The sequence below is a fragment of the Hermetia illucens genome, chromosome 5 (genome assembly GCF_905115235.1).
Source record: "Hermetia illucens chromosome 5, iHerIll2.2.curated.20191125, whole genome shotgun sequence".
Classification (NCBI taxonomy): Eukaryota; Metazoa; Arthropoda; class Insecta; order Diptera; family Stratiomyidae; genus Hermetia; species Hermetia illucens.
This window is the reverse complement of record NC_051853.1, coordinates 63,620,922-63,756,172: the sequence shown is the minus strand read 5'-3', so window position 1 is coordinate 63,756,172 and position 135,251 is coordinate 63,620,922. Positions and strand designations below refer to the sequence as shown.

At 42.7% G+C, this 135,251-nt stretch overlaps 1 protein-coding gene and 1 pseudogene across 1 annotated transcript; both read left to right on the top strand.

Moving 5' to 3' along the window:
* The first annotated feature begins 27,657 nt into the window (after positions 1 to 27,657).
* On the top strand, positions 27,658 to 56,048 carry LOC119657412 (ATP-binding cassette sub-family A member 3-like). The gene is given in 16 exon segments (XM_038064306.1): positions 27,658 to 28,038; positions 37,474 to 37,702; positions 37,757 to 38,339; positions 38,398 to 38,541; positions 38,600 to 39,886; positions 42,632 to 42,944; positions 43,022 to 43,544; positions 43,614 to 43,960; positions 44,014 to 44,139; positions 50,165 to 50,380; positions 50,441 to 50,582; positions 54,521 to 54,694; positions 54,765 to 55,344; positions 55,346 to 55,431; positions 55,513 to 55,605; positions 55,665 to 56,048. Coding segments are annotated over 15 exon segments (5,019 nt in total). The 5' UTR covers positions 27,658 to 28,038; positions 37,474 to 37,490; the 3' UTR covers positions 55,858 to 56,048.
* A 20,085-nt stretch (positions 56,049 to 76,133) lies between these two features.
* On the top strand, positions 76,134 to 127,461 carry LOC119658114 (annotated as a pseudogene).
* Positions 127,462 to 135,251: the final 7,790 nt, after the last annotated feature.

Below are 135,251 nucleotides of genomic sequence, written 5' to 3'. Positions count from 1 at the left end.
GGACTGTTCTCAATCAGGTGTCATGCATTGTATTTCATTATCGCAGGAAAATCAGTGACTGGGTTCCCTTAGAACGTGCAGGAAAATTTAAGACAAATGTAGGCTGGATAAGCGTGTGTGAGTTTCTTTTGCTCCGCGAGGTAAACTAACGATGCAAGGCTCATCACACCGGCTTACGATGACCCCCGACATGAACGAACGGCAGGCTGTTGCCTATGATGCCAGCGGTTATGGTATGTTGTCAGTAGCCAATGAAGTTGATTAAAGGGTAGTATAGACAACGGCATAACGATTTGCGCATTTTCTCGGGGAACGTGAGCTCCCTGTATAGAGATGGAGCTGCCAAGGAGCTAGCCGATTCCCTGTTCCAATATAGAGCAGATGTAACAGCGTTGCAGGAAATGCGTTGGTCAGGGACCTGTCTCCTGGAGAGAAGCACCTACACTATATATTATAGCGATTATCCAGTAAACCATGTGTTCGGAGTAGGTTTCTTAGTCAGGCAAATAATGAAACCTGCTGTTATCGGCTTTGAAAATATGAGCGAAAGGCTATGCAGTCTCATTAACGTTCACACCCCTACAGAAGAGACTGCAGCGCCGGAGCCTGTCCAAAGTCTTTTTCTTCAGCCCTTGCCCCGTTCACAAGCGGGGTCGGCTCATCGTGATCGGTTTCGCCATTTGGCTCTATCGAATGCCTGATCTGGGTGCAATCTCGATGCTTTCAAATCCCCACTCAGCGTATCAAGCCACCGTTGTTTAGGCCTGCCTTTTGGTCGTTTACCATCAACTTCGATGTTCAGACCAATCTTGGCAAGTGAATTCTCGTCAGTACGAATTACGTGACCATACCATTGAAGACGCCTCTCTCGCAATTTTTCCACGATCGGTGCAACCCCATAACGATCGCGGATATCCTCATTTCGGATGTGATCTAAACGTGTAATGCCACTAGTCAAACGTAACATCTTCGTCTCCATTACCGAAGCCTGTCCAAAGTATGATGTCAAAATGATACTTGGAGATTTCAACAGTCAAGTAGGGACGGAGCCAGTATTCAGGCGATACCTCGGCTCCTATAGCTTATATACGGATATTAATGATAACGGACTGCGGATTATCAAATCAGATCAGATCAGCAAATGACTTCACAACCACCTGAAGAGCGTTATCATTGATACGGCGACAAACATACTTGACCCCAGTCGCAAATAAGTCGGAACGGCTGGTTTGACGATGAATGTAAGCTAGCAACGGAACAGAGGAATGCTGCACACCGAGTAATGTTGCATTCTCAAAGAAAGCGGGCACGCGCAGAGACCTTCTAAGGACTCCGTCGAACGGAGGACTTACAGAACAGAACTTTACAGAAGGAAGAAGGAAGCCTGGGACAACCGACAAGTCTGGGAACTCGAAACGTACAGGGAGCAACCGCATCAGACGCGGAAGTTTTACCAACACCTCGATATTTATCCTGCCGAGACAAAGAGGGAAATCTGATTTCCGACAGAATGTGCATATTGGAGCGATGGGTTGAGTATTTTGCTGAACTGCTCAATAACTACAAGTATTGACGAGTTGGAGGTCCCCCAACTGAAGACGACGGACAAATAATGCCACTACCAAGCATAGAAGAAACACTCCGTGCAATCCACCAGCTTAAAAACCATACCAGAAGCCGATGGAATTGCAGCCGAATTGGTTAAATATGGAGACGACCAACTATACCAAGTGGTTCAACAACTTATGCTCAAGGTGTGGGACTGCGTGGTAAAACTGTACACGGCCATGAGAGAATTCGGTATCCTGACGAAATTAATAAGATTGACTAGGTTGACCCTGACCAATGTGCGGAGCCAGATGAAAGCAGCAGAATTACTCTCAAGACCATTCGACATCAACAACGGTCTATGACAGGGGGATGCCCTATCCTGCGTCCTCTTTAACCTGGCCCTAGAGAAAGTGATCCGTGATGCTGAAGTAAATGCGAGGAGTACAATCCTCTTTAAGTCCACCCAACTACTGACCTATGCTGACGGTGTCGACATCATGGGAAGAACGACACGAGACGTACAAACTGCCTTCATCCATGCACATCAATGAAGGCAATAAAAAATTTATGGTGGCAACGTCAGGACCAAAAGCTAAAGGCATAACAACATCAAACCGCATTGGTCAAACGGGAAGAATAGAAATAGGAGACTACAACTGTGAGACCGTTGATAATTTCTCCTATCTAGGGTCGAAAATCACAACCGATAACAGTTACAACGATGAAATCTGCACACGCTTGTTGGCTGCCAGCAGAGCCTATTTCAAACTGTTCCGCTCGAAACGTCTCACCATAGGGTCAACTCTCTTACTGTACAAGACAATGATCTTGTCCGTCGGAAACTTGGGTTTTTAGTAAGAAAAATTGCGAACTTTTGGCCGCGTTCGAGATAAGAATCCTCCGTAGAATTTTCGGCCCCCTACATGAGGATGGACGATTCCGTAGTCTACGTAACGACGAAATCTATAAGCGATACCATAACCGTTAGGTTGTGGATAAAATCCGGCTCAATAGGTTACGGTGGGCGGGTTATTTAATCCGTATGGATGAGGATGATCCAGCCCGGAAAGTCTATAAGGACAATATCTGGTATGGTATGGTAGAAAATGAAATGGAACGATGGCAGGCCAGCACGCCAGGCAGTTTTTAAGGATATCGAACTGGTGGACCTCGGCGCAAAACGGGTAGTGGTTGTCTATGTAAACCAGGGAAGATAAAGATTGTTCGCTAAACAAAAAGGGCTTCGAACAGGTTTCGTATGAATAACACATTGAGTAACATTTTCTTATCTTCAGTAAAAACTAAGTTACAGAATATCAATGCATACAAGTGCGATTATGCGATGGTTGTTTTTAATTCGATTCCCAGTCGTCATGGATGTCTGTCTTTGTCTTGTGTTTGCCTCACTGCTGAGAGCGGAAATTGCTTCACCGTCTGATTGTGTGGACGGATGAAGTCCACTGTACCAAAGGACTAGGATAGGAAGGGGAGGAGAACGTTATTATTATTATTCTGTTAAGGGAAAGTCGCACCGCATCCTTGAAGAACTATTGTGCCCTTTTTACTGGTTATAGTGTATATATTGATCATAGTATCTCAAGCAGGCCTATAACCGTTAGGAACTTTAGAATGTTCCCTACTTCTAGATCTTTCAGCTTTGCATCTGGCATTAAGTGTTCTCACAGATGCCTCGACCTACTTTGCACAAGTGCTGGACATTGTCCCAGCATGTGTATAGAGGTTTCGTCATCCTCCTCACAAAACCTACAGGCAGTGTCCGTAGATATCCCTAGGTTCCCTAGGTGATAGTTCAGCCGACAATGACCAGTGAGAATTTCCACTATGATTCGGAGATTCTTTTTGGTGAGGTTTAAGCAATCCTTTATGCGTATGGGTTCGGATCCCCCAATAAGCACCCTGGACTGTTCCATCCCTGCTAGGCCTGCCCAGTATAGTTGCCTCAACCGTTTCTCTTCATTTTTTAATGTCATAGCCATGAACCCGTTTCCGATTTCACAGAAGGGTTCTGGCCTGTGTAAAGGCGTCCCTGCTCCCTTCTTGGCTAGTTTGTCCATTGCCTCGTTGCTTTCCAACCCAGCATGGCCTGGGACCCAAAGTATCCAGACCTTGTTGGACGAGCCGCGTCTATTCAGTCTCTCAAGGCACTCCCATACTAGTTTAGAGTTCACCTGGTTGGGACGTAAGTGCCTTGATCGCTGCTTGGCTATCGGTGCGAATAGCTATGTTCTGCCCCCTATAGTTCTTTTGCAGATTAAAGAAGGCACATTTGTCTATGGCGTATATTTCCGCCTGGAATATGCTAGTGTACCTGCCCATTGGCTTAAAGTACATTTTCCTTGGACCAATGACAACGGCACCCGCTCCCTCTACTGTGAGGGATCCGTCAGTGTATCAAGTAATCAGTTGCTGGTTTAAGCCGTATGTCGCAGCCACGCTCTCCCAGTTTGCCTTATTGCGCCAAAGTGTTTCAAACTTCTTATCGAAGTGAAACCTCGTTGTCATGTTATCCCTTGGTATCAGTAATTCGGGATACCGCCTAGAAACAATATTACGTTAAGTTAACGTTAACTTTAAGTGTAATCATAAAGAATACTCCGTAGAATAAATTAGAAATGTCAATATCGCTGGCTTTTGGTATGGGAATTAAGAAGACAAGGCAAATGGTTCCTTCTAGCCGAGAAGGATTGGAAGAAAGAAAAATCCCTATAGTGTTTAGTACAAGAGAGTCTGGGAACACCATCGGACGAATTGAGCTAAGGAAAGAGTAGGGAAAGGAATGACAAAAGATGGGTAGTCGACTGCACCGAAAAGTCAGTAGGGGATAATATCAGATAGGATAATACAAAATGCTACGAAGATGCAAATTCTGGTAAATGTGGCCAAAGGCATGGGAGTTGGACAGGGAAGAAAGGTATTAAGTCAATTAAAAGGTCCTTTATATATCATATATGGGCGAGGTTGGCGAGTGACCTTGAAATTTACGTGGAATATTTAGAAGATTGAGACTTTGGGAGTATCTAAAGTTGCAGACACTGAAATAGCTCCAACACCGAAAGAAGTTGTCGTGATACTACATTTCGATATTTTCCTTCGGTGCCAGTCAGTTGATTTGGGGGTTGTCGGCACAACCTGCCTTGGAGACGTACACGGGTTGGCGGTTAGTGTCGCAGTTTCTATTTTCATTTGTTGCTTCGATATCAAAGTCGAGTAGTATGCAGATGAAGTTTTCTTTTGCTGAAATTGCCTTCAATTACTCGAAGTGTTGTGTATCATGATGTATTGTTGTATTTGAGCTTTTATGAAATAAATTGTTACAGATTTGTATCTAATAATATTTAATGGTTTTCAGTGCCTGTCCAGATATAGCACGACCCGAACTAGGTCTCGGAAAATACGGAAGGAACGTGTACAATTTTATAATTCAACAATTCAAAGGAGCAATATTAAAGTACGTACCGACATTCTAAAAATTAACCTTTTTTAAGTACTCAAATAATAAGTTCTCCCATCAACAAAATAGAGACTGCCATAAAAATCTTCTAACCTTCGAGATACCGTCCCGTATCATGCCATATTCCCGGATCTTTGGATTGATGGAGACAAATAAGAAAAACTTACACATCGAAGACTATTCACTGAGCCAAACCACTTTGGAACAGGTATTTTTGGATTTCGCTCACAAACAGCGGTCCAAGGAGCGACGCCAGCAAGGAAAAACTAAACAAGCGAATGTTTAACGAATGTTTATTGGAAATTTACAAATAAATCTAGAATGAAATATCCGGCAAATTGTGGAAAATTGTACCTGAATTTAAATATGTAAGCGAAATAGGATGATACCATTTTCATTTAAATCTTTCTGACACTTCATGTGTCTAAATACCAATTCGTAAGATGGAGTAAATTTATTGTCATATATTTTGTAGTTTAGATTTTTTATATATTTTCTTTTTGATAAATTTATGAACAAGTGATAAGTGGAAATATTATGAAATAGAAATAGCGAATACAGATAATGGAAATATAAAGATTCGCATCTGATTGAGTTTTTCAGTTATTAACTCGTAGACAGCATCGGAATGTAGATACAAAGTAAATTGTGACTCTTATCCTGATTTCATTCTAGCGCTCTTTGCCCCTACTATAGTGCAAAAAAATGAAACTGAAGATACATAGATCGAATGTTCCATAGTGACAACTCCTCAAAAGCTGCTTAACTAAACCAGGAGGAAATTCAAAAGAAACAAAGGAAAGAGGCATGTGAGGGATTGGCAAAAGGTGCCATTAACTTTGAATGCAGAAGGGACGGCGAAGAAGAATATGGAAGGACTGCAGGAATTAGAAAAGTTAAATCTTTGAGGTACTCGGAAGTATTCCAAAAGTAGAACGATCGCGTCATACAATACGGTCTCGTTGTTGCGTTGGACTAGTGGCGTGACACATCTTGATTACATCGGAAATGAGAGTATCCACGATCGGTGTGAGATTGCCCTGATAGGGGAGAAATTGCGAGGGAGGTGTCTTCGATAGTATGGACACGTAATTTGCGCGAAAGAGAATTCATTTGCCAAATTGGTCTGAACGTTGAAGTCGATTGTAAGCGACTAAAAGATCGGCAGAAACCACGGTCAACACGCTGGATGGGGATTTGACAGTCTCGCGAGTGTGTCCAGATCAGGCCTCTGATAGAACAAAATTGCGCAACCGATCACAACGAGTCGACCCCGTTTGTGAAGAAAAAGAAGGAGGCTCCCTTCGTGGTCCTATGCTTTTTTCTAAAGGCTTTTTTTCGCGAAATCCTGTTCAGAGCAATCATTACGAGGGCTTAGATTTCTTGAACGTTGTCCACACGGTGTCCTTTACAGGGGTTCAAAAAGGCTCAATTACTTCAAGAAAACATTCTCAGAAACCATCCAACCGAAAAATCTGAAAGAAATTATGGTGGTTTACGCGCGTGTCATCTAGGCATCACCGTTACGATATCTGCTCAAATAAAGTTAACAATAGTATACTATTATATTTTGAAAATTTATTGTGAACCCCCCTTAAGTACATCCTAAATCCGTAAAATTTTTCCCTAATGTAGGTTTTACTGTGAAGTTGCATTTTGGGTAGTTTGGAAATCGTACTATTATTAACAAAGTTACAGAAAATCGCCTTTTTCGCTTCAAATTACTGCGCCCTAAAAGATAAAATGTTAGAAAGACATCGAATTGAATATCGATGAAGCCATTGTGGTTTATGTTGAATATTTTTACACAAAAAAAGAACAACAACCAACAAAACCTTTTATACCTGAAGGGCCGAGCTTTCGGTTTCCGGCTTGTTTTTCGTATGTCATGCTTCAAACGTTGGAATACCCTTGAATAGTATTTACTAGTGACTTCTGAAGATAATCAAGGAATCATCATGAATGGCCCAACAACCGGTATCCGATCTAGGTCTGCGTTAATAAGAAACTTCAGACGTCCCGGTTTTGCGTCGAGGTCCACCAATTCAATTGAAAGCTGTCTGGCGTTCTGGCCTACGTTATCGCTCCATCTCAGGCAGGGTCCGCCTCGTCTTCTTTTTCTAACATAGATATTACCTTAAAGACTTTGCGGGTGGGATCATCCTCATCCATACGGATTAATTGACCCGCCCACTGTAACCTATTGGACCGGATTTTATCCACAACCTGACGGTCATGGTCTCACTCATTGATTTCGTCGTTGTGGAGGGTTAGCCTAGTCAGTTTTATTAATTTCATCGGGATACCGAATTCTCTCATGGCCGTGTACAGTTTTACCCAGGCTGTGCTATCATAGGCGGCTTTAAAGTCGATGAAAGATGGTGCAACTGATGTCCATATTCCAACAGTTTTTCCATCGCTTGCCGCAGAGAGAAAATCTGATCTGTTGCTGATTTGCCTAGAGTGAAGCCTCTTTGGTGTGGGCCAACGATGTTCTGAGCGTAAGGGGCTATCCGGCCTAGCAAGATAGGGGAGGATATCTTATATACTTATATATGATACTCAACAACGTGATACCTCTATAATTGCTGCACTGTGTGATATCCCCGTTTTTATGTAGTTGTAGTTATCAGGCATTGATTCGCTGTCCCACATCTTGAGCACAAGTTGATGAACCACTTGGTGTAGTTGGTCGCCTCCATATTTAACCAATTCGGCTGCAATTCCATCGAATTCTGGTGACTTATGGTTTTTAAGCTGATGGATTGCACGGACTGTTTCTTCTATGCTTGGTGGTGGCAGTATTTGTCCGTCGGCTTCAGTTGGGGGACCTTCAACTCCTCGATATTTTGAATGTTGAGCAGTTCAGCAAAATACTAAACCCATCGCTCTAATATGCTCATTCTGTCGCGAATTAGACTTCCCTCTTTGTCTCGGGGGGATGAGCATCGAGGTATATAAGCCTTCATCCTGCTGACTTGTTGGTAAAACTTTCGCCACTGGTGCGGTTGCTCCCTGTACTTTTGGAGTTCACAGACCTTATGGTTTTCCCAGGCTTCCATCTTCCGTCTGTGAAGTCGCTTCTCCGTTCGACGGAGTTCTTAGTAAGTCTCCGCGCGAGTCCGCGTTCTTTGAGAATGCAACATTACTCGGTATGCGGCATTCCTCTGTTCCATTGCTAGCTTACATTCATCGTCAAACCAGCCGTTCCGACTCTTTTTGCGGCTGGGGACAAGTATGTTTGTGGCCGTTTTTATAATAACGTTCTTCAGATGATTGTGAAGATCATTTGTTGATGCTTGATCTCCAGGAAATCTGTTGACTGCGGGTATTGCGGCATCCATTTCCCTTTTGTAGGTGTTATGGAGGGCTGTGTTGTGAATCGACGCCATAGCCTTGGTCGTCGAAAAAATTACTTTCAACTTCTTTGGGGTTGTTTCACCTGTCAAATCCATTGTTTTTCTGTTGTTTGGCTTCAGTAATGTAATGATGAACCTAAGTTTCATGCACACTTATAAATTTACTCAAAAGTTTGCCGGTATTTCCGGTTCAACTTCGACAAGCATCATCCACCCCATCCTTGTATGTAGTTGGGGGCGGTGATTTCCTGATCAGCTGCGTGATCGAAAGCGGCAACGACTGGAAGTTGCTTCCTTTTATATAATGGCAAAGGCGACGTGTGTTTGAATTTTCTTCAACTTAAAACGGTCACGAGTTTATTCCTGAGCTAGACTAAAACCAAAGTACTGTTTGGAAGTTTAGCATAATGAGTATTGGCGTGGAGTAGTGGATCATTCCAAGTTGACTGTTGGCATCACAAAGGGAAGTTATCCCTCACCAGGAGTAGCTGATCATTATTGACCGTGCAGTTCCACCTGTATCAACTCCACAAAATCGTTGACCGACATTCACAAAATCGTATGTAGCCATGTGATTTCGTCATGGACGAGGGTAGGGTCCATGGTACCTCCGTCTATTACATGTTATCAACCAAAATATATCATATTTTTCGTCCAGCAATAGTCAACTTGTTTTGTCGTTTGATTTCTCCGAACAAATCATGTTCGATATTCTGTTTTTCTAAGTAGGCAGCACTCAATTATAAACGCTCTGTAAAGAGTTGCCCATGACTTCAAAGAAAAACAGAATATTTTTGGCAGTTGAAGTCAGTAGAGTCAAGAAAAGGAGTGAAAGGAACGTTAATCAAGAGAAAAGCTTCTTCCAGAAGACTTCACACGTTTTAATTTTATAACTCGAGAATGGGCGAACCGAGTATGTTGCTACAGTTTAGGAGAAGGTTTGTGTGAAGTTTGGACGACATTAGTTCACGCGTTCGTGAGTTATGATTTTTTTATATCAACATCGGATTTCTCCATATAAAACGTATATGGCAAGCAAAGCAACAACAAATCCAAAGGCGCCTATGAACGTTTGCTGTATATATCCTGTGTGATGATGTCATACACACAGCAAATACACGCTGCAACATATGTACGCATTGTTATTCTGTTAAGAGGAAGTCGCACCGAATCCTTAAAGAACTATTGTGCCCCTTTTACTGGGTATAGTGTACCGATTAATCATAGTACCTCAAGCAAAGCAAATCAGCAGCATTTCCAAATCTTCCAACTTTGCATCTGGTATTAAGTGTTCTTTCAGATGCCTTGACCTACTTTTCACAAGCGCATGACACTATCCCAGAACGTGTATAGAGGTTTCATCACACTCCGCGCAGAACCTGCCTCTCATGCCCATAGATATCCCTAGCTTCCCTAGGTGATAGTTTAGCCGGTAGTGACCAGTTAGGATTCCCACTATGATTCGGAGGTTTTCTAGGTGAGGTTTAAGCAATCCTTTGTGCGCTTGGGTTCGTATCCCCCAATATGCACCCTGGACTGCTCCATTCCTGGTAGGCCTATCCAGTATAGTTTCCTCAACCATTTCTCTTCATTTTTTAATGTCATAGTCATGAGCCCGTTTCCGATTCTACAGAAGGGTTCTGGCCCGTCTAAAGGCCTCCTAGCTACCTTCTTGGCTAGTTCGCCCGCTACCTCATTGCCTTCCAACCCAACATCACCTGGAACCCAGAGTATCCACACTGTGTTGGACGAGGCGAGCGTATTTAGTTTCTCAAGGCATTTCCTTACCAGTTTAGAATTCACCTGGTTAGACCTAAGTGCTTTGATCGCTGCTTGGCTGTCAGTCAGAATAGCAATGTTCTGCCTCCTGTAGTTCCTTTGGAGATTAAAGGGGGCATATCGGTCTATGGCGTATAACTCCCACTCCTCCTGCTGTAAGGGATGTATAAACGCATACACATTGTTGTTTTAATGTTTTTTGGTGCATGCATGTCATTGAATAATTGAGGCAAGGAGTGAACATGAAAAAAAATTCAGCGCATATCTGAACCTATGGTAGCTGATAAGTGCCCATTTGGCGCTGTGATCGCTGTTGCCCAATATGTTGACTCTATTAATTAAGGCAATGCTACTCGCATAACTTTTTAATAGGGGGGAGTAGGAGCAAATTCAGTGGAAAAGTGGCACGGAATGTCACGAGGCAGCTAACTCGCCCGAATGAACCATGTGGCTAAGGTTTTGGTATGTCGGTATATTGGTGGCGCTTAGATGGTTTTCTCGACTAGTATATAACAAGTCGGGAAATCGGAAGCTGGACGCTGTGTGGTTTTGTGTATTTCTTATATAAAGACATTTGAGTGTGCATTTGCCCCATTAGCATAGCAAGTAATATATGCATATATTGTATTATGTGAGAGTATCCACTTTCGGGTGCAAAGCGAAGAAGACTACTTAGACTTATTATAACTTTGGTAGTAATAGTGCGTTTTCCATCAAGAATTATGATCTATATTATAGCCCACATTACTGCTAGGATAAACTTAAGGGGGCGTTTGGTACCAATTACTAAAAATGATAGTAATATACTTTTATTGACTTTATTGGATCCGTTAAAGAGATGATCAATTTCGACCCTCCGAATTCCCTACCTTTCCAACAAATGTCAAAACTAAGACCGGCTTTGGAAAGTACTAATGGAGGCCTTTCATTCGATACCCCACATGACTATATTTGGTGAAAAAAATTTATACCCCCCTTTTGCATGTATGGGGATCTAAAAAGATGTAACATAGTTTCATAACATGCGAGTTTGAATTTCCTCTTCAAGGGTTGCTGGAACATTTCAACAACATGGTGTACACACGACTTGAAACTGAGCGCTCATGATAGGCTCGAACAAGATTGAGAATCGAATCCAATAAATCAGTATTCACTAACAATGTAGACTACGAGTACAAAATGCGTCGAAAGTCCTCATTCATTTAATGGCTATATTGTGCTTACATCGTTGCGCTTGTAAGTTTCAGTAAGGAACTCCTGGCATGTATTGTTCCATTGGCAAGGTCGATTTACCACTACTGACTGACTGGTGCTCAGAGGTGGCGGTGGGGAAGACGGGGCGGCAACCCTGTCGGCTGAACCAAAACCTAGTGGCTGAGGAGAACCTCCATAGTGGTGGCACCTGGAGACGCTGTACTCGCTTTGGCTTGCCGGCCGTGATGCAGTTGACGAATGCTCCAAAAGCCTAATTACGGCGATCAGAACCTAGTCTGCACGGGGACTTATCTGAAATGGCAATCTGGTCACGAAACCTCACCAGGGGTATACTGGTACCATGGGAACCGCGATAGCCCCTGGACTCTCATACTTCGGGTGAACTCACGTTGTATGTGAGTACAGTTCGAATGTTTGCGGTTGGCCCCTAGTGGGAGCTCCATCAGGCTGTTGCTTATGCTCAAGCGAGAAGACACTTTCGGTCCTCGGCGTGGGTTGCGTTTTAACACGGGTGCTGCACTCCTTAGTTCGGTAGAGATTTAGGTAGGTCTTTCATCCACCAGTATGAATGCTAAGCCATGCACTTGGTATAGACTGGTACCATTGTTGCTTGTCACAGCGGGGCTCTGATTATGGTCACAAAATCAATCCGTGTCTTAAGAAGAAGAAGTCTCCACGACAGGTACCCACGTAAAACACTCAAGAACTCACCACTGACTGACTCGCCAGATCCATTTTTGACTCATATTGCTGGAGTTGTTCAGGAATTCAAACAGCAGAGCGGCGAAATCTGCAATATGTGATAATTGCACACCCACATTCGAGTTGCCAGGACATGAGGGTTAAGGAGTTTAACAAAAATGCCTGTCGTGTAGTTATAAATCCACGGTTCTTTTCAAACACGGATTGATTTGGAGACTACAATTAGAGTCCCGCCAAGATTAGAATAGCCAAGGTTTATACTTTATACACAAGGAGCTATGCTTGCGATATGAGTAAAACCACCTTGAAAACGTAAATAATCGGGCCGAGAGCACATGCTCCTGGAATTCTTCTAGAGTACGTCAGACAGCCATCCCGGTTCTGATGGTACCAGATAACCCCCGGTAAGCTTCATGACAAGAGTCATTGCATAGTTAGATCTGATCTCTTTGTTCGACTACCTGGGCACGAATTTCAGGGGCAAAGGTATCATCTGATTTATTTATTTCTTCCAGTACACCACGGTTATCCGCAGTTTTTGCAAATATATTTAGGCAGAACAACGTCTGCCGGGTTCATTAGCAAATTTAATTAAATTAATGAATAAATTCAACGTTTTGTAACCAAATAAAGTTTATTAAATAATATTGGTGATCCCGATTAAAAACGAAATTTAGTAATGCATAATGTCAGTGATAAATTACGATCTAAATCCGCGTTCCGTGGGCGCGCCGAAAAAGCTACAAAGTGTTCCAGCCCAGGCATTTTCTCGACAAAAAACAAGACTTGCAGGGAGTTCTGCCAACACTACTGGCTCTTCTATATTTTGTAAGGTGTGTTCTTTACTACCGTAGAGTTACGCGGAAGAAGATCGAACAGCCTCTTAAGTAGAATATTTTCAGAAGGCTGTTCTTTTCGCCGCTTCCGCAAACCTAATGGCGAATGGAGACCTTGGGGCGTTTACAGATGTTTAAATGCCTAGACGATTCCAGGCCGATACCCCAGTCCACTCATTCAGATATTCGTTGAGCTCCTTTTCCAAAAAAATTGAACCCCGTTCAAAGGAGACTCCAGCACTTGCGATTGTGAGTTATTAGCCGTGTACCCCACAATCAAATGCTTCGTAAAGGAGTCTGTATCTGCACAACGAGTCGAATAGTTATCGCAAAATATCTATAATTGTCACTGGTGGACTGCTTTCGGATTCTACGCAGCCTATGTTCTGTAGTTGTGTTTGTCCGTTGCCCGCTATCAAGATTGTGAACGAAGGACTGTTTTCTGTCTTTCTCCGAAAATGATGGGAATATTCAAGTCGCCGCTGGTAGCCTATCGGTTCAAGGGTCTATCCAGGATGAATTTTGTATGGAAACGTGGACGCTTCTAGACTTGAACTCACTCTTGGGCTTAGAAAAACCTATCATACCAGTATATTTCAATATCGTAGAAAATTCTTTACGATGTTTGGACAAAATCAAGAAGTCATAATAAAGATGATTAAAACAATGTCACCGTTGGTGAATTGGCAGAAATGTCTAATCTACGTGGTTCTCATTTATTTGTATATAGCCGTTAATTGGAATGCTATAGCGCCCCATTAGTCAGTATAGATGCTAACACATTCATTTTCAGCAAGTGACTCATTTGGGGACTACCAATTTTTTCATATGAATACGGACAACTCATCCCTGATTAAATCAATTGCCCACCAGTCTGAGGTTATCTTATCAAAGTGTAATTGAGACGCGCTGGTGGTATCATATGAAAGCTTGAAATTCTGATGATAATTATAAGTGCTGGGGCAGACGCTGGACTATCACAAGTAAGTGACTCACCCGGAGTCAAGTGGTTGGTCACCCCTGTTTGTTGTTATTATTTTGATATTAGGGGATTATCAATGTGACGATTGTTGGCAGCACTCCTCACTGTAGAAGTTTGCTTACATACAGTACTATCCATTCCTATCTCAGCTTAAGTAAGATTGTGATTCGAAATCGTCGGTTCGTTTGACCCATTTGCACCTGCTTGCCATTTCCCACTTAAGTACAAAGTTGAAAATTTACACTCCGCGCATTCATATTTTATCAAAAAAGCACGCACTTAATTTTGATTGAATCAGCGAAAGACAATGGGTTCAACATTTTTGGATAGATATCATACTATAGATACTTTAGTTTTTCCTTTGTTATGTAATATTTTGCTTTCGATAGCAACATGTTCCGTCAAACCTATACTTATTATATACATATTCATGCTTTTCGGGAGTGATATTCGATATATCATAGCAAAATTCCCATAATATTTGTTAATGAAGATTATTGTTAGTAAATACAATAAAAGTGATTAGTCAGGGAATTTTGGTAGAATTTTTTGAACAAGTCGGGAAAACGGAAGCTGACCACTTTAAGTATGGAAGGTTTTGTGTATTTCTTATATAAGAATATTTGAGGGGGCATTTGTCCTATTGGACATCCAGTAAATCATGTGCTTGGAGTAGGTTTCTTAGTTATCTAAAAAGTGAAACCTGCTGTTATCGGTTGTGAAAACATAAGCGAACGGCTATGCACTCTGCGCTTGCGAGGCAAATGTAGAAATATAAGTCACATCAACATTCACGTCCCTACAGAGGAGAATACAGAGTCAGAGAAGGATGCTTTCTACGAGGCAGTAGAACGAACCATCGCAGTCTGTCCCAAGTATGAAATCAAAAAATAATTGGAGATTTAAATAGTCAAGTAGGGACGGAGCCCATATTTAGGCGATCCACAGTACAACCCTCCGTAACACCTATAAGAGGGAAATGGATGTCGCAATAACCGCAGTGAAAAGAGGTCCTGGAAATGAAGCATCGACAAATGATCTTCACTACCACATGAAGAGCGTTATCGTTGATACGGTACACATACTTGGCCCCAGTGGCAAAAAAAGTCGGAACGGCTGGTTCGACGATTAATATAAGCTAACAACGAAACGGAAAAATGCTGTATACTGAGTAATGTTGCATTCTCGAGAGGAAAAGCCACTTCCCCAACGGAAAATGGAAGCTTGCGAGAACCAACAGGTCTGTGACCTCGAAAGGTACAGAGAGAAGTTTTACCATCAAGTCAGCAGGATGAAGCTTTATACACCTCGATGCTCATCCCGCCGAAACAAAGAGGGAAATCTGATTTCTGAAAAAGTAGGCATATTGGAACGACGGGTTGAGTATTTTGATGAACTACCCAATATCGGAGGGTTGGAGATCCCGCGACCTCAGGACAACTGAGAAAATATTGCCACCACCAAGTATTGAAGAAATAGTCCCTGCAATTACAGCCGAACTGGTCAAATAGGGAGGCGACCAACTACATTAAGCGGTTCATCAACTTATCTTCAAAGTGTAGGACAGCGAATCGATCCGAACGATTGGCAATGAGGCATTAACTTTCCCATACACAAACAAGTTGGCAAACCGGAAGTTGGACGCTTCAGGTATGGATTTCTTAGTAATATATCCATATATTATGTGAGAGTATCCACTTTCGGGTGATATTGACATTCATAGTCTTCAATTTTCAGCGCCCTCTCACCACTCCACTTTGTTCTTGTTATGGACACCATCACACGGGATATCCAACGTCCAGTGTCCTACACAGTGCTTTATGCAGATGATGTTTTCCTAGCGTCTGATAGCAAAAATGATCTCGAGCAACTTGTTCAAAAATGGAATGATTGCCTCATGCAACACGATCTCAGATTGAATTTAAACAAAACTGAATTTTTGACAACCGATCCCCATGAAACAGGCGCAATCACTGTCAGCGGCAGTGATCTGCCCATAGCTGAGCGATTTAAATACCTCGGGTCAACGCTATCAGCCAATGGAGAACTGCGTTATGAAATTGCTTCACGCATTAACGCAACCTGGATGAAGTGGCGTTCCACAACTGGTGTTTTTGTGATCGACGTATAAACGAACGTCTCAAATCTAAAACTTACCGCAATGTCATCCCGTGTCGTCCAGTTGCTCTCTATGGTTCTGAATGTTGGCCGGCCATAAAAGACAATGAACGGCGTCTTGCGGTAATGGAGACGAAGATGTTACATTGGACTAGTGGCGTCACACGTTTAGATCACATCCGAAATGAGGATATCCGCGATCGTTATGGGGTTGCACCGATCGTGGAAAAGTTGCGAGAGAGGCGTCTTCGATGGTGTGGTCACGCAATTCGTGCCAACGAGAATTCGCTTGCCAAGATTTGTCCGAACATCGAAATCGATGGTAAACGGCCAAAAGGCAGACCTAAATAACGGTGGCTTGATGTGCTGGATGGGGATTTGAAAGCCTCAACGTTGCACCCAGATCAGGCATCCGATAGAGCCAAATGGCGAAACCGATCACGACGAGCCGAACCCGCTTGTGAACGGGACAAAGACTGAAGAAAAAGAAGAAGATAGTCTTCAATTTTCAAAGAAGGAACAATTTTGACGTATTATAACTTTGTTAGTAATAGTGCGATTTCCACTAAACTTGGTAAGATCATGCTCTACATTATAGCCTACATCACTGAAAAATTGTGGTGCTAGGATGAATTTAAGGGGGCGTTTGCAGCCAATTTCACGTTCATAGTTTCCACTTTTCTACCAAATTTGGTGCCAATTGCTATAACCGTCTTCGAGAAAAATGCGAGTAACGGACAGACAGACAGTCAGACTAAACCGATTTTAATAAAGTTTTGTGTTCTCACAAAACCTTAAAAAGGAGTTCAGCAATTATAGAGGTATTACATCGCTGAGTATAAAACATTTTCTGCGATCTTGCCAAGTGGGATACGCCCGGAACATCATTGGCTCGCATCAAAGAGGCTTCACTCTAGGTAAATCAGCAACAGATCAGATTTTCTCTGTGCAGCAAACGCTAGGAAAATCGTTGGAATATGATCATCAGTTGCACCATGTTTTCATCGATTTCAAGGCCCCCTATGATAGCATAGCCAGGGTAAAACTGTACACGGCCAGGAGGAAATTCGATATCCTGGCGAAATTAATAAGACTGACTAGGCTGACACTGACTAATGTGCAAGGCGAGATAAAAGCAACAGGATAATTCTCGAGACTATTCAACATCAACAACGGTCTAAAACAAGGAGATGTTCTATCGAGCATTTTCTTTAACCTGGGAAAAGTTATCTGTGAAGCAGATGTTAATGCAAGAGGTGCTATCGTCTTCACGTTCACCCAACTACTGATGATATCGACATCATGATGATGAAGCATCACCAAATGATCTTCACGATCGCCTGAAGATCGTTATCATAAATACGGCCACAAACATACTTGGCCCCAGCCGCAAAAAGAGTCGGAATGGCTGGTTTGACGATGAATGTAAGCTAGCTACAGAACGGAAGAATGCTGCATACTGAGTAATGCTGCATTCTCAAAGGACGCGGACACGTGCGAAGACTTATAACGAACTCCGACGAGCGGAGAAGCGACTTCACAGATGGAAAAAGGAAGCCTGAGAGAACCAACAGGTCTGAGAACTCGAAAAGTACAATGAGCAAGAAGTCAGCAGGATGAGGCCTTACACATCTCGATGTTCATCCTGCCGAGACAAAGAGGGAAATCTGATTTCCGACAGAATTGGCATATTGGAGCGACGGGTTGAGCACTTTGATGAGCTACTGAATAACCAGAACATCGGCGAGTTGTAGGTCCCGCCAACTGAAGACGCCGGTAAAATGCTGCCACCACCAAGTATAGAAGAAACAGTCCGTGCAATTCATCATACACCAAGTGGTTCATCAATTTATGCTCAAGTTGTGAGACAGCGAATCAATGCCTATCGACTGGCAAAGAGGCATTATCTGTCTCATACATAAAAAGGGAGATATCACACAGTGCAGCAATTATAGATGTATCAAGTTGCTGAGTAACATCTAGAAGATATTCTCCACTATCTTGCTAGGCCGGATAGCCCCATACGCCCAGAACATCGTTGGCCCATACCAAAGAGGCCTCACTCCAGGCAAATCAGCAGCAGATCAGATTTTCTCTCTGCAGCAAGCGATGGAAAAACTGTTGGATATCAGTTGCACCACCTTTTCATCGACTTTAAAGCCGCCTATGATAGCATAGCCAGGGTAAAACTGTACACGGCCATGAGAGAATTCAGAAGAATGCAGCAGGGTCACTCTCAAGACCATTCGACATCAACAACGGTCTAAGAGAAGGGGATACCCTATCATGGGTCCTGCTGAGGTAAATGCAAGAGGTACAATTGTCTTTAAGTCCACCCAACTACTGGCCTATGCTGACGATATCGACATCATGGGAAGAACGATACGAAATATAAGACTGCCTTGATCTAAATCAAGCAGGCAGCGTGGGATGTGGACTGCACATCAATGAGGACAAGACAAAGTATATGGTGGCAACGTTAGCCAACCGGCCAACAATATCAAACCGTACTGGTCAGACTGGAAGAATAAAGATAGGAGACTACAGCTTTGAGACCGTTGATAATTTCTCCTATCGAGTTTCGAAAATCACAACCGATAACAGCTACGATGATGAAATCCGTGCACGGTTGTTGGCAGCAAACAGAGCCTATTTCAGCTTACAAAAACTGTTCCGCTCGAAACGTTTTGACCCTATGGTGGGTCAAAGCTCTTACTGTACAAGACAATGATCTTGCCAGTCCTCACGTATTCCTCGGAGACTTGGGTTCTTAGTAAGAAAAATTGCGAACTCTTGGCCGCGTTCAAGAGAAGAATACTCCGAAGAATTTTTGGCACACTACATGACGATGGACGATTTCGTAGCCTACATAACGACGAAATTTTCTAACAATATATTTTTATAATAAATCTGGTAACATACTGCTATTAACTTTATTTAAATGTGAAAGAAATGATTATTTTCCTGTTTTGCATCAAATATCATAATTGATCTAGTATCAATTTTAGAAATTACTCATCAAGACTTTTCATTTGGTACCCTACATGGCCATATTCGGTAAGAAAAATGTGCACACTCTTAATGGGGGAAACCACATTAGGAGGATTTCGGAATCCGCTTTTTTTTATTACGTAGGTCGTTAGCTTAGCTATTCTTGAATACGCTGCAAAAATTTCAGAGCGAAATTCGTGTTCCTTTAGATTTTATGAGCGTAGAACTGAGCTATTATCGAGTACAGGCTCAGTTTTGAAAGCCCAGGAGACGCGTTTTTCTGAAAATGTTTTTCGCAATCTAAATCGAAAAGTAATAACTCAATAAGTAATAAAAAAAATAAAACTTTTTTTCCCAATATTGGTAAAAAATAAAGGCGAAAATTAATTTTTTTTTAACAACTGCCAAGTTTTTTATTTTAATTATTTTTACTTACATTCAGGTTCATTCTTAGGCTTCAGATAAAAATTAGAGACGCTAGGCGTCCCACAGTTGGAGAACTGTTGTTACGACTTTCATCGAAATAATGTTACATAACTTTTTTATTTCGGCTTAAATTTTTCAAGAAAGTTGCCACAAGATCTTCGGAAGATGAGCAAATGTTAAAATTTGGTTGAATTCCGATCAATGAGACTGCACACAGGAGGTGAAACTTGTCAGAAAAAGCAGGATAAAAAATGAGCCATCCGGTTTGAGGTCGAGTCAAGACCGCAGAGCGTTCTGCGCAACTGTCAATGTATTGTGTGTTGTGTTTTTATAGCACTTCTGTATGTGAGAATTCCTGCAACTAGGCAACCTGTTTGTACATAATACATAAGTACAATAATAAATTTATAAAATGTTGTGATCTTCGCCTTCTACGATTGGTTTTGGCACCAAGCTGGAAAATTTGTATATCGAACCCGGCCAGATGTACTAACACTACAATACAAATGGGAACCAATATCAACGACGATGTGCAGAACACAACTGCGATCCTGGCTGAAAAGCCCTGCTTACCGAACGCGGTGCTCAGAGGTGGTGGGAAGGAAGACGGGGCGGCAACCCTGTCGGCTGAACTAAAACCAAGTGGCCGAGGAGAACCTCCATAATGGTGGCACCGGGATACGCTGTATCGCGTTGGCTTGCCGGCCGTGATGCAGTAGGCGAATGCTTCAAAGGCCTAATTAAGGCGATCAGACCTGAGTCTGCACTGGGACTCATCTGAAATGGCAATGGTCACGAAACCTTACCTGGGGTATACTGGTACCATGGGAACCGGGATAGTCCCTGGACTCACATACTTCAGGAGAATTCCTGTTGTATCTGCGTTCAGCTCGGCTGTTTGCGGTTGGCCCCCTAGTGGGAGCTTCATGGGGGTTGTGATTGCGTTCGAGCGAACAGAGACCTTCGGGTCTCAGCGTGGTGTTGCGTTTCAACACGGGTGCCGTACTCCTTAGTTTGGTACAGCTTTAGGTAGGTTTTGTATCCACCAGTATGACTGCTGAGCCATGAACTTGATATAGACTGGTACTGTTGTTGCTTGTCACTGCCACTGAATAAATATCTAAAAAAACTACGTGAAAAAGGCCTACTAATGCGGTTTCCTCCCTTAAACTCAACATTCAACTATGTTACTGCATGCGAGGGTGTCTCCAGTTCCCACCTTTCCACCAAATTTTGGATCAATGGGAGTTACCTTTTCTGGAATAATAGATGCGACAGACAGACCAGAATCAACCTCAATCACTATGAGTTAGCCCAAGACCTACTCTCACAGACACAGATCTATGAGAAGAGAATCGGGGCGGCCATAATCAGCGAGCCTTATCGTTGAGAGTGGTGCCTGGGCTACAGATGTAACTGGCAAGGCGTCAATATGGGCGTGTGGAAATCAAGCCATCCAAGAATGGAATTTCGTCAGGGCAAAAATAGCTGACATATACATATACAGTTGCTATGCCCCACCATGACGATAGCAGAATGGTAGAAGTAGTTTTTCCCGCTAGCTGAAAGAGGCAAAAACTCGTTTTACTATCGAAATCCAATAAGCAACCGGGACATCCATCATCATGTCGCCCTTTTTGCCTTATTGACATGATGGGAAAGATGCTCGAAAGGTTCATCTGCAATAGATTTCCCCTTATCATAGAATATTGGAACGTGGAGCGACTGAACGATCGATGCCGTAGACGTGGTTTTGAAGCTGGCTTGAGATGCGATGTTTTCTAATAAATGTTGTGGCGTGGTTACAATGGACGCTAAAAATATGTTCAATTGTGCCAGCGGGTAAAAAGCACATTGGCTAAAACAAGTGCCTCTGGCGATTGGACAAAGCTCCTCGAAAGTTACTTGTTAGAAAGGACACTTTGGTACGATATGGATGAGGGAACTAAGAAGTACACAGTCACAGCAGGGGTAACCCAGGGCTTAGTGCAGGGTCCTTGCCTTCTCGTGACAAAGGAAGGTTCAATAATCGGTTTCACGGATGATTTAGCTGTCGTTGTCGTCGCGAAACAACCTGACGATATTGGAGAGTACGCTAACGAAGCTATCAGCGCCATAAAAGCGTGGCTGGAGATGGTTCAGCTTGACCTTGCGTAACCTTCTGTAAAAAGGACTGACGCGAAGACTGACATCTGGACTATACGTACTTGTGAAAAAGCAGCGAATACCAGCGTCTCGTTAGCGCGGATGATGCCTAACATTGAAGGGTCAAGATACAGCTGTAGATTAGTTGCGGTCTGAGTCGTTCATTCAACACTATATTACGCAGCACCGGTCTGGGAGGAAGCACTAGCGTGTGAGAGCATCCAACATGGTAGGTAGCTGGGAAGCTAGGTATCACTGGTCGCTCCAAGGAGCCCAATCAGCGCTGTGGTACACCCTTTTGATGCCACAAACTCGTAACACCGTGACTGCTGTTATGAGAGAAAGTAGGTAGAGTCCAGTCGGTTCAGATCTTGCGAGCTAGCCTGTAGTATTCACGATGAGAAGCAGCCCTTTGACCCTGCAGTTAGAAATCTCACTAATGTTCCCAAAAAATTCTGCTAGTGCCCGTAGCCTCACTCTAGCTAGAGCTGGGCAATCACAAAGGAAGTGCCTTAAGGTTTCCCCCTCTTCTCCGTAGCTTCGGCAATATGAATTGTAGGGTATGCCTCGCGGCATGATCTCCTATTGGAAACTGGCCTACTGCCAGTGCCTCGTGCAGACCGCCGTAATTTTGTATGCATTTGCACACGTCAGGCACAAGAGCTCTCGTGATTGGGTTTTGCTATAAGCGGGCCAAACCTTCCTTGAGTTGGCACAGGGTGGTGAGCCTTCGCCGTTTCAGGTCCGCGGCTGCTAAGTAGTGTGAGTAGATTCCGCCCTTGTCTGCCACCAGCGAAACAGCGACTGTATCTACCGAAGGATTGGCAGGAGCAGAGCCCGCCTGGCCAATCCGTCAGCCTGTTCAATCCACTGTATGTCCCTATGACCGGGAACTCAGAAGAGGTGATCTTGAGCATGCCGTCCAGACTGTTCAACGGGTTTGTGCCTGAAATATATCGTCGTTGAGTACAAGGCCTTAATGGCCGCTTGACTGTCGGTGAGAATAGCTATGTTACGCTTTGGGCTCGGGTCATGCCCCAGTCATCGACAGGCTTCTAGTATCGCCAGTGCTTTTGTTTGGAATACACTGGCGAAACCTGGGGGACACTATGTGTATTCGAAGAATACTTTGTCATAGTCTTGCAACATACCGCCCGTCTTCCCCTCTACCCCGGTTGGAAAGTCTATAGCAAAGTTTCTGATTAAGCTCAGCTTGCGTGTGGCAAAGTCCGTGAGGAATGCCCAGATTTCTCGTGTAGGGTGTTGCTATGGGCGTAGAGCTTCGTTGTCTAGTATCTGGACTCACGTAGTCTGAAGGACTATACGTTACAACGTATTCAATGTGGAGGTCTAGTGGGAGGAGATGCAGGAGCCCATTGAGAGTATTTAACGCATGCGGTTTTTGAATCCTATTAAGTTTCGTCCTATTGTATTTTTTGCTCAAACCGTGCTACCATAGAATAGAGCCGTACATTAGGATCGGACGCACCATACATTCAGAGAACCATCCTCGGTGGATACCCCATTTCTTTGCAAAGATTCTCTTGCAGGCATTGAAGGTTTTACAGGCCTTTTTAACCCTCAGTTCTATGCTTAATCTCCAATTTAACTTTAGATCCACATACTTTACATTGAAGAAAAGAACTAACCTTTGTTCATTCAGCCGTGGTAGGTGGAATTCACGTCCCTTTGGCTTGGTGATGAATATTATCAGTTCCATTTTGGGTGGGTTTATGCCGAGTCCGCAGCTTTCACAACGCTCCTCCCATGATGTCACTTATAATGGATGGAAACATCCCTGACACTAATATCAAAAAGTCGTCGGCATGCGAAACCACCTTCATCCCGTTGCTCCTCTTTGGTTTTTTTTCGAGCTGCCCGAAAGCGTGTTCCTTACATTAGCGTAGCAGCCTATTAACAGGTTGACCTTCTTAACTGTAATGACATTAAATTTTGCAATTCTCCTGGCGGAGCTGATCGGTCGTGAGCCGAAGGAAATATACACGTTCCCCCTTCCCACCTGTTCCAGTTAGGTCGCTGGAACTCAGATTAGAGGTCTGTCCCGATCAGCGTCTCTTGTGTTGTGGAATAAATTATAATATTTGCTTTGGAGTCATTTGATGATTTGGTCGCTGTCGAACTAGGGCGCTCCTGTACTAGTACCTGGAGGAAGACAAACGGGTTAGCCGAGGCGAGTGCTGCAGAGTTTTCTGCGCTACCCTCAGCCTGATTTGCTTGCGTAGGAGACTCTTCAGTCCCCGTCGGACAATCGATAATCATTTTCTCCAACAGCTCGTTGGCGGCATCGACTAGGACGTCGTCTAGTTTCGCGGAGCGGAAAACTTTCACCTTTGCGTTCTTGACTTGGAACCGCTGCAGTCTGCTTTTTTCAGTACCTCCAGGTGTTCTCCATTTATAGGGAGCAAGAAAGGTTGGCTGTTCGCCTGGGGTTCCTCCTCCTTAATAACTGTCGCCCAAGGGGATACTGCAGTTTTGCAGGCGTAGACATTAGAAGAGCTTGTTCTCCAGTACTGGCTTTCTTATTTGTCGCAATCTTGCTCAGAATATGGATGATCTTCTGGAATTGGCTTTTGAGCAGGATTCCAGTTGACCTCCGCTTCATAGCCGGTTTCCGGTGACCGCTAGTCTGTCTACCGCTTCGCTTTTTTAGGTCCCTGCGGTTGTTTTCATCCCAGCGATGGTATGGCTGTCACATACTGTACTGCCCTCGACGGTTACTGTCTCTTGACTGTCTTTCAGTCATATCCGAATTATTCGAAAATTGCTGGAGCTATTGTTATAAAATTTGGTGAGAATATGTATTATGTGAATGCCTTTACATATAGAAAGTGGTGGAATTTTTTGTTAAATTTAGAGGGGCTACCCATACATGTGAAAGGGGGGTAAGAAATTGTTTTCACCTAATATGGTCATGTGGGGTTTCAAATGAAGGGGTTCCATTATTACTTTTCTAAACTGGTCTTATTAATGATATGGCATAAAAGATGGGAGAGTGATGGCTCAAAGTGTATGCCCTGAAAAGTGTAAATAGTCCCGTTCGCAGAGCCTATTCAATCGGAAAATCACAATAGTGCATCTACGCAAAAGCTAGGCATCAGAATACATCCCATCCCGATATCTACTCAAATAAAGTTAATAATAGTATATTACCATATTTTAGAAACTTGTCCGAAAACCCCACTTAGATTCATGCTAGAAGTATAAAATTTGATACTCTTATAAGGAACAATATGGGACATAATTCTGGAAAGTTATTACATGTTAACGAAGTTTTAGAAGGTGAAAGTCTTTCACTTTATGTGAATTTAGTTCATTCTAAGAAGTGTATGACGTCCTCATATATCAATCCGATAATACCCACAACAAAATGAACTCGTATGGATGGGGAGTTGACTGGGACTGTTTTTTCCCTTTTAAGCTTTTTTTGGTCATTTGTATATCAGTATTAATTACTCGAGGGTAGACATATGCATGTATTCCGGGTAGCACCTAATTCAGCCTGTGTGGAATTGCCAAATCTCCCATCAAGCGCGACCCTTCGTGCCGAATAGGGGGGGGGGGGTGATGTTGAAGAGGGTGATATATAACAGGCTGCTTCCGTTTGTTGAGCTAGCTCTGGTGGTCAATAGAAGTGACAGTATGGGTTTCGCAGAGGCTGATCTACTGTCGATGTAATAGCAACGTTCGTGGACCTGCCTTGAGAGGCATTGGTCCCGCAGTGCCGTACTGTGGTGACCCTCGATGTGAGAAATGCCTTTAACTCGATCAACTGGGGTTGGATTCAGGGCACCCTGGCTGAACTCCGAGTGTCCCTGGTTATTTAGCTCGGATAATCGACAGTTACCTCTAGAAAAGATTCCTTTGGTACGAGACAGACGACGGGCCCAAGAAATATGTTGTGACAGCAGGTGTTCTCAAGAATCCGTACTGGATCGCGAAACATAATATATGACAGAGTGCTCGCGCTTCGCGTGCCAAAGAAGACAACATTGATTAGTTGGACCTGGCGGTAGTAGTAGTTGCGAAATGTGGTACTGTATGGAAGTGAAACCGTTCATATCATTAAAACTTGGCTCCAAATGGTGAAACTGGACCTGGCGGAAAATCAGACGAAGGCAGTCTTCATTACGAATCGCAGGAAAACTAATACTGGCAAAATCCGGGTTGGTAATAACGGGATCGTTTCAAAATCGCTCATGAGATACCTGGGAGTAATGATCGATGCCACGTTAATCATCAAGTAGCACCTGGATTCTGCCATCGAGTGCCAAAATCTAGTCGCCTGCTCCTTATCGCAGGGTTGGTAAAATCCATCCTGCTATACGCGGCTCTTGTCTAGGCGTGCGCACTGGATAACACAGTGAAGCAGGGGAGGGTAAGTTCGGCATACCGGCCAATCGCGTTGAGGGTGTGCAGTGCACATAGGACAGCATCTGCTGAGGCAATATGTGTCATCGCGGGGATGATTCCATTGGATCTTCTGGTGAATGAAACACGCTTTCTTCACGAGAGAAGAAAAACGAGCTCAGCCGAAGTGACTGCGGGCTTCCGGAAAGCCACTAGGAAGGAGCTTTTCGGGGGATGGCAACAACGGCGGGATAATTCCGAAAAAGGCCGCTGGAGTCATACACTGATCCTGTCTATTGAGAGATTAGTCGAGCGGAGGCATGGAAAGTTCAATCACCCAGACTGTGCTGAATGCGCCGCTACACCCGGGGAGGAGATACTGATGTCGGAAGGAAATTGGAGCGTAATAGTAACTGTGATACAAGAAAAGCTGCAGGAACTGGGACGAGCCCGGAAAGTGCAATGGACGCGTGACTTAGTAGTGCTAGTGTAAACCAGAGCCCTTCTTGCGAAGTAATACTTCACACTAGTTCCGGTGAGAATCCCGCAAACTGCTGCAACCTGGCGCAGTAGCGGTTTGAAAAAACATTTTTAAGTATATACGAATGGAAAAATGTGCATAGAAACATTTTCATACAGAATGAACACATTCCGACATTTCGACTTGTTTAGTTTTTTATTTGAGCCCATGTCATGTTCCCAGGAGGAGTCCGGGAAGAATGTCCGCCCTGGCTAGCCCACCAGAGTAAGGGTGTTATTTGAAACTGAAGGCACCAAGGTATTCAGAGTTTGTATATTCCCCATTGGCCAAGCAGCTCTCGGAGTATGCTGTCACGCCTTGGCTTGGGGTCGTACTAGCTCCTTCTCCAATGCAGGGATGATGATTCCCGGGCTGTTGCTTCGGCTCATCTTTGCTCCTCGACTTGCCCCTGATTAGTTAACTAACTAATTGCAGAAGCAGCGATACATAATTTTGCGGGGAGACCGTCAAGCCAACTGGCTTCACTCCGTTTTAGTGCATTGATGGCTAAACTAATTATTCTTCTGTGACGGTGACTTGCCATTTCATGCAGAATAAGCGGAACCTCACCGGATGTAATACGTGCGGCGCTGTTGACGTTTCGGTAGCAAGAAAGTTTCAAAATTTAGAGGTTGCTAACCTACAAATTTCTATCCCTTTCAGTCGTCTCTTATGACAAGCAGGGAAGATTTTGAGTCCCAACTCAGAGGGCATAGGCGATTTTAACCTGAAATGCTTATGTTAATAATTGATGCAATTTCCGGCATAAAGGTAAAGGTAGCTAAATGTTGGAAAGTTGTAATAAATAATAAATTATGTTATGAATTGTTAATGAATGTTTCGTTTCATATAAATGAATTATTAAAACTTCTTTGGCTGCAAAATAGTTTTTTTGGTTCATGAGGGAGACATTTACCCCTTCGTCTTGGTTGGTTCAAGAGTTAGTCACCATTTTATTTTTGATAAGTGATAAATGTATATTCCCCTCTTAGGCCTAAAAGAGCTTTGTTCCGCCCAAGTATCTAATGATTGGCAAAGTCTAAACCAATAATAAACGCTGCCACATACCTGTTGGCTTTTCCGATACCTTTATGTACTATCAATCGGTAAATATCGATCTTAGTTCAGTTTTATCAGCTCTGATAAGGGGTATTTATTAGAGGTTCGATATGTTGGTCTATCAGTCGAGTATCGAGTAAGCTGGAAGTAGCCTCGAGTTGATCGGAGGAATTGGATCTTGCAGGGTGCTCGGAATTGTACGCGTGCATAGAATTCAATCGCAATAGCAAAGTAGTTTGGTAAACCCTTTGATCGTTTCTTAACAGTGGGTGCGTTTTTTAAAATCTTACCGCAATACGTCCAACGTTAGAACAATTTGGCAATAAAGTGAGCAGCCTTAAGTGCGTAGTGTTTTCTTTTGCATATGCATATATACTTGAAAGAAGGAAAATGAGCCATAGTTTTTAATCAAATATTTGGTGTACTTGTGGAGGTGGAAAATATCGAAAACCACAGAAAATCCGAAATTGTCTAGCGAATCTTAAACTACACAAAAAATCCTGTAAAGGAAACATGTAAGTGTCTTCATTAATAATCATAGGAAAGAATATCCCCATTTCTTCATTAGATTTCGCATCACCAGTGCGGGAGTTATTACTTATAATCAGTTCGAATGCGTTTATTTGAAAATATTTACATTTAATAAGTTCTCAGTACGTACTTCAAGTTTACTTGTTCCCACAATTATCCTTCATTTAATTGAAGTTTCCGCATTTGACGTAAACGGTGTTCCAAGCAGAAGTTGGTGATAACAGCAGAACTACGGCTTGGATGACTGATTCCGTGTCTATGTAGAGATTGCAGCAAATCGATTTCCACTCATTCATCATTTTTATCGGCATTGCTTGGGTGGAACAATTGAATGAATGTTTTATCTATTAGAAGCATTTCAAGATATTTTCACTATTTTAAGTATGCACATACATTAGTGGATGAAGAGGAACTACATGACTATGGTATAACAAATCGATAGTTGGCTGGTCTCCTAGATCAAGTACATTTGCCCTGATGAATGAAGTCATTCAGTTTTGATAATGATAATAGACTACGGTAGCTCATTAGTTTTTCTTTACAAGATTCGTCGAACTGGAGCATTTCCACGATAGATTGGCTCCTTTATCTGGGAAATCTGGCAAAAGGGTCTCTGTCGAAAATTCATGTTCTTAAGTCATTTGAAATCTATAACGGACGATTTTCAAGTTGAGTTGTTTCTCTTCAATATTTAGTTGCTATGATTTACAACGGGTTGGTTGGTTGGTTTTGAACCGTTGTTCTGGAAACATGAGGTCGTGCATTGTAGTGAAGGAGTATCACACCATCTCTGTTGACCAATCTCGGCCGTTGAATACTCAATTTTTGGTGCATTTACTCGAGTTGGGCACAGTATTTCTGTGCAGGTGTCAAAAAAGAATAGTGGATAATTCCAGCTGTAGACCACTAAACAGTCACCATTACCTTCTTCGGATGGAGGCTCGGTTTGGGCATATGCTTCGGTGGCTCATCAGCATCAAGACATTGTGCTGATCCGCGACGATTGTCGTATAATATCCACTTTTCATCACATGTCACTATTCTGTGCAAAAAGGGATCTTCTGTTGCGGGAGAGTAAAGAACTGCAAATTTGCTTTCGAAGCGCCATGTTTTGCATGCGGGCATGCGGAACCCATTTGTCGAGTTTTTTCATCTTTCCAAGTTGTTGCAAGTGCCGGGAGACTGTCGAATAGTGTACTCCCAATTTCTCTGCAATGTCTCTCACAGACTGACGTGTGTCGGATTCGACTAGCTATCAATCGATGGTCCTAGATGTCACTTTGAAGTTTTACGTCGCCTGACCGGAATTTTTCGAACCACCGCCGTGCGCTGTTAATGTTTTTGGTCGCCTCCGCTGCTTTATGACCGAGTTTGAACTCATACAGAAAAAGTATACGTTCTTGGCTCTTTCCATCCTTTTTTGCTTTCTATTCACTGTTATCACAACGATGGCCAAAACTGAAATGTCTCCTTGATTAAATGTGGGAGTATTTATACTTCATTATCCGACACCAACAGCGCCAACTGGTGGTGGCTTGATACAGCAAAATCGCAACTAACTTCACTTGATTGTCAAATCGGCCAGTTCATGTGTAACAACCTAATAACAAGAGGGTAGACCATTCTGAGTTGCTTGTGGAATTGGAAAAATAATAAGCGCGATTTGAGCATTTTAGTTTCCGGAAATATGGTAGTCGCTTTGAAAATATACTTCACATTTCAATCCTTTGTGGAGTGCAGTCTTTTTTTCTCATTCGTATTTTATTCTAATCTAATTTTTAATGATACTTTAATTCAGTTACATTACCCTCATATGTACTCAATTTCAAGATTTCCGTCCAGTTTAATGAGTATCACAATCGGAGATTTTGGATTTATCGGAAAAGGATTGCTTCTGAGTAACTGGATGCAACTCAGGAGACGAGCCTTCATGATCTGTTGATCTGAATACCGAGGTGCGCTCTGATAACAATTTCTTGGGACTTGTGGCGGCGAAACATGGTGTGGGTGACTATAATAGCAATGGTGTAAGGTTTGCTAACTTCTGAAATAATCATCGTCCTTTTTTTTTCTCTGTGACACAATTTTCAAGCGGTGAATGTCTACTCAAATCAACCATATCGACATCAGCAGCAGGTGCTGTCTTCTGGATGAGAGTGACAAAAAGAGGTGCCAGGCTCGAAAGGGATCATCCTCTGATAGTCGTTTATCTTCACTTGAGTGTTGCTATTGCCTTTGCTTTCGGGGAATAAAGCATCCCCCAAATTCAACATCGCCCGTCTTTCTTTTATATTAGCGATTCACACAAACTTCAAAGAAATCCCTCCAAGTATATTGATGAGCACTGGGCCCCCCCTGAAAAGTATGTTTATCTGTGGCGTAGGTGACGTCGTGCAAAATAGTGTGAAAAGTGCTGTGTAGCGTGCTCTACCATTGCATTGGAGGTGAAGTGCCATCTGTTGTGGATGATATGGAAAGTGATAGTAACACGTGGATAGGGACTGCTCCTCCAATTAAACGCGAAGTTATCTTTTGCATTTACGCACAGAGTGTTGGACTCTCAGTACGCCGTCGGACTACCAAATAAACACCCCTCTGTGTCATCGAAAAATGATCCTGAAGCGTTTAAATCTGGGAATTCTTTTCAAAAATAAGGGGGGGGGAGAAGGGAGTTGTTAGTTCAGAGACCTCTTGCCATCCTGTCCTGTCCCTTCGTCGGTCCAGCTGCATCTTCTTCACTACAAGAAGAGTCCGAACATAATGCGCAAAACGAAACAATAGAATGCTCCCCTGCGCCTGTATAAAGCTACTGACGAAAGCTGTTCTACCTTTCAAAGGTGTGTTCGGCGTCGTTCGCCACTCCATAGCAAAATACACAATCAGGAGATCAAATCTTCCAATCTAGTGCAGAAACCATAACAATAAGCCGTCATCCATCCGCTTACCCGTCGCATCAATATGCCAAGCCAGCTTTGTGTTTGTTCAACAGTGCGTCCGGCAACAAGTGCCGGAACGTCGTCTGCGTAAGTGACTAGGTGTAACATTTCGGTATGCAGGCTTGTCACGGCTAGGGCCCCTCCGGGCATGGAAGCGTCACACACAGTCGTTATTAGGTTTATAACTGAATTTACGACAGTGTCAGCTGGAACGCTACCATTAATGTCACCACTTACCAGGATTCACCCCTTCTTGCCCGAAATGGTGTCTTCCAGAGCGTTAAGCTGCGCCGAAAGTACAACATCGTCCGCATTCTTCCCTTGCATACTACCGATCCAATTTTGATTTTCCCGCTGTTAAGGAGTTTCCTCGCATGTTGCTCGGGGACTTCCACAACTTTCTCCGTTTGAGTGAATTGATGGTCCAAATGATTTCTCTTCTTCTTGAAGGAACAATCCGGATCCGCATTTTCCGAATTTTTTTTGCGGTATATACTTCTGAAATCATTGCGTTCTGTGGCATTTTCCGTTTCCATGACTAACACAAGAACAGATTACTTTTTGTTATGACGTACAATTCAGGCAACCAACAACCGTGCGCCGATTTAATCGTCGTAGCCGTTATTGATTGTAATTTCGACCCTAGATAGGAGAAATTATCAAAGGTCTCAAAGTTGTAGTCTCCTATCTTTATTCCTCCCGTTTGATCAGTGCGATTTGATGTCGTTGATTGGTTGGTTTTTGGCCCTGACGTATATTTTGTTTTGTTTTCATCATGTTCAGCCCAAAATCTCGCGTCGCTGCTCGACCTGGATGAAGGCAGTTTGTACGTCTCGGGTCGTTCTTCTTATGATGTCGATATCGTCAGCATAGGCCAGTAATTGGGTGGATTTAATGAGGATCGTACCCCTCGTATTTACCTCCACATCACGGGACGGCGGTCCAATGCTCATTGATATTCTTAACTAGGTTACTGAGTGTATCTTGTCGTGCGATAAGCAAGATGGCTCTTTAACTGTCGAGCGAAAGCTGGATCATAGAATCGATCAATATTGAACTTGGGGGATCCAAACTCTCAAATCTTGTGAGAAGTGACGGACGTAGCACGCAACCGAACGTAAGTGACCAACAAATGGTAATCCATTTCGTGGCCGATGTCAGCGCCCCTCTCGTTATGCATAGCCAGTAGACAACCTCTAAATCCACTGTCAATCGCGAAGTGGTCAATCTGATTGGAATAAGTGGTTCCTGAAATATCGGTTTTTGCAAGCTTAATAAATATTGCTAGTGAATAGAAAAAGGCAAGTCTTAATTATTTCAAACAATTTGATTGCTAGAAGCACTGCCAGATTAAGTGTAATGTTTCAAAGTTGAGAGGTTGCTAGCCCACAAATTTCTATCCCATTCAGTCGCATTTTGCGATAACCAGGGAAAACTTTGAGTATATTTTGAAGCCCCAACTCACAGGGAAGAACAAACAGCCGTTCACTTATATTTTCGTTTACACCAGGTTTTATTTTTTGGCTGATTTGACTATAATATCTGACGTAGTGGCCCTTCTCCAGAAAAGCGGTCTTGCTCCAGCGCATTTCATGTTACCCTGTTACATTTGTCTTATGTTAAAACCCTTTATCAACTTGTCAGCTCCTGTTCTGCACAGGGAGCGTACGTTTTATGAAAAAATACGCAAATCGTTTGTCTGTTTTCGTTGGCGGGTCCATCGTTGTTTAGTCCATTCAATCCGATGTCCTTTTTGTGGTATTGTAACTTTTATTTTCCTTTTAATTTGTTATCGGGTTCCAAACCAGCAGAGCTGCTGATGTTAGTTCAGTAGGTGTTTCGCAGGTTTTATGTTACATTGTGGGTACCATTTCACCTTCTCACCCTGGGACCTACTACCCTTCGACCGACTGATAAAACAAGCAAGCTTCAAATACCGAATTTCTTGTTTTCCAAATAAACCATGTTTCGGTTAGAAGTAGATTTGGGAGTTCTGTTTTGGACGTCCGCAATATGGGGAATTTGACATCGGTCTTGAATGGGACTTTCAATTAATAATTACTTGCCGTTACTTGCCTATTCTGTCTGCAGCTTAGGTGTCCTGCACAGCTTGCTGAATAACATTGATGAAAACTGGACCGTACCTTTTTCTTTGTCCACGTAAAGTTGTAGGCCCCCAAAAGTTCATTTAAAGTTTTAATTGAATCCAGGAATATGTAAGCAGATCGACAAGCCTAAAGATTGTAATGGGCGCTATTAGAACGTTCTTATAGGCGCTGTGAGAGAGGGTGAATGAAATAGGTTTGAACTACGATACTGCGACAAATCACGTAAATTTGCGCGGATAATCATCAAAAGGTGTTCCATTACCGCTAGAACCAACGGCTCAAGTAAAACAAAACTGTCGACCTTGAGGAGCTGTTCCTTGCAATTCCTGCAGTTTCTGCGGAGCTGCTAATCCTGTTTATATGGAATTTTTGGGAAGAAGAGAATGGAAAATGGGGATGATAGTTAAGTATCAGCAACAAAGCGTAACCCATGAGTGGAATGATGCGACAGGTATTTGAGCCCTTCTTGCTGTCGCCCCAATACTGGGACGCATTCAAGAACAGCCCTCGGTCAGGGGTTGATCTCACGGTTTTGACCTTTGTTTATTGAAATGACTTATTGTTCTAAAATATATCCTCGCTCCTTGAAAATGATAATAAGCAAAGTAACATAAGATGGTAAGAATTTGGAGAGTACTCCTCTCCTTTTATACTTTGGAAAGCCCGTTGATAGGGTAGTCTAGCACGTTTGTCAGCCTCGCTGCCAGCATATAGAAGGAGACTTTGGCATGTTGCAGGTTAATTTCACCTACCTATTACTAAGGTGTTATAGAAAACAACATATGCTACAATCAATGAGTGACTAGGTTTCCTTCACATCTAACCATCGAAGACTCAATCCCCTCATGACTGACTTCTCTAAGAATTGTTGCATTTGAAGACGCAACAATGCATATTCTCATCCATAAATTGTCTTATCTCTTCATGCATCAAGTGCGCGTTGTTCACTGATTTCGCTTTCTTCCGCTTTTTCCGTTTGAGGTGTATGAGAAGCTACTAACAGGTAGGGTCTGTAATGTAGTCGCTTTGCCAGTTCAAGCCCCTTTACGGGGTTCCGCCACTGTAAGTACTATTTACCGCGTTGTATTGTGGAAAAGCGCCCTAAAGATGCTGCAATTTGATCTATTTTGTGTGAGTCGAAGAGCATCATTGTTTTTCGCTCACAAAAGGAAGATGGTGCTCTATAGTTTCCTAATATGATTGAATTTCAATCTATCCAGGAAAAAGTGAAGCTCGATATAGACTGTCCTTGACTCTTTTAGCTGAACCCCACCATGTTTGTAGATTTGTCCTTCCTGGCATTCATGAACTTTACCTAGTATCTGAAATCACCCAGCATACGAATGACATCCCATGCCTTTTTTCGAGGGCCAGGTATCCGATATTCGGCATGCTCCGTTCTGCACAGCTCGCTATTGACAATGGTGAACTTGAGCCGATCGCCAAAACTTAAAACTGGAATTAGTTGCTGGAGCCATTTAAAAGCAGCTTCGTCAGAGCACTCTATGTGGATTAGCTCATCGCGAAAACTTCGATTTTTGAATTTTGCCTTTCTTTCAGGAGGAAACTCCTACGGAAGAATTCAGAAATGAGATTGCAGCCTTTGCATATGTCCTCATCTTTCCCGCCTTCGCGTTCGTACTCTCATTTTGCTAATTTGATCACCACTGGTCACAGTGGAACTAGTCCCCACTGGAAGCTTGGATGGAGGTCCTAGTGCGCACCACAATGAAGCGTTGATCATCATATATGTGTCAGTCTTAAGCTTCTACCGCGTCCAGTGTGGATCTCACCAGGGTTATCAGTTTGTCCTCACTTTCTGTCGAATTCCCTGGACATTACCACACGATGTGACAACCACGTCCATGTCCTCATCACCAAGGAGCTTCAACCTTTTCTGCAGTGCCTTTCTCTGCTGCTGGGTTGAAGCCTTCCCAGGTTCTTGGTGGGCGAACCGCTTGATTTCATTTTCAGATGCGGCATCAGAGCAGTATTGCGCACCATCATTTTCAGCACTTTCGGGTAGGATAGAGGAGAGGGTTCAGACAGGCAGGATTTACCATATAGTCTCTTTTCTTTAGTGGAAGAAGTTTTCTTCTGCCGATCCTTTTTCTCCCATTTATAGGTCGGTTTAGACAGTGAGGCCCATGGTGTTTTACGTAGGCACCTATCGTGAGACTTACATCCTACGGTCCTCTTAAGACACGGATTGATTTTGTGACCACAATCAAAGCCCCGCTGAGACAAGCAACAACGGTACCAGTCTATACCAAGTGCATGGCTTAGCATTCATACTGGTGGATGCAAGAATTACCTAAATCTCTACCGAACTATGGAGTACAGCACCCGTGTTGATACGCAACACCACGTCGAGGCCCGAAGGTGTCTTCTCGCTTGAGCATAACCACGACCACCATGAAACTCCCACTAGGGGGGCCAACCGCAAATAACCGAGCTATCCTCACATACAACAGGAGTTCACCCGAAGTATGTGAGTCCAGGGACTTTCCCGGTTCCCATGGTACCAATATACCCCTGGTAAGATTTCGTGACCAATTTGCCACTTCAGATGAGTCCCCGTGCAGACTCGGGTCTGATCGCCCTGATTAGGTCTTTGGAGCATTCGCCTACTGAATCACGGCCGGCAAACCAAAGTGATTACAGCGTCTCCCGGTGCCACCACTATGGAGCTTCTCCTCGACCACTTGGTTTTGGTTTGGCCGATAGGGTTGCCGCCCCATCTTCCTCGCCGCCACCTCTGAGCACCAGTCGATTTAGACAGTAGTACCCCCGTCTGTGTTGCTCCTAAGGTGAGAGTTATTCGTGTCATACTTTCTTTTCTGGCTGACTGCGCCGTAGCCACTCAAGCTTTCCACTGAGTTGGAAAGTATGCCTTCCAAAAATTTCTCCGTTGGGAAGCATGAATTTGGTGAAGTCTTCGGCCGACATTTGATTGCTCATAATAGCGGGTGGATTCAAAAGTCTATGAGCCCTCTATGTACTGATTTTAACCAACAGTTGAATCAACTTTAGAGCTCGGTTGAGGAGTGCCCTTGAGTTTTGTTATTCTGCTAGACGCCTTTTCATTATGTTCTTCTATGGTTTACTACGTCTCTTCCCTTCTTGCATTCCACCAAAGAATCCCTTCATTTCGTTTAGGTCGTTTAGGTCTTTTGAAAACATCATACAGGAGCGGGCTCCAATACTTTCGTTGCCATAGAATAGGTTAGTATGTGGGAAGTTTGAGGTCTTGTTTTTCCCAATAATACCTTACGGTTCTTTTTTAAGGTATATAAATGTCTGGCAGCTATTGATCCGATGAATGATTAGTGCAGTGGCTGTTTTCCAATGCTATAAATTTAAATGAGAAATAATGCACCTCATCTTCGCGTTTTTGATGAAATTGTTAGGAACCCTTTTTAGGGTAAGCCGCGTAAGCTCACACATATTGTTGAGGAGCGAGTAATACTGCCTGGGCCAATCATTGGTGCTTTCATCGGCAAACTTTAGCTGGGGGTGATTTTGCTGAGACAGAACTGTGATTATTTAGCCCTCGGAACGGCAGTTACACCTTGGCTTGGGGCTTTTATTACCGCTTAGTTCCAGGTTTCACTTCTGGTCCTCTTGACGGTCTTCCTTACTGAGCTTCATCACCGCCTCCAGATATCTACAAAGGTCCTACTGATAATGGCATAGGATGTATGAAGTTGCTATTGCAGAGGAAGAATTCTCAAATTTAGTTTGGTTTCTACACCTGGAATTATCCTATTACTCGATAGTCGAACATAAGAAAACATAGGCAAGGTTTACGGTCTTCCTGGTAATACTGCAAATAACTTGATTCGGATGGACCATCAATTGATAAATCGGCGCAATAATAATTGAAGTTTATGTTGGATTTGTTTCCTATGGCATGTTAGGTGAGAAACTTAAATTGTAGTTCGTTATTCAGAGAGACAGGAGGGGGTTTACAATTTGCCCTGGTTTATCAATTAAGTAAGCTGATAATGCACCGTTGTGAAAATTTGGCGAAATATATTTTCATAGACAATAGATAGAATATGAGTGACCTGTGTCCGTGGATTTTTGATATCAATTTCTAGGAATATGAAAATAAAAGATTAGATAGTGCTATATGTCCAGATTCGATAACGCAGTGGTATAGCATATGTAGATACAAGGTAAAGACGATGGTAATCCGTTTAATGTTTGTAATAAACTTATCTGTTCAGAAGCTAATCGTTTTAGATATGATATTGTATGAACACATTATTTCAATTCATGCGGCTATTTGTTGATGTTTCTATTTGTAAATACTCGACTAGGAAAGGTATCTTTATTTCAAGTTTAAAATTGATTTCTTCCATTTTCGCAGATACAACTCAGACAAAGATGGAATGGTTTAGATACTTTCGGCTTCTCATGTGGAAAAACTTTCTAATAAAATGGCGACATAAACTCGAATTTTGCGTAGAAATCATATTGCCCTTGATATTCTTTAGTATTATAGTGGCTATCCGGACTACAGTATATCCTACAGACTACGCCAAACCAACTTTCTATTCACCAGTTCCCATCGGGCTAACCAGTTTAGATTTATTAAGGTGAGTGCACTTTCTTATAAAATGGCTGATCAATTTTTGACTTCAATTTTATAGAACTGAGTATGCTTCCACGGTTTCCCTATGGGAAATTGACTACACTCCACCGCATCCTCTGCTCGACAAATTGATAGCAAATGTTGCTCTTGAACTTGGCCTCAATTATCGAAGCTTCGCCAACCCAACAGAAATTGAAAAATTCATGATGAGTAACCAATCGTTTGTAGGGGTTGTCTTCGATCAAGATACCTCGCAGGATTCTCTTCCCCAGGACTTCACTTATCGGTTGAGATTTCCAGCAGGACTTCGAACTGCTAGTGTGTCAGCCTCAATAAATACGTGGGATACCGGTAAACTCTTCCCACCGCGAGTTGATACTCAGGGTCCAAGGAATAAAGACTCCAATGCCGGCGGCGATCCTGGATATATTCTTGAAGGATTTATGGCTGTTCAGAATGCAATCTCCTCTAATTATATTAAACTCGCAGCTACCAGCAATGCGACGGATTTGCCGGATATTGAGTTGCAGAGGTTCCCTTATCCACCGTATATAGATGATCCTATTATAGAATGGATGCAGCCAAGTGTAGGGATTTTAATTGTACTAGCATTCATGTTCCCGTGTGTACAGGCTATAAAGGTGAGAATGTGTACTTCAAAATTGCTTTAACGGGTGATAAATTTTCCCTACATTGTAGCATATTACGGTGGAGAAAGATCAGCAGTTGAAAGAGGCGATGAAAATTATGGGGTTGTCCACGGCGCTTCACTGGTTTGCCTGGTTTGTCACGATTATGGTCAGCTTGTTAATACTCGTAGCTTTCCTATTAATTTTCTTCAAAGTACATTCAAATTTAGATTCGTTGTATTTCCGAGCTTCGCTAACTCATTTCATTTCAGATAAATTGGTTCGATGGCTCCAAAATAGCGATATTCACACGGTCATCTTGGTCACTATTGCTGGTCGTCTTTCTAATCTACTCCATGTCCTGTGTGACTTTCTGCTTCATGATATCGTCGTTTTTTACACGTGCAAAGATCGCTGGACCAATTGGCGCGCTTTGCTGGTTTATCACTTATATTCCATTTGCATTCACATCGACTACTGGAACGCAGTTACCATTTGGGGCCAACATGGCTCTTTCGATTTTTCTGAACACCGCCTGCCCACTTGCATGCACTATGATTCTAACCTGGGAAGGACTTGCTATTGGGGCGCAGTGGTCGAATTTATTCGAAGGTCCTAATATTGGAGATGACTATTCAGTTGGATCAGCATTGGTCATGATGATAGTCGATGGAATCGTTTATATGCTGATTGCATTGTATGTGGAAAAAATTCTTCCTGGGGAGTACGGTGTCGCGCTAAAATGGTACTTTCCCTTGACAAAGTCGTACTGGTTTCCAAATAGCGACAGAAACTTGCAAGAGGAAATTCCGCCTGTAAGTCCTGGATACGATGACGATCAATTTGAACCAGAAATTGGAGGTCAAAATAAAGTGGGCATTCAAGTTATTAACTTGCGGAAACATTTTGGCGAAAAAATTGCCGTAGATGGTCTTAACGTGAAGATGTACGAGAATCAAATTACAGTCCTTCTGGGACACAACGGTGCTGGAAAAACCACGACCATTTCCATGATTACCGGACTCATCCCTCCTACAGGCGGTACTGCTATAGTAAACGGTTACAATATGCGTACACATTTTCCAGAAATTAGGAAACAACTTGGATTCTGTCCTCAGTATAATATTCTATTTAATGAACTAACGGTAGAGGAGCATATCGTATTCTACAGCCTTTTAAAAGGAGTTCCAAGTGGAAGAGTTAAAGAGGAAGTTCACAAATATCTCAAAATCTTAGGATTGGAAGATAAACGCAAAGCTCAGTCATGCACTCTGTCCGGTGGTATGAAGAGGAAACTGTCGATGGGTATAGCGCTTTGTGGTGATTCAAAGGTTGTACTTTGTGATGAGCCGTCAGCCGGAATGGATCCTGCAGCGAGAAGAGATCTTTGGGAATTGTTGCTGAACGAGAAGAAGGGAAGAACGGTTTTGCTGACAACTCATCTGATGGATGAGGCTGATGTTTTGGGAGATCGAATTGCCATTATGTCGGAGGGAAAGCTGAAATGCAGTGGAAGTCCTTTCTTTTTGAAGAGGCGATTTGGAACTGGATACAAATTGGTAAGTAGTAGGAAGTTGGCGCTTGTATTTATTGTGTTAATATTTCATTAGTTTTAGACAGGGAGGTTCTATTTTTTAAACCGTTCAAAACGCACTCGTCACTCTAGCTTGGTCACCTTTCTTCATTTCGCGGCGTAACCGCTCGTATCGAGCAAAGCCGTTGGGGGATGGCTTCGGGAAATGTTCAAACGTGAGGCACTTGAAGCACTTCTTTAATGAAATTTGCTCTCTCTGACGGCAGCCAACCCATCCGATTCGAACTTTTCCTGTCGTTAATATTATAGCTTCCACGCTACCTCCACTTGTAGTCCCATTGCGGTCATTTGAGTACTACCACAGGCCTTCCTCAGACTTACTGTGGATTCTTCACCCAGTTTCTAAAAGTTAAATTGCTCCCTCAATGCAGTGTAATTTTCTCCTGTGCATGTTATTTGGTCGAGATTCTTGTTTATAAATTTCATGGTTTTGGACCCGTGGTGTGACATTCTCTCCAAGTGAGTTCTTAACTTTACGACAGCCGCCAGTTTTTCCTAAACTGCATTTTTTTAACTCAAACATGAGATTGCCTTTCTGGGTCTTTCGGAGTTTGTTGATATTTATGCCTAGATCTTTCAGGTCGGGTCAATTCGACTTTTTTTTGTATTTCGGTGTACGACAGATTGCCCTTGATGGAGATAACAATTGCCCCTGAGTGAATTCGCACCTTCGATTTCATCTTCGCCTCTTTGTGAATTATCTTGGTCTATTCACCGGTGTCGGTTTCTTTAGGTTTCGCTTCGATTGCCATCGATCGCACTAAGGACTCAGGCTCCCTCCTTCCCGTACTTTTAGTTCCGTCCTTCTTCTTAGGTGTCTGCTGGTTCCCCAGCCTCTTTTGTTCTCTCGCACTCTTTTATTTGAAGGCAGGTCAATAGCACTATGGTAAGGAATCTCCTGAACCGCGTGTGGTACTGTTTGGACGGCAGGTTTCAGCTTTTGCTTCAGTGCCCTTTCCTCCTCTTGCGACTTATTATAGAGCTGCGTTAAAAGGGTTTCCACTGCTAAAGGCGAGGATATTGCTTTGTCTGATGCTGCTTCCGCGAAGTTTGACGGAAGTGCGGCGTATATATGATCAGCTAAATTGGCTGCAGTTTGCGTTGGCTCACTACCCATCATCGCTATAATTAGTTGAAGAGTAGATGGCAGGCAACCATAGATTTCGCTCAGCTGAAACTACGCTAACACCGGGCCACTGCAGACGATGGAGAAACTGGGATGGGTTCCCGTCTCCCATGGATGTATTCTCCGCGTTTCGTTTTCTTCTCCTGGCTGGCAATCAACCGCGTTCTTTATTGGTGTATGAGGTATCTGTCACTTACTCTGCAATTATGTCGTGTACTTCGGTGACACACCGCGACTTGTAAATATTGCCGTTTTGAGTCTGTTATGTTATTCTTCACAAAGCTTGGCTCTACCATTTTGAACAAAATTTTTGGGTCGTGGGATTTGAAATCTGGACGTACAGTTTACCGCGGTCGTATTCGTATTCATATCCGTAGTTCGGCTTGGTAATGCTTTCCGACTTTCCTTAACTTTAATATTGATTCTTGGATATCAGTATTTCGGATTTGTCTTCTAGATGCCTCAGTTTGTGTTTGGTACTAGGTCATAATTTTTGTTGCTTTTGTATTTTTTTGAGTTTCTTTGATTTAATTATCAATAGGATGGGAGACAGCAAGCTGATAGTGTCATTGCTGCCTCGATTACTTATTGAGGAGATGGCCAGGTCCAGTTCGGTTAACTCTGAATACAAAGCATCTAGCAGGGACGACTCATTTGATAACCTGGATTGAGACAAGTGTTTTTTGACGTGTCGGTTTAAATAAAAGGCGTTCAGCTTGAATAGGGTGGTTTGGTATAGGCTATAACTCTTCGGCACGTACTAATAATTTTGATAAATGAGAGGCTAAGGCTCATGAAGAACTTTATTCACTAAACTGTACCCTGCGGGGACATTACTAACCATTAACCTCACCTTAAGTTCTAGAGTTGTTGACATCTTATTACTTACTTCTTTGGTTCGGCTAACATACAAGTGTGCAAGCGCGTGTTGATACTTCAGTGGATCTTTAATATTTGCGCCCACCAGGATGATCTTTTGGCTATCGCCATCAAAGGGTAGAAAATAATTACTGAGATTGGCGAATACCTACTTGGAATAACCTCAATAGAAATCATGGTGGAAGGTAGTTGCTTACACCCCCGGTTTGCCGTGTACGAATGCTTTCACTTGCGCCTCAAATAAGCTTGAATTGTTTGAAGTGTTGGATTTTTTGGAATCCACGGGATGGTTAGACGCACGCTTTGAGCCAAAAAGGCAGATAAACAATCCCAGAAAATGTATAAACATTGTATTTAGGGAAGTCCTTCTGATGCCTATGTTAATCTTTTTCCATCGAAAGCATAAAATCAGATTGTTTGGTGAATCGGAGATTTATTCTTCACTATGGTAGCTTCCAGTAAATGGACGACTGGATTCCATTTCCTCTGTCCCTGGCCATTGCCATTTAGTTGGTTTCAGTCCTTTTAGAAAATGCATTTATTCTAGCTGGGTGGGGTGTCTTTCCTCATCTGCAACTGTCAATTGAAACAATGGCTGTACAATTCCATCCAAGTACTTCTTTATAGGGTATCGTTATTACTACAATCGGAAGCCTCAATAATTCAATTTTCTTTGAACCATAAAGTTAATGTATTCTTTTCCAGATTTGCAGTAAACAACAGGATTGTAACACGGAATCAGTCATTACCATGGTAAAAAGTTTCATCCCAGAAGCCACTATCAAAAGCGAAGTTGGAATGGAATTAACTTTCCAACTTCCTGAAAAATATTCACATGTTTTTGAGCCTATGCTGAGAAAGTTGGAAACAGACGAAACATCATATGGTCTGACTGGCTATGGCATATCGATGACGACCCTGGAAGATGTGTTCTTGAAAACTGGAACTGAGATGGAGACGAATGGATCGAAAGTTGGTAGTTCACAAAATGGAAGTAGTTCAACGGTGCAACTCGTTGGTAAGTAGCCTATATGTAGAGCCAAATGTAGCTGCACTGCTTGCTACTTTAATTTTCTAATAATCTATTAATTTTAGATCCGTTGAACATTGACGATATTCCAATCGTGAATCACACAGAACGTATTCGTTACCAATGGCAAGCAATGTTCTACAAGAAGGCTATAAACATCACTCGAAACTGGCATCTACTCGCTCTTCAGCTTGCCGTCCCGGTTCTTTTTATAGTCTTAGGATATTGCATATCCGAAGTATCTGAAGTAATTGGCGGTTTGCCGCCGTTGACAATAAGTCTGAATAGCTATGGATATACTCAGACCCTGCTTCGAAATGAGGCACCCAATGGTAGTTTTGGAAGTGAAGTGGCGCAAAATTACAAGGAAATGTTTCAAACATTTCCTCCAAGTGAAGTGCTCACTGTAATAAATGGATCAATTCAAAATACGATCCTCGAACTAAGCGAATATAATATTCGATATGTAAATCGGCGTTATCTGGTTGCCGCCACAATCGAAGCGAATCGAACAATTGGGTGGTTTAACAATCAAGCGTTGCATACTGCGCCGTTAACTCTGAATTTGATATACAATGCAATTGCAAGGTAAGGACATCGTCTTCCCCTCTCTGCCGTATACTCATATCAGAATATAATCACACTTTTGTCTTTCAGAACTGTTCTTGGACCCAATTATAAAATCACTGTGATAAACGACCCACTTCCACTCAGCACAAATTATCAGCTGAACCAACTAAAGGGGGCTGGATCCTTAGGTTTTCAGTTGGCTCTAAATACAAGTTTCGCCATGGCCTACGTCAGTTCTATCTTCATAATGTTCCTAATCACGGAACGCGTTTCCCGTGCTAAATTGTTGCAATTTGTTAGTGGAGCACGTTTAACCATATTCTGGGCTGTTCATTTTGTATGCGATTTCATAGTGTTCATTTTCGTCGCTTGTCTTGCAGTGGTCATTATGTATGCTATGCATGAAGAAGGCTTCAGGACAGGACCACAACTAGGTAAGTACGATCAGGAACCTTTACAATTATGGAGACTTATGTTCAACTTTTAGGTCGTATGTTTTTGATTTTCCTGCTATATGGCTTTTCGAGTATACCGCTTACTTACCTGGTATCGTTCTTCTTTGAAGAACCTGCCACTGGATTGGCACGTTTATCTCTTATACACATTATCACAGGTAAGTCCTTCTTCCTTAAGGTCAGGGATTTGGTTTATTTGCCAAGATAGGTATTTCAGTAGCTACAAAGTACCTTCTTATGTAGGTAAAAAAGGGCTCACCCTCATATTTTGACTCCTTACTTGTGCTTGTTTCACCCATAATTAAAAAGAGGAATTTGAAAAGTACTAATTGAGGTCTTTCATCTGATATTCTACAGGACCATATTTTGCGAAATAAATTTTTGTACTCCCTTTTCAGATGAATGGGGAGCGTCTTTAAACTAAATAGAAAGTTGAGCCAGTTCCTATATGTAAAAGCACTCACAGAAAACACGTTCTCACCAAATTTCGTGATAATAGGTTCAGCCGTTTCCGAGTAAATCGGGTGTGGGAGGCAGACAAACACATAGGCAACATTGAACCGATTTTAATAAGATTTTGTTTCACACATGGAGAGCCAACAGGCCCATAAACTCGACAAGTTTCCGCATCCGTATAGGTGAGTTTCCCTGGTTTGGGAATAAATATCTCCCTCACATCACGCCACTTCATGGAATATAAGCGTGGCTTAGGCAGCCACGGTTTATATTCCGAATATGTAGATTCAGGGTATCCATTCTCTCTATTACTAGAGCAGGAATAATGACATCTGGACCCGCAGACTTCAAGCTCTCTAAACGTAGATAACCCAGCTACTATGTTCTTTGCCACGGATCCGCTTCAGCTTTGAGGTTGCCTCAAGTGAATTAGTATACACGCAAATAAGTCTCCACGATGATGGTCTTGCCGAACTTACTTTTTTCTTGAGAGTTTTCCGAGCCTCCAGCTAGCAGCAGAATCAATCAATTGTTCGCATGTGATTCGCCCAAATCTGAGTTCCATCATGGAGTTTCACCCTTTTTTGGCGTCTTGAGTTGATAGCTTTCCTCGAAAGCTTTCCTCAAGCTAGTTGTGACTATCTGGGTTGTTTTCTCAATCTAACAATCGATTTGATGCGTCTCTCAGGGATCGCAGTTCTGGGGCTAAGTTCTGTTATATACGTCATCCAATCTGCCTTCCTTGGATTCCGAAATGGAGTGGTTGGAGGTGGATGCATGATCGTTACGAAATCAACGCACATATGATCCCAGAGTGTGATATCGTTTGATGCTCTCCACTCTTCGACATCAGTCGGAATGAATCTCATTTAATCACGTTAATAAAGTGGGTTCATTACCCAAATTGAAGATCTACAGATCGGTTCTTACCAAATGCTGTAATAGTCTCGATCCTCTTGCGTTGATGTAGGACATTCCCCAGCATATATGGTGGACGGTGATATTACATCCTGCCATATTGTATACCTTTGATGAATATTCCATTGGGAACTTCGACTGCGTCATGGTGGAATAAGGAGCATCATACAATTTTCTTATCTCCCTATTGAATTTTTATGGCCGTTTAGTCGTTGTGGTATCTCCATCATATAGGTCGTTAACCAAGTTAGCCTGGAGGTCTTTTAAAATCATCATGCAGGGGCGGGGTCTTTCACTTCTATTAGCATACAACAGGCCAGCATGCCGGAAGCTTTAGCCCACGCCTTCGTCACTAACAACCCATGCTTCTTGTATGAGGTATATAAATATCTTGCAGCGATTGATCCGACGATTGATAAGTGCAGTCGCCGATTTACAATAATGTAAATTTATTTTAGAAATATGGCACCTCATGTACGCCACAGAAGAAAATGCCGTGGGGGCATCCTCTTCAATGGGAGCGGACACTTGTAATTGACGGTGCCAAGCCCGTAGTAGATTTGGCAGCCAGTTTGTTTTCGAACCTTGAAACGATTTTGGTCTGCATTCGCTATTCCCTCAATGCCACCCAATCTCTACCTTCTTTTTCAGTTTTGCTGACGCCACAGTCGACTTCTCACAACAATCCGACTTCTTCCGCTCTTACTTTTTCTTCCGTGTTTTCTCCCTTGACTACTACGCCTCTTCTAATTGCAGACTGCTCCGAATCGCTGGCCATCTCCTCTCCTAGCCTTCCTTGAACTCCACATTGGTAATTTTGACACAAATGGCGTATCTGGTCCCGATGGGCTTCCTAACCTTTTTACTCTTAACTGTAAAAAACACATTTCCCTCCCCCTGTATATATAACAAAAGTCTGGAAGAATGCTATTTCTCCATCTCTGGAAATAGGCTCTTATCATCTGTATCCTCAAGAGCGTAAACCTTTCTTCTGTTATGAACCACCGCCTCATCTCTCTTCTCTCCTCTTGCTTTAAAATCCTCAAGAAATACGTCAATGACCTCATTGTCAAAGAGCAGCATGGTTTCGTGAAACATAGATCCACGGCTCTAAACCTTCACCAAGTTCGTTGCTAAATGTTTTAATTTACGAGGGGAGGTATTTGCTATTCATATTGATTTCTCCAAACACTTTGATACCGTTGACAATGATATTCTTCTCACTAAACTGTCTTTACTCAACTTCCCCCCCGCAGTCATTTCCTGGCTTTCCACCTATCTATCATAGCCTTCTTGCAGAAACTCATCTTCTTCCTTCTCTCCTTCCTCTGGTGTTTCCTAAGCCTCTATACTTGGGCCAATGCTCTCCCATCCACCTCAACTGCCCGTGTTTGCTTTATGTAGACGACCTTAAATTACTTGCCTCTATTTTTTCTACGCTGGGCTATTCAACCTTGTTACTCTGGTCGGCTGGTGCTCGGTTAACAAGCTGACATTGAATTTCAGCAAATGCCACTAGATGTGCTATTCGCGTAAGGCCTCTCCAACACATTTTCCCTATTCTCTTAGTGGACAACCCCTTTTACTACTGACCTCCTTCCAAGCCTTGAGTGTAATATTCGATGACAAACTTCGTTTCAGTTCCGATTTCATTGACATCATTAATGAAGTCTCCAAAATGCCTGGTTTTATCCTTCTTCCGGCATTACCTCAATCCAGCCCTCCTTAACACTCTTCAACTCCCTTGTCAGAAACATCTATGAATATTGTTGTGTAGTCTGGTCTCTCTTCCGCAACCGTGATAGTCGCGCTCTTGAAGCTGTGCAACGTAAATTTAATGGGGCCCTCTTTTGCAAAAAGAACCTTTCCCTAATGAACTATCCGCCATGGCTCCGCACCCTCAATCTTCCACCACTGCAGCAACGCTGCACCTTCCTTGATATGTGTAACCCTTTCAAACTCTGTAATTGCCTGATGGACTGTTCTGCCAACTCTGATATTCTTTTCCCCATCGTCTCTCACAATACACGTAGTGCGGACATTTTTTAAGTACCTTCTCGGAGTGCGACATCTACCTTTACTTCCAGATGCCGAGGCTGTGCCGGCCCTACAACGCCCTACAGGTTGAGTCCTTTGATCTTGTCTCCTTCGTTTGCTTCAAGCGTACGTTAAGTCATTTATTTGCTCCTTCCTCTGAGGACAATATGTAACAAGGAATTAGTAGTCTGTATACTGTCTTAATTAAATAAATAAATAAATAAATATTCCGAACGGTACGACGTTTGTAAGGACAGTTCGCAGCCCATCGGCTCTCTCCCTTGCTTTGCTACCTAGCAGCATCCAAGCCGAGGTATTAAGGTTATTCTAGACACCAAGCTGTTCCAAAACCTCAGCACAATTGCGCTCCTCTTATCGAAGCCAGAAGAAGTAATTTTTGAATAGGTTATTTCCTACTCCCCATTCTATACTTTCTGAATAGCGAAGTAATTCTATCTGGACCGACCTCACGTCGAAGATCTTTGGGTATCGAAAACGGACTATGATTAGTTTCTTGAATGTGCGCACGCTCTTAAACAACGGTATCGGAAGTCCTCAAAAAGATTCACACACCTCAAGTGTGAATTCCAACGATATAAGTTGGACATTCTGGGCTTAAGCTAAGTAAGATGGTGGGACTCTCTCTTACCATAGAAATGAGTTTTTATATTCTGAAAAGTCGAGTAGTAACAGCCGCGAATTTGGTGTCAGGATTTTTCTGACCGCTACCACAGAACGCGCTCTTTTGGCCTGTTAGTTGGCATCTGACAGACTTCGTACTGAAAGATTCCGGTCCAGGTTAAGGGGCACATAGTGTTATGCATCAACGGAAATTTCCGATGTAGCGCGAAAGGATGCTTTTTACGAGAATTCCACGCAGTTCTGGGAGGTTTCCTAAAGATGATATTGTGATCGTGATGGTTGATCTGAATTGGAAGGTGGGCTCTAACAATTCTTGCTCAGATATGTGATGGTTAACTACACTGTAATGATGTGAAGTTTGGAGAATTTGTGTAACTTCCACCAATCCGCAATTGGTGGTACATTGTTCAAGGGCAGAGGTTGTCTTAAGACGAGTTAAGCTTTAACTGGCCGACACCGTATACAGTGTACGACCAATCAAATTGACTACTTTGTGATCAGCAGTAGGTTTACAGGTGGATTTACATAAGAAGCCTCGAAAGTAATCCCCATTTGGCAGAACAAGCCTCGAAAGTAATCTCCATATGACGGTCACTTGCGTTCGCTTGCTCGTTGCGTCCGCCACTGTACGCAGGGTTCGATAACTTTGATTCTGCAATTTCAATATCGATCCAGCTGTCGCCCGACAGTGGGAAAACTGTCTTGCTGATTGGAGGTTAGGTACCTTGAGCGGCTCGCATGAGAATATCGATAAGCATTGGGCCACAAACAGATATTCTTTTCTCGGATGCTGTGAAGGTGGTCGGCCTTGTCCCAAAGAAGCGTCATAAAATCTGGCTGAATTTCGCAGAATTGTCTTTTGAAGGACATTCACGGCGACCACCCACCCACAATGCCGGCAGTTGAAGAGTTGAATGGCGCATTTCATCACAATTCTTAACCCTATCACATCCGGTGAGATCCCTATTCTTGTGGATGAAAAGAATAGACACCGTAATGTGCGAATACGGACTGTTCCTTCAAACAGAAGAGAAATCATTTCCGCTGTTAATGCACTCAAATCGAGTGAAGCCGTTTGACTTGACGGTCTCCCGGAAAGTTGTTTATCGCTGCACTTGCAGTTACTGCTGCTTCCACTGGAAATCTTGGGACTCCTAGACCTTCCCCGGAGATTGGAAGAAGCTGATGATCATTAAGATTCCAAATAGGGGCACCCTTTTTGAGTGTGATAGTTGCAGGGGTATTTGTGTGCTAAAGATGATAACTAAAACAATCCTGGAATGTATCAAAGAAAATCTCAAGAACTTGACTGACAGAGAGCAAGTTGGTTTCGGTTTCGGATCCGCCTTCATTGACCACATTAAAACCCTACCGATCATTTGGGAATAGTGTACCGAGTTTAGATCTTCGCTTTGCCTGCTCTTCATGGATTTCGGGAAAACTTTCGACACCGTGGAAGGGGATTGTATCGGATGTGTTCTACGCAGGAGGGGCATTCCGAAGAAACTAATAATTTCAGATCGAAATTGGAGCCTACCAGGGTTGCATCTTGTCACTGATATTATTTCTTCTTGTTATCGGTGACGTCCTTCATGCTGTTTTGTCCGGAGGACGTGGAAGAGTTCAACGGACTACGACCTCTTTTCCCAAATACCTTGAGTACGTTGATGACATCCGTTTGTTTTCTCAGGGCGTCATGGACCCCTTTGGTCAAATGGCTCTAGATTTGGAAGCAGAGTCAAGTAGTGTTGGACTGAAGATAAACACCAACAAACCCAAGGTAGTTTGCCTGACGAATCATAACACTCTCCCTATATGCATTAATGGACAGAGCATCTAAGGCGTTTACCAATTTCAATATCTAGGAAGCGTGGTTTCTGCCAACGGTGGCGTCGAACTTGATGTTGCCCGACGCGCTAGATCTTCACATTTCAACAAGTGTGGACACTTTGGAGTAGATCCTTTAATAATCAATAGCGGTTCAGTGTGTCAGATTTGAATTGTGTATCTGTATCTGCTAATATTTTTGCATGGTATAAAACATTTATCAAACAGCCTAAAATTTATAGATAAAACTGGGCTGGATAAAGAGATGTTTTGTTAATTCATCCCATATTTCCAATTTTTAAGGAGACGCACTTTTCATCATGGCTTTTGTCTTAAGCATTATGAATGACGGCGATACAGTCGGGAATATTGCCGTAATCTTCCCGAATTTCGCAATAGCACAATCGATTTCAAATCAAGCAATGATAGCAACATCTGAAAGTATATGCGCTTCTATTGCCCATCAAACTGGAATTACTGTCGAAGAGGTCTGTACAACCCTGTCTTCATCGTGTTGTAGTAAGTACCATTAATATATACGCATTTAATTCCTATTTTAATGTGAAAATCCCTCCTTAGACTTAGATCCATTTGCATGGGATAGTCCTGGAATTGGACGGCCATTAGCTGGTATGTTTGGTATTGGTTGCCTTTTGTTTGCTATCTTGATTCTCCGGGAAAGACGTCAGGCCAGTTCAGAGTGTTGCACCTGTTCGAAGCCGTAAGTATGAATTAAATTTTGATTTAGTAAAGTAATTCTTTAGGATATGAGGAGTAAAGTAGGATAGTAGAAGTAATGGGGAAGGGGGACAAGTTGAGCTTGGTGTAAAGAAGACTCGAGACACCTTTTAGGATATCGAATTAGTGGATTTCGGCGTAAAATCGAGATGCCTGGAATTCCTTACTAAGCCAGGCCGACCGGATACCGGTAATTGCGCCGTTCAATACCGGCATTATTCCCTTCATGGGCGCTGGGACCTGGTTTTATTTTTTAATCGATTTTGATCGCTGGAAACAGCTTTATACATTTTTTTATAATATATCATGATTCTGAATACAAGGGTTCTTTGACCGTCAAATGGCCAAGTTGACTATTACCAAGTACGCTCAGAATTATAAAACTATGTAATGTAGTTTACTATTGAAGGGGTTGTATCTAAGTAGTTTTCCACCGAAGTCTCCGTCAAAACGCCGTTTTTACAACTTAAAACATAACCAAAATCGATATGAAAATGTTTACTGATAGATCACAAAATTAAAGAGGAGTAAAAAGATTATATGCGTAGCACTGTGTAGAATGCCAAAATGGCAAAATCCCGATAGATCATGTCCTTGTATAATACCTGTTGTTTTAGGCTGTTATATTTTAGCCATGAATTATGAGGTCCTGGCCCTGTTGTAATATCTCACCTGGATTGAACAAAAACGAATGCTTTTTTGGGGTTTTGAATTCTTTTGGAATTGAAAAAAGAGGGTTCTCAGATCAAAGCGGGATTTTATGTATGATATGTAATCCATAATTAGAAGTTAATTTCGACCTTTCGGAGATTTGTTTCTAGTATGACTATCGTTAGATTGACAACATACATCATTGGGAAATGGCACCACCTATCTCGCCAAGATCTCTTTTGCCTTCAACCTAAGAGCTAAAGTGTTTTCGCATCAGTTACTGTTGATAACCGGCTAGCCTCCTAGATTTGCGATCATCTATCAGACAACCCAATGCCCAAACTGTTCACCTAGTTGTCCACTCTAGCAACAATAGCAAAACTTTAAGTGGAATGATGTACCTAAAACAAAAAATTATGTATTTATTATTATTATTATTTATTATAACAGAATAATTTTTAGAATACAATGTGCCATAGCATATACGTTGCAAATGTCAGCAAAATGCTTTTTCAGAATAGTTGGATATAATTGTTGAGTGTTGCTTAGTGTCTTGGTTGTAGTCATAGTACAGTCGGACAGATCTGGATTGTCCTCAAAACAGTCGTTACTCTCGTGATAGGTTAACAAGTGTGGGCGCAAAATTCGTTGTTACCGCTATCCAAATGAGTCGAGTTAGCTCCAGGATAACCAGGATAAGTGTGAAGTTCATCGATAGTCCCGGGTTAATTGGAGGAAGATGAAGAAATACTTTATATATTTCGGCCATATTAAATACGGTTCAAAAAATTGAAGCTTAAGCTTGATCTTTAATAACCATTTTCCCTTTTTGAATCGAGAAACCCTTTTGTGGTGTTCGCTTGAGTTCTACTAAGGACATTTTCCTTGTAAACTGTTTGTGTTACTTCAATGGCCTCCATTCATGATGCGAAACATGGGTAGGTAGGTAGGTAGGGATCAGTGGCCGCTCCGAGGAGCCCAATTAGCGCTTTGGTGCGCCGTTGCGTGCGGTGCGAAACATAATGATTGCAATTTTTTTCTCTTCGCACCTTGCAATTGATATGAATATTGACATTTTTCATACGCAAGGCATAGAACTCTCAGGTTTGAAAAAATGTTCCCCATCAATATCGGTGCTCTACAAGAAACTCGTTGGTGTGGTGGAAGGAGCTGCGACATGGAATGTGAACGCTGTGAAAATGACTATAAATCTTTCAATTTGGCGGAATAAGCACTGAATATGGTGTCAGAATCTCTACATCTGGAAACTGTTGCCTATCTTGATACATTGTATAGTAAGAATAAGAAGATGTAAATGAGTATATACTCATAAGATGTAGTCCTATTCTGACCATCAATTTTCAACAAAGCTATTCTCAATCAACGCATCTCAACATTGTACATTGGTTGCTGCCCATTCAGCAAACACGATGAGCGTACCTCCCTATCGCAAATTAAATGGTTCTGACGCAAGAAAAAATTCTTCCCATTAGCATCTAATGTCAAAACTAAACCCACTTCAAGAAGTACTCCTCGAGATCTTTCATTTGATACTCCGCATAACTATATTCGGCGTGAAAAATGTTGCACCCTTCTTTTAGGTGTATGAGGATTCCCACTTAGATTTAAATTCACCGTATGCTTGGTGGTTCACAGTTTCAACCTTTCTACCGAATTTTGTGTCAATAGGTGTAACTGTTTCTGAGAAAAGTGCGCATGAGAGACAGACAGACTTGAGAGGGCTACAGTATGGTTTCAGGTTCCTCATAGCTAGGGTAGTGAGCCTGATCCTGCTCTATGTAGTTCCAGTTTGGGGGAAGGTATTGTATGTCACATTTGATACTAACAAACTGATTGCAGTCTACAGAAGAACAGCCCTAAGAGTGTGCTAAGCCTTAAGGATTGCAATGAGAAGAGTAAAGTTAGAAATGTAGAAGGTAACTCAAAATCGCTATGTGTCTTTGCGGGTGCCGGTCGGAAGCGGCTCTCGCCACCCCTCTTTGTTCTTGTTATGAACATTCCGAAAGAGGAATAATCGTTTCACTTAGAATGGTCTCTAACAGAATCTGAGTAAAATAGAGTTTTTACAACTTCAATGGAACAGGCATTTTCACTGTTAAGGTACGGTCCCATCTACGCTACGCGACGCGGCCACAAATTGCATTGCCTGTCAAAATACCTTTATATGGTTTTGTAGGCAGCAATATGCACTTCAGCGATACTGCGTGACGCGCCATTCAGGCAAGCGATGCTATGCGGCCGAGTTACCTGGCAGAGAAGATTCTGCAGTGTCGTGTGTCATTTCCATAGAATGGAATCAGTTGACTGGTACGATTTTTCAGTTTTGGTTTGTATCCACCTGTTAAAATGTCAAAATATGTAGTTGTTTGCAGTTAGCTGCCGCGGTAATGAAATATAGGCAGACCGTGTCGCGGCAATTGTGCTTAATGTATCATCGCGTTGCGTAGAGTGAATGGGGTGGCAACTTTACTGAGAATGTAATGCTGGGAAATGAGCGACTTAAGTACATCAGTGCTATGCTCTCAGCCAATGGTGAACTGAGCCATGAAATTTCTTCACGAATCAGCAGCGCAACCTAGAGGAAGTAGTACAACTCGTGTCCTTGAAATATCAAAGAAGGTATTAATTCCAAAATCTACTGCAATGTTTTTTACTAAGTGGCCCTCTATAGTACCGAGGCCTGGCCGACTACCAAGGACAATGAATATCACCAATGGAGATAAAGATGTTGTGTTTGTCTAGTGGCATAGTACACTCTGATTACGTTTAAAATGAGGAAATTTGCGATCAATATGGAGTTGTACCCATCCTAAGTATTCTAACTGTCAGAAGGGCATTTTCATTGTATGGTGACGTAGTTTGAACTGACGGGAACTAACTAACTAAGATTGGCCTGAAATGACGCAAATGCTCGCAGAAACTGATTTGGAAGCATCTCAGCTCTACGCGAACCGAAACTATGACTGCGGAATTCACTTTACACGAGACGACTCCAATACCGAACAGGGTAAAGGTTCAAGAAGAAGGAGAAGGCTCATATTCTCAAGTATGTATGTGACTGTTATTGAAAGAACATAACTGGCGCATATTGACAGTTTAGTAACGACGTAAACTCTACAATAAAACCTATGCGCCTCTATAACTCTGAAAACAAATACACGGGTAACTTATAAGCTTTTGGCTAACTTATCAAATGCTCTCTCAACATGAAGATAACGTTGGTTAAATGTAAGCCTTAATAATTTTCAGACCACCACCACAAGAATCTCAAGCTGAAATAGATGAAGATGTTCTCAATGAAAAACGCAAAGTTGCAATGATGGAGGAACCGGAAATCGCAAGGAAAAATCTAGTAATGCGAAATATATCGAAATACTACAATTCATTTTTGGCTGTGAATAAAGTCTCAGTATCAGTTAATGGGTAAGCTATCTTTGGAAGTCACCTACTTAATCCTTTCATTACTAAAGGTTTTCTTTCATCTTTCCCTTAGGGGTGACTGCTTTGGTTTGCTTGGTGTAAACGGCGCTGGCAAAACATCAGCTTTCAAAATGATGACTGGCGACGAAAGCATAAGCTACGGTGATATTTGGGTAGAAGGACATAATATTCAAAAGGAAAGATTAGACGTCTACGACCTCATTGGATACTGCCCTCAATATGACGCTCTTTTAATGGATTTCACGGGACTGGAAACACTACGATTGATTGCTACATTGCGTGGAATTCCCAAAGATCTTATACAACCTCTGAGTGAGCAGTTGGCCATCCACTTGGCCTTCGAAAAGCATCTTTATAAGAAAGTGAAAGACTACAGTGGAGGCAATCGCAGAAAACTGAGCACAGCCGTTGCGTTGCTGGGAAATCCTCACTTGGTGTTTTTGGATGAACCCACTGCTGGTGTTGATCCAGCATCGCGACGAAAAATATGGGATATGATCTGCCATATCCGAGATATTGGAAAAGCCATAATTTTGACTTCGCATAGTATGGAGGAATGCGAAGCTCTGTGCACAAGAATTGCGATTATGGTTAATGGAGAATTCAAGTGCATTGGTTCTGCGCAACATTTAAAAAAATAAATTTTCACCAGGAATAACGTTGACCATCAAACTGTCAAGGATTGAAGATGTGTTCATTTTCGACGGCGTAGACATTAGGTAAATAGCAGATCATCTTTCTCAATTTATCTGAAATTTGCTTGGAAACAAGAACAATAAAAGTTTTTCATCCAAATTCAGTGATCTTGGAAAATCAGCATTTAATTCAAATGGATCGAATGCATCAAAAGTAATTGACTTTGTAAACCAAAACTTTCCAGGAGCTGAACTCAAGTAAGTTTTTTATGTTCCTATGATTATCTTCAAAATTTAAAATATTTCTTAATTTTTAGGGATTATCACAAAAACCTTCTTACGTTCGAGTTACCAGGCAATGCCATTCCGTACTCAAAAATATTTGGTTTGATGGAGGAGAATAAGAAGGCTCTGTGCATTGAAGACTACACTTTGAGTCAAGGAACGCTGGAGCAAGTATTTTTAAGCTTTACGAACAGTCAGCGCGATGCACCTAGTACAAGGCTATGAAAATTCCTAACTATAGGTACTTGAATCTAACGACTTTTACGTATAATGATTCGCTTTTTTGAATTATTTATTTTAAATTAAGATAAGAATACGAAGGAAGTGTGATCTGTATTTTGTTGTAAGCCTCGTAGGCTATGTGATCTTATACAACTTGTTAGAGCAATAAAAAGTGAAGAGAAATGTGAAAATTACCAGATTTTTTCGCTTATTGCAAAGGAAATTACTGAAAATTTTGGTTATGTTCTCTCTGGTGAACCCGAAATGGATCACTGGTCTTGAAGCTATAATTCACTAAAATTCAGTTGTGTTGGTCAGAGTTATGTTGAACTAAAAACGAAAACTGGTAAAAAATATGGTTGTGAGCAAATTCTCGGAATTCTATTCATTCCTAACTAGGATGTTTTCCAAATTATAAGTTACTGCCAATAAAACGTGAAACATAGATTGTCAACTGCGGAATACTTACATATTTACAATCGATAATTTCTTAATATGTATATCCTAGCAGTATCACATCATGGCTTTGGGGGGGCCATAAGGGGAGGCGTATTGATCGCTCTAAAGTCGCCTTCCGTGTCGGACCCCTGCTCCCTTCCCTCTTCCTCTTATGACTGTATTGGAAGAAAGGAAGGAAGGAAGGAAGGAAGAGGCCATTTGTCGTTTTTATTCGATAGGTAGACTCGGGCTCCAGAAACCTGTTATGGTTTTGAGTCATCGGCGTAGAAGACTTCCGTATATCCCCTCACGGATTCCCCTGGTACTTCCCAGTTTCCCCTGCGTTTTATAAGTTTATATCTTCTACCAAACATATGTATGGGGACCCGAGAATCAGAAGGCATTGATTCAGTTCTGCCAGTAACTCTTTCAATCATTATCATCATCATCATCAACGGCGCAACAACCGTATCCGGTCTAGGCCTGCCTTAATAAGGAACTCCAGACATTCCGGTTTTGCGCCGAGATCCACTAATTCGATATCCCTAAAAGTTGTCTGGCGTCCTGGCCTGCAGGGTCTCTTTTTTCTACCATAGATATTGCCCTTATAAACTTTCCGGGTGGGATCATCCTCAACCATACGGATTAAGTGACCCGCCCACCGTAACCTATTGAACCGGATTTTATCCACAACGGGGCAGTCATGGTATCGCTCATAGATTTAGTCATTGTGTAGGCTACGGAATCGTCCATCCTCATTTAGGGGGCCAAAAATTCTTCGGAGGATTCTTCTCTCGAACGCGGCCAAGAGCTCACAATTCTTCTTGTTAAGAACCCAAGTCTCCGAGGAATACATGAGGACTGGCAAGATCATTGTCTTGTACAGTAAGAGCTTTGACCCTATAGTGAGACGTTTCGAGCGGAACAGTCCTTGTAAGCTGAATAGGCTGTGTTGGCTGACAACAACCGTGCGCGGATTTCATCATCGTACCTGTTATCTTTTGTGATTTTCGACCCTAGATAGGAGAAATTGTCAACGGTCTCAAAGTTGTATTCTCCTATCCTTATTCTTCCTGTTTAACCAGTGCGGTTCGATGTTGTTGGTTGGTTCGTCTTCGGTGCTGACGTTGCCACCATATATTTTATCTTGCCTTCATTGATGTGCAGCCCAAGATCTCGCGCCAATTACCGCCTGTTCGTTCTGGATGAAGGCGGTTTGTACGTCTCGGGTGGTTCTTCCCATGATGTCGATATCGTCAGCATAGGCCAGTAGTTGGGTGGACTTAAAGAGGATCGCACCTCCTGCATTTACATCAGCATCACGGATCCCTTTATCGAGGGCCAGGTTAAAGAGGACGCATGAGATATATATGATATAATATCCAATGCGCTGTCTTTCTCGCTCCCACCTCTCTGTTTCTCTATAAATTGGTCTATTAGTCACAGTGCTTTGAATAAATATCCAGGTCCTGAAAATTGAGCAATGCATTTAGAGCTACCCGGATGTTGTGCTAATGCACCGATATTACCCAGACACAATTCTATGCAGTGCGGCTAGTTTACAGTGGAAACTTTTTTGACTCACCTTAAGCCACCACATTACGGATGCATAAGTGAACATCGGCCTAATGATAACAACGTATATCTACATTATCATATGAGGCCCGAGTCCCCATGTCGAGGAAAGGTCCGTTTGCACAGCCTGTAGGCTGTGAGAGTCCGTTTCAATTTTACTCTAAATGTTTGTTCCAAAGCAGCTTTTTATCTAGAGAGACTCCCAGATATTTCAATTCTTTCGAGAGTTGAAGGGTTGGATCACTGATCCCTGGGAGGCAAAGTCCATCCAGTTGCGCCCTTTTTGTAAATAATACCATTATGTTGTTGTTTATTTGGATTAAGTGAAATTCCATCCTTGAGGCACTAATTGTCTATCAAACCAACGGCACCTTATATATTTCTACACACCGTTCCAAGATCCCGATCAACAGCAAATACAGCCACGTGATCCGCATAAGTTTGAGCGTGTATTGGCAAATTTTGCCGTTTGCATAGTATTGATCAGCGTATTCCACAGGAATCGTAGCTTCTGTTGTTCGCTTCGTTAGCATATCATAGATCGTTTAATTAAATCATAGATCGTTTTAAGTAAAGTATCAACAAGACCATGCGTCCTGGCAGCATTACAAAATTTTGGAAAAGACGCCCCTTCAATGTCCACGAATATCCCACAGCGTACTCACCCTTCAGAGTTGAGTCCTCTATTTTTGATACCAAAGAATGAAGAACAAACTCACAGGTCTCTCCACGCTGGTAAGCATGTTGGTTTTCATTAAGTGGGTACGATCTCCAAACCTTTCAGCTAGAATTATGTCAAACTGATCCGTTTGAAGTTCTTTGGGCTAGAATAATCATCGTTCCTAGGTTTCGGTATGAAGAGTACCTTAACCATCTGCCAAACACTTAGGCACGTAGTCTAAGGTAAAACATGCTAGAAAAATATTTCTTAACAATCGCTTTAAGTGCTCCATACCATTCTTTCGCATTGCTGGGTAGATGTCATCCATGCCAGGTGCTTTGAAGTGCTCAAGGGACAGCTTTCATTTTTTCATTGGTAACGATCGTTTTCGCAGTGTTCCAGTTCACCTTGCAACACTTACGTGTTGAAGGGTTGGAAAAATCGTCCACTCTGCCCTTTCCACTTCCCTCGTCAGTTCTACCGGGTGGTGTTCTTCCAAGAGGGATTCCGGTCTCGAGTTTATGAAAGTACCACCGGGTATTCTAACAGAGTCCAACTTGCCCGACTCATTTCTTTTAAGGCTCTACACAGCCTGAAGATTTTATTTCGTTTTTCAGTTCTTCACAGTACGCCCTTACGAGCCTCTTATATTTACTCAACGAGCCTCTTATATTCACGCAGAAGTCGCTTGGTTGATTTCCTGAGTTTCTGTATTTCGCGGTTCCACCAAGGAACCCTTTTACCGATTTGGTTTCGGGAAATAGGACAAGCCTCTTCATAGCGTTTTAAAAGGGTGCAACCTAGAGCTTCCAGTCCTTGGTCGCCTAGGAAGCTGCACTTTATTGCCAGGGAGTTCATTGAAATTTGTCCGATCCTTTTTCCTAGGGTTCCGTCTTTGCATTACAGACTGCTCACCTGCAATAGTCACACTGAATTCTAGGTATCTGTCATCAGACAGTGAGACTTTGTCGAGCACCCACTAGTCTGTAATTAACGCAAACGCCTTTGAAGTACAGATTGTTAGGTCAATTGCTAGGGAAGCACCCTACGTTTGCAGTCATGAGAGCAGCTGAAATGATGAAATCCTATAGCTTCTCTCTTCTTGAGTTGCATTTGCTACTGTCCCCTCGAGTGTGATGAGCGTTAGTATCGCAATCTATTAAGAGTTCGAGACCACTTGGTTTTGCATAGACTACCAGACCACTTAGTTCTTGCATCGGTGGAAGACACAAAGAATTATAAAGTAAATAAGCAGAGGTAACTTTGATGTTTTTCCTCTCGCCATTATTCTGGTATTGTACGATAACCGTAACTAGGTCCTGGGAACAGAATTGTCTCAGCATGGTTGCCTCTAACCGCTTTGACATCAGGACACAAGCTTCCGGGTCTTATGGATCTTTCATCCTAGCCCATCCTAGCCCCCTCTACTGATCCAATGCTACAGATTTTATTAAATCGCCAGTAGATAGGAGAAGGCTTTGGTATGTTGCAGGTTAATTTGACCAAATAATGGAAAATAATTAGAAGCGTATGTCACGGTCGGCGCGCGTCGGGGTTTCCTCCACACCATATCGCCAGAGACTCGAGCTTCTCGTGTTTGATTTCTTTGAGAATAGCCGCACTAAGAGGTACAGCTGTTCCCATGTCGTCATCCATGGAAGATCTCATCTCATCATGCAGACAACTCGTCTGTTTTCCGGTTAATACCTTGACTGGTTTGCGGTGTCCCGTTTGCATAGATTTGATCACACGAACTGCCATCAAGACAGTTCCGGTCACACCTCTGATTTCCCTTTCTCCCGCTTGCTCTGTAAATGTTGTAGGAAAAATTACTAGCAGGTAGGATTCACACTGCACTCAAAATGGAGGAGCTCATCGCGAAAACCTTGATTGTTAAATCTTGAGTTCGGTTCAGGCTCGAGCATTTTTTTTCCACACGCATTCCCGGAGCATTGCCCCTTTGACATCCTTGGAGAAAACTCCCACAGCAGCGGTCAGAAATCAGACTGCAGCTTACGCAAACGTCCTTTTCCTTATCGCTTTCGTGTTCGCATTTTATGGGAGAGACCAGTTTCATTGAGATCTTTCACGCTCGGTATAATATGATGCAATACTGAGCTTTGTGACGATGTAATGTGCTCTTGATGCTCTTTTATGGCACATTATAGCTTGAATATATCTTTATTTGAAATCGGTTTCAATAATATTAGCTTGAAACCCCTTGATGTGGTTTGATTTTCTGGCAACATTTGGCATACTAGGAATCTGAATATTGTGTCCAGATACATTGTGGGACAGTTAGCAGTACATTGAGATGGTTGCTTCAGTATTCCGCTTCCCCAGTGAACTCCTGCACCGACTCTATAGACTATCTTTGCTTCATCGGTTAATTATACAGTGCCAAAGCCTGACAACACGTTGGCGGTCTTCTACTCTGCCCTGGTTGAAAAGTACACAGCAAAATTCTTCGTGAATTTCGGTTTGCGTGTGGTGTAGTCCGTAGGAATGACAGTGTTCCCGAGGAACTTTATCTAGGATGTTACTATAGCCGTAGGGTTTCGCTCTGGCTGGATTTATACCCGGATTTATATACGAGTCCGCCTACAGGTACACCTTCCCCTCATCACGGAGGGGAGCATCCCTTTGACATCATTATCTACAAGTCATTGGTATACATCGCCACCTTCGCCCCACTACTGTCCAATATGCGTAGAATACCGTCCTTCACTATTAACCAGAGCACCGGAGAGTTTGCACCACCCAGGAGTGTACCTCTGTTCACAGCTTCGGTTCACAGCTTGGATCAGACGCATTATCCTAGTTCTTAGCATGAATGTAATGGTGTTGGTACTAACGTTCTTGAATGCTCCCTCTGTACCAGGAACGCAGCTCGAGAATACTACTTGTATTGTAGTGACCGTTCAACCGTGCCAATTACCTCATAGAGAGCGGTTTCTGTGGATTTGCCTTTGAGATAGGCGCGCTGGGGCTTAAAGGAAGACGTTCTCCCTAAAATCGTCGTTAAGTGGAAGTGCAGTACGCGTTCTAGAGTCTTCAACACGAAGGAGGTGAGGTTGATTGGTCGGGAATTTATCTTCGGTAATTACCGATTTGTAAGTTTCGCACGACTGGGCCTGCCTAACCTCCAAGCAAGGCTCTGACTCAAAGTTTTCTTCGGTGGCGGGGAAGTGTGTCTGAACTAGGAGCTCCTTTTTAAGAAAGTATTCCTTCTCCTATATTTCTTGGACAGAATGTTAATGAATCGGTTAAATTCGTTGGTGCTTTCAATGTTCTGGCAATAATTTAACTAGGACTGCTGGTCTTGATGGTCGACTTGTGTTCTTCAGGCAGATCTTTTATTGTTATCAATATTTGTGCTTACAGCAGATGTTGAGAATCACAGAAACACCCTGGTCAGCTTCCTAATGCTGGATAATTTTTCTTTCCACCACTTCTTCGTGTATTTAGCAGAGCACAGACTTTGAAGGCAATTTCAAATGGTTTTCTTAGAGCCCCGACCTTTTATTCCAGTTCGTCTGCCGTGCCAACGTTAATAATTTCTTTACTGGAGAGTTTTTTCATGATAATTTGAGGGGCGGGGGGTTGCAGACCTCTGCTGCGAGATCTAGACTGAAAAGAATCCAGCTGTGATGCTTCAGGTCTGTCCCGATCAGTGTCTCTTGTGCTGTTGAATAAATTATAATATTAAGCCTTTTGAAGGTTCGATTGCCGCCGATCCGGGCTCGAGTATTATTGCGATGTCGATGTCTTTCGATAGGTGGAAGACCAGTAGATTAGCCGTGGTGCACTTAGAGTGGTGCAGACTTATCCATCTTGCTTGCGTAGAGGGTTCGTCAGTCTCTGTCGGACCGTCGATCTTCATCTCCTCCGTTCGTTGGCGGCGTCGACAGGATCCAGGTCGCTGTTCGGTTTTGCGGAGCGGAACACTTTCACCTTTGTGTTCCTGACCTCGAACTGTACTTTATAATCTGGCTTTTCACGTGCCTTCAGTCACTTTCCGATTATATGGAGTAGAAAAGATTGGCTTTTCACTTGAAAAGCCAGATTATAAAGTACGGTTCGAGGTCAGGAACACAAAGGTGAAAGTGTTCCGCTCCGCAAAACCGAACAGCGACCTGGATCCTGTCGCGAACACAAAGGTAAAAGTGTTCTGCTCCGCAAAAACTGGACAGTCACCTGGATCCTCGGTTTTGAAGGTGTAGAGATTTGGACCAGCTTATCTTTATTCATTGGCGAACAAGTCGTCCATCGGAATTCTGCAGGGATTTGTACAAACACATTTTTTTCAAAAATTTAAATCACATATCTAATAATCTTACAAATTCATATATAAAATATAACATCAAGATTAAAAATATATTCCTTTTTCAACGGAAAACTTTCAGCACGTTTTTTTCCGTCACTGTACTATCTTAGAAACGGTTACTCTTATTTGTATGAAATTTGGTAGAAAGGTGGTGCCTCTGAATCCCATTGAATGCAGTGAGTAACATAGTTGCACGTTTGTGCATAACGAGGAGTAACTTTTTTTTTCACCAATTATAATCGTGCGGGATATTAAATGAAAAGGTTCGTTTAGTGCTTTCCGAAACCCATATTAGTTCTGCCATTACAAACGGGACGAGCGCGGGGATCCGGAATGGGTACTTCAAAGACGAAGTTAGAAATTATTAAATATAAATTATTAGATATAATCTCAAAATACTTTCCAAATCGATACCTGTTTAAATAAAGTTGATAATTGTACATTAGTGTTGGATGAGCCTACTCCCAGCACGGCCCTATACACCCTTGGCCCGTCCGAACGCGGTTCCAAGCGGCCACTGTGAGGAGGTCCGGTGAGGCTTAATGTGAAGCATAATGGAAATTGTCCGTTTCTTTTTCTATTTTCAGAAAACCCACCAGCACCCAGCGTACAATCCCGGCCACTTCGTTCCATAGTTACCAGCATCAAATGGCAGCTTATGGCACGATGATCCACCGCCTCCTAACAATTCCTCTCACAGAGGAGGACTACCGGAGCGAAAAACTCTACATTATGGACACTGCAAGGAAGAACGGGTACAAAAGCACCACCGTGACACGATGATCAGGAGACACGCAAGAAGCTTAGAACGTAGTAATCTCACTACACTGTACACCCAACAGTCGACCTCTACCACTCTAAAAAGATCAAGTGTCACCTTCTCAAAGCTGTCCAAGCATATAAAATGGACATTGAAAAGTTCGACATACAACTGTAGGATCAAGTCGTATTTACCAGCTAAAATCCAATCTGGCTAGGGAAAAGGACTGAAAAACGGTAGAGGATATGAGTGGTATATATAAAATTGCTTGCTCAGATTGTCCGAAGGTGTATATCGGACAAACGAAAAGACTGGTACCTCATAGATTTAGGGAGCATATGAAGGAGGAAGAGTTGGCTGTCACGTACTCCCGAAAAACTACAAAATCTATGGTGGCTAAACATATGGTGGAATGCGGCCATAAAATAAGCGCCGATGATTTGAATATGTTAAAACAGGTAAGGAAAATTAACCAGCTGGACGCCTACGAAAGCAACGCAAGTTTTTAGTTATTTCACACAATTTATATGAAAATGTGCAGTTTTGTGTTTTCCTGTCAGTTAGTGGCTTGTATAAAATTTTGTAATTTGATTTTACAAAAAAAAAAAAAGAAAAAAATTCAAAACGAAACTACTGCGAGTTTTGACTTTGAGTCATGTAATTTTGAGGAATAATTCCTTAGATTATATTCTATGGAATTAGTAAACAAAAAGAAATCATCATCAAAGCCGCAAAAACCGGTATCCGGCCTAGGCCTGCCTTAATAAGGAACTCCAGACATCCGGATTTTGCTCAGGGGTGCACCAATTCGATATCCCTAAAAGTTGTCTGGCATCCTGGCCTACGCCATCGTTCCATTTGAAGAGGGTTTGCCTCGTTTTCTTTTTTTACCATAGGTATTGCCCTTATAGACTTTCCAGGCTGGATCATCTTCATCCAAACGGATTAACTGACCCGCCGTTATGTAGGCAACGGAATCGTCCATCCTCATGGTGGGGCCAAAAATTCTTCGGAGCATTCTTCTCTCGAACCCGGCCAAGAGTTCGCAATTTTTCTTCCCAAGAACCCAAGGAGGAATACATGAGGAATGCCCGAGGACTGGCAAGATCATTGTCTTGTAAAGTAAGAGCTTTGACCCTATGGTGAGACGTTTCGAGCGAAACAGTTTTTGTAAACTGAAATAGGCTCTCTTGGTTGGTCACCCAATAACAAAAAAAAAAATGCTGGTTGAGAATTCCCTTTAATGATACGACCGCATTTAAGGTACGACCCCATCTACAAGACGCACCGCGGCCACAAACTGGACTGCCTGTCAAAATATCATTATATGGTTTTGTAGGCAGTAATACACACTTGAGCGACATTGCGGCCGAGTTGCCAGGCAGAGAATATTGTATAATGTCGCGCATCATTTCCATGTAATGAACTCAGGTGACTAGTACGATGTTACAGTTGTGGTTTGTGTCATCCTGTTGAAATGTCAAAATAGTTGTAATTGGCTACCGCGCTAGTGCAATATAGGCAGTCCGCGTCGCGTCAGTTGTAATGAATGTAGTGACGCGTCGCGTAGCGTAGATGAGGTCGCACCTAGGCTCCACACAAATTCATGTCAATCTCATTTTAGAGTTTTCATATTTTCACCAGTGAATCGATTTTAGTAAGGTTCTATTCTATACAAAACCCTAAAATTGAATGGTTTAAACAATAAAGAGCAAGTTTAGCTTTATCAAATCGGTTTTAAGTATGTTAATCTTAAAAAGCTAGATATAGAAATCAACGTCATTAATAATTCGCGGTTGTAGACTGCGCTGGTACAATACAATTTAGATTACCATATGACATACCAATTAACCAATATGACTAATTGTACGCGTGGAGCTTATTTAATTAGATCCTGTACTTGCGAAATACCTTTCCAACTTATCTCACTTTCTAGTATCTGATAAGAATTATCTGTATGCCAGTATCAGCTGAGAATTAATCTCACTGATCGATTCAAAGGTTAGTTACATTGTTGTGAATGGACGTAGGGGTGCGGGTCGCAACCGCTTTAAACCCGCGCGGTGAGTGATTCAGCGGTCTACCCGCTCCGAAACCGCGTCGTTTTTGGAAATGCCTGTTGTTATCATAAATACTTGTGTATTCTATTACTGATATCATTATCCAATAGTTCGTGGACTTCATCGTCGTAGTTGTCGATTACGATTTTCGACCCTAGATAGGAAAAAATATCAACGGTCTCAAAGTTGTAGTTTCCTATCTTGATTGTTTTCATTTGACCAGTGCAATTTGATGTTGTTGGTTCTTTGTTTTTTGGTGCTGAGGTTACCACCATATACTTTGTCTTGCCTTCATTAATGCAGCCCAATATCCCGCGTCGCCTGCTTGATATGGGTGAAGCTAGATGGTACATTTCGGGTTGTTCTTCCCATAATGTCAATATCATCAGCAGAGGCTACTACTAACGTATGATAGTTTTGTGGATTTGAAAAGGATGGTGCCTTTCGCATTAACCCCAGCATTGCGGATCACCCCTTTCTTATTATGGGACAGATTATGTCTCATTGCTAACCATCAGGTATTGAATTTGTACCACATCTTGAATATAAGTTGATGAAGTGCTTAGTCTTCTTCTTTTCTTCAGCCTTTGTCCCGTTCACAAGCGGGGTCGGCTCGTCGTGATCGGCTTCGCCATTTGACTCTATTGAATGCCTGATCTGGGTGCAATCTCGAGGCTTTCAAATCCCCATCCAGCGTATCAAGCCACCGTTGCTTAGGTCTGCCTTTTGGTCGTTTACCATCGACTTCGATGTTCAGACCAATCTTTGCAAGTGAATTCTCGTTTGCACGAATTGCGTGACCATACCATCGAAGACGCCTTTCTCGCAACTTTTCCACGATCGGTGCAACCCCATAACGATCGCGGATATCCTCATTTCGGATGTGATCTAAACGTGTGACGCCACTAGTCCAACGCAGCATCTTCGTCTCCATTACCGCGAGACGCCGTTCATTGTCTTTTATGGTCGGCCAACACTCAGAACCATAGAGAGCGACTGGACGGACAACATTGCGGTAAATTTTAGATTTGAAACGTTCGTTGATACGTCGATCACAAAGGACACCAGTTGTGGAACGCCACTTCATCCAGGTTGCGTTAATGCGTGAAGCAATTTCATAACGCAGTTCTCCATTGGCTGATAACGTTGACCCGAGGTATTTAAATCGCTCAGATCTGGGCAGATCACTGCCGCTGACAGTGATTGTGCCTGTTTCATGGGGATCGGTCGTCAAAAATTCAGTTTTGTTTAAATTCAATCTGAGACCGTGTTGCATGAGGCGATCATTCCATTTTTTGAACAAGTTGCTCGAGATCATTTTTGCTATCAGATGTTAAGAAAACATATCTGCATAAAGCAGTGTGTAGGGCGCTGGACGTTGGATATCCCGTGTGACGGTGTCCATAACAAGGACAAAGAGGAGTGGTGAGAGGGCACTTCCTTGATGAACTCCAACAGAGACACGAAGCGGTTTTGATACACCCGCCATACTTCGAACTTTACTTTTCGGATCGTGGTAGAGCAATTGAACCCAGCGCACGAGTTCTTCTGGCACGAAGTGTTGTCGTAAAGCATACCAGATGAGTTCGTGTGGTACACGGTCAAACGCTTTCTCTAGATCCAGAAAGGCAATGTAAAGAGGGCGATGCTTCTCACGGTGTTTCTCCATGAGTAACCGCGCAGCGTGTATTGCGTCAGTAGTTCCGCAGTTCTTGACAAATCCGGCTTGATTCACGGTTATTTCAACGATTTCGCGAATACGGTTGTCAAGAATGCGTTCAAAAATCTTCATGGTTTGGAAAGTAACCGGATCGGACGGTAATTTGAACATTCTGCTGGACTACCTTTCTTTTTCCATATTGGAACAGTGGTACTTTCTTGCCAGTCAGATGGTGTTCTTCCTTCCTGAATAACCCGGTTAAAGAATTCACTCAGCCACGGTGTTGGGTCCCAGCTCTTTGCTTTCCAGAGCTCAGATGCGATGTCGTCAGGTCCTGTTGCTTTCCCCGATTTCATTTGTTTTATTGCCTCCTCGACTTCAGTTGCGCTGACTAGTGGAACTGCTCCAAATGTCAGCAATGATTGTGGAAGTGGAGGATGAGCAAATTCTTCAGTTGAAATCTGCTCGAAGTATTCTCGCCATCTATCCGTCGCGGCTCGACGATCAGTAAGCAAAGTACCGTTCTTTTCATTAACACAACAGAAGTGTTCGATATCCTGTGTGCGTTCATCACGGCTTTTAGGAAGTCGGTACAGATCTCTCTCGCCATCCCGAGTGTCCAGTTTATCGTAAAGATTTTTGAAATGGTTCGCTTGGGTGACAGCGATGATGAAGTGCTTAGTGTTGCTCTTTTATATATTTGACGAGTTCGACTGTAATACTTTTTCGGCGCAGGGTGTGTGTGTGTGTGTATGGTGGGGGAGTCTAATGGAATATTCCGGATTCGTTAACGTATCGCAGGATTTTTGTTAGGGGATGTGATGCCACCCGTCGCAATTGGAGAACATCGGTACCAAAGATCTGATGCCTGGGCGAGGCGGGACATTCACATAGGAAATGCTCCGTGGATTCCGCTTCTTCATTACAGGAGGGACACGTATCATCTTCAGTAATTCCTATTCTGAACATATGCCCAGCTAGTGAATTATGGCCTGTCAGAATGCCCACAATACACCTGCAAGTCCTCCTGCTTTTCGACAAGATAAATTTTGCGGTACGTATGTTCGGTTCTGGCAGGAAAAGTTTGGTGTGTCGAGCAGCATTTAGGCTTCGCCACCTGTCATTATGGGAAGCTTGTTCCCAGTTTTTGAAAACAGACTTAGCCAATGCTACTGATACTCCAATTGCTGGCTCCGGTCCCGGCATAGGGGAGATTGACCCCTCTTTCGCTAAAGCATCCGAGATTTCATTTCCCTCTACGCCGCAGTGACCAGGTACTCAGAGTAGTTCCACCGTATTTAACTTAGACATAGAGTTCAAACGGTTTCTGCATTCCTGAACGATTTTCGAGGTGATCAAAGGACTGTTCAATGCCCTCAGTGCAGCTTGACTGTCACTGCAGATTGCGATGCGCCTGCCCTTCAACCGCTCGTCAATCATCCAGTTTGCCACCCTTAAGATCGCAGAAACTTCGGCTTGAAAACCCGTTGCATATTGTCCCAAAGGAAAAGCCCACTTCTCGTTTTTATTCGAGAGCTAGACTCCGGCTCCAGAACCCTCTTCTGTTTTCGAGCCATCGGTGTAGAACACTTCCGTATATGCCGCCATGCATTCCTCTGGGTCTTCCCAGTTCTTTCTATGCTTCAGGGTAGCTTCATATCTTCTACCGAACAGATGTATGGGGACACGAGAATCGGAAGGCATTGTAAGAACTGGATTCAGTCCTCCCAGTAGCTCTTCCAATGCTCTGTGCCCCCCACATTCGTTTTTTCCCCATAGATCTAATCGAATTAGTCTATGAGCTGCTCTCATTGCAGTGCTTTGAATAAATATATCCAGGGGCTGCAAATTGAGTAGTGCATTCAGAGTTGCGCCGGATGTCGTGCTCATGGCACCAGTGATACCCAGACACACAGTTCTTTGCAGTGCGGCTAGTTTGCGGTGAAAACCTTTTTGTTCTGCGCAGGGAGTGCACCTTCCTACGTTACCTGCTGGTAAGTATGAATACTTTTGGCTGCACTGTGTCTGACACGATACGTCCTTGTAAGTATGTATAAAGCATAAGATTTGAAACGTAAAAGAGCCTTCGAACGACATGAATGCCTTGTGACGTTTTTTACCCTTATGTGTTCGTTAAATTGGACGTTCGACAAGATGCAAACCTTTAATGGGAATGCGCTCAGACCCATACTCATTTTTCTTCTCAATTCCTACTGATTTGGCCATAAGTACCTAGAATTTTTGGCACTCTTAATTTTCATCCGCCAGCGGTTCATTGAAAATTTAATGTGGTGGAACATCTTCTGCAGTTCAACCTACACTTCAGTTCTCTTCTTGTATCGATGTATTTCTGTATTTGTAGTGAGATTTTTATTTGTGATGCCAAAACACTTGCTATGCAGTATGTTGCACAGGATCACCATGAAGTGGTTAGAAAACTTGTTCCGAAGCGAAGAAAATCAACCCATCTATCCAGACGGTGTCAAAAGCTTTCTTCACATCTATAAGACAATCGTTTGCACACTAACGATTGTTAACACGTTACCTTTGTTATAGCATATATTATCGTCTGTCCCGATCGGAATCTAGATTACGCATTCGCCAATAATTCCTTTAATTCCGGTGATTCTTAGCACTGGATGCTTTCTTCTCTTTCCTCAGGATTACGCCAATGGAGGTTTCTACCATTGTCTTGGAAAGAAGGAATTGTTGAATAGATTATTGAACAGGATGCAATAAATCCGAATGGCAATGCCCGGTAAAAGCCTGAGAATAGCGTTGGGAATGTCCATTCATATGGTATAATCTTTTATTGTTTACCCCTCTAAATCTGGAGGTTGATTTCACACATGACGCAAAGTAATTAAGTAGACTGTCTGTCAGTATGCATTACAGGACCGAACTGAACTGGCTGATGTGATGATGGTGGTTAAACGGTAGTATAGGTTCCAGGGCGAAACGTGGATTGGTACCCACGATAGAGCATAAAACCTGGGAAACGCCTGTTAACCAACACCAACAGCTCTACTACCAAACTTTGCAAGCGGTCACCGTTAGGAGATCTTTCTTAGCAAAAAGCTGTAGACGGGGAAGGATGAAGACGAGTCTCCTGCTCCTAAAAACGAGACAAATTGTCCCAACTGGTCCTCCAGGTTAGGGATTGGGTGAGGATGACAACTCTACACGTAAATCAACTTGTTTCGAAGACACAGCAGGAGCCTCGGACTGAACTGATAACACAACGACGAACCTGGCAACCTAATCCGAATAACGATTTGCGCGTTTTCTAATGGAACGTGCGCTCACTGTATAGAAAAGGAGCTGCCAAGCAGCTAGCCGATACCCTGTCCCAATATAAGGCTGATCTAATTGCGTTGAAGGAGATGCGTTGGACAGGGACCGGTTTCCTGGAGAAGAGCCACTACACCATATATTGTAGTGGCCATCCAGTAAATCATGTGCTCGGAGTATGTTTCTTAGTCATCCGAAAAATGAAACCTGTTGCTACCGGCTTTGAAAACATAAGCGAATGGTTATGCATTCTGTGCTTGCGAGTCAAATTTAGAAATATAAGTATCATTAGCGTTCACGCTTCTACAGAGGAGACTATAGAGTCAGAGAAGGATACCTTCTATGAGACAGTGTAACGAACCCTCGAAGCCTGTCTCAGGTATGGTATCAAAATCATACTTACATACACTAAGAAGAATACCCTCTGACAATCAGGTGAACGTTGAGACTGAAGCCATCCACAGCACTGCCATCTTTAACACCCATAAGGGAGAAATGGATTCCGCAACAGACGCAGTTAATAGAGATCCTGGAGGTGAAGCATCGACAACTGATCTTCACAATCACCTAAAGAATGTTATCATTAATACGGCTGCAAATATACTTGACCCCAGAAGCAAAGAGAGTCGGAACAGCTGAATGTAAGCTAGCAACGGAAAGGAAGAATGCTGCATATCGAGTAATATTGCATTCTCAAAAGACGCGGGGACGCACGGAGACTCGTCGCGAACTCCCGTTGAACGGACCTCACAGTCGCAAAAGGGAAGCCTGGGAGAACTAACAGGTCTATGAACTCGGAAAGTACTGGGAGCAACCACACCAGTCGCGGAAGTTTTACCAACAAGTCAGCAGGATGAAGCCTTATACACCTCGAGATCATCCTGCCGAGACAAAGAGGGAAATCTGATTTCCGACAGAATAGGAAGATTGGAGCGTTGAGTTGAGCACATTGATGCACTGCTCAGCAAACAAAATATTGGACAGTTGGAGGCGTTGCCAACTGAAGACGACGGGTAAATACTGCCACCACCATCGGTTTAAAAATCATAAGTCGCCGTTGGAATATGGAGGCGACCAATCCCTTCAAGCGGTTCATCAACTTATGTTCCAGGTGAGGGAAAGTGAATCAATGCCTGACGACTGGCGAAGAGGCATTATCTGTCCCATACATAAAAAGGGAGATATCGCGCAGTGCAGCAATTATAGAGGTATCACGTTGCTGAGTATCATCTAAAAGCAAGCGGCAAGATTGCGGCCACAGTATGTGACCGCTTGAATGCAACTCTGCATGAAATCCACAGCTGGTGCTTCCACAATGGACTCACGGTGAACGCTAGGAAGACTGGACTAGTTATGTTCACTAGGAGCGTCAGGTGGGGCACCTATATGCTATCAACCTTAGCAGGGGCGGAAATCCAGCTGGCACAAACAATCAAGTACTTAGGAGTACATTTCGACTCCAAGTTAACGTGGAAGCATCATATACAAGAACATGGTTTCCAGATTCGTCTTTGAATATACATACACTGTCGTAATCACCGAAAAAGAAGAATGGTCGACAAGTGGCCATGAGTCTTTTCAGATTACAGACTTAATAATCTTCACCGACGGGTCAGTCATGGAGGATGGATCGGGCGCAGGGGTGTTCTCGGAGATCCGATTATAGAACCGGCCCCACCCCTCGGAAAAATTACTACCATTTTCCAGGCGGAGATATATGCCATTTCATTGGCAGCAGAGGAATGACAAAGTGAAGGGGTCTCACCATTCGAATCTGTTCCGACAGTCGGGCGGAATTATCAGCACTAAACGGCAACGACATATTAAGCCAGTTGGTGTGGAGTTGTCATCAGGTGCTGCTGAAACTTGGCCGACTGAACGAAACATTGCTGATGTGGGTGCCGGGGTACTCTAACATCGCTGTTAATGAGGAGGCAGACTGACTGGCTCGCCGAGGGTCTGGATCCACAATGGTGGGGCCAGAACCAGCTCTTGGGATCCGACCATCTATTGTCAAGTCTACTCTGAAGAATGAAATTGCAAGGATTCACGCAGCCGAGGAGAGAAATTTGGATTCTTGCCGGCAGGCGAAAATCCTTGTGAAAGAGCTTAGGGCAACTAGAGCGGCATTTTTTTTTGTCCCCTTAAGAAGTGGGACATGAAAACCCTAGTAGGGTTTTTAACGGGACACTGCTCCTTAAACTGCCATATGGAAAAGATTGGGGTAGTGGTTTCGGCTATTTGCAGCCAATGAGAGGAGGAGACGCCCTGCACTTTTTATGCAGCTGCCCGGCCTCCTCAGATCTCAGATGAAGACACCTTGGCAAGGTTTTCTTAATGAAATCAGCACACTCTCTGCCTCTGGAGAATGTTCTCAGATTCGCTAAAGCCTGCGATCACCGTAGGCGGGAAGCCATTGAATAGGAAATTTACGGGGATAGTACAATGGTTCTAACAATGGCCTGAGTGCTCGAAGCTGTGGCTCCCCCCAGTAAACTAAACTAACTAACTAACTATCATCTAAAAGATATTCTCCACTATCTTGTTAGGTCGGAATACGGTATCCCGACGAAATTTATAAGACTGACTAGTTTGACCCTGACCAATTTACGAGGCCAGATAAAAGCAGCAGGATCATTCTGAAGATCATTCAACATCAACAACGGTCTAAGACGTCTTCTCTAACCTGGCCCTGGAAAAAGTGATCCGTGATGCTGACGTAAATGCAAGGGGCACGATCGTCTTTAATTCCACCCAACTACTGGCCTATGCTGATGACAACGACATCATGGCAAGGACGACCCGAGACGTACAAACTGCCTTCATCCAGATCAGGCAGGCGGCGATTGGCACGAGATCTTGGGCTGGATATCAATGAAGGCAAAACAAAACATATGGTCGCAACATCAGTTCCAAAGAATAAAGGGGCGACAACATCAAATAGCACTAGTAAAACAGGAAGAATAAAGGTGGGACACTATACCTTTGAGACTGTTGATAATTTCTGCTATCTAGGGTCGCAAATAACAACCGATAACAGCTATGACGATGAAATCTGTACACGGTTGTTGGCAGCCAATAGAGTCTGTTTCAGCTAACAAAAACTGTTTCGTTCGAAACGTCTCACTATAGGGTCAAAGCCTCATGTATTCCTCGGAGACTTGGGTTCTTAGCAAGAAAATTTACGAACTTTTGGCCGCGTTCAAGATAAGAATCTTCCGAAGAATTTTTGACTTCCGACATTCCGTAGCCTACATAACGACAAATCTATCAGGTTGTGGATAAAATTCGGCTCAATAGGTTGCGGTAGGCGGGTCACTTAATCCATATGGATGAGAATGATCCAACTCGAAAAGTCTATAAGGGCAATATTTACGGTAGGAAAAGAAAACGAGGCATCAAACGATCATCAAACGAAAGCACGGCGAAGTTAACAGTGACGTGACCCAATTCCTAAGGATACCGTGCATACCTTTATCGCTTCGGGTATGGCAACTCCCCATATTGCCCATCATTGCTCTTAAAATCATGTCTCCGGATGATGCGGAGGAGAGGAAAGTGGTTATAGTGAGTAAATATCGTACATAACCATTTGGCAGGAGCTAGCGGTTGGTTTTGAACTTTTCCAATTCCCAACGCCAAAAAAAAGGTATCAGTGAGGCTCCGTTCGAATACTTTACTGCAGACTATCCAATGAGCACGGTTCGTTTTGTTAATAGTTAGGGTCACCTCCTACAAGGCGTGGCTATCACCACTCATTAACGGTCTTGGTAGACGAGAGATTGGCCTCTGGAAAGCCACATATCACCATGGAAGAGAGACAGCTCACTCTCACAGAGAGACAGGTTGCCCCCAGGGAGTTATATTCCGCGTCAGTCTATCGTGCAGAATACAGCTTGACCCCCTCATTATATTAAGGGGGTCATCCAATGTGTCGGATTCGCGGAATCGAATTTTTTTTGGCATCAATTCTATCTAGATACAGTGTATGGGCAAAGTGATTTTTTAATATTCGGAGTCATTCGGAAATTATAGTGTTAAACACGTGATAAGTAACATGCCAGATTTATGTCGATCGCCGTAATAAAGCTCGTATTTATCAATCCGAATGACGTTCGAATGACTTCGCTAAAAGGACAAGAATTGAAGTCAAGGTAGTACATGTGTTTCTTGAAGGAACCTAAAGTTTATGGATTAGGTATAGCAGATTAATGGTCAGTTAAGGTTTTATGGCTAAACATCGCATTCTACTTTTTAAGTGGGTTTTTCTCGAAATTGCATGTTGAAAATCGGCTGCCACCATTGCCCAAAATCTATCAAACGAAATTCTTTGAAATTTTCACGACTTATTTAGAACATATTTCTACGGTCCGCAAACTAGGATAATTGCGATTCGTTCAGTAGTTTTTTTTATTCATTGAAGAATCCGTGAAAAACACCAAAATTCACAAAAAAAGTTCAACACGGCACCAACAATTTAGTTTTTAATATTTTTTAATAATCCTAGTTTGCGGACTGTAGCTAAGTCTGTACGTTAAAATTCCGTTTGCTTTTTGTCTCTAAGAAGATCACGGCGCCCTCTAGCGTGGCAGCACAAAAACACCTTTTTTTGGAGATGGGTATATAAATTGCCCTGTATCTCAATAACTAACTATGTGATCGGGGTAAACAAATTACTATATATTCTCAAGATATTATTAAATCTACGTTGAAAAATTCATATTTGTATCTTTATCCAGTTCTCCACAAAAAATTTCTAAAAAAAGCCAAAAAAAACGACCTTCACACGGGATGACTCGTTAAGATCTACATCCATCTGGTCAACAAAGATGAATACTATATTATTTCAATTTTGCACTGCACTATATTGCTGGCGGATAACATTTCGCACAGTTTTGAGAATCAATTTAAACTCGATCAATTCAGGGAGCTCCACTTTTCTTTTCTTCTTTTTCTTTTATGCTTTTTCGAATAAGTCAGCCCTCATGGTTGTCCATAATCAACCCGAATGATCGCTCTCGCCATACCCACAACCCACTTTATTATCATACAACAGCTACACTGGCTAATTCCAATTGAAATTAAGCGCAACTAATTTTGGCAGAAAGGAAAGCTATGGTCACACGGTGCCTTCGGGCAAAAGTAATGTCCTTTTTGTTCAAAGTAAATGTCTCCCTCTCCTTTTGGATTTCCAATAAAATCAATTTACAAAAAGTCTCTTGATCAAGGGAATAAGATTAATAATTGAACATAATAGCGACATTAGTATCATTTCAACAAGTTGGCTGTATTGAAACTTTAATAAAGTTCAAAGGAAATAAACAGATTTTACGTTCAGAATATTTGAATTCGTGATGTAATTGTTGAATAAATCGATAAACTGAGTGGTAAGAGAACGGGTGCAACACGTGGTTTAGTTTCTGAAATCTGAAGTGTTTTACAAGCAAATGGAGTACAATGGAAGGTGCTAAGTCTCAAAAACACTTAATATATTTATCTATATATTTTGTTTAAACTATCTGTGAACATATGGGGGTCAGTTTCGTATAGATTTTACTTGATCTAATTTAGGGTAACCTTAACCCAAAACTTTTGACTATAAATTATTAATCCTGAAACTTGACTGCCGAGACAATATCCTAGATTGAGTCTTTATGGTCAAGAGGCCTTAATTAAGTTTCATTATTTTAATGCATCTAATCAAGGATTCATTCGAGGAGGGTGTATTACGCCTACATCATAACTGATGCAGATGATAAAGGCAACAGCCTTTTCCGCGTTTCCTAGGCAATCCGCGACTCAAACATTTGCTAATGAACTTTCCAGTAACGTGAGCGGGAAATCTATTGGATTGTTCTTGGCGCATTACGATGGACACCATAAAAGCTTATCGTTAACATTTAAATGCAATGTTTAATATTTCCCTGGCCTGAGTCATTCTTCAGGACAGCTCCTCTGACAGATATGCGGAAAATGTTGCTAGACTGACATGAAGTTTCATCGTATTTGAAATCAATCGATTAATTCTAACGTGTTCGTGTTTTACGGCTGCTAATTTACAATCTCGAAAGATAAGTGCTAATAAAACGTTTCAGTTTCTGATAAAGTTGATTAGTATTCTGTTATCTAACGTTGGTACGTATGTATCGCAATCACCTATATTTGCTGAAGTTACCGAAACATGTCCTCAGTTTTCAATTAACATCCCTCCGCGGCTATTAATTGAGTGCTTCGATATGGTCTGTTTCCGTAGGTAGTGTCAACTATCGGTCTTTAAAGACACGTAGTGGTTTATCTAAGCGGTATAATAGTGGTCCTGTGTTCCTCTGATGATTTTAGAAGTGTACCCTTGTTCCAATCCTTTTGTTAACCTATTGTTAGTGAAAACCAAGAAAAATCGTTCCGGCCCAGAATAACTATGTGCATTTCATATGTATTTTCCGGAATAATCGATTACATCAGAATTTACTGAATTGATAATTAAGTTTTTGCAACTATAGTGGTAGTGGATAATGTTTTGTTGGATAACGTCCCAAGTACCCGGAATACTTTCTACTTAAGTACATATGTGAACGTATCTGAATGTACTCATGAGTGCAGATGTTCTGAATTGGTCAGAAAAATTTAAGTAGATAAATATTTACTTGATTTCCGATTGCTCCTTTGTTGGTGGGGGTATTGAACAAGTTTATTTGCAATAAACTTAATTTATTATAGTGATTTGCATCATTTTCAAGTAAACCATATTAAGATAAGGGTATCTTGGAATTTTTTGGACGCTTATCTGATTCTGTGATATGATAAAATTCAAAAATTATAGCTCCTTTTGCAAATTATGAAAAATAAGTTTGGCATTTGATTGACGGCATAAATATCCGTAACAAAAGAAAAATGCAACTATTTAAATGAAATAGAAAGAAATTAAATGCAGGGTGAAATATGTTGCAGTCGTCAGTTGAGAATTCTGTGACCAAGTTCAAATTGTAATTTAAAACATCGCAGTAATTCGAATAACCGAAACAGTTTCAACGAGATGATAGTTAGAATTAGATTGAAAACATCAAATCATGCCATGCAATGCATACTTGTTAATAGTTTACAATCTTGATCAAAACTTTCTGTAATTACCATTGTGTCAGGTTGCTATTGACCTAGTTTTGTTGTTAAGGTTGCGTGCGACGGTCTTCATTGAAGTGTTCTAACACGCTTCAAGGTTTGGATCCAATTGAATTGTTGCGCCAGCGAATATTATTATTATTTTAAGGTTGTGTGAAAGATCAAATGTTACTAGAATTGGTTTGCTGTCTGACTGCCTATCACGTGCACTTTTTTCGAACACGGAACACCGACTGATCACATACCCTCTTTCAATAAGCGGTTTCAATCAAGAACGAGAGTACATTATTGACACCCCTGTTAAAAATGGGTATAATTCCCAGACCATTGAGAAATTGATTGGAAGGAAAGTTAGGCAACACAATAGGCATGCCTATACAACGCTATTTTCGCAGCAGAAGGAGGCAACCACCAGACGAATAAGTATCCCATACTCCTACCTATTCAACAACATCAAGAATTGGGCAAAAAAGTACCAACTGGAAATCGTAAGCTAATGGTCTATTAATTTTAAAACCTTTCATACCTGAAGCGCCCAGCTTCCCGTTTCCCGGCTTGTTTTTTTTCCTTTTTCAGCTTTTGTCCTGTTCAGAAGTAGGGTAGGCTCGTCTTGATTGATTCGCTAGTTTTTGATACAGAATATCAAGGCGTCGTTGCTTCGGCCCCCCTTTTGCTTGTTGCTCATCGAATTCGATGTTCAAACCAATTTTCATCAATCATTCCCTTTGTTTCAGCGGGATGACCATCGTGGTGTATAAGGTCTCATCTGGCTGACTTGTTTGTAAACTTCTGCGATTGGTGTTGTTGTTCCTTATACTTTTTGAGTCCATAGATCTGTTGGCTCCTTCAGGTTTTTTTTTCAGCATGTGAAGTCGCTTCTCCGCTTGAAGAAGTTCGTGATAGTCTCTGCATGTCCCCGCGTTCTTTGAGAGCGCAACATTACTCGGTATGAAAAATTCTTTTGTTCCGTTGCTAGCTTATTGTCGAACCACTCGTTTCGAGTTTTTTAGGGAATTCCTTATCATTATATCGTCTGAATACGCGCTCCGTCTCTACTGGGCTATTAAAAATCTCCAAATATGATGACATCATACCTGGGACTTGGCTTTGAGGGTTCGTTCTATTGCCTTGTAAAAGGTATCCTTTTTCGACTCTAGGTGTCTTCTCTGCAGGGGCGTGTTAATGAAACTTATATTTCGAAGTTTGCCTCGCAAGCGCGTAGGGCATAGCCTTTCACTTATGTTTTCAAAGCCAATAACAGCAGGTTGCATGCTTTAGCTGACTGAAAAATCTACTGCGAGGATAAGGTTTGTTGGTGTAGTGTTTCATCTGCAGGAAAGCGGACCATGTCCAGGGCATCTACTGTAATGCTGTTACATCATCCTTATATTGGGACAGTGTGTTGACTAGTTATTGAGCAGCATTCGATCTGTACAGGAAGCGCATATTTCAAATCGCAAGTTAATTTTCGTTGCCGGATTCGTTGTCAAATCCATTAAGTCGGAGGCTCCTTTTTGTGGCTTCGTAACTTCAGTTTTCCGTTTTTCCCATATTGGAACGGTGGTGCTTTCTTGCCAGTCAGATGGTGTTCTATTGTCTTCAATATACCAATACCTCACTGAGCCGCAGTTTTCGGTCCCTGCTCTTCGCTTTCCAGAGCTCAGATGCGATGTTCTCAGGTGTTGTTGCTTTCCGCGATTTCACTTATTTTATTCCTTCCTCAACTTCAGTGACGTCGATAAGTGAAATTACTCCAAACGTCGTCTGTGCCTTTGGAAGTGTAAGATGAACAATTTTTTCTGTTGAAATCTGCTCGAAATATTCTCGCCATCTATCCGTCGCGGCTCGTCGGTCGTTAAGCAAAGTATCGTTCTTGTCATTGACACAACAGAAGTGTTCGATATCCTGTGTGTATTGTTGATGGCTTTTGGCAACTCGGTCCAGATTTTCTTACCATCCTGAGTGTGCAGTTTATCATAAGGATCCATGTATGGATCGCTCGTGTAACAGCGGTCGTTTTCTTTGCTTCCCGAATAACATTTTCGTAAATTTGCCAATTGGCCCTCGTTTTATCGTCGAGAAATTTATTATAGACCGTTTTTTATCTAGGTTGATGAACACTTACCTTGCTTGGTGACCCCGAGGGTTTCCTACGCCGCTTTGCGGATCGCGTAAATGAGATAATTTCTTCTTATTTCGCACGAAATCGGTGGTCTCATAGAGAACGGCTTTGCAGTCAGTGACGTTGATAAAATGCTTGCATCTTATCAGGATATAGTCGGTTTGGCATTTTACTGTTCCCTCTATAAAAAGTATGAAGCTGAGACAATCGTTTGATGAACCATGTATTCACAAGTATAAGGTCATGAGTGTCCCCAAAATGGATTATACGCTCACCAACCTGTTTACCTTTCTACCCGGACGACCATCAAAGTGACCTGCAATAACGAACTATTCATCATCAGGCATCTCACAGGTTTTTGTAAAGTTACCAGAAGGCATCATGTGGTGAGTGTTCGGTGAAGAAGTGAATACATGAACGATGAACTGATATAATGGTGAGCTTCATCAGCAGGTCATTAATTCGTTCGATTTCTTTAATGACACCATGAAAACCCTCAGAGATGACAATGCCAACTCCGCATTGAGTGGGTGACCTGCTAACATAGAGAAGTTAATAGCCATTTTTACTGCATTCACGTTCTCAGGGAGGGTACCAATATTAAGCGTCTCAGACACGTATTTATTTGACTCGGACTAATTTACCCATGTCTTCAGGCTGTCGATGCGTGCATGCCTATTTCTCGACGCACAAGCATTTCTACGAGGCTTAGGATCTCTCAGCACGATAGTTTTATTTTTAAAAATGACTCGTCACCAAGAGAGATCAAGTATAACGGAATAACTCTAACTATACTTTATTTATCTCTTTCCATTATCTCAGCATTTTATTTTTGTTTTACTTAGGATAGAGCGAAGTACGTTGCCTTAAGCCCTTTTCCTTCTTCTGGGCCTGGGATCAGCTTGCTATATAAATAATATGGCGGAGTTAAGAGGAGGTGCTTAAATTTGTGTCCAGATAACTGAGTGGTTAGAGCACAAGGCTGTCGTACGGAAGCTCGCGGTTGAAATGTCACTGGTGGCAGTGGTATTTGTATCGTAATTTGACGTCGGATACCAGCCGACTCAGCTGTGAATGAGTACCTGAGTCACATCAGGGTAATATCTCGGGCGAGCGCAATGGTGACCACATTACTTTAGTGTGCCGTTACGGTCTTGAATGAAGTGCTCTGATTTAATATAGATTGTTGCGCCAACGATTATTATTAGTACTAAATGTGTTTCCCCCAATATATCGTATCAGATATCAATGGCATGTCTTAATTAATTTTTCCACAAGCAATAAGGGCAATTACCCAACCTAAAAGCCTGGAAAGAATACGATGTTGTAAGATCAACAGCATTCCACTCACCCATCTATTCAAATAAACTTAAAAATAGCATATTACTAAATTATTTAAATTGATTAACTCAACCCCACTTCTCCCGCAAAGATTTTCTCACAAATAAATTAGCACATGAATGAGTTTCATGCGTGAATTTTTCTTCGCTCCCCGATTAATGTACCAAAATACGAGTACCAGCTCTCCAAACATCGCCACAGATGAATAATTCTTGGAGGTATCACTTGGGAGCATGTATTATGACTCGCTGGACGATAGTGCCACCGCTAGTCGTTTTCCCTTGCTGGTCAAGAATAAAAGAGAATTATGAAATGAACTGAAAACCCGACTATGGCCGCTCCTTCATGGCACTGTGGCATAATTGTTCCAGAAAATGGGGTACTAAGGTTTGCAGAGACTGAACCTTGCCTGTCAGCAACTTCTTTACCTTTTCTAACCACGAATAGTGGAAGAAAAACAGCTGCAGATGTGAACGCAATTAGTCTCATACCGTTCTGTGGAAACTGATCCATTCTGAACGTGAACCTGGGAAGCTCTCAGCCGACAGCAGCGGAGTGTGCTTTGATACAAGACGAAGTTCCATGAGAATGAGGCGACAGAAAGGAAATCGGATGCAAGGAAACGAAATTTTTGGCGGAGAATGATTGCTTCAACTTGGCAACCTTATAACTGGTAACCCCGGTGAGACCTATACTGGACGTTGTAGATTCTTCAGTTGGCAACGATTTTACATTAGATTGTATTTATGTTCACTAACTAAAGTGATGGGTCAAACTAACTTGCAGCATACCTTTTCCGTTCTAACTGGTGGCAAGACTGACAAAGTTGCAGGACTCTATTAGAAGATTCAATGGGGTGGAACTATTCTGGTCACTGTGGTGTAAGGAAATAAAATCTCCAATGTTTAGCAAAAAAAGTTCAACCTCCTCCTTTGTGCCCGGACGGAGCCAACACTTGGAGCACAATATCTCTAATAGGCAGTACCCACACTAAAATGCCCCGACTTGCGATGTGTGGCAGAAGCTTATCTGTACACAACAGATACGCTAAACAAGGACAAGGCATAATCTTCGTCAAATCGTATTGGTGAGAGAAAGATCGGTTTTGCTATTCTGATACTACTGACGTGCTCACGCATAAAGCAAAAAGTAGTTTCACATATTCACTTATACATAGGCAAAACTTGCCGATTTCAACAACACATTGGCAAGCGCGGGCGGTATGTTAAACACAGCTGATCGCATTTTCGTTATATCTCGCTCATGCCAAGGGCGAAACAATTTGAAATCGTGCATACCCATTCTGATTTCATTTTTGGGGGGCAAGAGGGAGTATGGTAGCTGTCTGGTATCTACCTGTGACTTGGAGTGTCAGTAGCATTGACTAAGGCTGCTGTCAGAAATTGGGAACAAACTCCTCATAATGACATGTGAGAACCTAACAAACATAAACACGGATTGTTGGTATTCTTACTGTTCATAATTTACTAGCTGTGAATATGTTCAGAATAGTAATTCGACAAGATTATAGTGGACATCTGCATCCTGTAATGAGAAAGTGGAATCGACGGATCTGTCTATGGGCGCATTAGACATCAGATTTCTGGTACTGATGTCTTCTGTAACGAGTAACATCACATCCACTAATGAAAATCCTGCGATACATAAACGAATCTGGGATATTTCGCTGGGTCGATTATGGTGGACCCTAGGAGCTGAGTGCTCAGAGGCTATGGTCAATCCGCCACCTCATACACACTCCGGTCCAATCGTCCAATGAACTCTTAAAGTTACGTAACACACTATTCGCAACTGGTCCCAAAATAGTCATTACATTTACTTAAAACACTGGTGGCTTGTATTATATCAGGGCGAGTTGTGACTGATAAATACACGACCACTCCCACGAGGTGGCTTTTCTTGACTTACCGCAGTCCAAGTGTCTGCCTTCGACATCTTCGTTCCTGAGTCCAGTGGCGGAAGTAGACGCGAATTAGGTAAGGGATACTTCCGATAGAGGGGCGAAGGATGCTTTTTATGAGAAATTAGAAGGAACTCAAAAGAGAGAGGTCGCGATTCAAATCTCACTCTCAGAGGGATTTGTTATCGGCACTGGATATAGAATACCAATCGACTCAGCTGTGAATGAATACCTGAGTAACATTAGGGTAATAATCTTGGTCGAGCGCAATGCTAACCTCATTGCCTCCTACAGTGTACTGTATCGTTGCGGTCTTGAATGAAGTGCTCTAACATATTTCAAGGCCCTATCTAATATGGATTGTTGCGCCAACGATCATTATTATCATGGTTGCAGGCCAACGGTTTTTTAATACAAAGATGGCATCCTAGGAAAATGGTTTAGACAAAGTTCAACACATCTCTTGGTAACAAAGTGGATCTTCCTAGACGACCAAGGATTACCTTGTCATGTTAACGCCCACCATATATGCTGGGAAGTTCCAACATCAACGCGAGAGGATCAAGACTACTGGAGTATCTAGTAGGAGCCGAAATTGTAGATCGTCAACTTGGGTAATGACCCTACTTTCTTCAACGTGGTCAGGCAAGAGGTCATTGATAATCGCGGCCGCATCCCCTTACGTTGCGACTCTTGCAGAAGAGTGGAGAGTATCAAACGATATCATGCTCTCGGATCACAGGCGCATTGATTTCGTAATGGGCAGGATCCACCTTCATCGACTCCCATTTCGGAAACCACGGTAGACAGATTTTGCGACGTATAAAACAGAACTGAGCGCCCTAATTACGATTCCTGGAAGGCGCATCAAATCCAATGCTGGAATTGAAAAAACAACCCAGATGATTACAACCAGCATGAGAGAAGTTTTCGAAGAGAGTTGCTCGTTGATGATGTCAAAGAAAGGTGAAACAGCATGGTGGAACTTGGATTTGGCATAACAGAGGAGAACGACAAGGGTGCACTTCAACCGAGCTTTTATGTCTGGTTCAGCCGCTTGCTGGATTCGGTGCAAAGAGACTCAAAAAGCATAAGGTCGGCCAAACGATCATCATGGAGACGCTTTTAAGAAGAAACCAACTCTTTTGAGGCAACCTTAAAGCTAAAGCGGATCCTTGTCAAAGAACGTAGCCTGCGGTTGGGTTATCTATATTTTATTGAGCGGGAGGTATACAAAAACGAAGTCGAAACGGCAAATCATTTGCTTGAAGTGCACTTCCCAGGCAGCATCCAAAATCTCATCTCGGGATCAACGGGCATATACAGCCCTCAATCGAAAGATTGAATTCTGACGTACAAAGTAGTTTCACTGGAAAGAGTGAAATGGGCCTACACCTGCACAGACGTAAGAAGCTTCCGATCGATCAGTCTAACTTTCTTTCAGCTAAAAGGACTGGAAAGACTAGTAGATCGATTCATAAGGGATGCATATATCTCTTAGTGGCCACTTTACTGTAGCCAACACGTCAACTAGAAAGGAAATTCCACGAAGACAGCACTCCATGAGTTAACGGAAAAAATTGAGAAGGCAATGTCCGATAAAGAATACGCCTTAGTCGCATTTATGGGCATTGAAGGCGCCTTCAATCATGCGTCATTCGCGGCGATTTGTATCGCGATAAGTCAGCATGGAATCGATTCACTGTTAATCAGTTGGATCCTTCACATGTTAGAGTGGAGAAAGATTCACATGTTGGTCGGATGGAAGTCTATCGAGGCAGGGTGTCTTAGGGGTTGCCCATAGGGTTTCTAGAGGGCACAAAGCTCTTCGCACAAGCATTTGCGGACAATCTAGCCTTAATAATGATCGGCAAGTTTGCGGGCACAGTATTTGACCACCTGAATGCAACACTGCATGTAATCCACAGTTGGTGCCTCCATAATGGACTCACGGTGAACGCTACGAAGACTGGACTAGTTATGTTCACTAGGAACGTCAGGTGGAGCAGCTACATGCTACCCACCTTGGCAGGTGCGGAAGTCCAGCTGGTACACACAATCAAATATTTAGGAGTACATCTCGACACCAAGTTAACGTGGAAGCATCATATCCAGGAACAATACAAAAAATCCTGCATCGTCTGGTGGGCGGTACTGAACTTTGCTAACAGCAGAAAGCTGCTGGCGCAGATTCAGAGGCTAAATATTACTGGAGTAATGAGTGAAATGCCGACCGTGGCCCTCGAAGATATTCAAAATTTATCTCCAATCCATTTGGAGGTGAAACGGAAAGCAGTTAACGATACATGGGAAGGCGGTCAGGAATGATTCAAGAGGGGCTACATAGTGATTCAAGGGGGGCTACATAGATGATGATCGACAATGCCGCTGAGCGGCTGGAGAGATCGACGCTTTATATAGTGTTTCCCCCATGAGTAACCATGCTGCAAATATATCATTAATAATTCTACGATTTTTTACAAATCCGTCTTGTCTAGTAGCATTTTGAACGATATCGCGAATGCAGTTGGCAAAATGTACTCAAAAATCTTGATGATATGGAATAAGAAGCGCTGTTGATTTCTCTGATTTCGTAAGTTTGGTTGCTTTTTGAACCTGTGTAGGACTGCCAAAAATGAAGACAACGCTTTAGGGAAGTAATGGATTAGAACATTTCTCTATTCGTTCATTGAAATCTGCTCTCAAGTATTCCTGCCATCCATCGTTTTGACTAGTTGGCCAGTAAGCAATGTATTATTTTGTCATTAACAGAGCGGAAGTGCTCCATACCTCGTGTGCGCTGGTTTTGGCTTGTAACAAGTCGATTCAAATCTTTCCCGCCGTCCCATGTGTTTAATTTATCGTAAAAAGCTTGGTAGTGGGCTGTTCGGGTAAAATACATCGCTTTCTCTGCTTGACGGTTGGTATTCTTATAAATTTGCCAGTTGGCCAGCATAACTTATGGTAGAGGCATCTCTTTTCTGGCATCTTCATTTGGAGTACTTTGGTAGGTTTATCGTGTACCGGACTTTATGACTCCGGACATTACACAGGCCGCTTTGTGGATCATATTTTTGGTTTAAGTAAATATTTCCTTGGTTTCCAGACTTGTTTTTGCTTACGACTTTTATTGCATTTTACTGCCTTCTGGAGAACATTTCTGCACAATTATGTGCCGAAGTCTTTTATCGCGAATGAATATCACGTTTCGGACTTTCAGTTGAAATACCCGCTGACAAGGGAGAAGAAGATTTAATTTTCTCTTTTTGAAGAATTAGGTAAACCCCATGAGTTTAAAAAACACGCAATAACAGCATATCATCTCGAGTTCAATGGGATACTGGAACGTTGGCAGAGTACACTTAAGGTTGCTATGTATTATGATCCATAACAATCCCTCATGGAAACAGTCCCATTTTTGTGTTGCATTTATTGAAGTATGCGTTGTCCAAACCTTAATCCCCTGAATCAAAAAATAATGCTGCTGATCGCGCTTTCACTTCATAAAGGGGAAAGTGTGACGCATTCGTGTCCACGCTTAATCCTTTATGTAATCCAATAATGGCTTATGGGAATCTAAAACAAATGCGAAAAGTGATATTAGCTCTGGACTATTTTCCAGGTGCTCAGAGGTGGCGGTGAAGAAGACAGGGCGGTAACCCTGTCGGCTGAACCAAAACCAAGTGACCGAGGAGATCCTCCACAGTGGTGGCACCGGGAGACGCTGTACTCACTTTAGCTTGCCGGCTGTGATGCAGTAGGCGAGTGCTCCAAAGGCCTAATGAGGGCGATCAGACCCGTGTCTCATTTGAAGTGGCAAATTGGTCACGAAACCTCACCAGGAGTATACTGATACCATGGGAACCGAGATAGCCCCTGAACACTCATACTTCGGGTGAACTCCCATTGTATGTGAGTACAGCTCGGTTGTTTGCGGTTGGCCCCCTAATGGGGGTTTCATCGGGGTTGTTGGTTATGCTCATGCGAGAAGAGACTTTCTATTTCTATCTTCTCTTCTCTTCGTCTCTATCTCGGCGTGGTGTTGGCGGGTGCCGTACTCCTTAGTTCGGTAGAGATTTAGGTAGGTCTTGCATCCACCATTATGAATGCTAATCCATGTACTTGGTATAGACTGGTACCGTTGTTGCTTGTCACAGCGGGGCTCTGATTGTGCTCACAAAATCAATCCGACCGTAGGATTATTTCGTCCAGACAGGTGCTCACTTCAAACCCTGAAGGACCCACTGGACTATTCTCCAGACCGCTTCGCAAGGCTCCGTGGCTTGAATCACGTATGTATGTGGATAAACAATCATCGAAACTGTAATACAAGTCGGAATACCGGAAGCTCGCGCTTCGGGTATAAAGGTTTTGTGTTCATCTTATGTAAGAAATTTCAACGCACATTTTTCTATCCGTATATAGCTACAAATGCTACAAATCCAACATAATGCTTCATATTTTTCCAAACTATGAGACATGCGTACATATTACAGCCATAGATATTACGCTCACCCTAAACAAACAAACTGCCTATTTCCGAATACCGTACACATATATGCACGTATATAAATTGGATCGTACCCATATTTCCGATTTACTTCTTATATCTATCTGAATAGGCACTACCCACAAAGTTCATTAGCACGCATATACTATATACCTACATACACAGTTGATATTCATATACAAATGACTAAAAAACTAAAACAAAATAATTTTTTGGGACCCCATTCATAAGAACTCATTTGGTTGTGGTATTGACGAATTGATATGTGATGATGACGTCATGCAGTCATGCATGAAGAGTGCCCGAAATTCACAAAAAATGGTAAAGTTTTACCCCCTATAATTTTGTCAATAATAGTTGGATTTTCTTCAAACTTGACTAGCTTGTGCACTATGTTCTTTATTATACGCATGCCACTTGCCACTTGCACTTGTGGGATGAATATAAGGGGGGTTGCCGGGTAAATTTCTAAAATGTGGAAATATACTATTATTAACTTTATTTGTGCAGATATCGGAACCGGATATATTTTGAGGCCTAGATTTCGTAGAGATGCACTATTGAGATTTTTTTCAGATTATTCGGTTGGATAGGTTCTGAGAACGAGACCTGTTACACTTTTTGGGGGTCATATTTTGAGCCCTCACTCCCCTATGTTTAACCCAATATCAAATTTTGAACCAGTTTCGAAAAGTACTAATTGGGACCTTTCATTTGATACCCCACATGGCCACATTTTATGAAAAAAAATTTTGCATCCTCCTTTCACATGTAAACTTAACACAAAATGGCGTCAGTTGCTGCATGTAAAGGGAACGGCAGATTACATACTCCTACCAATTTTCGTGACAATCGGTTCAGCCGTTTCCGAATAAATCGGGTGTGACAGACAGACAGACAGACAGACAGACGGACAGACAGGAATCGAATCGATTCTAATAAGGTTTTGTTTCACACAAAACCTTAATAAAAACCAACTTCAAAGCGATAAAAACCCCCTTTCTTTGTTATGTTCCCCCCTTTGCAATTCTTGAGGGTATCTCACCCAGGTATTTCCGGAAAAATTATTGTTATTATTAAGTGATTAAGTAACTCTGAAAAGACAATCTTGCACTGAGTCAAATCTAAAAAAATAAAGATGTACTGAAAGCTATTTCCGTTTTATGTTGTGCTTATTTAACATCTGCTTCTAAATTGATTTTGGGGAATCAACTTGATAAGACCAATCATATCTTCATTCGCAGGTTTGTGTTAAAGATAGTTACCATTACCGTTGGAAAAATTTACATTTTTACCAATTGGCTGTTTCTAGGCACGAATATTGTGTCTATCAACGGATATGTACTGCGTCTTTTACATAGGAATTTTGACCTTGTTTGAACATTTTTTGATAGACAGACAACGTTTCAAATCAACATTTTTTTCGTTTCTTCTAGGCTTACCTTAATGGATGGACATACGAGATAAAATTGAGGGAGCCAATAGCCGATCCAAGAGGCAGCAGATAATAGAGATAACCAAAAGGTGGTAATCAGAAGCTGTGTCCTTCAGGTATGGCAGATTTATTTTGAAATTTACACGCGAATAGATATGCTGCTACTCAATGCAATTAGGGATCCAATGTTGGATGTACGGAACCGTCCTGACCAAAGAACAATATTTTATTTCCTGTGAAAATTACTGTACGATTTCCCAGTGTTTTTGCCTACGTTCATGATTTATGTTTATCAGTTATGTGGCTTTTTATTTTAAAGCCGTTGCGAAAACAAACAGTAAACTGATTTGAATTCTTTCATTTTGCAACCTTCGGTAGCCTCGCAACTAGTGTTGATTTCAAGTAATTCTTCACTTCTTTTCTTCAGTTCTTTATTTCATAGTTCCACCTTTTTCGCCGTTTTTGAGAGACTTGGCCGCCGTTTCGTGGGATAAAAGTAAACAATTTTCTTCTTTTTTCGGTTATAAAGTAATTTGCTTAACAAATACCGAATGTCTGGAACCAGCTGTTTTTTTCTTTGATTCGACACTGAAAAACGTGCAACCGACTCCCGAAATATGGTACCTATTGGAAAAATTACATTATAGCCGATGACAACATAAGCTTAAAATTCGTTGAATTTGATAAGGATGTTACCCCTCATTAGCACTTCTCAGGCAACCGGTGTCCGGTCTAGGTGTGGTTTAGAAAGGAACTCCAGACTTCTCGTTTGCGCGGAGTCCTGACCTACGTCATCACCCCATCTCAGGCAGCGTCTGCCATCTCTTCTTTTTCTACTATAGATATTGCCCTTATAGGCTTTTCGGGCAGATTCATCCCCGCCCATGCGGATTAGGTGACCCGCCCACCGCAAACTGTTGGGCCGGATTTTATCCACAATGTTATTGATGCTACGAAATCGCCCTTCCTCATGTAGGAGGCTAGAAATTCTTCGTAGGATTCTTTTCTCGAACGCGGGCAATTTTTCTTGCAAAGAACCCAGGTCTCCTAGCAATTCATAAGGATTGGCAAGATCATTGTCTTGTACAGTAAGAGCTTTGACCCTATGGTGACATCTTTCGAGCGCAATAGTTTGTAAGCTGAAATAGGCTCTGTTGGCTGCCAACAATCGTGTGCAGATTTCGTCGTCATAGCTGTTATCGGTTGCGATTTGTGACCTTAGATAAGAGAAATTATCAGCTGTCTCAAAGTTGTAGTCTCCTATCTTTATTCTTCTCGTTTGACCAGTACGATTCGACACTGTTGGCTCTTTGATGTTTTGGTTTTTGGCGCTGTTGTGATGTGATGATTAATGTGCAGTCCAAGATCTCGCGCCGCCTGCTCGATCTGGATGAAGGTAGACCGTATATCTCGGGTTATTCTTCCCGTAATACATCGTCAGCATAGGCCAGTAGTTGGATAGACTTGAAAAGGATAGTGTCTCTCGCATTAACATCTGCATCGCGGATCACCTTTTCTAGATCCACAATAAAGAGGACGCATGACAGGGCATCCCCTTGTCTTAGACCGTTGTTGATGTTCAATGGGCTTGAAAGTAATCCTAATGCTTTTGTCTAGCCTCGGACATTGGTGAGGGCAATTTATCACTCTCATTGGGATACTGTACTCTCATGGCCGTGTACAGTTTTACCCTGGTTATGCTATCATTGGGGGTCTTGGGGTCGATGAAGAGATGGTGCAACTGATGTCCATATGATCTATTGCTGGCTTACCAATGATGTTCTGGGCATATGGAGCTATCCGATCTAGCAAGATAGCCGGTAATATCTTATAAACAGTACTTAGCAACGTGATACCTCTCTAATTGCTGCAATGCGTGATATCCCCCTTTTTATGTATGGGAGAGATAATGCCTCGTTGCCAATTGTCAGGCATTAATTCACTGCCCCACACCTTGAGCATCAGTTGATGACCCCCTTGCTGTAGTTGGTCGCCTCCAAGTTTAACCAGTTCGTCCACAATTCCATCGGCTACTGGTGACTTATGATTTTTAACCCGATGAATTGCGCGGACAGTTTCTTCCATTCTTCAACTCGTCGATATTTTTGTTGTTGAGCAGTGCATCAATGTGCTCAACTCAACGCTCCAATATTCCTATTCTGTCGGAAATCGGATTTCCCTCTTTGCCTCGGCAGGATGAGCATCGAGGTGTGTAAGCATTCATTCTGGTGACTCGTTGGTAAAACTTCCGCGTGTGGTGCGGTTATTTCCTGTACTTTTCAAGCTGATAGACTTGTTGGTTCTAACAGACTTCCTTTTTCCGTCTGTGGAGTTGCATATCCACTTGCCAAAGTTCGTGATAGGCCCCTGCGCGTGCCCTCTTTCTTTGAAAGTGCAGCATTACTCGATATGCAGCATTCTTCCTTTCCGTTGCTAGCTTGCATTCTTCGTTCAACAAATTGGTTCCGCCTGGAGAGGTCCATGCATGTTTGTGGACCGCTTTCCGCGCAAACCAGGTATTTTCAACCACAAACAATTTCGTGCGATACTGCTAAGTTTGAAGAAGATAGAAGACTACAACTTTAAGACCGTCGGAAATTAATCCTATCCAGGGTTCAAAGTCACAACCGATAATAGCTATGATAATGAAATCCGCGCGTAGTTTTTCGCAGCCAATAGCGCCTATTTCATCTTATAGAAACTGTTTCGGCCGAAACGTCTCACTAAAAGGTCAAAGCTCTTGTGGTATTATGACTATGAGACTATGATATTGCCTGCCCTTACTACAGAGTAGTATTGTTTATTATTATTTTATTATTTGGGCTATATCATGAGTGAAACCAAGGTGCTCTTGAATGATCTTCCTAACTTAAAATTAGGGTTGTAGTTAATTATAACATTTGATTTGCATTCAAAAAGTACTATGCTTTAGTCTTCCTTGAATATGAAGCGATTTATTGCAATTAGTTTCGACCTAATCTTAGATAACTTTTATCCTTATTCTTTAATTGAAGCCAAAACAGAGGCCTATCATTGTTAATGATATCATTGAAATTATTTTCCAATTAAGGAAATATGATGAACAAGATAAAGCTGCTAACTTTTTTCTTTAATGGTTAAACTCCATTAATATTTCTGCAAAGCCAGACCTGCGTTCTTGGCAAAAAAAAAAATTGTGAACTCTTAGCCGCGTGCTAAGTTTTTATGTAAGGGCTCGGTCGTTATTTGGGTTGCAAAATCTCCAAGTATGATCTTGATATCATACTTGGGATAGGCTTCGAGAGTCAGGCTCAACTGCTCCGTACTTTGCAGTTTCCCCTGTAAGTGCGTGAACGTTAATGCGGTTTATTTTTCTAAATTTGCCTTACGAACGCAGGGCGCATAGCTTTTCTCTTATGTTTTCAAAGCTAATAACAGCAGATTTCACTTTTTGTCTGACTAGGAAACCTACTCCGAGCATGTGATTTCCTGGATAGCCACTATGATGTATAGTATAGCGGCTCTTTTCGAAGAAATCGGACCCTGTTCAACGCATCTTTTGCAGCGCTGTTACATCAGCCTTATATTGAGAGGGTATCGGTTAGCTGGTGAGCAACATTCAGTCTGTACAGGGAGCGCACGTTCCATGAGAAAATGCACAAATTGCTATTCCGCTTTCGGGGTTACCATTTTAAAACCCGTCCTGACTGAGGCTCCTTTCCTGGTTTCATAACGTCAGCTTGCATCATGGCATCGTGGGTACCAATCTGCGTTTGGTTCTAGGACCTATAATATCCTTTGACCGCCGTTACACTTTCTAATCGTATTTTAGAAGCCCATTGTAGGAGAATATATGATAGTTTGCTGATTTTCTTGAGGTGAAGCTTTGCTGATATGGGTCAATGATGTTTTGGACGAATGTCTTTTGCCTCGTAAGTAGGATAGCGAAGACAGTCGTTGGAAGGATGGTGAATATACAATAGAACTTACTTTAATAGAATTCAGAATATTACGTGTACAGGTGCTACTGAAAACCTGTCCATGGCTGGGACATGATCCGAGCACCAAGCGTAATACAGTTACTATGACCGACAGCACTGAGCAGTTTGTGCATCATGCTTAAAGTAACCCTCCTCTAGATTTCTCGTCATAGGAACATACAGGTGAATGAACGGGGCGACGGACTGGTCAGAGGCAGCTTCGGTTTACGGTTTTGCGCAGGCGCCGACTTATAGGTGACCATGCCACTAGATTCAGTATGCACTAAAATCGCATTGGCGGAGTTGCTGAAAGGAGGAAGAAACCTTCAAACACTTTCTTTCCGTGGCAGCCTCCAGATACTAGGTAAACGTGTGCACTTCATCTTCCTCCCCCTTCCTTCTCTGCTTGTAGAGTGGGATAGTTGCTATTCTCGTTAACGCTGCGCCGGTTAGATTCTACTTCCCTTGGCTTTCCCAAAGTTGTCCCAGTTTTAGGAGCTTGGGGCACCAAAACGGTGTATCGCAGGGCTAATTTTGCTCTTCGGAGCGAGTACTGATACCTACCTATATAACTAGGGTCATGTCTCCCTCTTCCTCATATACGCTATACAAAGCCGGAACCACCACCCCGATTTTTTCCATATGATAGTTGAAAGAACAGTGTCTTCTGGGATTTAACTATTGGGGTTCCTATGTCCTCCTTTTCAATAGTATATATGGTATATATGTCTCCCTGAAATATGGTTATCAATTTTCCGAGAGGGCAACCTAGTTCCACAATCGGGTTTCCCAGAAACACTTCTGAGCCCCATCCGTTTTGTCAAAGATAAGGTAGATGAGCCATCTCATATTAGTCCAGGGGTTTCTATATGGGTTCCACGGGTGGTCGTCAAGGGCATCAAGCTTATATGAGCTGCTGGGTACTTTTTGTTTCCTTCTAAGTAAATTTGTGCAATTTTCATTAACGTGGACGACATAACTTCTATCGTTCAAATAACACTTTGGCAACTTTTAGATTTGTGCTAGCACCCTCCTGCTCTGAGTAAATTTTAGCCTCCAGCAGTAGGTGATGTATGAACATATCAAAATGGGATTTATCAAGGGTGTGTATATCCACCGAACCTATTGTGATGAAAGTCCTCACACTTTACCTATTGCAGTCCTATATATAATGATGTTAAATGATGTTTAGCATGGAGTTGTGATGTACTCCAAATAATTTGATTGTCTGTACCGGCTGGATCTCCACCCATGGTAAAGTGAGAAGTGGGTAACTTTGCCACCTATCGTTGCTAGTTAATATAACTAAGCCAGTATTCCTAGCTTTCACCATGATCCATTATGGAGCTATCAAAAATGTGCAAAATCGCTCTCAATCGGTGACATAACATACTATGTCCGCAAACTTATAAGGTCCTCCACAAATGTTTGCACAGGCTTTTATGTACACTAAGAGCCATCGCAAAGTATCCATTATCAGTAGCGATAACAAGGCAGACAATAGAGAGCCTCTAAGACCCCCTTAAGGCCTTAATAGATTTCTATCAGCCCTTCCCGCCCTTCTCTACTCGACTACGAACAGAGTAGAGTCTATGCTGTTTTTCCGCGTCATATCCTTGCGATAAAGGCGTAGTCGAAGGAACTTTTGGCAGCTCATGAATGCACCCTAGGCGTATTCTTTTTCGGATACCGCCTTTTTAATTTTGGTCGTAGACGTATTGGGTGTTATCTCTATGGTTCTACTCCTCGGTTACAGTGAAGCGGCCACCTGGGAATGAACATTTCCCTTATGAACCCATTTTCCGGCTTTTCCATCCTTTTTGTGTCAGTGTTGGTTTCTCTAGTTTGAGAATAAATATAACCTTCACGTCATGCCACGTGCATGGAATTTAAGCGTGTGTCGTATATATTTCTAAGATGTCTAGGATACCAGGGTATCTATTCCCTCTAGTACTAGGACAGGAATGATATCGCCTGCGGCCGTTGTCCCATGCAGACAAGGCTGTTTACCAAAGATTGTCACCTCCGCAGTTTATTAGTTTTACTGACATACCAGCGGATCTAGGGTAGCTGTGATTTGTCAATTTATGAATTACTCGGACGGTTTCTTTAGTGATTGGTACTGGTATTATTAAGTAATAGTATTGCAGTAATTTCATTCTATTTGGTGTATGCCGAAATCCGTGAACAACTTATTCAATGCCGTAGGTCGGCCACACAACGGGCATTTAGCTGGATCCTCATATCAATTATTCCTTCAACCTGTTGGACGTGATATAGAGATATCCAGATCTTGTAGATATTCTCCCCGAAAACTAGGTACTTCTAATGTCCTCTTTTTTGCGACGCTGCTGGTTGGGTAGATAACAATTGGTTGGCAAGGTTTATACGAGAAAAGAATGTTCCATTGTTCTTTTTTCATTGCAAGATTCGTTGCACTATAGTCCGTCCTTTAATTTTTAACGGCTTTGACTTTCACAGATGCGGTTGATGGTTAATCAACGTGCCCAACACTTTCATTCGTCCTCGCAATCGGGTTGTATAGGTACATTATCTTGGCTTATTATGTCCGCAAGACCATGAGAACTGATATCACTACTATGGCATTCATTTATTTTACACGAAACCCTAAAGTATTTGAACGATAAATATGATTCTTATCTTTGGTAACTACGCTAATAAATCGAAAATAAAAGCATTAACTTCATATCAGCAACTTCGTTTTATTAATAAAGAATATGAGCGGTTTAGTATCAGAAACGTGAAAAAATGTTATTGCTTTAAGTACGTTTGCTCTTATTATCATATTTGCATAAGTTATCTCTACTTACGCAAAGTTTGGATATATCGTAAATTTGGCGCATAACGTATTGCATATTTGCCGATATTTGCCAAAATGGTAGGTCAAATGACTGAATCTTGATTGAAGGACTTTTTATTATTTTTATAACGTAAATTCCGATTTATCACACCCATGGAGGATTGCACCCTCGACGTAGTTTATCGACAAACTTACCTAGATCCCCGAACATATCTGCACGTTTGAATTATAGACTGCGAAACAGCCGGGGCAAATTTAGAAACATAAGCCTCATCCACGTTTACGCTCCTACATGAGGCGGTAGAACGAACCGTCGAAACCTGTCCTAGATATGAAATCAAAATCGTACTTGGGGATTTTAACAGCCAAGTAGGGACGGAGCCCATATTCAGGCAATACGTTGGCTCCCACAGCTTACATCAAAATGCAAATGATAACGGACTGCAGATTATTCAATTAGCAGTGTCACAAGAAATGGTTGTTGGAAGTACCTGGTTTGCGCGGAGAGCGATCCACAAACAAACGTGGGCCTCTCCAGACGGGACGACTTTCAACCAAATTGACCGCGAACTGATCGAATGCCGCCACCTCTCAGCCTTGATGAATGTCAGAAAATATAGGAGGGCCAATATAGACTCGGATCACTATCTCGTTGGCGAGGTGTTTCGAGCTCGAATAACAATACCACCTAGAATCCCCTCTGACAATCAGGTGAGAGTTAACACTGAAACCATCCACAACACAGCCCTCCGCGACACCTATAAGAGGGAAATGGATGCCGCAATAACTGCAGTCAACAGAGGGCCTGGAGATGAAGCATCAACAAATGATCTTCACAACCACCTGAAGAACGTTATCATGGATACGGTCACAAGCATACTTGGCCTCAGCCGCAAAAGGAGTCACCTCGATGCTCATCCTGCCGAAACATAGAAGGAAATCTGATTTCCGACAGAATGGGCATATTGGAGCGATGGGTTGAGTACTTTGATGAACTACTGAGCAACCAGAACATCGGTGAGTTGGAGGTTTCGCCACTGAACACGACGGAAAAATACTGCCACCACCAAGTGTAGAAGAAACAGTCCGTGCAATTCATCTGCTTAAAAATCAGAAGTCGCCAGGAGTCGATGGAATTACAGCCGAATTGGTGTTAAATATGGAGGCGACGAATTACATCAAGTGGTTCATCAACTTGTGCTCAAGATGTGGAACAGCGAATCAATGCCTGACAACTGGCAAAGAGGCATTATCTGTCTCATACATAAAAAGGAAGATATCGGACAGTGCAGCGATAATAGAGGTATCACGATGCTGAGTACCATCTATAAGATATTCTCCTCTATCTTGCTAGGCCGGATAAGCCCCATACGCCTAGAACGTCATTGACCCATACCAAAAAGGCTTCACTCCAGGCAAATCAGCAACAGATCAGATATTCCTCTGAAGCAAGCGATGGAAAAACTGTTGGAATATGGACAGCAGTTGCACCATCTTTTCATCGACTTAAGAGAATTCGGTATCTCGACGAAATTGATAAGACTGACTAGGCTAACCCTGACCAATGTGCGAGACCAGATAAAAGCCTCAGGATCATTCTCAAGACTATTCGACATCAACAACGGTTTACGAAAAGGGGATGCCTTATCATGCCCTATCAACTACTGGCCTGTTTTGACGATATCGACATCATGGGAAGAACGACCCGAGATGTATAAACTGCCTTTATCTAGATCGAGCAGGCAGCGCGAGATCTTGGGCTGCACATCAATGAAGGTAAGACAAAAAATATATGGTGGCAATGTCAGCACCAGAAACCAACCAAACAACAACATCAAACCGCATTGGTCAAACGGGAAGAATAAAAATAGGAGACTACAGACCGTTGGTAGTTTCTCCTATCTAGGCTCGAGAAGCCCAACCGATAACAGCTATGACGATGAAATCCGCACAACTGTTCCGCTCGAAACGTCTCACCATCGGGTCAAAGATCTTACTGTACAAGACAATGATCTTGCCAGTCCTCATGTATTCCTCGGAGACTCGGGCTTGTTCAAGTGAAGGATCCTCCGAAGAACCTTTGGCCCTCTACATGAGGATGGACGATTCCGTAGCCTACATAACGACGAAATCATGTATCTTCGCTTTCGCATATCTCATTGTAAATTTCCAGTAGTTTTGCTCTGCTAACTGCTGGTACTTATATTATTTCTTAAGTCTTCTAGGGCAGTGATGATTTTCATGGTCTGAGGGACGATGAAATAACTGCACGTGATTTGAGCGACCCTATCTTAACCACAGGCTTAAGGTAATCCTTAAAACATTTATGAGAATATGTGTTTCTGAGCAGAGTCCTTTAAAAAATTTTTGATTTTTTTTGTAAACTTGCTGTTTCTTTCTTAGTAAGTTTTATGTACCGCAAAAGGTTAGGCAGTTCACTATTCGATAAAAAGTTAGGTAGGGTGCATCATCTTAACTTTGATTAGGATTTGGTGGTGTATATTGGGATAGTCCTCATGTTTAGATATGTTACATATCAGTGTAGCGTGAACGGATGTGAGTCCAACAACTGAAACAGAACCTCGGTTTCGTCGGTACGTTAACTAATCCAATGTTGTCCTGGATTTTTTTTACAGGTCATCAGTAATCATGGGCGTCGGAGAGTATACTCCCGAAACATGTTCTCGAACTCGCCCAAAAAAGACTTAGAGGAGCGTGGTACCTATAACTAACACAAAGGCGCCCCTTGAAATCACATGTGGTTTGGCCGCCAAATGCTTGCGTTACGGAATCTTGTGTCCAAACCGTGATCCACACATAGCGGAAAAAGATTCCTGCGTGGTTAAGTTAAGAAGTGGTCTCTCAATGGAAATCTTGGATAGTCTTTACAAAATTAAGGTCGAATTAGTTTCATTTCTCTATTTCAGCTAACAGCTAGGTTAGTGCTGGGTGACAGCAATCTGACTATTGCATGAACCCTGACTTCTTTTGCATAAAATAAATTGAGGTTGTGTGCCACTCCTTGGCATTGCATCCTAAATTTAAACAGGTACTGGATTGAGCGGGCATGGTTCCGCAATGTATTCGTATATAAACACGGTCGTAGAAAGAAAAGTCGGACGATGGAGAAAATAAAATTCTATATTTTGGGCCGTTGAGAAAAGTTCGTGTTGCGGGGGGGGGGGGGGGGGGTTGGGCTGGCAGCGTGATCATCCTTCCCTGAACATATATATGCAATAATTGCTGCTAAACTTCAAAGGTTACGATAACTAGATCTCACAGGTTTTTTTCTTATTTTTTTGCAGATCATCATATATGCCCATTTGTCATAGCAACTCTTGAAGGGCATCACCATGGCCTCGATGACGTGGACCTATTTCACACTACTTATGTGGAAAAATTTCCTCATAAAACTCCGACATAAAACAGAACTTTTTATTGAGATCGCGGTACCGGTTGCATTTAGTTGTATGCTTATCGCCATCCGAGCGATTGCTTTTCCAGACGTGATAGATACTCCAACGACTTATGAGGCTAACGACATTAGAACGCTCTCTTCAATATCGTAATTTTGAAAGTTTTCCTTTTGAAAGAAGACAGTTATAAATTTAATTTATTGCAGCGGTAAATATCAAACTGAAATAAAGCAATGGCAAATCAATTACGCACCCAACCACACGATTATCGACCAACTCATGACCGATGCAGTCCAGATGATGGGAGGGCCTCAACCAACTCTAAAAGGATTCAATACCCCTGAAGAAGTCCAGAGATTCGTCATGGCAGAAGCTACTATAGCAGGAGTGGTGTTCGATGTGAACATAAAAGATTTAGATAAGGAGTACCCAAAAAAATTAAAATTTAGCCTACGCTTTCCTGGAGGATCGAGAACTGGGAAAATTTTCGGTACCACCACTACATGGATGACAAAAAAACTGTTTCCCATGCAGTTCGAACAAGGGCCAAGAAATAGAAACAAAAGTGACGGTGGAACTCCTCCGGGATATATTCCCGAGGGATTTGCCACTTTGCAGAATGTGATTTCTGCGTCTTACATAAAATTAATTGGCCAATTGGAAGAAATTCCTTATGTTACGGTGCAACGATTTCCGTATAAGCCTTATGTGGATGATCCAATTATCATGGCAATGGAAGTCATGGTCGCCTTTATAATTTTACTGAGTTTTGTATATCCCTGTATTCAGGCTGTGAAGGTAAGTCTTCTTAAATAATTTCTGATATTACCCAAACTAACTTTTAAAATTTATTTTGGTACATTACAAGCTACATCCAACTAAATCCTGAGCATAGACATTAATTTTTCCACTCGTCCATTTTTGATAGCATGTGACCACCGAAAAAGAAACGCAACTGAAGGAGGCTATGAAATTATGGGACTGTCGACATCCCTACATTGGACTGCATGGTTTTTCACGCTATGGATTTGCCTCATTGTCACTGCTTGTTTGACAGTTTGTATTCTTAAGGTAAGTGGACAATTTTAAAGAATTTATTTGGTGTTTAATAAAAGTCATAATCAGTAAGCAGGTGTCCTTTTGTTAGTAATTAACACAACAAACAAAAGCAGGAAGCAGTTGGCACAAAACTACTTAATGCAAAAATTGGGGGATATCAAGGGAGAAGGTTAGTCCTTCAACCGTGATGAAAACTCGCTGTACAATAATAGTTAGATCGCAGCGAATTTCTGGTTTTACGTGGTAGAGGCAAGCGTTATCGTCTCCAGAGGGACTTTCTTTTGGTTGTTCTGTAATTAGACGGGTAGGGGCACAAAATCACATTGCCAACTCGTTTTTCCCTTCTCTAACCGTACCAACTGACAGATTGGGGTTTTCTTCCCAGTAAGAACATATGCTAATGGGGAGCACATAGTCGTCTGCAAAGTAAAAAGAGTGGTGTCGGAGAAATCCGGAAGGCAAGCAAATCTCAGCTGATTTTGTTTATGTTTAGATTTCATATGAGTTCTCGTAACAGCTTTTGATCGTTCCGTATCCAGTATTTGATCCTCAAATAGCTTCGGATTGCAGACATACCGCCAAGCAATATATTTCGATGCATTTTCAGTATTTTCAGGCTAGGTAACATGACGACCTCTTAATAATATAATAGATTTCGTAACCTACCTCCCACCCTAAGCAACGAATGGATCCAAATTTCATAGCTTCTTCATGATCGAATAATCTTTGTTTTCAATCTTCAAACTCTTTAGGAAACTTCGACTTTTTGAGTAAACTCAGACAATTCGTTAGTGCTGATAACTCCCGTAAATCGGGTGAGAAAGTGAATATTTATTCAACAGACGTCGTCGCTGGTTTCGCCAGGAAACAGATTACATGTTTTCTTGAAATATCGTGTATCCAGAAGCTAGAAGGCACCATAGTTGATGTCTTAACAAGTGTCGGTGAAGCTTCTAGAAGCGGAAACTGGAGGATTCTTTTTGGTTTGAATATGACCCCAAATTCAGGATCGTTCCCAGAGGTTCCGTATTTTAGTACCCCACCTTTAGTATCTGCTTATTTATGAAAATTCTTTCTTTATAAATGGTAATTCAATCGTGGAGTTAGAAATACTATAAACGGTTCCCTTGTTAAGTTGCAACGTCGGCATCACCAAGTGCACCAGCAACCACTAATAGCATATCGTTCAATTTCGGCGTTGGCAGTGTCATGTTGATTCTCACTGGCTGTATCCTGGTCTTGGCGTAATGCAAAGTGCGTTCGGATATTGGTTTTCTATTAGATTTACTGCTGGACTAGTATGACCTTACTGGGGGAAGTAAATAAATATCAGCGAAGTACCTTTTTGACCAGATACGACTACTTGAAACAGGGGGCATTTGGTACTTACCGCCAAACAATGTATTTCGATGCGTCCACCATTCATGGCCTAACCTCTGGTAAGAAATATGATTTTAAGAACAGCAAATCAAGGGGAAAACATTAATTGGTGTAACATTAAACCCGAAACTAACAAACTGCCGTTTGTATTCGTTGTCTATCTCAATCTACTTCTTTCTCCAAGGCATTGTTATCAATGGTGCAACAACCGTTTTTTGGTGTAGACCTATCTTAGTAAGGAACTCTTAACATTCCAATTTGGCACCGAGGTCCAAAAATACGATAATCGCGGTGGTATTGGCCTCGAAAAGGATCACCATCTGATGGTCGCCTACGTAGCATGTTTGGTCCACCACTTCGCTCAGGGTTGAAGAGTTGCGATACCCCAAGTTCAAGATCCAACCGCAGATACATTAAGTAAGAGAAGTCGTTTGGCCATCAATGCATTCAAACGGAGTAAAGCTGCTGGGATTGACGGTCTCCCCCTAGAATTATTCATCGCTGCACCTGCAGACCTGTTACTTCCACTAATATGGAAATCTTCGGAATCCCCAGAGAGTGGAAGAAGTGGATGATCGTTAAAATTCCATAGAAAGACACCCGTTCTAAGTGCGACAATTGGAGGGGTATCGGGGTGCTGCCTTCCGGCGCAAATATAATAATCGTGGACCGTATCAAAGAACATCTCGGAAGTTTGATCGATAAAGAGCAGGCTGGTTTTCATTCTACGCAGGAGAAATTACTAACTATTATCAGAGCGACGTATGAAGGCGGAAAATGTTAAGTGGTGCACCGAAGTAAAATCACACAGAATTTTGTGGTCCAAAGCGGACTCCGCTAGCGTCGCATCAACGATTTTGTTTCTTCTTGTTGTCGATGATGTTCTTCGTGCTGCCTTGTCTGGAGGTCGTGGTGAAATTCAATGGAGGATGACATTTTTCCTCAAAACACCTTGCCTTTGCTGATTATATCTGTTAGCTTTCTCACCGGGTCATTAAAGTTGGAAACTGAATTTGGAAAGAGAGACGAGTAGAGTTGAACGGAAGATAAACATCAACAAAACCAAAACTCTTACTCTGATGGGTCATCGTAATCTCTCCCTACTTGCATTAATGGGCAGACTATCGAAGGCGTCGATCAATTTGTATATCTGCCGACTAGATCTACTCTTGCTGCCTTGTCTAAAATCTGGAAATGCAAGATCAAGCTGAGATTGCTCTGGGTAAGTTTTCTTTTGGTGTTACTATACGGGAGTAGCACGTGTTAAGTAACTGTTACCCAAAAGTTCCAAGCTTTCATAAATACCTGTCTGCCACAAATCATCGGAGTACGCTGGCCTGGCACTGTGATTGGAAGACCGAAACGGCAGTGGATAAGTCATACCTGAAGGAGGGGCGACAATTGCATTGCGGGCTATGCCATGCACTGGAATCCACTTTCCCAAGGTGGCCAATGAATGGGTTGCGCCAAGGGCATTTGGTGCAGAACAGTAGAGGACGAGTGCGATGGTCTCGGGAAGTCATGGAGGGAGTTCAATTGCATTTCAGGTAACTGCAAACGATGATTGTGATTATGGTTGATGCGATTATACCCCACCAAGCTTTTTGTATTCACACTGTGATTACTCAAAGTTTAATACTAGTAATATGAGTTTTTACGGTTCTCGGTTCCACCAGGGGTCATTTAAGCATGTTTGCCTCAAGTAATAGGCCAACTCCCTTCAAAGCATTGATCTTATCTCGCCAAAGGAATCATGTAGAGAGCTGCCTTTTATTCGCAAGAAGTTCATTGGACCTTGTCCAATTCTGTTTCCTGGGATTCTGTTTTCGTGTTACAGTCTTTTCGGCTATATGATTCTGCTTACGCTATTAAATCTCTTAGTTCTTGCGTCGGTAGAGCACACTAAGCATCATAGTGTATGCAGAAGTAACTATCGCGTTCCTCCTTTCGCTATTAATTTACTGCGAAATGTCCGTAACTAGGTCCAGTATGGTTGCCATTAAGAATTTCGATATCAGGAAACAGACTCTCGGTTTTGTGGATTTTTTTCAGCATAACAAACTGATTCAATATGAGAGATTTTGTTAAATCGAATCTATGGTTCTTGCACCAGAAAGATATAAGAGCAGTCTTGCAACTTGGTCAGCTTTACTGCCAACAGAAAGCAAGAGGCTTTATATCAGCATAGTCTAATATGTAATGGAAAACAGAAGTGTACGGGACAGTCGGTATGTAACCATGTTTCCCTTACTGTGTCGCAACCTCTTGGTATGCGCCACCTCGGCGCTTTTTCTGTGTGTGGAATGTCGTAAAGTTGAACACCCAGGAGATTTTTCAAAACTCTTGGAGCAGGTGGGACCGCCGCTGGGGAGCAGTACTGGGGGGTGGTGCTGCAGTTGACACTATCGCAAATTAAATTATGAACCAGATAACAATAGTTTGTGGAGCTTCCATGCCCAGATGAGCACCGAGACGTGGCAAGCCTACTATGTATTGGTGGACGGCGGAAAATGCACAGCCTCGGAAGGAGTGTCAAAAACTCAACTGCTCGACACAAAGTTCAAACGATTGGGGAGGTACTTACTACAATGACAAAGTACCGATCAGTCAAAAGAAGACTCCGCAGCATAATGAGCAGGAACAAAGCTCGTTGATGGCAGAACCTGATGGACGAACTGAATGGGGACCTGCGGGAAGACGCCGAAAATACCTGCAGAGGTATACGAAGAAGGGCGTCTGGTCGATTATACATTTGATGTTGCGGCGCTTGTTGAATGCATTGTTGAACAGGTGCAAAGCAGACTTGTCATATTGATCGCCGGGTAAAAAACCAAAGTATTCATCATGGCTAAAGAGGAAATCCCGATCGGCGAGTCGATAATGGAGCCAAAACCAACAGTTAAGTACCGAACAGAACAAAATCGATACGGATTAAAGCTGCTCCTGCTCCGGCTAATGGTAACGGGTGCTTCGTCTAACAGGCGAGCTCTTTTGATAAGGAGGAACGCAGCCTGTCCTGCTCTACGGCACAGAGGTGTGGGCTGACGTTTTTGGCAATGAGGTACAGTTTAAACACCTTGTGTAAGTACGTCTGCGTACCGCATTTTCTCTGAACCGATTGTAATGGTCATCGTTCTCGTTGCCTTCTTGCTAAGGAGCGCAAAGGGAAGAACCAAGTGAAATGGCTGTTCGTGAAGAAAGGAAGGCCACGACGAGACGATGCCCGGTAAGCTCCAATGCTATCTTGAAGTAATGTGGCATATGGTTGCAGGCTAACTTTCTGATGATGGGGAGGTATTTAGTTGACACGATGGCGTGTCGTTGCGGTGAGTACAATGCTTTATGGGTAATGCAATCACCTACTCGACCCCAAAGAATACAGGAAAAACTCCTCTCTGTCCGGGTGAATGTTTAGGAAAGGCTCCAACAGGTAGGATTTAGCCAGTAATCCCTTCGTTAGTGGGAGCCCCGACAAAAGGTTTCCGCGAATGTATGTTGACATTATATGATGATTAACCTGACCTGTAGGTCTTTTCGGTTTATTTCGAGGAACACTATACTGAAATCCTCCAAATCTGTGAATTTATCCTTCTTAGTACTCATTATTTTGCCCATTAGTTCTCATGATTAACGCTCCGGTTTTATTTTTCCATGCCCATTTCAAATACAGGAGCGGATCGTACAACCTTGATTATCCAAACTTTGGCCTCGGTCCGGGCTCCAACATTCTTCTCCTCCTTCTCCTCTAGGTACTCTCACAAGATAGTCAGTTACCTCTCTGATATTTTACCATCCTTGAAGGAAGCTTCCATGATCGCGGTCAAAATGGAGGCTGCTGTTTGCACATATCTCGTACTCTTTACCGTATCCTGTTAGTATTTCTATCGGAGGAATCAGCTTCATGAGGGATCAGCCCCAAAATATCTGCACAGCAACACCCATGTTTTCATTCCCAAAGATCCTTTTTCACATACCGATATTAGAGTAGTTACTTACTTTCGATTGGATGGGAGTTGCTGTACTCTTTTTTCTGGCTGACTGCACCATAGGCATGCCTCTCTACTTGATGGGTTAGAGTTGCGAGTGAATCGAAACCTATGACATCTTAGAGTTGAAGCTGTTGATTATCTTGAGGGGACTTTTCTCTGAAGCTACAATTCGATACTTGCATTTTTGTATATGACGCTGATGCGCAAAACTAATCGCAATGAAATGTCATCAAATGAATATCCGTTTTTTATTTCTTAATTTCAGGTACCTTGGTTTAATGGTTTCTCCCTTGCCGTTTTTACACATACATCAGCTTCACTACTCCTGGTCTTCTTCCTAATCTACATCATGGGATTGGTCACATTTAGCTTTATGATGTCGTCTTTCTTCACAAAGCAAATGTCGCTGGAGCGATAGCCGGCTTGGCGTGGTTCGCCTGCTATATTCCATACTCCTTTACCATTTTCAATTTCGTTTACATGCCCGTAGGGACTAAACTGGGATTCTCGGTATTTCTCAATACGGCCATGGCGTTCGGCTTTAAAATCATCCTGAATTGGGAAGCGGCTGCGGTGGGAGCTCAATGGCATAATCTTTTCGAAACAATAACGATCGAGGAGAATCTCACTTTAGGACATATTATGTTGATGATGATTGCAGATACGGTTATATATATGATAATAACGCTATATCTGGAGAAAATAATGCCAGGGAGTTACGGGCGCGTTTATAAATGGTATTTCCCACTCATGCCTTCGTTCTGGTTCCCCCGCAAAAAAAGGTACATCGAAGGTGATGTAACAGTTGTGAATCAGTCGGATCGGTTTGAGCCAGAAATTGGATGCGGCAAGGCCGGAATCAAGCTAATCAATCTGAAGAAAAACTTTAGTGGAAAGACTGCCGTGGATGGAGTCAGCTTAAATATGTTCCGAAATCAGATAACCGTTCTCCTTGGACATAATGGAGCAGGCAAAACCACTACGATATCCATGATTACTGGTTTGATTTCTCCTACATCTGGAACGGCAATTGTAAACGATGTAGATATCCTTGAAAACATGGAAGATGTTCGAAAATCTTTTGGGTTCTGTCCGCAACATAATATCTTATTTAGCGAACTTACAGTGAGGGAACACATAATTTTCTACAGTAGATTAAAAGGACTCGATAAGAAAGAGATTGAGGAAGAAATCGATAAATATTTGAAGATCTTGGAGTTCGAAGACAAAAGGAATGCTCTGGCAAAACATTGTCAGGTGGCATGAAAAGGAAATTGTCAGTAGGAGTGGCCTTGTGCGGTCGGTCGAAAGTTGTGCTATGCGACGAGCCTTCTTCAGGTATGGATCCCGCTGCCAGGAGATCGCTATGGGATTTGATTCTGGCTGAGAAAAAAGGAAGAACCATTCTACTGACGACCCATTTTATGGATGAAGCTGATGTTTTGGGTGACCGTATTGCTATTATGTCAGGGGGAAAGCTGCAGTGTAGTGGAACTCCGTTCTTCTTAAAGAAAACGGTTCGGAACTGGATACCAGTTGGTAAGTACTTTCTTTTAGACACTGATTGGTCTTTGGTGTCTTCTATCATATTAGTTTCACTAATTCCCTCGATTCTATTTCAGATTTGTAGTAAAAAAGGCTTCTGCAAAACCGAACATGTCACTGAACTGATAAAAAAATATATTCCTGAAATTCGGGTGAAAAGCGATGTTGGAATGGAGCTCTCCTACGACTTATCAGAAAATATTCATTTCTTTTTGAGCGGATGCTGAAAGACTTGGAAGATAATCACGAACACTTGAATATCAATGGCTATGGTATTTCAATGACAACACTGGAAGATGTATTCATGCAAACTGGAAGTGAAACTGAATGAAAATAGCACCAATAACGATAGTAGCAATGTAAGCACGGAAAGTCTCAATGGATTTAAGAAAACGATTCGGTTATTATTGTAGGTGAGTTTTGATTTTATAACATGAGTGTGAGTAAAGCAATTTGAAAGTTTGCCCAGAAGTGCTACGGCCGTTGGCCTAGGACACATTGCGATTCTCTCTCAAAGCAATATCATCATCAGCATCATCAACGGCGCAACAACCGGGATCCAGTCTAGGCCTACCTTAATAAAGAACTCCAGATATCCCGGTTTTGCGTCGAAGTCTACCAATTCGATACCCCTAAAAGCTGTCTGACGTTCTGACCTACGCCATCGCTCCATCTTAGGCAGGGTCTGCCTCATCTTCTTTTTCTACCATAGATATTGCCCTTATAGACTTTCCGGGTTGGATCATTCTCATCCATACGGATTAACTGACCCGCCCACCGTAACCTATTGAGCCGGATTTTATCCACAACCGGACGGTCATGGTTTTCGCTCATAGATTTCGTCGTTATGCAGGCTACGGAATCGTCCATCCTCATGTAGGGGGCCAAAAATTCTTCGTAGGCTTCTTCTCTCGATCGCGGCCAAGAGTTCGCAATTCTTCTTGCTAAGAACCCAAGTCTCCGAGGAATACATGAGGACTGGCAAGATCATTGTCTTGTACAGTAAGAGCTTTGCCCCTATGGTGAGACGTTTCGAGCGGAACAGTCTTTGTAAGCTGAAATAGGCTGACAACAACCGTGTGCGGATTTCATCATCGTAGCTGTTATCGGTTGTGATTTGATGATCTCATTTTTTCCCTTAATTTTCAACCGACGTCTAGAGTTTTTCCCTACGCCCCTTTTATTAGGACCTTCTTGGAAATTGCTACTATATTCTAACAAAGCCCAACAGGTGAGGGACTGAAAGTAGGTGAGATGCTGGTCGTCTGGTCACCAATGTTAAGCGCTTGGAGAATGTCTGGTTCTTAGGTGGGGACCGAACAACGTTTCATTTTCTCTATTTCAAAGTTATAGACGGTTTATAACGATGAAAAATTTACTTTTAAAGCTACAAACATTTATTTTGGCTTTTGTCAGTGAACTTCCCCATGTTCTGTTTCACGCTATATAGTCACTGGCAAAAACTTTTAGCCTACGTGCTTTGGCGTTCGAGACGAGCCTGTTCAGAATGACCCCCGAACTGGATTAATGTGATGCTTGCAGAAACATAGCAACTACAACTTATATGCTGTCTAATTTTGCACATATGAAATCAATTGCAGGCTTGCTCATGCATTCCTGTTCGCTTTGCCACCGCGAGTCCATAATGACGCCCCACCTATCAGATTGGTTACCAATCATATTGTCAGGGCTCCTATGTGGCCTACAGTCTTTTACATCTCACATTCAAAAGTGGTCCTGCGAGAAAAGCTCTTGAGTTGGTTTGAATCGACATCGTTTTCCAGCCGCAGTTAACGCATTTTGAACTCAGGGTATTTGACGCTTTTGCCAGTATATCTGTCATCCAGGCCCTCCTTTCTACGGCTAGAGTTACCGGGCAATGTAAGCTTGTACCCCGCAAGTTTCCCCATCGGTTATATCGATCAACACAATTTAAACAGCCATCTAGGAGCTTATTCGCTCCTCTGCTAGTAGTCGGATAGTCGCCGTACGTGCGTCACCATGCGTTTTTCTGATGTTGACAATATTTCGTCGTTGGCTTCTTGTTGGCAACGCCGCTCTGAATATTTCTTTCTTCTTCTTTTGCGTATTTTGAGCACCTGCTGGTTGTCTGGGTATTCCTTATCCTTTCTAGTACCCATTTGTTTTTACCACACATCTGCGGGTATACAGTTGTGTTTTAACTATGTTGACTGCAATATATCAAAGGAGTAGCTTTATCGCTTTCTCGTCCTTCCAAACCTTTTATACAGGGACCCTCATGGCTGCCCCCAAGTCTAGCTTCTCTCTTCATCCAGATTAATTAATTCCTCTGTGTAGCCTTGCAGTACTCATTTTTGCCCTGGCGGGTGGGCGTTTTGATCCCATCTACTTGATGGCGAATGAGCATACTCCATGCATGAACAGTTTTAGATAGGTGGACTATCTACTTATCCATACGAAGGGAGGCTCTACTTACAGGTCCCTTCGTCCGTCATTTTTCTGTCGTTGGAAGGTGTAAAATTCACGGTCACCTCATGGTTATATTGGACGTTGGACTTCGTTTTCTTCTTTGTTTCTACTACGGGACACCTATTTCGATATTACATCCACGTAGAGGATCAATTACGAGCTGCTGCTCGTATTGTACTTAACACCTTGGTCGCACTTTCATCCTTCTTCAACATATTATGGATTGTTTTTATCAATTTTTCCGCGATATTTTCGGCTGAAAACTGGCTGGGCGTCGTAAATCTTAAGCTGTTAAAAGCAATGTGCTTCATGTCCTTCGGAGTTATCCTAAATATCGGGTAATATGTGATCTCGTCACGCCCGAAGTGATAAAAGTTTGCGCGGTACCTCCGCGTCCGCTTTGAAATTGGGTTAAGTCGCAGCAAATTTGTTCATGCCTTCGTTTAACTCATTTGAAGACATCTGGGATAATTCTCTGAACCCACGGCCTTTGGGTGAATCGTCCCATCTTTTTTATCACTCTGAAATCATTTCATTCGGTAGTAGGTACCGATGATAGGCGTCGCCAAATTGTCGTTAGCGACAATACATGCTGCTGCAAGAGAGGTAGGAGAAGGTCGACCCGTATGGGCCGGACAGGTTGTTCAATACGCCCGAATTGAAGCACAACCACCTCTCAAGGAGAAATTCCATGCAAATGTCCACCAGATATTTAGAAATTTGGCTTGCGAGGAAAGTGTGATACCATCTGGGTTGGTAGTCGGCGGTGATCGTTCACCATTGATTGAAAACATTGCCCATATCCTTTCCGTTTTCTAGCATACTTTCTTAAAGTGCCCAGTTTTATTTTTCTGAATGCTAGCTTGTCTTTTCATATTGGTCAAATTCAAGTGGGCTCCTACTATGTTGGTTTCATCTTGTGGCTTTAAGAAAGACTTTATGGCATTCTTCAGTTTATGAATTCTGCATGATTATTGTGCGTATATTTTTTTCTCACTTCTGTACTGTGCAACTGACAAAAGTATGGTATACTATCTATGGAAAGAATTGACCTAACTAGTAGTTGTCAGAACTATAATACTTTGAAACGTGAAAATGCTTTGAGTAAATGCGACCGCTTTGGTGTGTTTCACGATCCCTCGTTTTGGCCCAACAGTCAAATTATTAGCTATTATTATTTGCAACGAAAACTAGTCTTCCCAGCTGAATACGTGCCTGCTCGTCTGCACATTTTTTTTACTGAGAGGATTCTATCATGGACTCTTACCGACTAAAAGATTCCATATTTTCTACATACTATCCCCGCGGGAACGCCGTTCAGGTATTGCCTTGCGGGGCTGTTCAGTTGTTAGTGGTTCACCCTAAATGAATCAGCTGTTATTTCTTTGTGCAGTTCATCATCATCATCAACGGTGCAACAATCGGTATCCGGTCTAAGCCTGCCTTAGTAAGAAACTCCAGAAATTCCGGTTTCGCGCCGCAGTCTATCAATTCGATATCCCTAAAAGCTATCTGGCAACCTGGCGTCGCCATCGCTTCATCTGAGGCAGGGTATGCCTCGTCTTTTTTTTCTACCATAGATATCCACCGCAAGGTGTCGTGGTATCGCTCACAAATTTCGTCTTTTGTAGGCTACATGTATTTGCTTTCCTTTCATGAATCCGTTCTCCTTCTGCTTTTTTAGCCGTTGAATTTGCAATTGTATCTGAATCAACCACGTACTTCACCAGTTAAATGAGTCTTTACTTCAATCTCTTGGTTTCCTCATGACCTTTCAAACCTTGTGGAGGTGAAGAGAGTGTGTTCTGCATATTCAGTCGCACCTTCCATTATAGGACAATCAGGTGAATCATTTAAATCGAACTTATAAGGTGCTTTCTGTAGCCACCGTGTTCGCTGAAGAACTGAGTAAGAATTTATAACTTGTCTCGCCATGCTTTTGTGTAGTGCACCTACTTATGTTCGGGATAATCACAGTTGTCCACCGATCACTCTTCCTTTGGTACCATGCTATTGCAATGCAGCTAATTACTTTGTTCGCCTCAGTATTTGTTTATTTAGACTCCCTTTTTCGCTTTTCATATAAGCGATCTGCCTTCGCGGGCTAAAACATTCACTGAGAACATCTCAGAAATTAGCTATGTTGCCTCATATGATACAATGTCGCCGGAAGATGCAGAATGCTCGAAGAGCACTCAGTCAATATACAACTTTTTTTTGTTTCGCGCTTATACACACACTGGTGCTGCGTTAAAAGAGAACAGAGCTGGCCCGCTCATGGCTGAAGTAATAGTCAGCTGCATGTTGTTTTGAGCCACCTATGTCACAGCATATCTAATAGGCAGTACCCGCACTCAATCAACCGAACTTGCGCCATGTATTGGGGAAGCTAATCCGTCCACATAATAGTCCTTCAACATCTGAAATATCTGGCACTTATTTCGTTCCCACTACAAGTCCGGCTTCTAGTAATAGAGGGATTGTAATCGCCCCGGAATTGGCCTATTCACAAAGTCGGTTGAGTTAATCCATTTCTCGCTTCTATGATGGTGCATCACACAGTTTGCTGGCTCCTTCACCAAGGCGTTAAAGTATAAGTCGTATTCGCTATACTTCATTACATGCAGTGAGGCTCGACCTTCGCAGACCTGCATTCCAAGCTTCCCGTTTACGTCTTATTTCCTAAACGTCTTGATGGGGATCCTTGTAGTCCTAGCGGCACCGATTCCCAGTTCATGGATGTTCTGTGATGGCAGGTCCTGACCAGCTCGGCAGTGGTTTAAGTTCTTTTGCATGACTCCCATTTACGTAATGTGCTTAGAGAATTGTAATCCTTGACTTCTAGGCATAGAGGGCTTTGAATGCGCGTATTGCAGCCTATTGCCAAATGATTTTCTTCTCCACATCTTCGTAGCTTCGATTAAGGGTTGTTGGCTTGTTCGCCGTTCTTTTGTACATCGTTGTGCTCATTTTTTATTTCAAATGATTCCGACAACAGTCCTGCTTTTTGTTTTCGGCTCATTCACGTTATATTATAGCTAATTTACTTTAACCTTGTGCGCTATACAATTCAGGTGCCATACTTCTTGGTTCGGTAAAGGCTTTAGTTAGGTATGAATGCTGAGCTTGCTCTAAGTATAAACTAATAACTTTGTGCCTGTCACAGCGGGGCTCTTATTGTGGTCACCAAATGAAACCGTGTCATAAGAAGTCCATGGGGTTAAGCAGACACGCTGATACTCACGTAAAACCACCAGGACTTAATTGCACTCTGAGCCCTTTCAATTGATGCTTCCATATACTAAAAAAATCATAAGCTAACTTTAAATTCAGTCAAAAATTGGGCCACCCACTACAACTGAAAGGATTCATAGACCTTGAGACAATTAGATGTGACAAATAGTCAGACCGACAGGTAGGCAAATGTATAGACAATAAATTGATTTTTACAAAGCTTTTCAGTGCTTCAACGTACGTAAGTATAGTAACCTCAGTAACTACTTAACTAAAGAGTTTTAAAAAACTAGAAATTGGCCATTTCTTTAAAAAAAATACTTGGCTTTAAATTGTAAACTCTAGGACACCAATTTACCTTAGGATAATTCTAGGGGTAAAAGAGATAATAAAGGTTGGTAGAGACCCCACTCCAATTACTTAAGGTCTGTGGACTTCAACTACATTATTAATAATATGAGGATATAATTGATGCTTTCACCAAAGAAATATAACTTTTTTAGCTCTATTAGTTCTCTATATTTTCACCTCACATATTTTCAGATAACAAAACAGACACAATTGACTTGGTTGGTCCGGCTAAAAGGACGGAATACCAATGGCGAGCTATGTTCTTGAAGAAAATCTACAATGTTAAACATAATTGGCACATATTCATTATTCAGCTGCTAATCCCCCTAATTCTCACCATTATCAGTATTCACATTCCTAAAATGGAGGATGATGATGACCTACCGCCTCTAAGGATAAATCTGGATGGGTATGGAACCACAATAACCCTTTTGGAACAGGAGGTCGATAACAATATAGCCAAAAGTTATGTGGAGATGTTCGAGGCATTCGATGGGAATAAGAGACTCGATTTAGTAACAGGGATGTCCATGACTGCCAAAATAATTGAATTGCAGAAACAGGACTTACTGAGAGTGAACACCAGGTATATGGTTGCGGCGACTATCAGCAATAACGTCAGCGTTGGATGGTTTAATAATGAAGCTCTGCATACAGTTCCGTTGGCACTGAATTTGATTTACAATGCAATGGTCAGGTAAGTTTTAATTGTAAGTTTTAATGTGTAAAGTTCATGTGTGACCTCTTGTTTCATTAGCAAAAGTCAACCTGCACATAAGAAAACTGATTCAACCGCTGACGATTTTTCTGCGCTTGTTCTTTAAGTAGCCCCTTGGATGATGTTGCTCCTGACATTTGTTTGACGTGTCTAGCCTACCGCAATTTTGAGAGTTTGAGAGTTCAATCAAAGTACGATCGATACTGGATGTTCGTCAAAAGATTCGAACAGTTTAGCATTATACTTGATAATGGTTGATGGGGTTGATGGACCCAAATATCTTCCAAGGGGTTTGTCGTTCAAACGCATTAATTCGTTTATGTTTGTCATCGTCCAGGTTTCATGTCTATACATCAGGATAGGGTGTATTAGGGCCTTGAAAATGCAGAGGCTACATTTTTGGTGGAATTTATTTCAATGCTTTCAAGGAAGGACTGAATAGTACATTTTATTTGATCTGGCGATTCTCCCTCGTTATGCTTCTTTGGCTCCCTAACTCAACGAATTCACTAATTTGTTCGATATTAAAGTCGCTCATGCTAATGATTTGCCATTAATACACATATTTCTCCGCGTTCTATGGGTGCCTTCTTGTCTTCGTTGATGCATCAACTTTCCCTGTTCTTCTTCTTTTTCTTCAGCTTCTGTTCCGTTCACAAGCGGAGTCGGCATTATTGGTTTATCGGTGCAACCTCGACGCTTTTAAATCCCCATCCAGCGTATCAAGCCACCGTTGTTTCGGCCTGCCTTTTCGTCGTTTACTATCGACTTCGATGTTCAGACCAATCTTGGCAAGTGAATTCTCGTTAGCACAAATTGCGTGACCGTACCATCGAAGACGCCTCTCTCGCAATTTTTGCACGATCGGTGCAACCCCATAACGATCGCGCATATCTTCATTTTGGATGTGATCAAAACGTGTCGTGCCACTAGCCCAATGCAACATCTTCGTCTCCATTACAGCAAGACGCCGTTCATTGTCTTTTATAGTCGGCCAGCACTTAGAACCATAGAGAGAACAGGACGGACGACATTGCGGTAAATTTTAGATTTGAGACGTTCGCTGATACGTCGATCACAAAGAACACCAGTTGTGGAACGCAACTTCATCCAGGTTGCGTTAATGCGTGTAGCAATTTCATGACGCAGTTCTCCATTGGCTGATAACGTTGACCCGAGGTATTTAAATCGCTCAGTTCTGGGTAGGTCACTGCCGCTGACAATGATTGTGCCTGTTTCATGAGGATCGGTTGTCATAAATTCAGTTGTGTTTAGATTAAATCTGAGACCGTGTTGCATGAGGCGATCATTCCATTTTTTGACAAGTTGCTCCAGATCATGTTCGCTATTAGATGCTAGGAAAACATCTGCACAAAGCAGTGTATAGGGCGCTGGACGTTGGACGTCCCGTCTGATGGTGTCAATAACAAGAACAAAGAGGAGTGGTGAGAGGGCGCTTTCTTGATGAACACCAGCAGAGATACGAAGCGGTTTTGATCACTCGCCATACTTCGAACTTTACTTTTCGGATCATGGTAAAGCAATTAAACCCAGCGTACGAGTTCTTTTCGCACTAAGTGTTGTCGTAAAACATACCAGATGAGTTCGTGTGGCACACGGTCAAACGCTTTCCCTAGATCCAGAAATGCAATGTAAAGAGGGCTTCTTACGGTGTTTCTCCATGAGTAACCACGCAGCGTGTATTGCGCCGCAGTTTTTGACAAATCCGGCTTGATTCACGGTTATTTCAACGATTTCGCTAATACAGCTGTCAAGAATGCGTTCAAAAATCTTCATGAAATGGGAAAGTAACCGGACGAACGGTAATTTGAACATTCTGCTGGACTACCTTTCTTTTTCCATAGTGGAACCGTGGTACTTTCTTGCCAGTCAGATGGTGTTCCTCCTTCCTGAATAACCCGATTAAAGAATTCACTGAGCCACAGTGTTGGGTCCCAACTCTTCGCTTTCCAGTGCTCAGATGCGATGTCGTCAGATCCTGTGGCTTTCCCCGATTTCACTCGTTTTATTGCCTCTTCAACTTCAATTGTGCTGACAGTTAAGTCCTTGAGGGTTTAACGTGAGCACCTGTCTGAACGACTTAATACCACGATCTTCTTAAGCCACGGCTTGAATTTGTGACCACAATCAGAGCCCCGCTGAGACAAACAACATCGGTACCAGTCTATGTCAAGTGCATGGCTTAGCATTCATACGAGGCCCGAAAGTGTCTTCTCGCTTGGGCAAAACCAACAGCCCCCATGAAGCTCCTACTAGGGGCCAACCGCAAACAATCGAGCTGTACTCACATACAATGGGAGTTCACCCGAAGTATGAGAGTTCAGGGGTTATCTCGGTTCCCATCGTACCAGTATACCCCTGGTGAGGTTTCGTGACAAATTTGCTACTTCAGATGAGTCCCCGTGCAGACTCGGGTCTGATCACCCTGATTAGGCCTTTGGAGCATTCGCCTACTGCATCACAGTCGGCAAACCAAGTGAGTAGAGCGTCTCCCGGTGCCACCACTATTGAGGTTCTCCTCGGCCACTTGGTTTCGGTTTGCCCGACAGGGTTGTCGCCCTGTCTTCCTCGCCGTCACCTCTGAGCACCAATTGCGCTGACGAGTGGAACTGGTCCAAATGTTGGCAATGATTGTGGAAGTGGAGGATGAGCAAATTCTTCAGTTGAAATCTGCTGGAAGTATTCTCGCCATCAATTCGTTGCGGCTCGACGGTTGGTAAGCAAATTACCGTTCTTGTCATTAACCCAACAGAAGTGTTCGATATCCTGTGTACGTTCGTTACGGCTTTTAGCAAGTCGATATAGATCTCTCTCGCCATCCCGAGTGTCCAGTTTATCGTCAAGATTTTTGTAACGGTTCGCTCGGCGAGCAGCGACTGCTTTCTTTGCTTCGCGGTTGGCATTTTTATAAATTTGCCAATTAGCAAGCGTTTTATCTTCGAGAAATTTGTGGTAGAGGCATTCCTTTTCACGGAACTTCATTTCATCATCATTATTCCAAAGCCAAGTATCTCAATTGATGTACGGCTTACCCGGCTTGGCGACCTCGAGGGTTGCAGAGGCCACTTTGTGGATCGATTATACGCTCGCCACTCTCATTGCACGCTCCGAACTCCTTTCCCCCATGTCACCTGTTACCGTCTGCCTTTTCACCCACATGACCATTAAGGTCGCCGGCAACGATGATATAGTCGTCAACAGGCACGTGATAATTTGTTCATCAAGTTGCCAGAAGGCATCTTTCTCGGCGTCAGGTCGACGTGGCTGTGGTGCGTACGCGGTGAAGAAGTGAATAGTGCGATCAGCTGATATAATGCGGAGCTCTATCAGCCGATCATCAAATCGTCCGACTTCTTTAATGGCATCACGGAAACCCTCTGAGATGGCAATGCAAACACTATATTCAGTGTGTAGGTTACCAAAAGTTTATAGCCATTTTTACTGCGTTCGCGTTCAATGTCGCAGCCCTAGCATTTCTCCGAGGCTTATGACTCAATCCGATCATCATGTTTGTAACGACATTGCATGCATTTTCTTGGTCGGCCTGTCGCGGGACCTGTCACCAACATGTATATCCTTGGGATATTATCCTCAAAACGAGATAGATGCTTCTGCTTGCCTAAGTCATTCCGCGGTGTCCTCCATCGCACAGTCCGCAATATAAGACCTGGCCAAAAGGGAATGGCGGCAAACACCAGCTACGCACTCCATCCATATCTGCCTGATGATTTCCTGTTCCTCACGTATTTGCTCCGGAAAAACTTTCGAAAGTATGGCCAGTCGAATGCCTTCCTCTGGACCAGTATGGCTACCGGCGTGCTTTCTGGCTCCTGCCTGCTTCCTGGACTTGCCAGAGAGTTTCCCCCTTTGGGTTCGGATTCGTGTTTCCTCTCTTAGGGCTGATCTCAGCTGCGCGCATCTTCCTTGGGTTCGTTGTTGAAGGGTTCGGTCTATCTTGAACTTCTACCTCCTCCAGATTCACCAGTTTTGTTTTTTTTTTTGAAGAAAACCCCATTCATTGGATTGCAACGAGTATAGCAGCTATGAAGTTTGCATAAGATGCTCGATCGGGTGAGGCGATTTTAGACTTCTCGATCTAGATCCATAGAATTTAGTTTATTGTAGGGTCACCTTCGTACAGAGTGTGGCTATTACCGCTCACCAGCAGTTTTAGAAGACGAGGGGCTTAGCTTATGTAAAGTATCAACCTCAGAGAGAAATTGGTTGACTCTCAGAGAGCTATATTCCGCGTTAGTCTATCCTGCTGTCCGCAGCTTAGCTCCATGAATGTTGCTCAATATTATGGTAGAGATGCATCGCGCTCATGATAAAAAAAGGCACAATTACTAAATAAAGGAAGGGCAGCGCTTAAAACTTACGGAAAGGAGCCGTTGAACTGTGAAACCGGTTCCAAAAACAAGGTCAGAAAATGAATGGATAACCATCATACCACTAAGAAGACACTAGGTACTAGTAAGCCCACTTAATCGTTCCAAATGAAAACACCTCCTTGGCTGCCTTAAATTCATGGTTTAAATAGAGTGTCAGGGTGAGACTTTGAGTCGGATGATAGCACCAAAAAAAATCAAATAAAGTGATTTTCTTTCTGGTGTGCTGGTTTATTTCATCTACGATTCCTTTGAGGACATTCCTTTATATTCTTGCTGAACCTACCTCTATGGAGCCTATATTGCGAATCTTTATCTAGAAATCTTCATATTCATCTTCATTTTTCTGCCTGCTTATCGAACTCAACTTCTTAATGCATTATTTAGAGCGCTTCATGGACCTGACTACAGTATAGAAGTTACCAACGCTCCACTGCCATTCGACGTGAACGTAAAATTGGAGCAAATGGATCTGACTGGTAATCTAGGTTTCAGTTGGCTACAAACATCACCTTTGCTATGCCTTCGTCAGTGGTATCTTTATCATGTATATGATCAAGGAAAGAGTTTCACGTGCTAAGCTGCTCCAATTTGTCAGCGGTGTTCGCCTGATAACATTTTGGCTTGTGCATCTTATTTGGGACTTCCTAGCGTCTGCGATTATATCTGCTGCTTTAACAATTTGTTACTTATATATCAAGAAGACGGATTCGCAACCGACAAGGAATTAGGTAATATTTAACTACATCTATCTAATAAGGAATTAGTGGGTATTCTCTGTTCTAGGACGGGTATTTCTGCTGTTTCTCGTGTATGGCTTCGGTAGTTTACCCTTGATGTATTTGATTTCCTTGACTTATGACGATGCTGCAACGGGCATGTCTAGATTGGTTATGTTCCATGTTTTCACAGGTAAGAAGTTCATTGAAACGGACAACATTAGATTATATATTTTTTCTGTATGTATCCCACAGGAAACGCTCTGTTTATCACAGCATATGTTTTGGACTCCCGATATCTTTGGCGGTAAAGACGAAGGTGCAATTCTGAAGAAAGTTGGGTTTATATTTCCGAGCTTTGACCTTGCTCAAGGCTTGGCGAATCATGCTAGGATCGGGACAATGGAAAGTATCTGTAAGCAGGCTGCTGAGTTGTACGGAATTCCAATTGAAACCTTATGTAATATCGGTCGTCTACCCGAGTGTTGTGGTAAGCGTGAATTGTTGAGCTGTTTACTCGTCATTGAAACCGCTTCATAAAAAATATTGGTTTAGATTTGGATCCATTCCAATGGACTGAAAATGGCATCCCACAAGTACTTGTTGCAATGGGAATAATTGGACTAGTAACGTTCATCAGTCTTCTGCTTATCGAAAGTCGATCATACTTTATGAGTAAAGTAAATTTGACACGCAGGTAAGCATATTTTGAGTAAATGTTCAACGAGAGATTCAAGATCTTCGTGCTTCACTATAGCATCTATTCTTTTACTTTTAGTTTAACTTTTATTTACCTGAAAGAGTTTAGAGAGTGGCCTGCCCTCTGAACTGTCTCAGGAAATTTCGTTTTGTTACTGATTTTCTACCCTTCTTTCTCAGTCCTCACTTCTTGATACTAGGTTGACATTTCAAAAGCAACTATCACATATATGACGCAAAATAGTCGTGTCCTCCAATTGGTGGTCAACTTGAGTTTCAACGAAGTCGCGCTGTTAACTACGAACTACTGCAATTTCGCGAGGTTGCTTGTCGCTAGCTCTTTCGAGTAGAAGTCTGTTGCCAAACATATCTCTTCAGTCCGGATAAAATATCTGTACTGTGTTGTCTGATAAGTTTTGTATTGATCAGAAAAGTAGAGGATGGCCTATACACGGGAGTTTCCGAATCCAAGCACATTTTTTGAAATTATGGAGACGGAAAAGTGTTGCACATGTTTCGATCGCGATGGGAGTTGCGCGACCATGGCTGCGGATTGCTGCGAGCATTTGCAGCATCTGTCATAACAACAGACCTTACACAGCTGTTTATGGCTTGTACATACCAGCGGGAATTAAAGTCAGAGCTTCCTTGTTTCATGCTGGGATAAGATGAAGAAAGGAAAATCGGGCTAGGTGTCATTGGCACAGCAATACCATTTATCCACCTCGTCCCTACCCAAAATGTGCACAATGAGATTCCGCGCCCCATTTCCGCTGGAGTTGCTTTTCCTGTGTGTAGACTTCTTGAGAAGTTTCTGACTTGCGGTTTCGTCCAGGGCATAGGCAACTCATCAGACGCTGCCTCACCTCTGCTCTGAGAGCAACGTGACCGAAGTGGTTACAAGGTGATATTTGCTCCCTTTTATTAATTCACAAACACCTCATGCGTATGAATTATAACGAACACAAATTTGCCTTGTAAAATTTTTAGGCCTTAGCCGGCCGAGGCTAAACTAAAATGTTGTTTAAGGATCGAGGGACTCCTAGGTCCGCCATCCACTTAATGGCGGACCGGACCAGTTGAAAAGCAACATGCTTTCACGGTTGTGGCCCACGGAACTCTCATTCTTGGCAAGTACCCAAATTGCAAAATTTATGACTTGTGGTTTCGCCCAGGGCAGAGGCAACTCATCAGATGCTGCCTCGCCTCTGCCCTGAGAGCAGCGTAACCGAAGTGGTTACAACCGTGAAAGCATATTGCTTTCCAACTGGTCCGGTCCGCTATTAAGTGGATGGCCTCGATCCTTAAACAAAATTTTTTTGAGAAGGCCTAACATAAGCTGCTATCTAGGAGCTATCTCCTACTATAACGAGCCATTATACATGACGCCTAATGTAGGGCCATACATTTGTTAGGATTACGGCCACAATTTCGATAGATTCAACCAACTGAACCTGTGGAAGGCAGCCTTTTCCGGTTACCAACTTCGTTTGGTATGATGATACATTAATTTCTCAATCTTGTTCTCGGCTTGGCTCCACATGTACTTGACTTAATTTCTTTAGTTTTGGGTTACACATCTTTCCTCCTAAAGCGAGTGTTCCTAAGGCTCATTTAGTTCCTCCTTGTAAAATAGAGTTTCCTATCTGAGTGAAATTATGCGGTGTTTCCAACGATTAATAATCTGAAATAATAAAAAACTTGTTGTTTCTTTTTCGTTGGTGTGGATATTTATTCTTGCAAAGCACTGATGAAGGGAACAAGTGGTTCCCGAAATATCCGTATTTGCAAGAATAAATATCCACTCCAACGAAAAAGAAACAACAAGTTTTTTATTATTTCAGAGTTTCCTATTTTTTCTTGCGTAGCGTGCCGTGGAACTCTAGGCAATCTTGAAAGGAAAGCCGAACTGTTTTTGCCACATTTTCACTTCTTCATGGGGTTCGGGAATGTGGGGGGTTTCTCGAACATTTCGATCTATCACGTGCCATTTTACAAACATTTACGTGTCCTTGTTGGTGTGTGGCTCCGCACCGGACCCTGAAAAATATTCTTACATGGGAATTTGCGCGAGCCTTACGACATAACCAACACGCTAGGTAAACCTGGAAATAAATCTAAACAAAAAGTCGGCTCGACCGCGCGCGTGAAGCCGTAAAATTTCTTACCCGAGTGCCTCGATTGAAAGGGAGAATCCAAGACGGACCACATCTTCGGTCATTGCTCCTCCTGTTTTAGATGTTTGTAAGGCGCGATCTCTGAGGTTTTCGCAATTCGTTGACATCCTCAGGCCATTTATTGGAGGATGTCCCTTTTTGGTTGTCTCTGAAGAAGGCGAATGGTCTTGATAGTGATGTTGAATGGTCTTGAGAGTGATCCTGCTCCTTTTATCTGGCCTCCCACATTGGTCTGGGTCAACCTAGTCAGTCTTATCAATTTCGTCGTCGATGAAAGTCGATGAAAAGATGGTGCAATTGATGTTCATATTACAACAGTTTCTTCATCGCTTGCCGTGGAAAGAGGATCTGATCTGTTGCTGATTTGCCTGGAGTGAAGCTTTTGGGTATGGGCCAATGATTTTCTGGCGTATGGTGCGATGGTTCCTAGCAAGATAGCGGAGAATATCTTATAGATGGTACTCGGCAACGTGACACCTCTACAATTGCTGCACTGCGTAATATTTCCCTTTTTAAGTATGAGGCAGATAACGCCTCGTTGCCAGTCGTGAGGCATTGATTCGCTGTCTGAACCGCTTAGAGTAATTGGTGGTTTCTTTCATGCTTGGTGATGGCAGTATTTGTCCGTCGTCGTCAGCTGAGGGGAACTCCAACTCTCTGATATTTTGGTGGTTGAGCAGTTCATCAAAATACTCAACCCATCGCTCCAATATGCCCATTCTGCCGGAAATCAGATTTGCCTCTTTGTCTTGGCAGAATGAGCGTCGAGGTTTATAGGCTTCATCCTGCTGACTTGTTGGTAAAATTTGCGCGCCTAGTGCGGTTGCTCCTTGTACTTTTCGAGTTCGCATACCTATTGGTTATCCCAGGGTTCCTTTTTTCGTCTGTGAAGTCACTCTCTGTTCGACGGAGTTCTTAGTAGGTCATTGCGCGTGCCCGCGTACCATTACTCGATATGCGGCAGTTTTCCGTTCCGTTGCTAGCTTATATTCATCGTCGAACTAGCCGTTCCGACTTTTCTTGCGGCTGGGGTCAAGTATGTTTGTGGACGTATCAATGATAACGTTCTTCAAGTGGTTGTGAAGATTATTTGTCGATGTTTTATCTCCAGTACATCTGTTAGTTGCCGTTATTGTGGCATCCGTTTCTCCCTTATAGGTGTTACGGAGGTTTTTGTTATGGATGGCTTCAGTACTCACTCTTACCTGATTGTCAGAGGAAATTGTAGTTGTGGCGTTGCGAATAATTTCCGTGTAGCACGCGCGTAAGTGCGAATCGAGTTGCCCAAGATATCGACAAACAATTTTTGCCAGCGGATACACGTCAGGATTCCCTACAGTGGCTACAGACCGCTATCCCATACCACTCATCCACGACTTTGCGCACTATATCGCAAACTGGCGTATTTTCGCGATCTTAGACTTAGTCAAGGCATACCATCAAATCCATGTAGCTCCCGAAAACGTTCCGAAAACGGCAGTATGCACATCTTTCGGACCCTTCGAGTTCACTAGCATAACTGACGTGGCGCAAACCTTTCAAAGATTCATCCATTCTGTGCTACGAACCTTAACTTCTGATTCGTATAAATGGATGATGTTCTGGTCGTGTCTTCCTCTGAGTCCGAGCATTTAGAACATCTCAAGTGCATTTTCAACGTCTCCTTGGGGCCAGTTTGGTACTCAACGTTGAAAAGTGCAAATTTCTACAATCGCAGGTGAGATTCCTCGTCCACCTGGTTACCCCTGAAGGCATCCAGCCGGACCTACATCTTGACTGTGCACACGATTTCGAACTTCCCGCTTCCAAAAACTGTTAAGGATCTCTGAAGGTTCTTGGGTATGTTAAACTTTTACCGTCGTTTCTTGCCCAAGGTTGCCCATTATCAATCAATCAATCAATCTTTAACGCCTTCTTGTCTGGGTCGAAAACCAGAGACTCACGTCCGGTCGTGTAGTTCCCAGACGCTGTCCAGGCGTTTGAGACCACAAAGTAAAAGCTGGTGGATGCTACACTTCTAGAATTCCTTCCAAGATGTCGATGCCTCAAATATTCCCATAGGTGCTGCTTCTCACCAAAAAGTGAACCAAATCTAGCAGACGTTGAGCTTCTTCTCCGAACAGATCAATCCCACTCAGCGGAACTACAGCACTTATGATCGTGAGTTACTCGCCGCATTCGCTTGATGGTGGGCCGTCCACATTATTCACGGACCATAAGCCACTCACTCTTGCTTTGAAGAAAAAGCCCAACAAAGCGTTCCCTCGCCACCTTTAGCACTTGAGTTCTACCTGCTAGTTCACTTCCAACATTCAATGCGTGTCTGCAAAGGTTAACGTGGTTGTGAAGATCCCCAACACCGTCGGTTTCCAGCAATCGCCGAGGCGTAGAAGTATGACGCAGTTCTTCAGAGCTTGAAGGCTAATTCCAAATATACATTCAGGAAGTTTCCTATCTTCGGGTTAACATCCAGTATATATAACGAGACCTCAGACAAGGGATCAAGGCTATATATTCCGGCCAATTTCCGAAAGGAAGTATTTCACGCCGTTCGCGATCTAGTGCACCCAGATCTTCGGACAACGAATCGGTTAGTCACCGTAAAGTATTTCTGGCTGCTCATAAACAAGGACACTAATTCTTGGGCCAGGTAGTGTATTGCATGCCGGAAGTGCAAAACAACAAAGCATGGGAGGAAAGAGGTACGAATGTTCCCTCGGTCCACCAAGCGTTTGCATACAATCCACCTCAACATAATTGGCCCTTTCCGAGACTTGCATGGTTTCAGGTATTGCCCCACAATCATCGATAAGTTCACGTGAAAGACATTACTACAGAATCTTGTGCAGAGGCCCTCTGTCAAGAATCGATTCCACACTTTGATTTGCGGGAAATTATAATCACCGACTAGGGAATCCAGTTTGGGACCTTCCTTTTCTCAAAGTTTCGAACGCCACCGGACAACCGCCTACCACCCGAAGTACAATGGGATGCTCGAAAGGTTGTCGCTAGGTCGCTATAATGATTTAAGACAACCCCTCTTAGTCGTAGGTCCTGCCACTTGTTCTTCTAGGCCTCCGATCAGCCAATCCCGAAGAGTTTGCTGCAAGTCCCGTGGAGCTGGTACACCGTGACGCTTTTTTCGATATCAGGTCGGAACACAACGCTACTGGTTCGTTGCGTCTGCTCCAGGACGCAATGCCAGAACTGAAGCCACCACCAGCCGCCAACTGCTCAAAAAACGCGACTTATGTGCCCAGGGATCTCGAATCCTGCGCGCATGTCCTAATTAGGACGGACGCATCTCGGAAGCTGCTGCAGTCACCTTATGAGGGACCCTTCGAAGTTCCAAAAGAATGGGGACATGAGAATTCTGATGAGGCTTGTAACGGAAATGGAGCACGTTGTAATGTTGGTTTTAATTACATGTAGCCAATGTGACGGGGAGGAGGAGACGGGTCTGCACTTCATACGCAACTGTTCGATCCCTCCCGACCTCAGACAAAGGCCCCTTGGTAAATTTTTCTTGAACGAAGAACCTGTACACTCTCCCTTTGGAAGATGTTGTTAGATTCGCAAAATCCTCGCAAAAAAGCGGATTTTGGTTTCGAGTGTTATCAGAGTTGATCACGTCGGGGTCACCAATCTATTGGGGCTCGATGCTAAACCGTTGTCAGGTTTCTGGGGGACGGATTCATAAGCGCTACTTTGTGGCCTGAACTTCTTCTCGCCATTCGAGTCTTTAGTAATTGTTTGCAAAGTGGTTTTCTGCATAATATATTTTTTATAGATACTCGTTTTCGTAAACATAATCGATTTTTCTGACCGTTTTAGCTTGAAATATCTTCCTCCACTTTCTGAAGATGGTCAAATTGATGACGATGTCCAAGCTGAAAAGAACAAGGTTGCCCAAATGACCGAGAATGAAATTCCGACTCATAACTTAGTTATGCGAGACGTTACTAAATATTATGGAGGATTCCTAGCTGTTAATCAACTTTCAGTGATGATTGATAAGTACGAATAAAGCCTTGGCCTTTATTATAATTTAAGTCTATACTTTCTATGTTTTCTTAACTCTATTTCAGAGGAGAATGTTTCGGTCTTCTAGGAGTCAATGGAGCTGGCAAAACGAGCACTTTCAAGATGTTAACCGGGGACGAAACTATATCCCATGGTAATATATGGGTCAAAGGATGCAATACCGTTGCCGACAAATTCACTGTCTATGAAATGATTGGTTATTGTCCTCAGTTCGATGGACTCTTGGAAGACTTAACTGGCAACGAAACTCTGAAGATTTTCAGTCTGCTTCGTGGAGTTCCGTCTTATATGATAAGCTCGCTGGTGCAGCGAATAGCCAAGGATTTGGCTTTCGACAAGCATCTGAATAAAGTAGCAAAGGACTACAGCGGTGGCAACCGAAGGAAACTTAGCACGGCTGTGGCCATCTTGGGTAACCCTCATGTTATCTACTTAGATGAACCCACTACTGGCATTGATCCTGCATCACGGCGGAAGCTCTGGGACTTGGTATGTCATATTCGCGATATTGGCAAGGCAATTGTTTTAACATCGCACAGTATGGAAGAATGTGAAGCTCTTTGCACTAGAATTGCTATCATGGTGAATGGAGAATTTAAATGCTTGGGGTCGACTCAACACTTGAAAAATAAATTCGCCCAAGGGATATCCTTGACAATAAAATTAGAAACTTTACCTGTGATGAATGGATTTCAGTCTGGGCACAGCAGGTGAGTTCATCGTAATTATGAGTGTACAAAGTATGAATTCCAAAAATCACACATCGCACTTTTACAGAGCCCCCTCCACAGCCCTGAATTCACCGGGGTTCCAACTAAATGAGTATGGCTTGAGTGTTCAACAATTTATTAATGACCACTTTCAAGGGGCAACATTAAAGTACGTATTCCTATTCTCTGAGCACCAGTATATTCTCTATCCGAATTTTATTTTAGGGATTGCCACCGAAATTATCTAACATTTGAGATACCGATAAACGTGATGCCCTATTCACGAATCTTCGGCTTATTGGAGGCCAACAAATCAGCGCTCCACATAGAAGACTACTCCTTGAGCCAATCGACACTAGAGCAGATATTCCTCAATTTCGCTCAGAAGCAGAGATCAGAGGAGGAAAACAAAGTATTGAGGAAACGAAAAAAGGAGAAGAAACCGACAGTCACCCGCTGGTAAAGTGTTCAAAGCGCAGCCACATGAAGTGGAGTCTGTAAAAAGTGTAGACACCTTTAGTTTATAATAAATAATTGTAAGAATTTTAGCTTTTCATCTTAGCGAATTTCCAAATTTCTATAACGTCCAAATGTCTACTAAGTATACATAATTCGATTTCAGGCATAAGTTTTCCAAGGACTCAGTTAGAGGTGCGAGCACCATTTTGACACTGAATCGCGTTAGAACGGGTTTGGTCTCAACTTTAATACGGAATGCTGAAGTTATCATGCTTGTGTGCTCGATGACCATCCATGTTTTATTTAGGTGCTAACAAAAAAGGATCGACATTTGAGTACCAGACTTATACGGATCATTCATGCCTTGGTCTGAAAATATCCTGGACGACGACGAATAAATTACATGACTTCTACTTTAGTGAATTTACAGGCTAAGTAGTTGTCTTTGGGTATTTTGTCTTCAACTTTTCAGTTCAGTCTTCGTATACCACGTTTAATAAGTCAACGGTCCGCTATGATGTGCTTAAAAATACGCCGGTCTCTCATTCAATTATCTTCTTTTTTCTCTTGTCCTGGCACCTAGACCCCTACAAACCTGTATACCATTTTGAAACTCAAACCCTCCCCCGATAGTAGTGATCACGAATTAAGCTCCTTTTTGCGAAATTCTAAATATTAACGGAGATATAAGCGCTTAATGTGTTTTCCAAGATTCGCCCAATTTTCAGCAATTTTCCTGGCACCCAGACCCCCCAAACTCTATACCATTTTGAAGCTCAGACCCTCCCCCGTCAGTAGTAATCTCGAATTAAGTTCCTTTTTGCGAAATTCTCAATATTAACGGAGATATAAGCGTTTAAAGTTTTTCCCAAGATTCCTCCAAATTTCAGCAATTTTCCTGGCACCCAGACCCCCCAACCTATATACCATTTTGAAGCTCAGACCCTCCCCTGATAATAGTGATCACGAATTAAGCTCCTTTTCCCGAAACGCTCAATATTAACTGAGGAACGAGCATTTAAAATTTCCTCCACTTTCTGGCCATTTCGCGCTGCCTAGGCGAGGTGGTCAAAGGGTAGTATAGGTCCCAGGGCGAAACGTGGATTGGTACCCACGATGGAGCATAAAACCTGGGAAATGCCTGCTGAACCAACACCAACAGCTTTACTACCAAACCCTATCCCCACCTCCACGTGGTCGTCCGATGGACAGGGACGGGCTTCCTGGAGAAGAACTACTACACCATATATTATAGCGGTCATCCAGTAAACCATGTGCTCGGAGTAGATTTCCTAGTCAGCCAAAAAATGAAACCTGCTGTTATCGGCTTTGAAAACATAAGCGAACGGCTATGCACTCTGCGCTTGCGAGGCAAGGTTAGAAATATAAGCCTCATAAACGTTCACGCCCCTACAGAGGAGACTGCAGAGTCGGAGAAGGATACCTTCTACGAGGCAGTAGAACGAACCCTCAAAGCCTGTCCCAGATATGATATCAAAATCATACTTGGGGATTTTAACAGCCAAGTAGGGAAGGAGCCCGTATTCAGGCGATACGTTGGCTCCCATAGCTTACAGGAAAAAACAAATGATAACGGACTGCGGATTATTCAATTAGCAGGGTCACAAGAAATTGTTGTTGGAAGTACTTGGTTTGCGCGGAAAGCGGTCCACAAACATACGTGGGCCTCTCCAGACGGGGTCACTTTCAACCAAATTTACCACGTGTTGATCGAACGCCGCCATCTCTCAGCCTTGATGAATGTCAGAACATATAGGGGGGCCAATATAGATCCGGATCACTATCTCGTTGGCATGGTGCTCCGAGCTCGAATAACAATACCACCTAGAATCCCCTCTGAACACTGAAGCCACCCACAACACAACCCTCCGCGACACTTATAAGAGGGAAATGGATGCTGCAATAACCGCAGTCTACAGAGGACCTGGAGATGAAGCATCAACAAATGATCGTCCCAATCACCTGAAGAACGTTATCATGGATACAGCCACAAGCATACTTGGCCCCAGCCGCAAAAGGAGGAACGGAAGAATGCCGCATACCGAGTAATGTTGCATTCTCAGAGAACGCGGGCACGCGCAGAGACTTATCACGAAATCCGTCGAGCGGAGAAACGACTTCACAGACGGAAAAAGGAAGCCTGGGAGAACCAACAAGTCTGTGAACTAGAAAAGTACAGGGAGCAACCGCACCAGGCGCGGAAGTTTTACCAACAAGTCAGCAGGATGAAGCCTTATACACCTCGATGCTCATCCTGCCGAGACAAAGAGGGAAATCGGATTTCCGACAGAATGGGCATATTAGAGCGATGGGTTGAGTACTTTGATGAGCTACTGAACAACCAGAACATCGGCGAGTTGGAGGTCCCGCCAACTGAAGACGACGGACAAATACTGCCACCACCAAATTTAGGAGAAACAGTCCGTGCAATTCATCGGCTAAAAAATCATAAGTCGCCAGGAGCCGATGGAATTACAGCCGAATTAGTTAAATATGGAGGCGATCAGTTACACCAAGTGGTTCATCAACTTGTGCTCAAGGTTTGGGACAGCGAATCAATGCCTGACGATTGGCAACGAGGCATTATCTGTCTCATACATAAAAAGGGAGATATCACACAGTGCAGCAATTATAGAGGTATCACGTTGCTGAGTACCATCTATAAGATATTCTCCACTATCTTGCTAGGCCGGATAGCCCCATACGCTCAGAACATCATTGGTTCATACCAAAGAGGCTTCACTCCAGGCAAATCAGCAACAGATCAGATTTTCTCTCTGCGGCAAGTGATGGAAAAACTGTTGGAATATGGACAACAGTTGCACCATCTGTTCATCGTCTTTAAAGCCGCCTATGATAGCATAGCCAGGGTAAAACTGTACACGGCCATGAGAGAATTCGGTATCCCGACGAAATTAATAAGATTGACTAGGCTGACCCTGACCAATGTGCGAGGCCAGATAAAAGCATCAGGATCACTCTCAAGACCATTCGACATCAACAACGGTCTACGACAAGGGGATGCGCTATCATGTGTCCTCTTTAACCTGGCCATCGAGAAAGTGATCCGTGATGCTAAGGTAAATACAAGAGGTACGATCCTCTTTAAGTCCACCCAACTACTGGCCTATGCTGACGATATCGACATCATGGGAAGAACCGCACGAGACGTACAAACTGCCATCATCCAGATCGAGCAGGCGGCAATCGGGGCGAGATCTTGGGCTGCACATCAATGAAGGCAAGACAAAGTATATGGTGGCAACGTCAGCACCGAAGACGAATCAACCAACAACATCAAACCGCACTGGTCTAACAGAAACACGAAGAAGAATAAGGATAGGAGAATACAACTTTGAGACCGTTGACAATTTCTCCTATCTAGGGTCGAAAATCACAACCGATAACAGCTACGATGATGAAATCCGCGCACGGTTGTTGTCTGCCAACAGAGCCTATTTCAGCTTACAAAGACTGTTCCGCTCGAAACGTCTCACCATAGGGTCAAAGCTCTTACTGTACAAGACTATGATTTTGCCAGTCCTCATGTATTCCTCGGAAACTTGGGTTCTTAGCAAGAAAAATTACGAACTCTTGGCCGCGTTCGAGAGAAGAATCCTCCGAAGAATTTTTGGCCCCCTGCATGAGGATCGACGATTCCGTAGCCTACACAATGACGAAATCTATGAGCGATACCATGACGGTCCGGTTGTGGATAAAATCCGGCTTAATAGGTTACGGTGGGCGAGTCACTTAATCCGTATGGATGAGGATGATCCCACCCGGAAAATCTATAAGGGTAATATCTATGGTAGAAAAAGAAGACGAGGCAGACCCTGCCTAAGATGGAGCGATGGCGTAGGTCAGGACGCCAGACAGCTTTTGGGGATATCGAATTGGTGGACCTCGGCGCAAAGCCGGGATGTTTGGAGTTCCTTATTAAGGCAGGGCTAGAGCGGATACCGGTTGTTGCGCCGTTGATGATGATGATGATGATATACAAGCGAACACGAATTAAGCTCCTTTTCTCGAAATTCTCAATATTAGCGTAGATACGAGCGTTTAAAGTTTTCGAAAGATTCCTTCACTTTCCGGCCATTTTCCCAAACAGTTGTAATACCCACCTATTGTAAAAAAAATGGAGCCAGTTACGCCAAATTTATCTAAATAGAAGTCGGGAAACCGGAAACTTGACGCTTCGAGTGTAAGAGGTTTTGTGTTTCCCTATGTGAGGAGCATAAGGCAGTTCTGCATTGCCGAATATAAGAGACAATGAACGGCATCTTGCGGTAATGGAGACGAGATGTTGCATTGGACTAGGGGCGTGACACGTTTCGATCACAGACGAAATGAGGATATCCGCGATCGATATAGGGTTGCACCGATTGTGGAAAAACTGCGAGTGAGGCATTTTTGACGATGTGGTCACGTATTTCGCGCTAACGAGAATTCGCCTACTAATATTGGTGTGAACATCGAAGCCAATGGTAAGCGACCAAAAGGCAGGCCGAAACAACGGTGGCTTGATACGCTGGGTGGGGATTAAAAAGTCTCGCGATTACATCCAGATCAGGCATTTGATAAACTAAAATGGCGAAACCGATCACGACGAGCCGACCCCGCTTGTGAACGGGACAAAGATTGAAGAAAAAGAAAAAGATGTGATTAGCGACGATTATTTATTTTTTAAAAAACGATTTAAATAAATTATTTGATGGAAAGCATTGTTTTAATAATAGTCAACCTCATACGCTTCACACTCTGAGTTTAATATTACAAGCAAATGCGAAGAATTTAACCTACATCAGATATAAAAAAGTCGGGAAACCGGAAGCTGGACGCTTCAGGTACGAAAGGTTTTGTGTATTTCTTAGTACGTAGCACGTATAATAATATATCCATATATTATGTGAGAGTATCCACTTTCGGGTGATATTAACATTCATAGTCTTCGATTTTCAAGAAGCAACAACTTTAACGTATAACTTTGTTAGTAATGGTGCAATTTCCACCAAGCGTGGTAAGATTATGCTCTATATTATAGCCTACATCACTGCAAAATTTCATGATGCTAGTATGAACTTAAGGGGGGTTTTACAGCCAATTACTAAAAATTATAGTAATTTACTATTTTTAACTTTATTTGAACAGATATCGGCATGGAAGGTATTTCGGAGCCCAGGCACCATATAATGACAGCCTCCTGATTTTTTTTCAGATTTTTCGGTTTGGTAGTTTCTGAGAATGGCCCCCTCAAAGAAATGATCACTTTCAACCCCCCGAACTCCCCACCTTTCCAACAAATGTCAAAACTAAGACCGACCTTGAAAAGTACTAACCGAAACCTTTAATTTCTACCAAATTTGGTGTTAATCGCTATAACCGTCCTCGAGAAAAATGCGTGTGACGGCAGACAGACAGACGGACAGATGTGAGGAGTGGCCAGATCTTTCATTAGGCGCGACCCCAGCTGTGGGATTGGGGCATACCTATTGATGTGTAAATATGTGTTCATGCACTTTTCTTTTCTGACTGTGCATGGGCTAGTGTTTGCTCATCTCTTTTGCGTGGACCAAAATGGCTATGGGAAGGACACCCAAAAAATAAAACCAAGATGGACGAATTGAGAAGGAGTAAAGTTACGGTGCAGGGGCTCGGAACCCCAGTACCGGCGGCTTTTGGGAGTGAGCAAGCGGGTTCCCGGCCGTCGATATCCCTCGACCGCAGTGCCTCGGTGGTGGACAACTTGGCCACCGTTGTATCTAATACTACAAGTGTTTTAGATTTGGAGAAAGAGGTGTTCAAACGAAGCACAACTCTGCCAAGAACACCAATTGCAAAGACAAAGAATGATGCGTTAAAAGGAGATAGCTGGTCAAAAAAGGCGATTTCGACACCCATCGGATTTGATCAATAGGTACTCTAGCAGCAGCAAATAGATCCATTCAGGAGAAGCTCATCAATTTTACCATCGCCTCCAATACCAAAGCTGGCGAAAGAGAAATTCCATGGGAGCTCATTAATTGAAAAAGGCGAAGGAATCAGTAAAAGCAGTAATCTGTCCAAGACTCACCGAGAACAGAGCCCTGACCCAAAAGAACTACCTTTTATACAGCTTGGGACTAAAATAGTTGAGCTGTCCGAATTCATCAAGGACAAGCACAACGTGCACCAAGCTATTAAGAACATGGTGAGAGCCATCAGAGTGCTTTACAGTAGGTCCCAGGAAGAAGTAAGAAAGTCTAAGGAAAAGCCGGACATCCCAGCCCCAACAGTATCACTGGCGACCCAAGTGACACCAAAGCACAAAGTCATCGATCTTCGAGCAAGTAATCGAGTGCGAGACAAAGAGGGCGAAGCTTTGGGGAATCAACAGGCCCCAAAAAGGAAAAAAGTAGTCTCGACCAGTCCAACAAACGGAACTAAAAGTTCAGAAGGGCCCAAAGTGTCCAAAGTAGGAACGTCGGCTAGCGAAGCGAAACCGAAAGAAAATAAGAGCGGTGACTGGACTAAGGTCGTGAAAAAGAAAAGAGACCAGAAACCAAAGATGCGAATTCGCCCGGAGGCAATTGTAATCTCCAGCGGAGGACATCTAACGTATGCGGGGATACTGAAGAAGGTGAAATCTGATCCCGGCCTAAAAGACCTAGGCGAAAATGTCAGCAAAATCCAGAGGACCCAGAAAGGGGATCTCATGTTCGAGTTTAAAAAATCCAGCGTGGGGAAAACTGACGGCTTTCGTAACCAAGTTTTAAACTCACTTGGGGAGAATGTCGCGGTTCGTTCCCAAAAACATGAGATCTATCTCCAGTGCAAGGATCTCGATGAGGTAACACCCAGAGAAGAGATCTACACTGCCTTGAAGCAACAGTTCAAGTTGGAGGAATTCAGTGAAGGATCTATCGTGAGCTTAAGAAAAGCGTATGGTGGTACTCAAACGACCACAATGCGACTGCCAGTGGAGTCAGCGCAGAAGTTGTTAGCCGTGGGGAAGGTTCGAATTGGGTGGGTTGTTTACCGGCTAAATGCCTAATGTTTGGACACTTCGCGAAGGCATGCACTAGCGGCATCGATCGGTCCGATCGATGTTGGAGGTGTGGGGAGAAAGGACATATTGCCAAGGAGTGCAATAGAGACCCCAAATGCATTTTGTGCGAAGGAAAGGAGGGACGGGATAACCGATATATTGCCGGAAGTGGTAAATGCCCGGGATTTAGAAAGGCGTTAACTGCGGTGAAAAATTGAGGTTAATACAAATAAACCTTAATCATTGCAGGGTCGCACAAGATTTGCTTGCGCAGACCATTTACGAATCCGCGATGGAGGTTACTATCATTAGTGAACCGTACAGAAATCTCTACGATGGTGTGTGGGTCACAGATTCGACTGGTGGAGCGGCGATATGGGCCAAGCCATACAATATAGCATGCGTCAGACGGCTAGTGGCTTTGTGTGAGCAAAAATAAGCGGTATATTCGTATACAGCTGCTACACTCGACCGAGCCTTACACTTCCTGAGTTTGGAGAACTGTTAGACGATCTTGTTCACGACGCAAGGGGACACAGCGACCACCAGGCAATCACCTTTGAACTAAGGACGGAGCCACAAGGCAGGATACCCGTACCCCGGAAGCCGAAATTAAAAAGAACACCAGGGTGGTCTGCAAAAGCGATGGATGAACAAACATTCATGGAAGTGTGGCTAGACCTGCCTAGCAAAGTAGGCACCTCCACGAATAGAGCTCTCCATGTTACATAAGGCATCTCTAAGGTATATGACGCGTCGATGCCTAGGAGATGCTCATTCTCCACTAGAAGACCCAATTATTGGTGAAATAGTGAACATGCCTGCCTTCAATCGATTTGCCACAGAGCCAGATGAACGGCTCAGAGGGCAATAGGTAGGATCGATCAAGGGCAAAAGGAGCATGCCTATAGGGAAGCTCGCAAGAACCTCAAGCTCGCCGTCCAGCGCAGTGAGAGGGAATGTTTTAGGGAGCTCTGTTTGGAAGCGGACAT